This window comes from Triticum dicoccoides, chromosome 5A (assembly GCF_002162155.2).
Source record: "Triticum dicoccoides isolate Atlit2015 ecotype Zavitan chromosome 5A, WEW_v2.0, whole genome shotgun sequence".
In the NCBI taxonomy this organism is placed as follows: Eukaryota; Viridiplantae; Streptophyta; class Magnoliopsida; order Poales; family Poaceae; genus Triticum; species Triticum dicoccoides.
Genome location: NC_041388.1, coordinates 475,955,544 through 476,099,722, shown reverse-complemented (window position 1 = coordinate 476,099,722; position 144,179 = coordinate 475,955,544).

Sequence of the window (144,179 nt, the reverse complement as noted above, 5' to 3'; positions counted from 1 at the left end):
TTGTCACCATTGGACATTCTTCCTCTACCACTCCAAGAGCGCATCAATCTGGACGCAAGTGTGCGTGTGACACATCTCAAGAAGGTGCATGAAGATAAAAGAAACACCATCGAGCGCCAAGTTCAACACCTTGCGACCAAGCTCAACTTCAACAAGCAACCTATGGTCCTCAACATTGGTGATCTCGTGTGGCTACACCTTCACAAGGACCGCTTTCCACAAGAACACAAGTCCAAGCTTCGACCACGAGCGGATGGACCCTTCAAGGTGCTTGCACGCTACAACGACAATGCTTACAAGATCGACCTCCCGCGCGACAAGTACAATGTGAGCGACATCGTCAACGTCAAAGATCTCTCTCCCTTCTATGGTGATGAAGAATTCGATCCGAGGACGGATCTTCCCCAAGGGAGGGGAGATGATGCGGAGCATCCCACGATCATCCCCATGGACACCACCTCAACTATCCAAGCTCCAAGTGGACCCATGACAAGGTCTAGGGTGCGTGCTATTCAATCCGAGGTGACATCACTCCTACTTGAGTTTCCCTACTCTTCAAGTGAGACATGGCTACTGCCTAAGTCCGAGATGCTATGTGTGATCAGGTACAACGCTCAAGACACGGAGTCGAGGTCTGAAGAAGAAGAGACGGGTGTCAACACTCTGGACCGCTCGGAACCTCTGGCCAGAGCCCGGAACATCCGGCCCCCGGACACTTCGGCCGACTCGGAGCTTTCGGCCTCCGGCGTCTTTGACCAGCCCAGGCATGCCAACTCTTTGTTTAGCCTGGAAACCGTCCCGGACCTTCCGGCACCCGGAACCTCCGGCCAGCCTGGACCTTCCGGCCCCCGGATGCCAACCCAGCTCCACCCGTGCCAACTCTCTAGTTAGACCGGACCCTGCCCTGAACCTCCGGCGCCCGGAACTTCCGGTCTCGCCCAGAACTTCCGGCCCTGCCTGCGCACAGCGACTTGGGCCAAGGCCCGTGTACCCCTCTCGACACTTAGACTATAAATACTCTTCTCCTACCTACATTTTAGGGTTAGCAAAGAGATAGCTCATGTTTGTGTGAGAGCTTTTCTCATCCACTTGGATACCTTCTCCTCGGAGATCGCACCTCCTCGGAAAAGATTCCCCAAGCAAATTCAAGACCCCTCTTTAGGGAAGAACATCAAGACCTCCTCATGGAGAAGACCGGTTACCGTGTATCGTCCTTAGTTGTCCGTGGACCGTGTATCGTTCTATGTATCTGAGGATCTAGCACATGTGTGACTATCTTTTTGGTTTGAGTGTTCCTCTTTCTGCCCCTTTGTGATTTCCCCCTCGTGTTTTCTCCTCGTGTTCTTCGTGGGATCGACTCCTATCATGAAAGATCGGCCCACTAGGGTTCCTACCCTACATCATAGATCCATGTGCGTGGCGGCATTGCCATTGACACCACAAACTCGCGCGCTGTGCTTTCAGCACGCGACACCGAGTCGAGTGGCCATTCCGCCACCGCTTGTCCACCACCGCGGCCCTGCCCCTCGCAGCGTCGGGCGCTTCCCCTATGCGCAGGGCTCGGGGCACGGGCATGCATAGGGATCGGGAAGCCCGGCGGAGGCTGCTTATGCCAAGACCACGTCACCTCAAGTGCTTCGCCGGCCTCGCGGGAGCAGCCGAGGTTCTTCTTAGGCAGAAGTGGCCCGAGTTCCACCCGCGCGGTTTTCCCCTTCTCTGCCGCGGAAAACCTCCACACCGGTGGCATGTACGCTTCAGCGAGACGGTGAGACAAGAATGAAAGAAGGAGCAAGCAGCGAGAAGATGGAGATGAGCAGGGGGCTCCGCCCCCCTCAATTTATAGCCGAAGGAGGCCAACCGCCGGCCTCCATGATCCCCAAGTAATGATGATCTTTTTCCATGCAGCAGACTGTTGTCAAGTCAAACGGTTACCAAGGTAGCATGGGGAAGCGGAGACGCCCACATCCCATCAAGCGCCACACGTCGACCGGGTCTACAGGCGGTTGGGGCCCGTGGCGCTTCGCCATTTCCCTTTGGCTTCGCCGCGTAGCCAAGTCCGAGCACGCCTTGGGCTGGGAGCTACTGTCGACGTTCTGGGAACTAGGGTACCTAGACTTGCCTTCCTGCAGCTCTCGGCGTGGCTCCATTAGCGCCCTGGTATGACCCACCTTTAGCATCAACAACACAAGACCCTCGCGAGGTGGACGACGCCAAGACCTCCAGAAGGAGTGGCCTCCCTAGGCTGGCTCTGAGGAGCAGAGATTCCTATGCAGGCGCCCACCTCGTGAGGTTCAGGTGATGCAATCCATGACAATCAAGGTCAGGCGGGTGAGGGAGTCCTGGATTAGGGGGTCCTTGGGTGTCCAGGCTATTTTATATGGGTCGGACTGATGGTCCGTGAAGTTACAGGTAGAAGACTTTCCCCAATGTCCGGGTAGGACTCCTGTATGCTTGGACGGCAAGATTGGTGTCTGGATATGTTGTTTCCTTCCCCCACAAACCGACTATGTACAAACCTAGGCCCCCTCGGTGTGTTAAGTCTGCAGAGGCTATCATAATTCTCATAGGCTAGATAGCTAGGGTTTAGCCATTACAATCTCGAGGTAGATCAACTCTTGTAACCCCCATACTCATCAAATACAATCAAGCATGATGTAGGGTTTTACCTCCATTAAGAGGGCCCGAACCTGGGTAAACTTTGTGTCCCACTTATCCCTTGTTACCATCAATCCTTAGATGCACAGTTCGGAACCCCCTACCCGAGAGCTGCCGGTTTTGACACCGACATTGGTGCTTTCATTGAGAGTTCCTTTGTGTTGTCGATTGAAGGATCGACTGCTCACCTTGTCATCAATGATAATATCACTTCTAGAAGGAACCTAACTTCAGGACAGGTCCTCCAGCTTGGCGGTTTCACCGTGGGTGCGCGCACGACCGTTAAGCCAATGTCGGCCCCCACGATTGCCAAACATCACCTCTGCATCAGCCCCGAACACTTCGAAAAGATGGATCCAGCGGATATCTCGTCCTGGAATGAGCTGCTAGATCGCATCACCGCCCTAGGGCTTGCAATAGACTATGATCAGGTCGGGATCATACCCGACCAGAGGGAAATCAAGTCCCCACCGGTCACCCGTCTGGTAGCGATCGTCGAGGAACGAGCCGAAAACACTTCTTCCCCTAAGTTAGAAACTAGCTATGTACGAATCTCCGAGCCCCTCGAGCCGGACACCCTCCCTCCGGATGAGACTTCACGTCCTTTGAACTCAGGGTCGGACATCGAGCCTGAAAAGCACTTGGATCTTCCTGGGCCTGAACTGGCGACCTCGGAGATTTTTCAAACTCCAGATGCAATCTTGGGTCAGGATTCGGGTTTTAACCCACCCACCCACCACAATCAATACTCTCCGAGTAACTCAGCCCCTCCAGACATATGTGACCTAATGTATGTTTGGCAGCAACCTCAGGAAACGGTCCATCACTTCTGGGCCAGATTCCTCCTTGTTAAAAACAAGATCAATGATTGCTGCGACGATGAAGGAGTTTCCTTTTCTATCGTAATTGTACAGACAAGGGAATTCTGAACGCCCTCAACCGCTGCTGCCTACAGACCTTCACGGAATTATCACACTTGGTACAGAAGTACTGTGTGACGGAAAGCATATGGAAGGCCCAGAAAGCCCGATTGGAACCTGTTGCCTTCAAGCGGTCCACCACACAAGCAAAACGGATTCACCACTATGAGGCATCCGACCATAAGCCTGTTGGCAAACAAACCCCTCGTGGGGCACATACCAGTTCTTGATGAACTACTCGACAAACCCTGTCAGGTACATGCGAAGCCGTGTACCGAACCAAATGACAGCCTGTGGGCATGCTGGGTACTCCGGCAAGTGGCTAAAAGCGGTGAGGCTATCCTCACCAACGTTACTATAGTGAAGTATTCTTCAGAGGATGACGATCTTAACGTCTTTACGGTCTTTGAGACATTCTCCTCAAATAATCGGCGCAAAAGAGCACTCTGCGACCTCGCCGAAATCAACAAAGTAACCGCAATGAACACTTGGAACGACGCGTCCATAACTTTCACCGGCGCCGACGAACCAAGGGCTCGATCAGTCCGAGCACCTGCCGCAAGCTCTCACGGTCAACGAAGGATATTCCTTCTCCTAGGACGACCCGATCAGGCTCGGAATCCCGGTTACAAGAAATTTCAACAATGGTAAAACAAGACCAGCAAAGCCGCCCGATGTGCCGACAAATCCCGATAGGAGTCTCACGTATCTTGTTCTCAGGGCACACCAGATGAGCGCTTCGTACAACTAAAACCAAACCTCAAGTTTCCCCGAGGGGGCGCTGCAAAGGACTCTAGTTTGGACCAATACTCAGTGGAGCACTGGCCCGGGGGTTTAAAATAAAGATGACCCTTGAGTCCGCGGAACCCAAGGGAAAAAGTGTTAGGTGGCAAATGGTAAAAACAAGGTTGGGCCTTGCTGGAGGAGTTTTATTCAAGGCGAACTGTCGAGGGGTTCCCATTATAATCCAACCGTATAAGGAACGCAAAATCAAGGAACATAACACCGGTATGACGGAAACTAGGGCGGCAAGAGTGGAACAAAACACCAGGTATAAGGCCGAGCCTTCCACCTTTTACCAAGTATATAGATGCATTAAAGTAAAAAAGATATAATAATGATATCCCAACAATAAACATGTTCCAACAAGGAACAAACTTCATCTTCACCTGCAACTAGCAACACTATAAGAGGGGCTGAGCAAAGTAGTAACATAGCCAAACAACGGTTTGCTAGGGAAGGTGGGTTAGAGGCTTGACATGGCAATATGGGAGGCATGATAAAGCAAGTGGTAGGTATCACGGCATAGCAATAGAGCGAGCAACTAGCAAGCAAAGATAGAAGTGATTTCGAGGGTATGGTCATCTTGCCTGCAAAGTTCTCCGAGTTGACGTAAGCTTGATCCTCGTAAGCGTACTCAACGGGTTCCTCGATCACGTACTCGTCTCCCGGCTCTACCCAAAGCAAGAACACAAGGAAAGGAAACAACAATCAACCACGGTGCAATGCGCAAGCAACATGATGCAAAACATGGCATGATATGAGGGATGTGATATGCAATGCATATGCATGCTCCGAAAGGAAAGGATTGAACCAGGCCTCAACTTGGCAAACCAAGAGTGCCGTTGGAAATATGAGTTGATTTTGGTCGAAATCGATATAAAGATCACTGGAATCGGATGCACGGTTTGCAAATGGCAAGCAAAACAATAATGGCACAGTTCTGCGATTAACAGCACGATGCCATCTAGAATGCAACAAGAAACTAAGCTACTGCACCCCAACATAACAACAAAGCACATGGCAGTGATCTACTCAAGATGCTTGACAAAAAATGAAAACTGAGCTACGGCTAAATCACACAAGAGCAAGTTCAAACAAGCATGGCAAAAGTGCAAAAGATAACAGCATCACAGACTTAGTGAAAATAAAAACATGTCATGATTTAACATCAGGAAGAAATGTTTAGAGCAAGATAATAACATGCTACAGTATTAGTTCCTAGAAATACAAGACATGGCATGAATCTACTCAAAGCATATAACAAAAGTCCCTTACTGACCATCAGCCAAAAAGGATCAGAAGATATGATGGCGCCCATGTAAACATAGCAAGTTTCGTTAACAGATCAGATTAGCAGAAAACTGGACATGGCATCAACAGAATTATGAAGGCATGTTTGCGAGCTCGATGCACTCATCAAAAGCCATTGCATGACAAACTAAGCATAGTACCAGCAACAAGACATGTTCATGAAGCCAAGCAAAGCAAGAACAAGTTCATAGCATGCATGGATCAACTACAACATCCTTGGCAAAATTGATTAACATCTAAACAATCTGCCAGGAACATTTTATAGCAAAAGTAGAGTAAGATTGAGTCATTCTAAGACACTCCATAAATGCAAACAGGGGCATGGATGGATATAGCATAACCATATGTCAAAATCATCCTTAGTGAACATACTCAAAAGAAGCAAGGATCTCTCTGTAGCAACAGTAACACATGGCAATAAAATAACAGCAGGGAAAAGACTTGGTGAGATTCTAAGTCCCTGAAACAGCAATATTACGAGAGCTACTTTGCATGCATGTGCTAGTCACCACATTGATCACAAAAATACATGGCATACACCCCTGTAAAGATGGCATGGCATAGCCCAAAACACATGTAGAGATCATGCCCATATGCACCACAAAATAATCATGGCAAAAATGACAAATGCTCATAAACTGATAAGAATCAGGAACTAACATTTTATAGCACTCTTGAATCAACTATTTGGGCATCAATATGGACACAAACAAGCATGGTGCAATGGAACAAACTGAAAAGGACATCATGATGAACATTTTGATATATCACACGCCCAAAACGGAGCTACGAATGCGGAGTTATGATGCAATGAACAGGGCTAAAAATAATTGTAGAAAAGACTTAGAGAGAAAAAGAGAGGTCAACATATGGTTTACTGTAGCACGTGGATCGAGGAAGATCCGGTCTCGCCGGAGTTGGGCCGTGCAGCGGCCGGAGCGAGGAGGAGATGGCCGGAGAGGGCGGAGCTGGGGTCGGGGCCGCTGGATCTGGCCAGATCCGGGGCAGGCGCGGCTCCAGCGGCGGAGGGCGGCACCGGGCGGTGAGGCGCGCGGCGGGCGGCGACCGGAGCGCAGCGTGTTCCGGCGAGCGGCGCACGGTGGCGGCGAGGAGGAGGCGGTGCAACGCGGGTGCTCGGCGGCGGGGCGAGGCGCGGGGACGCGCGAGGCGCGAGGCGCGGGCCCGGTTGGCGGTGCGAGAGGGCCGGCCTCGGGCCCGAGCGGGCCGGCGGTGGCGGGCGGTGGCCGGGGCCATGTGGCGGCCTGTGGTTGGACGGGCGCGGCGACGGACGCGTCCGGCTCTGCCCGGACGTGTCCGGCGTGCGAGAGGGGAAGATCTAGGGTTTCTCCGCGCGAGGATTTCGGAGGGGAGCACCTATTTATAGGTAGAGGGAGCTAGGAGAGTCCAAATGAGGTGGGGTTTTTGGCCACGCGATCATGATCGAACGGCCGAGAGGATGGAGGGGATTTGGATGGGTTATTGGGCCACTTTGGAGGGGTGTTGGGCTGCAACACACATGAGGCATTTACGGTTCCCCGGTTAACTGTTGGAGTATCAAAAGAACTCCAAATGGCACGAAACTTGACAGGCGGTCTACCGGTGGTGTACCTATGCCGCTTGGCAAATCTCGGTCCAATCCGAGAACGTTTAACACCCGCACATGAAAAGAGGCAAAAGGGGGCGTCGGAGGACATAGGAATGTCGGATCGCAAAACGGACATCGGGGAAAATGCTCGGATGCATGAGACGAACACATATGCGAATGAGATGCACATGATGACCTGATATGAAATGCATGACATGGAAAAAATGCAAAATGAAGAAAAAACCCAACCACGAGCAAATATCATAACTTAGAGCCGAAAATGGCAAGAGTTGGAGTACAAATATGGTAAATTACATCTGGGGTGCTACAACACTCCACCACTACGAAAGGATCTCGTCCCGAGATCTAGGACTGAAAGAACTCCGGATATTCGGAACGGAGGTGGTCGTCGCATTCCCAGGTGGCCTCTCGGTCGGAATGGTGTGACCACTTCACTTTCAGGAATTTGATAGAATTGTTGCGAGTCTTGCGCTCAGTTTCTTCGAGAATAGCAATGGAATGCTCATGATAAGACATGTCTTCTTGGAGATCAATCTCTTCGAAGTTGAGTCTAGGAGTCTTGAAACACTTGTGAAGCTGAGACACGTGAAACACGTCATGCACATTTGCAAAGTTGGACGGAAGCTCAAGTTGATAGGCGAGATCGCCTCTTTTGCCAATGATCTTGAAAGGACCCACGTATCTAGGGGAAAGCTTCCCTTTGATACCGAAGCAACGAGTACCTTTCATTGGAGAGACGCGGAGGTAGACATGGTCTCCGATCTCGAAAGCCAAGTCACGATGCTTGCTATCATAGTAACTCTTCTGGCGTGATTGCGCGGCTTTGAGATTTTAACAAATGACTTTGCACATTTCTTCAGCCTCTGTGATCAAGTCATTGCCAAGAAGTTGGCGTTCACCAGTCTCTGACCAATTAAGAGGGGTACGACACTTTCGGCCATAGATAATCTCGAATGGGGCCTTGCCCGAACTCGCTTGGAAGCTTTTGTTGTAGGAGAACTCGGCATATGGAAGGCAATCTTCCCACTTCATACCGAAAGAAATGACACAAGCCCTAAGCATATCTTCAAGAATTTGATTGACTCGCTCAACTTGTCCACTGGTTTGAGGATGAAAGGCTGTGCTGAAGCGAATGTTGGTGCCCATGGCCTTCTGGAAGGACTCCCAGAACATAGAAGTGAAGATGCTTCCACGATCTGAAGATATCAACTTCAGAATGCCGTGCAATGAGACAATCCTGGAGGTATATAGCTCTGCCAACTGAGCTGCTGTGATAGATTCTTTTATAGGAAGAAATGAGCCACTTTTGTAAGCTTGTCGATGACAACAAAGATAGCATCATTGCCACACTTGGACTTGGGAAATCCAGTCATGAAGTCCATCTCAATATGATCAAACTTCCATTCTAGAATGGCAAGAGGTTGGAGGAGACCAGCTGGCCGTTGGTGTTCTACTTTCACTCTTCTGCAGACATCACATTCATTCACGAACTAAGCAATTTCTCTCTTCATTCGATTCCACCAATACGCTTTGTACTTCTAGGGTGAATAGATAAGAGTGAATTGTGAGCCTCGTTCATAATGACTTTACGAAGGTCACCCTTAGGAACAACAATTCGATCCTCGAAGAGTAGAGTATCTTTGTCATCAAGGCGATAGCACTTGTACTTGGGTTGGCTCTTGGCAATCCCATTCTTCACCTTCTTCACCATTGCATCAAGAAGTTGTGCCTCACGAATTTGATCTTCCAAAGTAGGAGAGACTTGGAGGTTGGCAAGAAATCCTTGAGGAACAACTTGGAGATTAAGTTTGCGGAAAGCTTCACAAAGACCCGGTTGGAAGGGCTTGAGAATTGAACTGTTGCAGTAAGCCTTTCTGCTCAAAGCATCAGCAGTGACATTGGCCTTGCCTGGAGTATATTCAATACTCGGATTATACTCTTGAATCATTTCGACCCAACGAGTCTGCCTGAGGTTGAGGTTGGGTTGAGTGAAGATGTACTTGAGACTCTTATGTTCCATGAAGATGTCCACTTTCCTTCCCAACAAGAGATGTCTCCATGTTAACAGAGCATGGACAACTGCCGCCAACTCGAGGTCATGAGTGGGGTAGTTCTTTTCGTTGGGCTTCAATGGGCGAGAGGAATAGGCCACAAATTTCTTCTCTTGCATTAACATAGCACCGAGACCTTGCAGGGAGGCATCACAGAAAACCTTGAATGGTTTGGATTCATTAGGAGGAGTCAGAACTGGAGCTGTGACTAACTTCTCTTTGAGGGTGTTGAAAGCGATGTCACATTCAGGCGTCCAGACATACTTCACATGCTTCTGGAGGAGGTTGGAAAGAGGCTTTGCAATCTTAGAGAAATTCTCAACGAATCTTCAACAATAGCTTGCAAGCCCAAGGAAACTGCGGAGCTGCTTCACATTCTGAGGCGGTTCCCAATTCACAATTGCAGACACCTTATCAGGATTAACAGCTATGCCCTTGGCGGAGATTATATGCCCAAGGTTGAGAACCTCATCTAGCCAAAACTCACACTTTGAAAACTTCGCATAGAACTGATGTTCTCTGAGTTTGTCCAGCACCAATCACAAATGCTTGGCATGATCCTCTTTGTTCTTGGAAAAGACCAAAATATCATCGAGATACACCAAGACGAAATCATTAGTGTAAGGGTTGAAGATGAAGTTCATCATGCGAGAGAACGTTGGAGGAGCATTGACAAGGCCGAAAGACATGACAGTATATTCATAAGAACCATAGCTTGTTCTGAATGCTGTCTTGGGGATATCTTGTTCACGAATGCGAATCTGATGATAGCCCATACGAAGGTCAAGCTTGGAGAATACTTGGGCACGCTTGAGTTGCTCGAATAGCTCATTGATGTTGGCAAGTGGGTACTTGTTCTTTATGGTCTTCTTATTCAATGGGCGGTAGTCGACACAAAGTCGGTCCGTTCCATCCTTCTTCTTGACAAAAAGAACAACACAACCCCATGGAGAATAACTTGGTTGGATCAGACCCATACGCTCTTGTACATCGAGTAGTTTCTTCAGCTCCTTCAACTCTTCTGGTCCAAGCTTGTAAGGACGTTTGCAAACAGGTTCCGTGCCAGGCTCAAGATCAATGACGAATTCAACTGGCCGGTGAGGAGGCATTCCTGGAAGCTCTTCTGGAAAGACGTCTTGATATTCGCAAACGACTGGAATATGCGAGATGGCATTCAACCCACCCTTCTCATTGAGAGAAAACAGTCAAATGGTATCGTCATGAGTGGCATAGATGATCACATCCTCAGACGAGTGTGTCAATTGAATCTGCCTGGCAGCACAATCAAGCTGAGCCTTGTGCTTAGAAGGCTAGTCCATGCAGAGAATTAGATCAATATCCGACTTACCAAGAACAACTGGAGAAGCCAGAAATTTGTAGTCGCCCATCTCGATAGAAACATCCGGGACACAGATATTAGCTGACATTTGCTTGCCCAGGGACACAATTGACAAAGTTCTTGGCAATTGATGATAATCACACTCATACTTTGATGCAAAAGGTTTTGAAATGAAGCAATGCGATGCACCAGTATCGAAGAGAACTTTGGCAGGAATAGAGTTAACTGGAAGGTTACCCATGATCACTTCTGATGAGTCCTCTGCCTGAGCTGCGTTCATCATGTTAACCTTTATATGCTTGGGATTATGCTTGACCACTGCATTGCTGGCAGATCTCATAGGAGGAGGAGGTGGAAGGCTCCTCTGGTTGAAGCATTTGTTCGCATAGTGCCCTTTCTGCTGACACTTGTTGCACGTAACCTCTGAGAGAGGCCGGTGATACAGAGCACTTGACCTTGGAGCATGATACCAAGCTTTGTTCTGATAGCCTGGGTTGGGTGGGTGGGAAGATCCATTGCCACCTTTACTCTTCTGCTGATAAGGTTAACGCAACGGAGGACGAGGCAACCAGAACTTTTGCTGCTTAGCTGCCACTTGAGTTGAAGAAGAAGAAGGAGTTGCATCCCTGACTCTCTTCTTGGAAGCATCGCACTTGATCTGAGCGGCCTCTTGCTTTAGTGCCATGTTGTAGAACTCATCATACTTGGTCGGCTCAAAAAGCACAAGAGCTAGTTGCAGATCTTCTCTGAGGCCACCTCTGAATTGATAAATCATGCTCTTCTCGTCAGGGACGTCTTGTTTGGCAAAACGAGTGAGCCTCTGAAACAGGATGTTGTATTGGTAAACAGACAAGTTGCGTTGCTTCATATTGCGGAACTCCTCATGCTTACTCTCAACAATAGTTTGAGGAATGTGGTGAGCTTTGAAGTCTCGTTGGAAATCATCCCAGGTAATCACACGACCTCCTCTGGAATCTTTGTATTGTTGATACCACTCAGCATCTTGGTCTTTGAGTTGGAACGAAGCAAACTTGACAAAGTCCTCAGGCCTGACATTGCTACACTCAAAATGTTTGCAGATATCCAGGAGCCAATCGTCAGCGTCTGTGGCCTCGACACAGTTACTAAAGGACTTCGACTGGTTTGCAAGGAACTGGTTGAGGGTAGGAAACTGAGCTTGATTGTTTCCATGGCCTTGATTTCCTTGGTTATGCTCTTGCAAGAGTTGCATAAGAATCTGCGTGTTGGTGTTCGTAGCGGCCATGACAGCTTGCCATGCCTCCGGAGGTGGTGGTGCTGGCGGAGGTTCCGGATTCTGACGCATTGGAGGAGCCATCCTGAAGAGGGTGACATCCGTTAGCATCTTGAAAGACATATATTCAAGCTGAATCAAAGGATTGAAATTGCAACATATAGCCTTAACATTCGAACAAGGATGAACGAATGAATTCCAAAGTAAATGATCGCAATTCCATAAATTGAGAAGCCACTTCGATGGAGATAGATGAATAAAACAACAAGGTACGGACATGAGAAAATAATTGGTAAGGATTAGCCAATCACAAACCAAATATCTGCGGGGAGAAATACTAGAGCTACATGAATTCCCACCTATGAAACTCCCGAAAATTTCCGATTATGCAATCAGGTGTTGGGGATACACGGGAAGCATAATATCTCACCCAAAACTAGCAAATCCTACATCCAGTTGTATCCATCCTTCAACACATAACCAAGAAACCTTCAAAAATCATTTACCTCAACCTTCAAAAAGCATCCATTATACGAGTTATGGCAATACTCCTGAACTCCCACCCTAGTACCGGGTGGCGTCGAGGTTATCTCACCAAGAACTGCATAAAGGAGATTTTCGATGTAGGTGAACTCAGGTATTCCAGAACTGCAATGATAAAATTGTGACGACAACACCTCGGAGTTCAACTCCCCGGGACACTGCCACAACTCCTAAATGTCAGGAGGAACCAAGAACAATGTTCTCGTCACAAAACCATCGAAACGATTCCAAGATACCCGTGTGATCCTAATTTTTTTAGTGAAATTTGAGAAGAGAAGAGTCAAAACTCTACATCAGGAGGCATCACCAGAGCGACGAAGGGACTGAGGAGTAAAAAAAATCCTACTCTCTGATATATATAATCCTAAAAGACTCAAAACATTTTTCTAGACTCAACAACGCCGAAGAAGGATAAATCATGGCGCCTTTGTGTCGAATTCAAAGACCTTAATAAGTCTTGCCCTAAGGACACTTTCCTGTTGCCCCGCATTGACCAAATTATTGATGGAACTGTGGGACATGACTCATTGTGTTTCCTCGATGATTACTCCGGATACCATCAGATTAACCTGAAGGAGTCCGGTCAGGATGCAACGGCATTTATTACCCTATATAGGCCTTTTTGTTTCAACACTATGTCCTTCGGGCATAAAGACACCGGTGCCACTTACCAACGCATGATTCAAACATGCTTGGAAAAACAAATCGGCAAAACATTGGAAGCATATGTGGACGACGTGGTCATCAAGACTAAACACGTTGAATCATTGGTGGACGATCTCCGCCTCACATTTGACCACCTTCGAACATCTGACATACGGCTTAATCAGAAGAAAAAAATGTGTTTTCGGTGTTCCAGCTGGGAAATTGCTCGAATTCATTGTTTCCAGTAGAGGAATTGAAGTGAACCCAGCAAAAATCTGAGCCCTGTCACAATTGGCCATGCCAACAGACCTAAAGCAGGTCCAAAAACTAGCTGGGTGCGTGGCAGCCTTAAGCCACTTCATCTCGAAATTGGGAGAAAAGGAATTACCAGTTTATCGAGTGCTCCGATGCACCGATCATTTCGGATGGACGGATACGACCACAGCTGGATTGGAAGAAATAAAAACCTTATTAGCAGGCAACTCAATCCTAGCCGCCCCGGGCGTTGGCGAGCCTATGTTACTATATATATCCACGAGTCACCAGGTAATGAGTGTTGTAATCGTCGTTGAGTGAGAGGAAGAGGGACACAAATTCCCCATCCAGAAACCAGTATACCTATATCGGCGTTTCATACATCATGCAATTCCCGATACCCTCACTATCAGAAGATAGCTTATGTCGTCTTTATGGCATCCCGAAAGCTGCGACACTATTTTCAAGATTGTTCGATCATAGTGGAATCCGAAGTACCACTCAATGACATCATAAATAATCGGGATGCCACCGGCCGCATAGCCAAATGGGCCATCGAGCTCTTACAATTTGAAGTAACATACAAGCCGCACTGAGCTATTAGATCTCAGGTGCAAGGCGACTTCGTCATCGAGTGGACGGAAGCCGAGCTCCCTAAAGAGTACATCACATACTCCAACTGGATCATGTACTTTGATGGCTCTAAAATGCTAGCCGGACTGGGGGCTGGTGTCATTTTGACATCCCCTATGGGGGACACTGTCCGCTATGTGCTGCAAATCATGTATACAGACTCTAATAATCCATGTGAATACAAGGCACTTCTATACGGCCTCCGAATGGCCGTCTCCATGGGCATACAACTCCTAGAAGTGTGTGGGGATTCAAACTCGTGATATCCCAAATAAATGGAGAGTTTGACGCAAAAGATCCAAAAATGGCGGCATTTTGAAATGTCGTACTCAAAATATCAGCTCGGTTCGAGGGGCTCGAGTTCCATCACGTTGCTCGAGATAGTAACCAGGCAGCGGACATCCTCGCTCGAATGGGCACCGAATGCGATCTCGTCCCACCTAACACCTTTGTAGAAAGGCTCTTGAAGCCATTCGTGATATGGCAGGACGAGAGTGGAAATACTAGTCCGGACCCGATCATACCCTCAGCAACCTAACACAATACAGATATCATAGGAGGTTCAGCCACCGAAATAACACCTTCCGCCCATGTAATCATGGTTGTTATTACTCCATGGACCGAACCCTTCCTGGCCTACCTTAATAGGCAGGAGATTCCTGATGATCAAAATGAGGCCTGCCAAATAGTTCGGCGTACTAAAGCCTACAAAGTTCACGAAGGTGAGCTTTACAAGAAAAGTGCTACTAGTGTTCTCCAAAGATGCATCCCTGAAGAGGAAGGATGGCAACTCTTGGCTGAAATACACACTGGCCTAGGCGTCCATCACACCGCAGCTCGGGCCCCCGTGAGCTAGGCCTTCCGTATAGGTTTCTTTTGCCGAATGGCCCGAGCAGACGCACAAGCCCTTTTGCAAGTTGCGTAGGATGTCAGCTTTTCGCCAATCGTAGTCATATGCCTCCCACTGCCCTGCGAACAATCCCCATTACTTGGCCATTCGCGGTCTAAGGGATAGATATGGTCGAACCACTTAAATGGGGTAGCCACAAGAACAAGTATTTACTGGTTATGGTAGATAAATTCATTAAGTGGATAGAGGCCAAACCAGTAAAAACGGCTGAAGCAGGAGTAGTGATCGACTTCATATCCAGCCTGGCACACCGTTATGGTGTCACGCACAGCATCACCACTGATGATGACTCCAATTTCGCAGTCGATGAGGTAAAAAATTGGTGTGCTAACTTGGGCATTAAGCTTGATTATGCATCCGTCTACCACCCGTAAACTAACGGTCAGGTTGAAAATGCCAACGGTCTAATAATGAGCGACATTAAACCCATATTGGTGAGCTCCCTACAGGACTCAGATAAGCATTGGGTCGAGTAACTCAATTCCGTACTCTGGGGGCTATGGACTACGCCTAACTGCACGACCGGATTCACACCTTTTTCATGGTGTACGACGCAGAAGTTGTCTTGCCCTGCGACATTATTCATGACTCACCTTGAGTGCGCATGTATGAAGAGAGAGAAGCCGGGCTTGATTGGTGGGACGACCTGGACGTCCTTGAAGAGGATCATGATATTGCACGAACCCGCTCTGCATTTTATCAACAACAGGCTAGGAGATACCAAAGTATAGAAGTGCGGGCTAAGACTTATAATGTCAGCGAACTTGTTCTGCGCCTTCCAGAGAAGAAGGGTAAGCTCAAACCAAAATGGGAGGGCCCTTCATCATCGACGAAGTTCTCATGGGAGGAGCCTATCGCCTTTGTAATCCATCAGACAATCTCCTCGAGCCAAATCCTTGGAACGCTGCTCGGCTCCGAAGATTCTACGCATAGTTCGGCCACATCCTTTTCTTCGTACTTTTTGTTTTCCCTCTCTTTCTCTCCTCTTCCTTTTTTTCTTATATCCTTCCTAGTGTATGATCGGATATGCCAAACTATGAGGGGTACACATCCTTAAATGTATACACCCCACTATGACTGGGGGCTTCTTTGATGAAGCTTCTATTTAAAAGCTTAGAGCTTACACGAAATATGTAGTTTGTTATATACACTTTTTGGCCCTTATATGCACCTCTACAACTTAAGTTCTTGCCAAGCTGGGTTGCCTCGCTCCTGTGTTTATATCCTACATTCCCGATTGTTCGACTAGGGTGTAAAGGGATAATAGAGACGAGGAGCCCGATCTTTCGATGAGATGGTTGCTATAGTTTTCGTGGAAGTCGACTTTGACGATCCGACTACAAACGTGCGAGGACGTCGCGCCTTAGCAATCGCTAAACCAACTCCGAGAGGTTATTGACCATGACGGAGCACGATCAACCTGACCACGAGGGTCTATTTCCTGCAAGCAACAATGAACAAGCAAGAAATCAAAATGGCAATCTGGATATTGCGAATATAAGAGGAAAGCTTTATTGATGAAGGTGGGGTTCTATGACGCCTTTGTTTGGTTGTTGAACACAAACAAAGTATGCGAGGTTGCAGCTATGGTGAACTTTAATCTAAACAAATCCCAAAGTATAAATGATGCCTGAAGGGCTTTATATATGGAGGAGAGAGGGGGGAATTTTGTGACCCTTGGAGGAGGGGTCCAAAACCAACCCTAACTCTTGTTTCCCCACATATACGGACTCTAAAACCAGCCTATAATCAAGTATTTCGAAATTACATGTGCCTGGCCCAAAAATAAGGTGACGCAGCACCTAGGATAGCCTCTGGATGAAATTTATGAAGTGGCATCTTGTATATTTCGTCCAAGTCTTCATGCACTCATTATGGTGGCTTTAAAGTCCTCGAATCATCACTTGTAACTCCGTTCTTTTTCCCCTTGCGCATGCCATCATCTCCATGCTTGAACTTGCTCCAAGGTTCATCTTTCTTGTCCAAGGTAGGCCCTTCATTTGTAAGCAAAACAAATGTATCCAATTTAGGCTGCATCATATTCTCATGAACATTAGAATCGTTACCAAGAAACGAAAATAGCTGATAATTCAATTGGTGTGCGCGAGCTCTAGTAATTGGTCTAGTATGTATAACAGCAGGGGCTGTGGGTGTAACAATGGTATTGATGTCCTCATCATCCTCCCCTTCTTGAAATGAAGTTGTCCTCGACAAAAGCTCATCTTCCTCACCCAAATAAGGCTTCAAATCTGCAATGTTAAAAGTGGGACTAACCCCAAAATCTGCAGGCAGCTCAAGTTTATATGCATTATCATTTATTTTCTTTAACACCTTAAAAGGACCATCAGCACGTGGCATTAGCTCTGATTTGTGCACATTAGGAAATCCATCCTTACGCAAATGTAACCAAACAAGATCTCCAGGTGCAAACACAACATGTTTTCTACCCTTATCTCCAGCAAATTTATATTTAGCATTCATACGCTCAATATTTTCCTTAGTTAACTCATGCATTTTTTAAATCAATTCAACACGTTCCTTAGCATCAAAATTAACCTTCTCCGAAGATGGAAGAGGCAACAAAACAATAGGTGCACGAGGTAGGAAACCATACACAATTTCAAAAGGGCAGATCTTAGTACTAAAATGCAATGAACGGTTATAAGAAAATTCAATATGAGGCAAGCATTCTTCCCACATTTTCTTCTTATTCTTCAAAACAGCCCTAAGCATAGTAGACAATGTCCTATTGACTACTTCAGTTTGTCCATCAGTTTGGGGGTGACAAGTAGTACTAAAAAACAGTTTAGTCCCCAACTTAGCCCATAAACATTTCCAAAAGTGGCTAAGAAATTTAGTATCACGATCTGAAAAAATAGTATTTGGCACACCATGCAAGCGAATAATTTCACGAAAGAACAACTCAGCAACATTAACAGCATCATCGCTTTTATGACATGGTATAAAGTGTGCCATTTTCGAGAAACTATCCAAGACAACAAATATGCTATCCCTCCCCTTCTTTGTTTGAGGTAAACCTAAAACAAAGTCCGTAGATATATCCTCCCAAGGAACACTAGGTACAGGCAAAGGCATTTATAAACCATAAGGATTGAGTCGTGACTTAGCTTTTTGACATGTAGTGCAGCGAGCAACAAAGCGCTCAACATCTCGTCTCATCTTTGGCCAAAAGAAATGTGTAGCAAGTATGTCCTCCGTCTTCTTCACGCCAAAGTGCCCCATTAATCCTCCTCCATGCGCCTCCTGCAACAACAAAAGACGAACGGAGATAGCTGGAAAGCATAGCTTGTTAGCACGGAACACAAATCCATCATTAATGACAAACTTGTTCCATGTTCTTCCTTCTATACAATTCTGCATTACATCTTTAAAATCAGCATCATGGACATATTGATCTTTGATGGTCTCCAAACCAAATATTTGAAGTCAAGTTGTGAAAGCATAGTATAGAGACGAGACAATGCATCAGCAATAACATTTTCTTTACCCTTCTCGTGTTTAATGACATAAGGGAAAGTCTCAATGAATTCAACCCATTTAGCATGTCTACGATTCAGTTTAGCTTGATTTTTAATATGTTTCAATGATTCATGATTAGAATGTATAACAAATTCCTTGGGCCATAAGTAATGTTGCCATGTTTCTAAAGTCCGAACAAGAGCATATAATTCTTTATCATAAGTAGAATAATTCAGACTAGGCCCACTCAATTTTTTAGAAAAGTATGCAACATGTTTGCCATCTTGTAATAACACACCTCCTAATTCACTTCCACTAGCATCACATTCAAGCTCAAAAGTCTTACTAAAATCAGGAAGTTGGAGTAAAGGAGCATGTGTCAACTTATCTTTCAATACCGTGAAGGCTTCTTCCTGTGCGGTACCCCAAAGAAAAGGTACATCCTTCTTTGTAAGCTCATTGAGAGGTGCAGCAATGGTGCTGAAATCTCTCCCAAAACGCCTATAGAATCCAGCAAGGCCAAGAAAACTCCTCACTTGTGTGACCGTTTTGGGTTGCGGCCAACTCTCAATAGCTTCAATCTTGGCTTTATCAACTTCAATTCCCTGTGGAGTAACAACATAGCCAAGAAAAGATTCTCGGTCCGTGCAGAAGGTGCACTTCCCAAGGTTAAAAAACAAACGTGCATCACATAGAGCAATAAAAACAACACGTAAATGTTCCAAATGTTCCTCCAAAGATTTGCTATAAATCAATATGTCATCAAAGTAAACTCCCACAAATCATCCAATGAAAGCACATAAAACTTCCTTCATTAATCTCATGAAAGTACTAGGTGCATTAGTTAACCCAAAAGGCATGACTAACCACTCATATAATCCAAACTTAGTTTTAAATGCTGTTTTCCATTCATCTTCCAATTTCATACGAATTTGATGGTATCCACTACACAAATTAACTTTGGAGAATATTGTAGAGCCACTCAATTGATCAAGCATATCATCTAGCCTAGGAATAGGACGACGATAAAAAATAGTAATATTATTAATGCCTCCACAATCAACGCACATATGCGACGTACCATCCTTTTTCGGCACTAAAATGATAGGAACAGCACAAGGACTAAGGGATTCGCGTATATAACCTTTGTCAAACAGCTCCTGTACTTGACGCATAATCTCCTTCATCTCCTCTGGATTGATATGGTATGGCGCACGGTTGGGTAAGGATGCACCAGGAATTAAGTCAATTTGATGCTCAATCGCTCGAATAGGTGGTAATCCCGGTGGCACGTCTTGTGGAAAGACGTCAGCGAACTCCTGCAAAATGTTAGTGACAGCAGGAGGCAAAGAGGAGGGCATGTCCTCGAATGAAAATAATGCCTCTTTGCACACAAAAGCATAGCAAATAGATTTGCTGAAATCTAGATCATCAATATCAGACTTGGTGTCAAGTAAACATGCACTTTTCAATTTAATTTTAGAAGCAACACTAGATGGGTTATTATTAGGCTTCATTTGTTACTCAAATTCTTTTGCCACAGTCTGATTTTCACTCTTATTTTGCTCCTGTTTTACTTTATTAGCTCTATTAATATCATCTTTCAAAATGAAATCAGGAGTCATAGGAAGCAAAGTAATATTTTTATCCGTATGAACAAGAGTATACTGATTGTTTCTACCATGGTGTACAGAATTTTTATCAAATTGCCATGGTCTACCAAGTAATAAGGAACATGCTTGCATGGGTACCACATCACAATCAACATAATCAACATATGTGGAGATACTAAAATGCACACGAACAGTACGTGTTACCTTAACCTTGCCGTTGTTGTTGAACCATTGGATGTAGTAAGGATGTGGATGTGGTCTTGTGGTGAGAGATAGCTTCTCCACCATCTCCATGCTAGCCAAGTTGTTGCAGCTCCCTCCATCTATGATGACGTGAACAGAACGTTCCTTAACAACTCCCTTTGTATGGAACAAATTATGCCTCTGATTTTGCTCAGCTTGTGTAACCTGCACACTCAAAACACGTTGAGCAACTAAACATTCATACATGTCAGCATCTTCAGCAGCAATGTATTGCGTCTCGTGATCAGAATCATCTCCATCGTGTTCTTCATGTGTAATAAGAGCCAAAGTCTCCTCATCATAGTCACTAGCGGACTCATACCAACCATCCTCAGTAGCAATCATCACATGCTGAGATTTGCATTCCCTCGCAAAATGTCCTCTTCCCTTACAACGACGACAAATAATATCACTTGTGTGCCCTGTTGATGCCATGGAAGAAGAAGAGCTCTGCGCAGGCCCGACAGGTGTGCTCCTGGCAGATAGTAGTGATTGTGCCTACTTTCTTGTATCATGGCCGGAGGTGGCACCTGATGGAGGTGCTGGTGTAGTGGAAGTAGAGGATGCACGTGGTGTCCATGATGAAGATCGACCTGCAGAAAAGTTAGTTCGCGCCAATGCCTATCGATCCTGCACTTCACGTTCAGCTTTACAAGCAAGATGGAATAAACGAGTGATATTATTATACTCCTTATACTCTAGAATGGTCTGAATCTCTCTATTTAATCCACCCATAAAACGTGCAAGCATAGCTTCATTCTCCTCAACAATACCACATCTAATCATGCCAGCTTGTAATTCCTGATAATATTCTTCTACAGAATTTTTTCCTTATCTTAAGCGATGCAATTTTTGAAGTAATTCACGTTGAAAATAAGGTGGAACCCAACGAGTATGCATAGCAGCTTTCAAAGCAGCCCAAGTAGCTGGAATGGGATATAATCTACAATGTTCAGACCACCAAACACATGCAAAACTAGTGAAAGCACAAACAGCAGTAGGAACACATCTCTCCTCAGGATATTGTAAACATGTAAAACATTGTTCAGTTTCTAACTCCCAAGTAAGATATATATCAGGAACATATCTACCCTCAGATGTTGGAATATTCAATTTCAGTTTAGGAAGATGGTCATGATCTCATACCTCATGTGGTGGTGCAGCCCTACCATTGCGATGATATGCATGAGGACGACCTGGTGGTGGTGGTGCTCGTGGTTGCACGTAGTTCTGATTTTGAGCAACCTCATCCTCGTAATGGTCCTCCACCTCTACAGTAGCAAGAAGAGATACAAAAGTACCAACAGTAGGTACAACAACACCAGAAGTTTGACCAGGCTCAATGGGAACGCGCTATGCTCGTCCCACTTGATTTGGAAGACAATTTTGTTGTTATTGTTGTAGAGGTGTGACAGGTGCAGCGGGTGGTGGAAGATGCGCAAGCAATTCATTAAACTTGTTATCGAGCTTTGTTTCGAACGCCTTCTCAATGCCATCTATCTTCTCCATGGCCTCTTCAAATCTATTTGGCACATCTTCCACCAGTCCACTCATCTTTGCTGAAACTTATCATGTAACTCTTTGTTTGTCATGTTCTCCCAGTCAGTCTCGTCGGATTGTGATCCTGCCATGCTTAGCAGCAATAGAAAGACACAAGAATGTGATCCTACAGACTACTAGGAAGTGGTGGACAGTCACAAATCTGTCAAGTGAATCTCAAAATCTTACCAGGTCTTACCAAACAGCAGGTGGTGATCAGCAACCGTTGTAGTCAAAACTCTCAAAGCTTGGATAGAGCGATTACCAGGGAGAGTCAAACGCATGACATAGATGTATGTGGAGCTGGGAAGGCTTATAATATGGTAGCAAAAGGGGCCAGCAATAGTAAATTCAGATATACAAAGTTGAATAAACGCTTAACGACGGTACTGTGCTAGTCCTAGGCTAGACCGTACTAGAGACGCGAGCCTAGAACACTAGCAAAATCACGGTGCTGCACGTAATCAAGCGAGGAGCACACTCTGATTTTTTCCCTTTTTCACTTTTTTGCACTTTTTTTCTCCTTTTTTTGCTCCGCAACAATTTTTTTCGAAAAAGTCTACAAATGTCCTAAAAACTGCATAGCCAGAATTTTCCAGACTTTCTTTTTTTAAACTAGAGCTATTTTTCTTCTGCGGATGGATCGGAAGTTGGGGAGTCCTACTCTATCACGACTCAGAGTATCGTGTGATCTGGAAATCGAAAACAAAGCAACAATTACTGGACTCGGACTAGGACTGGTGGTGGAGATGAATCTGGTGGAATCTCGGACTGGTGATGGAGATGAATCTGGTGGAACTCAGACTAGTGGCGGATATATGTTGCAGGTGGACTCCGATTGGCGTGATGGCGACTGATATTTGGTGGCGTATATGGACACGGATTGGCGGTGAGTATGTGGTCGTGGTATATGGCATCAGCGATGAAGTTGGTGCGGTGGTGGTATATGGCAGCAGCGATGATGATGATGCGGTGGTGATATATGCTAGCGGCGACATGACAACCTGTGAACAGAACTCGAAACTCTAAAGGACTAGACGCTAAGACCAGCAACTTGACACGATGATGCAACTACACATTCAACAAAGCAAATACAGAAAAGATTATGCAAAGGCTCAGATTGGTTCGGATAGGATGAACTAACCCTAATATTTTTTGGCTTTTTCGTGGACTATAGGTATGAAGAACAGACTCGATCTAAACTACGAAAAACTGTCAAATCTCACCGAGCAACCTGGAAATCTGATACCACTTAATAGAGACGAGGGGCCCGATCTTTCGATGAGATGGTGGCTATCGTTTTGGTGGAAGTCGACTTTGACGATCCGACTACGAACGTGCGAGCATGTCGCGCCTTAGCAATCGCTAAACCAACTCCGAGAGGTTATTGACCACGCCGGAGCATATTTCCTGCAAGCAACAAAGAACAAGCAAGAAATAGAAATTGTAATCTGGATATTGCGAATATAAGAGGAAAACTTTATTGATGAAGGTGGAGTTCTATGACGCCTTTGTCTTGTCGTTGAACACAAACGGAGTACGCAAAGTCACAGCTATCGCGAACTTTAATCTAAACAAAACCCAAAGTCTAATCGATGCCCTAAGGGCTGTATATATAGAGGAGAGAGGGGGAAATTTTGTGGCCCTTGGAGGAGGGTTCCGAAACCAACCCTAACTCTTGTTTACCCACATATACGGACTCTAAAAACAACCTATAATCAAGTATTTCGAAATTACATGGGCCTGGCCCAAAAATAAGGTGACACAGCACCTAGGATAGCCTCTGGACGAAATTTATGAAGTGCCATCTTATATATTTCGTCCAAGGCTTCATGCACTCATTATGGTGGCTTCAAAGTCCTGGAATCCTCACTTGTAACTCTGTTCTTGTTCCCCTTGCGCATGCCATCATCTCCATGCTTGAACTTGCTCCAAGGTTCATCTTTCTTGTCCAAGGTAGGCCCTTCATTTGTAAGGAAAACAAATGTATCAAATTTAGGCAGCATCATATTCTCATGAACATTAGAATCGTTACCAAGAAACAAAAGTACCTGATGATTCAATTGGCGTGCGCGAGCTCTAGTAATTGCTCCAGTATGTATAACAGTAGGGGATGTGGGTGTAACATGTCCTCATCAAGGGAGCACCTCTGCGATTGTTACAACCAGGTAATCCGGACCTGTACCTCAGACGGGTGAAGTCGAAAGCTATTGTTCTTAAGGGAATAACTGGTCCGCAAGCAACGACGGAATGTATACATTTCTGTAACTCTTCTCAGACGGGGAAATATAAGGGGTTGGCTCCCCGTAATTCGGATCAAATCCTAGGCATGCATAATTAAGCATGCCAACCCAAGGAAAGGAACCCCTAACGGAACTATTTTCCTTGGAAGATCTTTCTTACGATAAATAAGTACTATAACGTATCTCCCTGTACAAAAAATGGTACGTTTGAGCAATATGGCCGGATTGCCTGGTTTCCGGACATAGTGCCTGTTTCTTGCATTCCTACATAATATCCGGAAACATCCACCTTCCTGGTTCAGAGGTAAAGCCGAAGGCCTGTGATGAATTTTTTTTTGACATGTTCGGCTGGAGATAAGGTTGATCATAAAGTACATTGATACATTGAATCAAATGCCTACTCCATATCTATACCATCTATAAGGCTGTCTAAACTTCAGTCTTCTTATGAATACTTTGCAGCTATCATTACTTGGTCGTACACCAAGTTCACTGGAATCTCTTTCCCGTCTGGTCCCTGCGGTCCAACTCGGGCCATATGATTTGGATCTACCTTGGTATAGCATTTTTTCACCATCGCCCAGGCTTCTCGTGCGCCTTCACGACATGTGGACGCCTTCCATAGCTCAAAGATACACCGGCCACCTTTGAATAGGCTCGCAAAACCCTCCATACTTTCTGGAGGGGCATCGGATGGCGATAAAGTCTTGGCCATACTTATCATGGCTTTCGAGGCCAGCTCTTGCACCATGGACAACTCCTTATGCACGTTTCCTCTAAATCCGGATACATCTTCTTCAGGGCGACCAGTTAATAGACCTGCAACAACAGAGTTATGACATTCCGAACTGTGGAATAATATGAGACTCTTTGATGGTTCTAAAAGTCATACCGAATATGACGTTGTAAGTGCATCTAGCTCCCCTTAGCGATTTTGGTGTATTGAAGTCTTATAGGTTAAGGGACTAATGCATTTGTGATTGTACACATGTTTATAAGTCTATGAGGAGTTTGATATTTACAGAGAATGTCGACCCCTAAAAATGAATGTCTTCAAATGAAGACTTTGGATTTCTGAAGACTTTGAAAGTGAAGAAATCGGTGTGACCGTGAAGAATTGATATTCATGCGATGAATATGAAGTGTGAAGACTTTTGTTTTTGTAGTTTCATTTTCTCTTTCTTGAGTCATAAGAAACACCGTACTGTTAAAGGGGGTCGAGGAAAAACTAAGGAAAAGTTTCCAAGTGATGCTCAACTCAAAATCCTATACCTACCAAACCCTTCGAGTGAAGCCATTGGAAATCTCATACAGTTCAGTCAATTTCTTCAGTGACAGAGACGAAGTTCTTCTGGTCTCTGAGGAATTTGTTCTGACTGAGGAGTTAGGAATTCGCCAGTGCAGATTGCCTACAAGTGAGGAATATGATAGCCCTGAGGAATTTGAACCTCAAATTTCCGACCGTTGCTGTGCTATGCGCCACCTGTCCCAAAATATCTTATCCACCTAACGGTAATATCATTGAAGGGCATTTATGTCTTATCATGTCGAGCTGCTCCCGCGCCTATAAATAGCCGCGCCCTATAATCACTAGCTGGTTGGCTGCTCCGCGAGAAACTGACACTTGTCATTGAGAGCATCCCATCCTCCGAGGACTTTGAGCGAAAATCATCAAGTGAGGAAAAACCCAAAACCCCAAACTAAACACCTGCAAACCCAAAGTGATTGACCATCACTGAAGAGATTGTTCCTGCGTGCAACCGACGCTTATTACCTTTGAGGACTGTGCATCCTCCAGACGGTTAGGTGTCATGGTCTACAGCATCTAAGAGGAAATTGTGGATCGCCGAGTGACCGAGTCTGTGAAGGTTTGGAAGTCACCTGAAGACTTACCATGAGTGATTGGACAAGGTATGTGTGACCTTAGTTCAAGGAGAATACGGTGAGGACTGTGTGTCCTCAGGTTTACATACCTAGCCGCTCCAACCAGACGTACGTCTGTCACAACAGTTGGAACTGGTCTACCAAATCATTGTCTTCACCGAGCTAATTGGTTCTATTTCCTCAACCCTTTCATTTCACCATTACTGTGTTGTGTACTTGATCGCTACTGTTTGAAGACATTGACTGAAGACTTTCTCAATTTCCTCAGTTCAATTTCTTTAATTAGTTTTTCTTCAGCCTGCTTATCCTGTGTTTACACTTTCTGTACTCTGTGCTTGTTTTCATTTCATCATGATGATTGTGCTTACATTATGCTATGTCTGCATCTAAGTACTTATTCTGCTGCAAGTAGTTCTTTGCTTAGGAATTTCCCCACCCTGAAGTTCCGTAGTGAAGAATTCATAAAAATCGCCTATTCACCGCCTCTAGTCGACTTAACGCACTTTCAATTGGTACCAGAGCAAGGTACTCCCTTGTTCTGTGTGATTTTGGTTTAACCGCCTGGAGTTTTAGTTATGTCGACCGTAGGTATGATCAAGGTCTCTGTTGGGTGTCCTACCTTCGATGGGACGGATGAGGGAGTCCTGGACTAAGGGGTCCTCTAGCATCCGGCCAATTAGCCATGGGCCAGGCTGATGGGATGTGAAGATAAGAAGACCGAAGACTGCACCCGTGTCCGGATAAGACTCTCCTTGGCGTGTAACGCAAGCTTGGCGACTCAATATGTAGATTCCTTACTTTGTAACCGACCTTGTGTAACCCTAGATCCTCTTGGTGTCTATATAAACGGGAGGACTTAGTCCGGAGGAGATACTCATTACCATAACCATACAAGCTAGGCCTCTAGGGTTTAGCCATTACGATCTCGTGGTAGATCAAATCTTGTAATACTCATATTCATCAAGATCAATCAAGCAGGATGTAGGGTATTACCTCCATAGAGAGGGCCCGAACCTGGGTAAAACATTGTGTCCCCTGTCTCCTGTTACCATCGACCTTAGACGCACAGTTCGGGACCCCCTACCCGAGATTCTCCAGTTTTGACACCAACATTGGTGCTTTCATTGAGAGTTCCATTGTGTCGTTATCAAGAGGTTTGATGGCTCCTTCAACCATCTACAATGACGCTGCCCAGGGCGGAGCCTTCCTCCCCGGACAGATCTTCGTGTTCGGTGGCTTCGTGCTGCGAGCCAACTCGTTTGGCCACCTGGAGCAGATCGATAGCTATGCCCCTGGCCATCAGGTCAGATTTGGGAGCTTGAATTACGTTGCAGACATCCGTGGAGATTTGATGTTCGCCGGATTCGAGACCGCGGCAACCGCTCCTAGTCACCTTGATGAACATAACCTAAGTCTGTCGTTAGACCGCATCCAGGAGATCGCTCCTATAACCACTCTAGCCTTAGATCCAGAGCGCACTGTGGCATCCAAGGATCGGAGGATCAACCCCGCCACGAAGGCCACAGATTCCCCGGCGTTGGAGCTGCACATGGACTTAACCCCACACAATACTCGTGTCACCGGAGCTCTGGACTTTTCTCCGGGTGTAAGCTCCGAACCATGTGAGCCCGCGGACGCCGAACTTGGTCGTTTATCAGTCTTCGAATTCAGTGCCGTAGACATCTTCTACCACTCGCCTTTGGGCGACATGCTAAACTCATTAAAAAAATCTATCCTTGGCGGGGGACTCACTGTCAAACTATGTTCGGTTCGAACTAGGGGCTGATGATGGTGAATCTTGCTTCACACCCGCCACCAACTCCATAGCCACTGTCGAGGACTTAACCGACATGCTCGATTACGGCTCCGAAGACTTCGACAGTATAGACGACGATGCCGGAGAAGAGCAGGGCCGAATGTAACGCCCTCGATGCGGCTATATCTCCTACGTGTCGAAGCACGACTTAGAGGCATAACCGTATTGAAAGCAATGTCGCAAGTAAGGTAATCTTCACAACAACCCATGTAAATAGATAATAGGGGAAAAAGGTACATAGTTGGCTTACACTCGCCACGTCACACAAATACATGAATAACATTACAATCATCCCATACACTCATGGTCCGACTACGGTACCAAAATAAAAGATCAACCCCAACATGCGACACAGTCCCCGATCGCCCCAACTGGGCACCACTACTGATCATCTGGGAAAGACACATAGTAACAACGAGAGTCTTCATCGAACTCCCACTTGAGCTCAAGCGCATCATCTGGAACGGTATCCTCGGTCCCCGCATCTGGTTTGGAAGTAATCTGTGAGTCACGGGGACTCAGCAATCTCGCACCCTCGCGATCAAGACTATTTAAGCTTATAGGTAAGGCAAGGTAATATGTGGAGCTGCAGCAAGCGACTAGCATATATGGTGGCTAACCTGTTTGCAAAAGAGAGCGAGAAGAGAAGGCAAAGCACGAACGAAGAACTACGATCAAGAAGTGATCCTATAACAACCTACGTCAAACATTACTCCAACACTGTGTTCACTTCCCGGACTCCGCCGAGAAGAGACCATCACAGTTACACACGCGGTTGATTCATTTTAATTAAGTTAAGTTTCATGTTATCTTCAATCGGACATTAACAAATTCCCATCTGCCCATAACCGCGGTCACGGCTTTCGAAAGTTCAAATCCCTGTAGGGGAGTCCCAACTTAGCCCATCACAAGCTCTCATGGTCAACGAAGGGGTATTCCTTCTCCCGAGAAATTCTGATCAGACTCGGTATCCCGGTTCTACAAGACATCCTCGACAATGGTAAAACAAGTCCAGCAACACCGCCCGAATGTGCCGACAAATCCCGATAGGAGCTGCACATATCTCGTTCTCAGGGCACACTTAGATAGGTCAAGCTACGAGTAAAACCAACCCTCGAGTTTCCCCGAGGTGGCCCCGCAGGCTGCCCAGTTCGGACCAACACTCAAAGGAGCACTGGCCCAGGGGGGTTTAAATAAAGATGACCCTCGGGCTCCGAAAACCCAAGGGAAAAAGAGGCTAGGTGGCAAATGGTAAAACCAAGGCTGGGCATTTCTGGAGGAGTTTTATTCAAGACGGACTGTCAAGGGGTTCCCATTATAACCCAACCGCGTAAGGAACGCAAAATCCGGGAACATAACACCGATATGACGGAAACTAGGGCGGCAAGAGTGGAACAAAACACTAGGCGAAAGGCCGAGCCTTCCACCCTTTACCAAGTATATAGGTGCATTAAGATAACAAGATAATATAGTGATATCCCAACAATAAACAATGTTCCAACAAGGAACGATCTCCAATCTTCACCTGCAACTAGCAACGCTATAACAGGGGCTGAGCAAAGCGGTAACATAGCCAATCAATGGTTTGCTAGGACATGGTGGGTTAGAGGTTTGACATGGCAATTTGGGAGGCATGATAAGCAAGTGGTAGGCATCATAGCATAGGCATAGCAAAAGAGCGAGCATCTAGCAAGCAAAGATAGAAGTGATTTCGAGGGTATGATCATCTTGCCTGCAAAGTTGTCAGAGTTGACTTGATCCTTGTAAGCAAACTCAACGGGCTCCTCATTTGCGAACTCATCTCTCGGCTCTACTCAAACAAGACAAACAATCAAAAGGAACACAATCAACCACGTGCAATGCTCAAACAAACATGATGCAAACATGGTATGCTATGCGGGATGCGGTATGTGATGCATATGCAAGATTTGACAAGGAATGATTGAACCTGTCCTCAGTAGTGTCCGTCCAATGTTTTCATTTTCTAAAAAACAACTTCCATATCCCTTTGTGCGTAATGCCGAAGAAGTGTTGGAGGGTTCATCGTCCTTCTGGATTGAACTCCCACATATGGAGAGGCCTACGTTGTCATGGTAGGATTTGGCGAATCAACATTACTTGAATCACGCTGACAAGATCGATGTCCATCTCGTGGAGGGTTTGGATGCGGCTTTGAAGAGTCCGCGCTTCATCAACTGATCCCCAATCTAGCCCCTTGTTGGCCCATGATGCAAGCTGTAACAATGGGCTAGGGAGAAACATGGGTGCAGCTAGCCACTTGGTGCTGCGGGGCTCCGTAATGTAAAACTACTCTCGCTGCCATTGATTGGAAGTTTCAGTAAAAGACCCTTTTGGTCAAGGGGTGTTGGTAAGCTGGCTGACTATAGCACCGCCGCACTCCACCTGTTCCCCGTCGAATACCTTCGGTTTCACACTGAAGGTCTTGAGCCATAAGCCAAAGTGGGGGGATTCGGAGGAAGGCCTCGCACGTAATGATGAACGCCGAGATATGGAGTAAAGACTCTAGGGCTAGATCGTGAGAATCTAGTCCATAATAGAACATTAGCCCCCGGACGAAGGGGAGAGCGAGCCCTAGCCCTCGAAGGAAGTGTGTGATTAAAACGACCCTCTCACCAGATCTGGGGGTCGGGATAACCAGCCCTTGAGAAGGAAGCCTGTGGTGGATCTCCGTGGTCAGGTATCTGGCCGCTCGAAGCTTCGCAATATCCTCCTCTGTAACGGAGGAAGCTACCCATCGGCCTTGATGGCTGGGTCCGGACATAATGGGGAAGTTCAGAGCAACGAAGTCAAAACCTTGGGTGCTAGACCTCGAGGTTGGAGAGGCTGAGGAGAAGTTTGGCATCAAAAAGAACGGCCCTTTGTTCCTTTATAAAGGTGGCGGGAATTAAACGCCTCCTCTGGAGCCTGAAAGCCTGCCTATTCCTAAGGGATCTTTCCAATAGAACGGTTGGGTTATCCACACTCATGTTAATGAGAGTCCTGCAATAAGGGGACACGATCTCTGTTTCGACAGAGCATGTCAGGACCCCGATTCTAAGTCACATCGATCTAGCCTGTAACACCTCATATCACTTTGCGGCCTCACGCACGGTATCCCCACGGGTGTCGCCTTACCATGTTCCGGGACCGTTTGCGTCTTTTGGCTCACGTATATGATAGTGTTGCTAGCATCCATATGACAGAGAACCCGAGCCGACATGACTAGTCGTGAACCGAAAGTGGCACTAACTTATGGGGACATGCATACATGAATCAACATCGAGCATGTCGGTCAGCAGCGTGTGAATCCAGGCTGTAGCAACTGGGCTAACAGGACTCCGGGAACCCGGGCTGAAGCAGGCTAGCAGGACTCCGGATGTCACCGCGTGACATTTCCCCGAAGGGACAGAGACAGGAACGAAGTGAATCACATGCCGGCCAGTCTAAGTGTTCCGAAGCAATAGTGCTGGGCTAGCAGGACTCCGGTGAACCGGGCTGTAGCGGACTACTATGTCTCATGGAAGCACAAGACTACATTTTTCCATCAGAGAGGCTACCAAGGATGAACAACTAGGTTGTCGGATCCCACACATACCAAGCATTTTAGTCATACACACAATATGCTCGATATGTGTAAATACAACATGGCATCACAACATAACTCTACGACTCAAGGTATTTATTCATTAGGCTCCGAAGAGCCAAGAATTAAAAACATGGGTCTCATGACCGAACATGCAGAGCATACAAGCAACAAGCACATGCGGAAGGATAACATGTCTGAGTACAGACAACTACAAATGAAAAAGGCTGAGAAGCCTGACTATCTACAAGACCCTCCCAAGGGTACAAGATCGTAGCTGAGGTATCATGCTAAACGTCGAAGTCCACATGGAACTACTAGCGAGACTGAAGTCTCTCTGTAAAATATAAATTAAGGAAACGTGAGTACAAATGTACCCAGCAAGACTTACATCAGAACTATCTACATATGCATCGGTATCAACAAAGGGGTGGTGGAGTTTAACTGCAGCAAGCCAGCTTTGACTCGGTGGCTATCCTGAACTACAACTGCAAGTAACATTTTTGAGGTGGCGCACACGAGTCCACATATTCACCATACCAATACACCACTATGGATCCGCTCACGTCTCCCTATGAGAACGCCACCCATAGCACTCATGCTTATCTTGCGCATTTTAGAGTATCCACTTTCACTTGTCTATGAACTATGCAAGGGGTCCAAGTTTCCATATCCAAGGAATCCGGCTATTTGAATAGATAATGATAACCCTGCAGGGGTGTACTTCTTCACACACGCGCTCGCCACTTACCACCATCTACACGTCGTGTATCTCGGCAACCTTCAAGCAGAAGCCTGGCGAGGGAGTCAGCCACGACCTGACTAATCAACAAGTCTCTAGTCCAGGTTTATCGCCTATTCGGGTTCCATCCGCAAGGAGATCCGGTCAGGGTGTCGCTCACGGCCCCAAACGATGTGAGCAGGGTTCCCAAGCCCACCATCCAGGTGCCACTTGGTACACCAGGCCACTGTGCCTAGTCTGTCCCAAGCCCACCTATACCGGGTGCCACCTGGTAGACTACTAACACTACCTACAAACACCAGAAACTAGTTGCAACTCCTGGACAGAGATCAGGTTGATTAATAAGTCGAGAGAGCTTGGAGCGCCCGGAGCCCAATGTGTGGTAGTAACTGTTCCTGGATCACAAATGCAGAACTCAGTTCCTGAGGACGGCTGCAATGAGACAACCCACCATGTACTCCTACATGGCCTCTCACCACTACCTTTACCAAATCGTGTTCACACACTTAGCTCTCAACAGTAGGACATGTTCACCACATTCCAATTCATTCCCGATGAATCGGACCTGATCAACTCTAAGCTGTAGCAGGCATGAAAAACAAGCACGACTTAGTAGGCACATCAGGGCTCAAACAACTCCTACTCATGCTAGTGGGTTTCATCTATTTACCGTGGCAATAACAGGTCATGTAGAGGAAAGGGGTTTAACTACCGCAGCATGTAACAGTTGAATCGGTGTTGTCCTAATGCAGTAAAAGAGAGCAGGAGCGAGAGAGTGGGATTGTATCGGAATGAACAAGGGGGTTTTTCTTGCCTGGCAGTTCTGAAGATAGTATAGTTCTTCATCGGTGTCATCGATCAAATCATCGGAACCACGTCTATCGAGCGGAGATAAACACCGGCAAGCAAGGAAGAACACAATCAATGCAATGCACAATATGATGCATGATCATGACATGTCAATATGCTGTGATTTGAGCTAATGCAACTAGCAACTGGTTAAATGAGGTTGGTTTGAATCCAAAATTCAAATTCAAACTCCATATGTGGAAATTCAAATGCCATTTACATGATTTGTCCTAAACAGTATCTATAAGTTGTTCTAACATGCATGAAAATTGTACAGATTGATAGATTGGATTTTTCTGATCATTTTTCGTATATAAATTATTTCATTCTGAGCTATGGTTGATTTTATATGATTTTTAGAAGTTTTGGGCATTTTCTAAAAATAATAAATCATTTAAGATTTATTTAAATTCCAGAAAGGAATTATTGTGTCAGCATGACCTCAAAGTGACGTCAGCATGTCAACGGCTCGGTCTAGGTCAAACCTGACGTGTGGGGTCCATACGTCAGTGACACGGTTAACTAACAGAGTTAATTAAAATTAAACTAAACCTAATCTAGATTAGTTAAGGCCCGGGCCCCCATGTCAGTGGCACTTGCTCTAATTAGTGATTAAGTTAAAACTATTAGGGCGCTGAGCCCATTAGTCAATGACTATAGGTTGGTTAGCTGGCAGCGATTAGCACTAATCACGCGGCCAGGTCGGCACGCCGGAGTTTGGCCGGCGACAATCAACGGGACGGCGGAGACGCGTCCGCTTCACGCTACAGGGCACCGTTTAGGGCGCGGTTGGGTTCTAGGGCGAGCTGGATGGGTGCCGCATCCAGTGGTGCAAGCGGTTGGGTGCGGGGAGGCCGGGAACGACGGCGACGACGACAACCGCGGTGGCCGGAGTTCGGACCTCAGCGAGAATGGCATTGCAGCGCATGGCAGGAACAATGAGTGGGTGCTATGGACTCCTGACGGTGTGCTAAGCATGTTGAAGTGCTTGGTTGCGGTAATAGCTAGCTCTGGCCGCAGCGGCGATGAGGCCTGACGGCGGCAAGCTTCGGAGCTCATCGGGACGGCAGCTACACGATGCTAGGGACGACGGGGCAAGGGGAATCGGGTCAGTGGCTCATTGCGGAGCTGCAGGGATGGTTAGTAGGCTTGGGGACGTCCGTTAGCTCTTGAATCAACGGCAAGGATCCACGGTGGCCGGCGATGGAAACGGCGATGCTGGCGATGTTGTGGCGCATCCGTAGTTCCATGGCTTGGTGGAGAGGATGAGGAAGACGTCCCGGAGCTCTTGGATAGATCAGCGGAGCAAGGGGGTGGCTGTGGCGGCGGTAAACAGCCTCGGCGGCGACGAGCTCGCTCGGGTGGGTGAGAGAGAGGGGTCCAGGCGAGGGCAGAGAGAGCGCTGAGAGGGGGGAGGATCGGGGGTGTCTGGGCGTCTCATTGGTGTGGCTGGAAGAGCCGGGGCGTCGCGCTGGAGCAGGAGGTGGCGCGGCTGCGGCATGCCGGGCACACAGCTGCTTCTACTGGCAGGAGCTAGAAGACAGCGTTGCCCTTGGTGGGCTGGGCTCCTTCTGCTAGGTAAGGCCCAGGTAAACTCTTTCTCTCTCTATCCTTTATTCTAGTTCCTGTTTTCTATTGTTTGCCTCTGTTTGAACTTGATTTGCTACCCAAATTATTTTGTTGCTTCTGAAAATTGTTGTGGGAGCTAAAATAATTAAACCAAAGCTGCACAAAATATTTCAGAATTATTGGACATATATTTATTTAATAGTAGATTTTAATCCAATTCAAATAGCTATTGATTTAATTCAAAGGCCTGAAACAAATATCTCTGAGTCTCCAAAAATATTGGTTTGAATTTTACCTCTTGCCAATATTTTTATAGAATAACAGGAACATTTTCTTGGACTCATTTGAAAAGATTTGAATTTTGATTATTTCTGAAGTGACTTCTGAGGGTTTCAACTAACCTCAATTCAACTTTCAGAATTTAGACATGATGCATGATGCTCTCAAATGCAACTAATTACAAACAAATTCTAGGGCTGTGACAACTCACCCACACTAAACAAGAATCTCGTCCCGGGATTCAGGACGTGAGGTAAGAAGACAGAGGGGTACGGAACTGACAGTCTTCACGATCCATGTTGCACTTCATAAGAACGTTGATTCGATCATCATGTTTGATTATGACATCCTTTCCTTCGAGAACTTCATCCAACATGGCGACAAGAGAGCAAGACAACCTCATAAGAATGAATCATCGATCTTAATGAACACAAGATCAACTCACAGAATGAGACGTGGAAACATCCCTTGAGCTAAGATGCAAAACACACATCAGAGATGATGGATGAGAAACATATGACAAACGTTCAAATTGGTAGGCGACAATTCCATGCTGGAGTAGGATAGTGCATGGTTTTCAAGGTAGTGAGAATATAATTGCCATGATTCCATAACGGGACACCTCGGGGAAGGTGACTCGTAGAATTATTCCCTTTAGTGGCAAAAAGAATTTCTTTTGATACAGAGATCATTGAAACTCTCTATACCAGCCTAAGGAAAATCACAATTGATCGTTTGAATGAATTCGAAAGAATGGCATACTCAGATTGGAGAGGAAACTAGGGTTATAGGAAAACTCGGCAACGGAAGGCACGTTCCAATTGATAACGAGGATATAACCCAGTGACTGAGCGTGCTCTCAAGAACTTGAGCATTTCCGTATTCATCAAGGTTTTACCAACATTCGTGCTGAGGATCCTGGCAACACATCATACTACCATGATGAACGGTGATGGAGGATGCAGATGCAAGGAGGACATCACTTTCTCAGATTTTTCCTTAGCAATGCCAAAGAAGCAAATCTGGATGATCGACCGAGAGACATTTAGCACTCCACTTCTAATGTTCTCCTTGATGTACTAGGTACCACGGTCAATGCTTAAAAGCATCAACATGGCCATCAGGTAAAGGTCGGACTACGGGAGCACAAAAATCCATAAGGAACAACTTGTGGAATAAGTCATACCGAATCCTCATGGAGAAGATGGTTGAATTGCTCATTCAAGATACTACCATAATAGATCTTCCGACTAGGTGTGTCGGCCAGAACATCAATCTCGTCGGGACCTACATCATAGATCTTGGAAATGTTCCAGCCATCATATCTGCCTGAGATTCAGATCTGGCTGGTAACAGGATTTTTTTCAGACAACATGTCTAGAAAAGAAAGGTTGCAACACAAGTCGACGAGATAACGTTGCGAGACTCTCGGGAGATGAACTACGATAGCAAGCTCCAAAACATGAGCTGGTTCTGCTACACACATGTGAACATGTTATCCAAGACAAGCATGACCACATAGTAGTCTTACAATAAAACACTACCAAAGTTCAGGTGAGGAACCATCATCGAGGATATCGAAGTTCTTACACAAGTCCGGATTAGCTCTTAGGAAGGAACTTCTTCTCCTTGAACAAATCAATCATTGGCTTGGTGTGCTAGGGAATACATATGGAGTGGAGGTAATTAATCTACCAAACCATAGAATACTTCGCACGAATGCATGACTGATTTGGGATGATTCCAGAGGACAGAAAACAAACCTTTCTCAATTTCATGGTGGCAACTTAGACCAAATGCACGTGTACTTGGAGAAAGTCACTTCTTTCACCAAAACATATACTTCGTGAACGGGAGATGAAGAAATGCATACAAAACTTTCCAACACTAACTCAGATGTTCAACATGAATCATGGACAAGATGAAAATATTGCCGATGGGCTCAATAGCAACTCATCAGAATTTCCATATCACTGGACTTCCACCATTATGTGAACAATGTGATAGCATTGGTCAGACCCAAAAGATATAATGGTGTATGCTCGAGGGATCAACCATGAGTAAGACAGCATTACGAATATCGTTGGTTCTGATTTTGATTTGATGATGGCCCACACTCAAATCAAGGTTTGGGGCAAGACGATAGGTCTAACAACTGATCGCAGGGACCAATCAATGAAGATATCATCTTTCTTCAACAACCACACGAACACAAGGATATCCCTTTGAAAATGAACTAAGTGGGACAAGCTTTCATCTTCCAACTCTCCAAGTTATTGTTTAGCTTATTGAACTAGTTCATGGGTATCCAACACGGAATCTTGGAGAATGGGTGGCTTAGAGGAAAACCAACATGATCACGTGCTCAATATAACAGTCAGGGGAAAACCTGGTAATACTTCTAGGAAGATATTTGGAAAATCACGAACCACTGATATGTCTCTAAGCTTGAGAACAATCTTGCATTTCAAGGCAAGACGACATGATCAGAAAAGCAAGAGATTCAATCCTAGCTCAAAGATCGAAGGGTACACTAGGAAAATGGTCTAGGTAGCACAATCTATCTTAGAATCATGATTCCATAACCAACACGCTAAGTATGAGGTTATTGTCCATTAACTACCAAGCAACACAGTTGCTAGGAGTATTGATTTCACACATCACAATTCACTTGTCGGTATTCCGGTTGCGACAACACGACACCGAGGAATGAATAATGATGGCGAGAAGTATCACTATGTCAAGAATTCATAAGGGAAGGTGCAATTTTCATGACATTCCTGACATAAAGTGGATAATACTTCAGGGTAGAACAGACCAATAGCTTGATTGCATTTGATTTGCGAAATACAACTGCTTTGACCCAATCCTAGAAATGGATGAGGTACTGGAGTTTGTTTCTCCTAGTCATTCTGATCTAGAATGGCTTGACGGACCACAAGAACGATAAGCACCGATGAACGAATGCTCACATACTCTTGACTATCAATTGATAGATGAAGGTCAGAATATAACTGAAGGGGGACAACTCAACGGAACATATAACTTTCTAAGTTGTGGATGCATAGATTAGTATGTCGAACGAGTTCAACATATTTCTTTCGGATAACCCATGCAGAAAGGTAGAACTGGCAGAATCACAATTATGAATGGAGAACTCCTCAGGAGTACTCTAATGGTGATCTTTTGGTTCAAAGAACTTCTGCCTTAATGGTTCATGGTATTTGGAAGAAGGAAATACCACGGACCTCGAGGACTATCGCAAAGATTACTAATATCCTAAAGGAACCAACAACAATATCAACAGGAAGTGAACAAAGTGATTCTTGGGTCAAGAACACAGGAGTAGAATACCTACTACTAAATGGCATCACGGGATTATTTCAAGAATGCTGGCTAGAATCATCACACTGGGGATATGAAAGCATTGCTAAATTCTCCAGGACACCTAGGGTCATAATACTAACTCCAACATACACGTTAAGGCAACGGAGTACCTCAACACACCGATTAGTGTGCTTAATCTGGCCCAAAAATACAACGGGAACATGGAGGAAAGATTTGCATGTGCATCAGACTATTTAGAAACCTGGGATGACTCGGACAGCATAACGGCTATAAATGCTCAAAATGATTTGAGACATCCTGCAAAAATGGTGGCATAACCACTCAACATCACAATATCAAGATTCTGAGGCCAGCTATGAACATATGGAAGTAGTAGGAACTGAACCGAGGCTTGAACTCAACAATCCTAGGCAACTACGGTTTAGTAACACGTCATCCTAAGAGATAGAAGAGAAGCCTAGTTCTTAACCCCGTAGAAAAGAAGAGGTTGACTTAGAGCAGAAGGGCATAAGGTAAAGGAGTAGAGAGAGCCTTACGTTCCCATCCACAATCAATTCCCTTATATAACTAAAGCACTTATAGACTCAACTTCGACCAGCTTGGCTTGGTAATCCTACAGGCAGTCAGGCTCTGATACCAAAGCTGTCAGGACCCCGATTCTTAGTCACACAGATCTAGCCTGTAACACCTCATATCACTTTGCGGCCTCACGCACGGTATCCCCACGGGTGTCGCCTTACCATGGCCTGGGACCATTTGCACCTTTTGGCTCACGTATATGATAGTGTCGCTAGCATCCATATGACAGAGAACCCAAGCCGACATGACTAGTCGTGAACCCAAAGTGGCACTAACTTACGGGGACAGGCATACATGAATCAACAACGAGCATGTCGGTCAGCAGCGTGTGAATCCGGGCTGTAGTAACTGGGCTAACAGGACTCTGGGAACCTGGGCTGTAGCAGGCTAGCAGGACTCCGGATGTCACCGCGTGACATTTCCCCGAAGGGACAGAGACAGGAACGAAGTGAATCACATGCCGGCCAGTCTAATTGTTCCGGAGCAGTAGTGATGGGCTAGCAGTACTCCGGTGAACCGGGCTGTAGCGGACTACTATGGCTCATGGAAGCACAAGACTACATTTCCCCATAAGAGAGGCTACCAAGAATGAACAACTAGGTTGTCGGATCCCACACATACCAAGCATTTCAGTCATACACACAATATGCTCGATATGTGTAAATACAACATGGCATCACAACATAACTCTACAACTCAAGGTATTTATTCATTAGGCTCCGACAAACCAAGAATTACAAACATGGGTCTCATGACCCAACATGTATAGCATACAAGCAACAAGCACATGCGGAAGGATAACTTGTCTGAGTACAGACAACTACAAATGAAAAAGGCTGAGAAGCCTGACTATCTACAAGACCCTCCCAAGGGTACAAGATCGTAGCTGAGGTATCAAGCTAAACGTCGAAGTCCACGTGGAACTACTAGCGAGACTGAAGTCTCTCTCCAAACATAAATTAAGCAAACGTGAGTACAAATGTACCCAGCAAGACTTACATCAGAAGTATCTGCATATGCATCGGTATCAACAAAGGGGTGGTGGAGTTTAACTTCAGCAAGCCAGCTTTGAATCGGTGGCTATCCTGAACTACGACTGCAAGTAACTTTTTTGAGGTGGCGCACACGAGTCCACATATTCACCATACCAATACACCACTATGGATCCGCTCCCGTCTCCCCACGAGAACGCCACCCATAGCACTCATGCTTATCTTGCGCATTTTAGAGTATCCACTTTCACTTGTCTATGAACTATGCAAGGGGTCCAAGTTTCCATATCCGAGGAATCCGGCTATTCGAATAGATAATGATAACCCTGCAAGGGTGTACTTCGTCACACACGCTCTCGCCACTTACCACCATGTACACGTCGTGTATCTCGGCAACCTTCAAGCGGAAGCCTGGCGAGGGAGTCGGCCACGACCTGACTAATCAACAAGTCTCTAGTCCAGGTTTATCGCCTATTCGGGTTCCATCCGCAAGGAAATCCGGCCGGGGTGTCGCTCATGGCCCCAAACGATGTGAGCAGGGTTCCCAAGCCCACCATCTGGGTGCCACTTGGTACACCAGGCCACTGTGCCTAGTCTGTCCCAAGCCCACCTGTACCGGGTGCCACCTGGTAGAATACTAACACTACCTACAAACACCAGAAACTAGTTGCAACTCCTGGACAGAGATCAGGTTGATTAATAAATCGAGAGAGCTTGGAGCGCCTGGAGCCCAATGTGTGGTAGTAACTGTTCATGGATCACAAACACAGAACTCAGTTCCTGAGGACGGCTGCAATGAGACAACCCACCATGTACTCCTACATGGCCTCTCACCACTCCCTTTACCAAATCGTGTTCACACACTTAGCTCTCAACAGTAGGACATGTTCACCACATTCCAATTCATCCTCGATGAATCGGACCTGACTCAACTCTAAGCAGTAGCAGGCATGACAAACAAGCATGAATGAGTAGGAACATCAGGGCTCAAACAACTCCTACTCATGCTAGTTGGTTTCATCTATTTACTGTGGCAATGACAGGTCATGCAGAGGAAAGGGGTTCAACTACCGTAGCATGTAACAGTTGAATCGGTGTTGTTCTAATGTAGTAAAAGAGAGTAGGAGCGAGAGAGTGGGATTGTATCGGAATGAACAAGGGGGTTTTGCTTGCCTGGCACTTCTGAAGATAGTATAGTTCTTCATCGGTGTCATCGATCAGATCATCGGAACCACGTCTATCGAGAGGGGACAAACACCGGCAAGCAAGGAAGAACACAATCAATTCAATGCACAATATGATGCATGATCATGACATGTCAATGTGCTGTGATTTGAGCTAATGCAACTAGCAACAGGTTAAATGAGGTTGGTTTGAATCCAAAATTCAAATTCAAACTCCATATGTGGAAATTCAAATGCCATTTACATGATTTGTCCTAAACAGTAGCTATAAGTTATTCTAACATGCATGAAAAAGGTACAGATTGATAGATTGGATTTTTCTGATCATTTTTCATATATAAATTATTTCATTCTGACCTACGGTTGATTTTATATGATTTTTAGAAGTTTTGGTCATTTTCTGAAAATAATAAATCATTTAAGATTTATTTAAATTCCAGAAAGGAATTATTGTGTCAGCATGAGCTCACAGTGACGTCAGCAGGTCAACGGCTCGTTCCAGGTCAAACCTGCCATGTGGGGTCCATACGTCAGTGACACGGTTAACTAACAGAGTTAATTAAAATTAAACTAAACCTAATCTAGATTAGTTAAGGCCTGGGCCCCCATGTCAGTGGCACTTGCTCTAATTATGATTAAGTCAAAACTATTAGGGCGCTGGGCCCACTAGTCAGTGACTATAGGTTGGTTAGCTGGCAGTGATTAGCACTAATCACGCGGCCACGTCGGCACGTCGGAGTTTGGCCGGCGACAATGAACGGGGCGGCGGAGACGCGTCAGGTTCACGCTACAGGGCACCGTTTAGGGCGCGGTTGGGTTATAGGGCGAGCTGGATGGGTGCTGCATTCAGTGGTGCAAACGGTTGGGTGCGGGGAGGCCGAGAACGACGGCGACGACGACAACCACGGTGGCCGGAGTTCGGACCTCAGCGAGAACGACGTTGCAGCGCACGGCAAGAACAGAGGGTGGGTGCTATGGACTCCTGATGGCGTTCTCAGCATGTTGCAGTGATCGGTTGCGGTAATAGCTAGCTCTGGCCACGGCGGTGATGAGGCCTGATGACGGCGAGCTTCGGAGCTCATGGGGACGGCATCTATAGGATGCTAGGGACGACGGGGCAAGGGGGAATCGGGTCAGCGTCTCACCGCGGAGCTGCATGGGAAGGTTAGCGGGCTCGGGGACATTCGGTAGCTCTCGAATCGATGGCGAGAATCCATGGTGGCCGGCGATGGAAACGGCGATGCTGGCGATGTTGTGGCGTGTCCGTAGTTCCATGGCTTGGTGGAGAGGATGAGGAAGACGCCCCGGAGCTCTTGGACAGGTCAGGGGAGCAAGGGGGTGGCTGTGGCCGCGATAAACGGCGTCGGCAGCGACAAGCTCGCTCGGGTGGGTGAGAGAGAGGGGTCCAGGCGAGGGGAGAGAGAGCACGGAGAGGGGGGAGGATCCGGGGGTGTCTGGGCGTCTCACTAGTGTGGCTGGAAGAGCCGGGGCGTCGCGCTGGAGCAGGAGGTGGCGCGACTGCGGCATGCCAGGCACGCAGCTGCTCCTACTGGCAGGAGCTAGAAGACAACGTTGCCCCTGGTGGGCTGGGCTACTTCTACTAGGTAAGGCCCAGGTAAACTCTTTCTCTCTCTTTCCTTTATTCTAGTTCCCGTTTTCTATTGTTTGCCTCTGTTTGAACTTGGTTTGCTAACCAAATTATTTTGTAGCTTCTAAATATTGTTGTGGGAGCTAAAATAATTAAACCAAAGCTCCACAAAATATTTCAGAATTATTGGACATATATTTATTTAATAGTAGATATAAATCCAATTCAAATAGCTATTGATTTAATTCAAAGGCCCAAAATAAATATCTCTGAAGCTCCAAAATATTGGTTTGAATGTTACCTCCTGCCAATATTTTTATAGAATAACAGGAACATTATCTTGGACTCATTTGAAAAGATTTTAATGTTGATTATTTCTGAAGTGACTTCTAAGGGTTTCAACTAACCTCAATTCAACTTTCAGAATTTAGACATGATGCATGATGCTCTCAGATGCAACTAATTACAAACAAATTTTAGGGAAGATCTAAGGTTTATGAATATGTGCATTATTCTTCAAATCATTATGTTCATAAGTCCTCGAAGAATTTCTCTACTTATTCATATGCTTACTCTAACCCCTCTTATGTGAAACGAAGTGGATTGGCTTCAGTGCCACCTTTCTCATATGGAGCTCGCAAAATGATGAACTCGGTGGGTGGTGAAGAAAAAGAACTAATCTCTTATGCAGGGTCAGGTCTCTAGACGAATTTAAACGTCTGAAGAATTTGCTGGAGACCTGAATATGCTTGAAAGGACGCAAGCTAATCATGGAGAAATGAATTTTCATTTCTCACATCCTCATATTGATATATGTGTTCCATTCCTTTGATGAAATTGATCTGATGAAATTGATGTCATATTCTTCACTGATGAAGTATATGAGTTTGTAAGTTGCACTAATTCATCTACAGGATGATCAACCCAAGGCCACTGAGTGGGTTCTCGACAATGGATGTACAAATCACATGACTGGTGATAGGAACTTATTGATGGAGACTGCTTTATCTCCATCGCATCTGAAGCATATCACCTATGCTGACAAAGGCAAAAGCAAGGTATTGGGTCTAGGTATGGTTTGCAATCTGAAAGGATCATCACATGGACAAAGATATGCTTGTCGAGTCCTTAGGGTTCAACCTCATGTCTATCTCAATGCTTTTTGATCTTGATATGGTTGTTGTCTTCGGCAAGTATCGTTGTGTTGTGATCATGGAAGCTGACAACTCCAAAGTCTTCGAAGGCTTTAGGAGAGGAGATCTGTATATTGTTGATTTCTGTACCGGACCAGAACCTGCTACATGTCTACTTGCGAAAGCGTCAGAAGGCTGGCTATGGCATCGATGACTTGGTCATCCTGGCTTGAGGAACTTGCACACGCTCACGAAGAAGAAGCATTTCATTGGCATCGAGGTGTCAAATTCCTCAAGGACCATCTGTGTGGAGCTTGTGAAGCTGGAAAGATGACCAAGGCCAAGCATCCCTCAAAGACCATCATGACTACCACTCGTCCATTTAAATTGCTTCACATGGAGCTCTTTGGCCCTACTCATTATACCACATTTACTAATGTTGCATCTTTATATGGCTTTGTCATAGATGACGACTATTCTCATAATACATGGGTGCATATCATCACTTACAAAACTGAAGTGCAGGAAGTCTTCAAACTATTTTCCTTGGGGCTTCAACCAACTTTGATGTGAAGATCAGGCACATCAGAAGTGACAATGGAACTGAGTTCAAGAATACTGGTCTTGATGAACTTGGTATTACTAATGAGTTATCTTCTCCTTATACTCCTCAGCAGAATGGCGTCCTGGAGTGCAAGAATAGGACTCTTGTTTAGATGGCTCGCCCTATGATTGATGAGTACAAGACGCCTCCTCGCTTCTGGCCGGAGGTAACTGATACTGCATGCCACATCATCAATAGGGTATATTGATGGTGTCCTGGACTAGGGGGTACTCACCACGTCGTCTCCCGATCTATTAGATTGGGCCGAGGACCCCCGTGGCCGTATACTCATGGGCCAGTTCGGACGGCTACCGCATACAAGGAAGATTCCACAAGACTTGGCGATCAAGACAAGGACTTCTCCCCACCGGCGTATTCGGCTAGGACTCTTGTTATCCTAGGCCTCCGGTGCATTATATAAACCGAGGCCAGGCTAGTCGATAGAGATACAATATATACAATAATCATACCATAGGCTAGCTTCTAGGGTTTAGCCTCCTTGATCTCGTGGTAGATCTACTCTTGTACTACCCATATCATCAATATTAATCAAGGAGGACATAGGGTTTTACCTCCATCAAGAATGCCCGAACCTGGGTAAAACATCGTGTTCCCTGCCTCCTGTTACCATCCGGCCTAGACGCACAATTCGGGACCCACTACCCGAGATCAGCTGGTTTTGACACCGAAATTGGTGCTTTCATTGAGAGTTCCGCTGTGTTATCGACAAAAGGATCGATGGCTCGCCTGCAGATCAACTGCGACTTCGGCGTCTTCATCACCAGTTCGACTGGTCACCTTGGTTCGACCAAGAATTGCGCCCCGTGTTCGGATCACCATGTTCGGACGAGGGCCTCCATCAAACATCAACTCTGATCTCTATCAAGATCACGGAGGAATTATCTATGGAGCTCGGGGCTCAACGTCAACATTGCCCTCAAGCGACCGTGCTGTTTTTCTGTACAGCAAACTCGTATCTGCCACCACCACCTCCTTGAGTATCGCTTTGACGATCTCTTTGGTGGAATTGTGCGGAATTGAGTCTACAACAACCTTGGAAAATTTCGTCGAGTTCCGATGGAGGAATCTCTGGCAATCCACGATATACCGGAGCCCTGTCAAATCTGGACGGGAATTTGGATGAGTTTAGGGCGTGGTGTCCAGCTTCTAGCTCGGACGTCCTTTGGAAGATCCAATCGTTGATCGGCTGCGGAATTCCTGTATCTACCACCTCTCAAAATTTCAGCTCGATCCGACCGTCCAAACTCCGGGAACCTTCCGATTAGTGCATCACTTTTCGGATCTGTTTTCTGCGCGAAAACGAATCCGACCCGAGTTCATCTTTTTTATGAACGGGATTTCGGACATCCCTTTTGAAGGAAGTTTTGTATGGGGATTGTGTTCGGTTCCCGAACAAATGCCACTAACTTTAAGATCTTTTGAACATGATCTTCAACATCATGCTGGTGTCAAACCAGTCCGGCAATATTATTCCACGGCTGCCGACCTGCGCTAGACACGGCGTCACTTTGTTGAGCCGAGCTCAACTTCTTCGGATCATCATCTCGGCAAGCCGAACAAGATTCCGGCATCGCGAAGGATAAATCATCACCAACATCGCCGCCCCACGGATTACACGGAGCGGGCATACCGGCATCGCCGCACGGTCGCTTCATCAAGCCGGCATCGACCATGTCACAACCTGCATCGACAAGGCCGCACTATTGCTTCTTCAAGCTGGTGTCCATCACGCCGACCTACTTCGACTCATCGGCTGACATCGAGGCTTCGACATCTCGGCTGGACAGGGGGCTTCGCCGTCTCTTCATCAACCTACTCCGGACACTTCGGCGTCACTAGCCGACCAGCTCCGTCACGTTAGCTGGGCCGAGGACTTTGCCTCGGCAAGTCAACCTTTACCAGCATTGCCATGCCGTCGTTTTATCGCCCATCAGGCAATGGGTGTGCGGAGCGGGTCCCAATTTTAGGAATCACCTTCCTTCGGATTGCTACAACAAATAAACCAGGTGCTATTAATCCCAGTATTTTTTGCTTGTTTGGGTTCATTTTTCCCAAGGAATTATTTCTCTGGTTTGTCCGTCATATGTACACAGGTCTATCAAATGGTGGCCGCATTAACGACAGTCGCATGGTGGTTCGGTCAGTTTCCGTACATAGTCCGGCGAACGCCGCACTCGGAGCTCGGACCGACCTGCGAGTTCAGGCTTTGCCATGCCTTTACTGCATCACGCCGATGCCCTGCATCGACATTGATTACGGCGCCAGGCCATATTTCTTTTATTACTCACTTTGCATAAATTATTTATTATGCAGCGTTTTTTTAATTATCATTATTACTATTATCTCCGGTTTGCACTATTTTATGTGGCACAGGAAAATGACCCAGCCGAACTATATCCTTTGGCGTCACCTCAGCTGGACGGGGGGCTTCGTCAACACTTCATTACCCCATGCCGGGGACTTCGGCATCACTCTGCCGGCCTGCATTGACCGTGCTATGTCACCACTTCGGAGTGCCGAGCTCTTTGCTCTGCCACCTCGGGACCGGCTTGGGGGATGGCACCTTGTCCCGCATCAAGCTCGGACCGCGTCAGCAATACCGAACACATTAACCAGCTAAGTTGCCTTCATGCCCAAAGTTTTAAATTTTTAACTTGTGTTCGGCTCGACCAAGCATTATACTTTTTGGAAAAAAGTTGCTTGTAAAATTTTTTCCTTGTCCAAACTTTGTTTGTGACGCATAAATTCAAATACCCCGTTTTCTTGGGGGCTTCCTTTATGAAGCTTTTCCTGTTGCATATGATTATACTTGTACGGCTTCGTTCCTTGTTCGTGTATTACGCCACAATATGCACCACAATGACTTAAGCGATTTGCAAGCTGGGTTGCCTCGCTCCTGTGTTTACCCTTACGTTCCCAATTGTTCGGCTAGGGAGTAAAGGGAGCACCTCTGCGATTGTCATGATCGGGTCACCCGAGCCGGACCTCAGACTGGGTGAAGCCGAAAGCTAGCGCTCTTATAGTTATTCAATGATGGTCGACACACAACGGAACTCATGAGTACGAAAAATCTATTGCACAAGTCTCATAATAACAATGAGCACCGAAGAAAGGTATTGGTGGGGGTACTATTTTCTTCGAAGATGCTTCTTACTCTTCGCAGTAATATAGCATAAGTTCCCTGAGCGCGCTTTGTCTGTTACAGCCTTATGGCCTGATTGCCTGGTTATTGGAAACACCGTCGATATTCTCGACCGATGGAGTACATAACACTTTTCGGTCCTTAACCGAAGAGGGAGAAGCCGACGGTCGGTTAAGACGCGTTTAAAGTTCGGTTGAACATAGATATGATATAAGTACTTCGGTACATGCAATCATTCTTCTACCCAAGTCACTTGGGGGCTCTTAAGTTTATTTGAGCCATTTTATAATAAGTGTTCTTCTTCTCAGTCGTTGCAAAGTTCTATTATTATTATTTATCACTCCTTTTTTCGACGCGAGTGTGCGGTCACTAGCCGGGGAGCCTAATTTCTCTCTCAAAGCCGGTAGAGTTTAGTTTGCTAAACTGGCCTAATGAGAAGTACTCCACCCTCGGGATAGGAGGTTGAAGCCGCAGGCTGACCCGCTCGAAGTCTTGGGATAGGATGTGTCATGTTAAAGGACGACAGAAGCACTTCTTTTTTCTAAGACCAATTTTCGGATTGGCACCGAACACTTGATCTTGTTCGGACGTCATGTTTTTACTGACGTTTCTTGGTTTTCCAAGCTTTTTGGCACTTTTAAACTATTTGTGCTTTTCCAGCATTAGTCTCGCAGTGCAACGCCGGACACCTTTAGGGATTTGGCAAAAACATTCTCAGATATTGCTATATATGCACCGGTTTCGAATTGTGTCTTCGGTCAATAGTTGGGTTGCCCGGCTCCTGCACTTGCTTCCTACGTTCCATTTTGTTTGGCTAGGCGTGCAAAGGGAGAACCACTGCGATTGTGCTTCTAGCTCACATGGTTAAGCACGTTAGTGGAGAAAGCCGAAAACTGACTGTCACAATAAGCGTAAACTGGTCAGCGATCCGATGACTATGACGGGCCATTCATAACATTGGCTGAAGTGTTTATGGCTTGACCTCGACTATCGCCGAACACTACCGGGGGCTATTAACTGGCCTCCCAAACTAAATCATCGATATTTTGCTCTTATATTCGAGCTGAGGTTTCATGATCATGCTTAGCATGACAACCCAAAGAAAGGAACCGATAGCGGGACTATTTTCTTCGGAATACATTTCTTCTGTTAAACAGTAATATAACATATCTCTCTGCGTACCTTTGTTTATAAAACCGTGTGGCCAGATTGCCTCGTTTGTCGTAAATCTTTGCCCTCATAAAGGCTTTATAAAGTAGGACAAACACTCCTCGACTACTGGCCAAGGAGGTGGAAGCCGATGGTCGGTCAACAAGGTTTTGTACAATGCGGATCCGAGCATTAATGACGTAAAGTACTTGGATACATAGAGTCATTACACATAATTTGTGATTTTACTATGGATATTGATCCTTAATTCGGCCACCCGTGCCCGCATTAAGGCTCAAGGGCTACTGGGCTTCGGGCTTATTATTTACAAATATTAAAGGGGCACATCGATCCCCTGATCTGGTGTTGCCACCCGACCAGTGTCTCGGGGGCTACTGCATTGCTTGTCCAATGTAGAAAATTTTATGTGCAATATAGTTTCCGAGGAGATTTTGATCCTCAGGTTGGTCGGCCGCACCCAACCTAAGTCTTGAGGACTGAGCATGCCGCTTTTGTGTGCCGAAGTATTCTGCCGAGCTAGGACTTGATCCTCAAGCCAATTTTGCAAATCAACCTGAGTCTCAGCGGCTACTGGGATCAGCGGTCTTATGTCATCCTTAATGTCCATCTCGGGTTTTAGACCGATACACACCTTGAGGGCTACTGGCTATATATCTCCGCAGAGAATAAATTGCACCAATAAAAAATATTAACAAAAAATCGGCCCATAGTCAGGGTGGTGCACCACCTCGGAAGCAGTCCGGCATAAAGCTCGGGCGCTAGTGGCTGGCTCCATAGAGGGCATTTCCAGCATTAAGCTCGGCAAAACTCCTTCAACTTTTTTGAACCAAGGTGATATGACACCTCGGATATAGTCCGACATTGGAGCCTGGACACAGTCCGGCGTTGGAGCTCGGATATATTTCGGCGTTGGAGCTCGGATATACAGTCCGGCGTTGGAGCTCAGATACATAGTTCGGCGTTGGAGCTCGGATACATTCCGGCGCTAGAGCTGGGAAGCGGTCTGGCGTTGGTGCTCGGCTGCAAAAGATACCTCGAATGCAGTCCGGTGTTGGAGCTTGGACGCAAGAGGACCCTGCCTCCCAGGAACAACTTCAAACCCGAGGTGTGGCATAAAAATAAACAAGGCATTGATAAAGGCCGGAAACTTAAAGGGGCTCCTCGGATACCCGACGTGTAAACTCGTCGAATGCATTTCGGCGATCCTCAAGATCGAAGATAAAGAAGATTTGTTGAACCAGTTTTCAAGACCGGCAACCGAAGATGAAGAACAGTTCGGAAGAATCGAGGAGCGTCCCTAACTTGAAGACCGGTTCAGGGGGCTACTAGCGGTGTCCTGGACTAGGGGGTACTCACCACGTCGTCTCCCGATCTATTAGATTGGGCCGAGGACCACCGTGGTCGTATACTCATGGGCCAGTTCGGACGGCTACCGCATACAAGGAAGATTCCACAAGACTTGGCGATCAAGACAAGGACTTCTCCCCACCGGCGTATTCGGCTAGGACTCTTGTTATCCTAGGCCTCCGGTGCATTATATAAGCCGAGGCCAGGCTAGTCGATAGAGATACAATATATACAATAATCATACCATAGGCTAGCTTCTAGGGTTTAGCCTCCTTGATCTCGTGGTAGATCTACTCTTGTACTACCCATATCATCAATATTAATCAAGTAGGACATAGGGTTTTACCTCCATCAAGAGGGACCGAACCTGGGTAAAACATCGTGTTCCCTGCCTCCTGTTACCATCCGGCCTAGACGCACAGTTCGGGACCCACTACCCGAGATCCGCCGGTTTTGACACCGACATATATCTTCACAGATTGTTCAGAAAGACCTCATATGAACTCCTCACTGACAAGAAACCCAATGTGAGTTATTTGAAAGTCTTCGGTGCTAAATGTTGGATCAGAGATCCTCATCGCAATTCTAAATTTGCACCGAAAGCACATGAAGGTTTTATGCTTGGTTATTGAAAGGACTCGCATACCTACAGAGTCTTCAACACCTATCACCACAAGGTTGTTGAAACTGTAGATGTGCAGTTCGATGAAATTAATTGCTCACAAAGGGAGCACCTACCTCCTGTGCTAGATGAAATGCCACCTGAGGAATCCATTAAGTTCAAGGCTACCGAGGATGTCATTCCTACCAAAGAATCTGCTGAAGAAGTCATTCCAGAACGTGAAGAACATCATGCTGGTGCACATGAAGAAAATGGCCTGAAGAAAATGCTGAGAAAATTCCTCGTCGTCATCCAGCTCATCCTCGCATTGCTAATGAAGTGCAGATTGACAGAATCATCAACGACATCAAAGCACCAGTTCCTCTCACACACTCAAAAGCTTCACATTTGTCTAACTTTTGTGGGCACTTTGCTTTCGTCTCTATCACAGAGCCCACTAAGGTAGATGAAGAATTTATGGAGCCTGAGTGGATTCAAGCGATGCAAGAGGAATTACATCAGTTTGAGCTCAATAAATGTGTGGGAACTTGTCAAGCGACCAGACCCTCGCAAGCACAATATCATTGGCACAAAGTGGATCTACCGCAACAAGCAAGATGAAAATGGCCTTGTGGTGAGGAATAAGGCATGGCTTGTAGATCAAGGCTACACACAGGTTGAAGGAATTGATTTCGATGAAACTTTTGCACTTGTTGCTATACTTGAGGCTATTTGCATATAAATTGCTTATGCTAACCATCACAATATAATCTTATATAAAATGGATGTCAAAAGTGCATTCATCAGTGGTAAGCTTGAGTAAGAAGTATATGTTGCTCAACCCCCAGGTTTTGAAGATCCAAAGCATCCTGACAAAGTCTTCAGACTCAACAAGGCCCTCTATGGCCTCAAGTAGGCCCCTCGGGCATGGTATGATACTTTTAAGGAATTTCTCATGAAGAAATTCTTCAAACCCGGTTCACTTGACCCAACTCTTTTCACCAAAGCTTATGATGATGAATTATTCGTGTGCCAAATATATGTTGATGATATCATGTTTGGCTGTACTGACCAACGTTACAGTGATGAATTTTCCTATATAATGAGTGAATAATATCAAATATCCATGATGGGAGAATTGAAATTCTTCTTAGGTCTTTAGATACGTCAACAACGCAACGACATCTTCATATCTCAGGAGAAATACCTCAAGGATGTATTGAGGAAATTCGGCTTGCAAGATTGCAAAGGAGTCAAAATCCCTATGCCAACAAATGGCCATCTATGCACTGATGAAATTGGTGTTTACTCGACCAAAAGGTATACCGCTCCATTATTGGCTCTTTATTGTATTTATGTGCATGTAGGCCAGATATTATGCTTAGTGTTTGCATGTGTGCCCGCTTTCAAGCTACACCGAAGGAATCACACCATAAGGCTGTGAAGCATATTCTTCGATATCTAGCTGACACTCCAACACTTGGATTATGGTATCCTAAGTGCTCGGCTTTTGATCTCATTGGATATTTAGACTCTGACTATGCTGGTGATTGTGTGGACCGCAAGTCAACATCAGGCACATGCCATTTCCTCGGACGCTCCTTGGTATGTTGGTCCTCGAATAAGCAGAACTGCGTATCACTCTCTACTGCTGAAGCTGAATATATTGTTGTTGGTTCGTGCTATGCTCAATTGCTATGGATGAAGCAAACCCTCAAGGACTACGACATCAATGTGAAGAATGTGCCACTCTATTGTGACAATGAGAGTGCCATCAAGATTGCTCATAACACAGTACAACACTCGAAGACAAATCACATTCAGATTCGTCATCATTTTCTTTGTGATCATGTGTTGAAGGGCGACATCTCCATCGAGCACGTGAAGACTGAAGAACAACTACTCGATATCTTCACAAAGCCCTTGGATGAGAAGAGATTTATCAAGTTGCGGTGTGAGCTAAATATCTTAGAATCTTCGAATGTCCTTTGAAAAGGACAGACATCCTAACACTTATGCAAATTGAGGACTTAGATGTGCAACACACGAAGTAACGTTTTTCTTCAATCAATGAAGACTAACCCTCTAAGTGTGAAGAAATTAACGAAGAATTTGATTCTCAGAGTCCTACGACAATTGTACGCGGCATGTAAAATAAGCATTCTTATACGGTGGGTTACGCCACCAACAATAGTTGAAAATCTTCAATTTGAGTTTTTCTTCAGTTTGGAAATTCCTCAATTGTTTGATTTCTTCAACTTTGCAATGTCTTCACTCTCTCTGTCATTTTTCTTCATTGACTATATATATATATATATGAGTTTATGTCCTCTACAACATTCACTTATTGCTATTTATTCAAGTTGCCTTTTTTGTTAAGTGAATGTGATCGGAACCTCCCCCCTCTTTGCTTACTCAACCCAGTCAGTTCACAAATTATTCATGTGCGTTCTATTTGAAACCCGTTTGAAATCTTCACTGTGTCCTTGTCAGCTGAAGCATTTGCGAACGAAATATTAAAATCTTCTTATCTAAATTTTTGGCGTTCGCCGCCTAAACCGTTCCACATCCCACGATAAGAATTATCTATTCACCCACGATCTCACATGGTCACCACCACTCTGTACGTGGGTGACACATGTCGCTAGGATGAGAAGGGTCAGGGGCACATTCGTCCATTATCCTCAGGCGAGTGGTTTTTCACCTGGGCTATATATACTCCTCACCCTCCTCAGACTGTTTTTACTCCGCTCGACCTCACTCCCTCGCTCAAGCTATCAAAACCTAGCGCCGCCGCTACTTCCATCGTCGCCAGTGAGGAATAGCTTCACTGCCTTGACCTCGTCGCCATCGTACTCGCGTTGGCGGTGGATTTCTTTACTCCGCCGCTGCCGTAGCTGTCTTGCTCTGCCAAGTTAGGGCATTGAAGATCTGGACTGACGAACTTCCAATCTACATTCTCAGTTTTTTGTGTTCTTCATCAAGGGTAATTAAAAGTTACTTTTACTACCCTTGTTGATTCTGATGGTTTTCACAAATCTTCAAAAGGTGTTTATTCTTCAACTACCACACTATAAACACCTCACACAAATATCTGTTTTTGATCTGTTTCTGTAAGCACCATTTTTCTTCAAGATTCCTCAATTGTGTGGATTTTCAATCTATACAACTCTGGAACCTAAGTCAAAGAATGCTTAGTGAAATTCCTCAAGACGTCTCTGGTCAAATTACTCAAACTTGTTCTTTTTGCAAAAACTTCTGAGAACGCATATGACCTCTCCAAATTCTTCGCACCTATACTCTATTCACAGGTACTCATGTCCACTGTTGAATCACTAGGTTCTCATCAACGTAACTCATTTGCAGCGCTCCTCGAAGAAAAATTGCACACTTCTTTAGAGAACTCAATTGTTCAAAATCCTCAGCTAAAGAATATGGCAGATGGCAAGAAATCTCAGAAGGGAGAAAAGAGACTGGAAGTCAACACTGCTTTTGAAATCCCTGAAGGCATGTATGCAGGGTACTGCACACCCCCTAAGGAAACAAAGAATGAGCGCAAAGTGCGCATTCAGAAGATTGAGAGGAGATGGGCCAGAGTATGGAGGGAATATCTCTATGTCACTCCCAAGTACATCAAGAAATTCGCTGTACATCCTCCATGCCCAAGACCTCCATTGGCACCAGGCCAAGAAGCTGGTCCCTCTAGCATCATAAGAGGTGAGGAATTTCCTCCTGAATGGGCCAAGCGTCAAGCTAAACTGGCCAAAATGGCAAAAGAGGCAGTGAAGAAATTCAATGAAGATTTTGTTGTTGCCACTGTTGAGGCCTCTGCTAGGAAGCCCAAGAAGGCTATGCCCAAGAAGCCCGCACACAAGCCCAGTGCCTCTGCTTCAATACCCTCATGGCCAAGCACCTCTGCAATGCCCTCACGACCCAGTTCCGCAAAGCCCTCACAGCAAATTCCTCATGCTGCTCTAGCTCCTCCAAAGTACTCAGCTCCTCCGGCAAAGTCCTTAGCACCTGCGCATCTCACCTCGTGTCAAAGGACCAAAGGCATCTCAATTGTCTCAGGAGCCACTACAATTTCTTCAGCTCCTCCGCAATCCTCAACTTGCCCCACTCTGTTGAAGGTAAAGGCCACTGCTGGACGAGGCACTAGACCAAGTCCTCATAAGAAGAAGGTTGTATTTCATGTATCATCCAGTGATGACGAAGCTGATGATGAAGAACTTGAAGAAATCATCAGAGACAGACAGCAACGGGCCGCTAGATCCAAAGGCACAAATGTGCCATTGATGTTGGATCCCAAGATGATCCTTGACTTTATTGATGTCTGGCACAATGACCCAAACACACCTATGCCTTGACTTTATTGATGTCTGGCACAATGACTACAAGAAGGAGCGTTTTCTGAAGAAGAATGTTGTCAACATGACAACTGATGAACTTGTTGCCACAGAGTCTAAGATAAAATGTCTCAGTGAGGAATTCAACGTCTACCATACAGATTGGCTTGGAGCGGAAGTCAGATTTGTGAAACTGACTGAAGGATTCACCTCAAATGTTTCTGCTCCAATGCAACATGAATGTCCTCAGGCTGAAGCATCTGCCCAGCCAACTGAAGGTCATGCCAGCACCACTGATGAAAATTAGGCTCCCAAAGAAACTGCGAGTACCAGGGCCGATGAATATATTCCAGCCGCTGATGACATTGCCAGGGCAACCACTAGTGTTGCCCCTGAAGCATCTGCTGCTGTGTCTGAAGAAACTGACAATGCCAGGGCAACTGAATCAGTTGCGCCTGAAGAAAATGAACCAATTTCCTCTGCTCCTCCTGCACCAACACCATGCCCAGTTCTTCCTTATACATTAGGAGCTAAAGCTGTGGAGCGAGAAGCCGTGAAGAAAAGGAAAGCATCGATCGCCTCAGAGTCTTCAGTACCAAAGAAGAAGAAGACTTTGACAAGCTCTCTTGACAATCCCATTGATGCTATTCCTATTTCTAGCATGCCATCAAAGGAATTCGTTCCCTTTGGTGAGGATTATGAGATCCCAAGAGGATTTGATGAAGATGTTCCTTCTGCTGCTTCGTCAGAGTAGTTGGACGAAGAAATTTAATTGGAGGATATCCCTTCAACTCCACTTGTATCATCGCTCATGCCTCAGTTCACTGCTGAAGAGGCCAGTGTTGAAGAAATTAATGAAGAAGAAGAAGATGTGGACATTGGGTGCTCCACTCCGGTTCTGAACGATGACTATTGGGACAGTCAGCATCCCAACTCACCACTATTCACCCCACTGCAACAGATTCCTCAGTCCCCTGTCCAGACTAAAGAAATTAAAATGGGCTCTGATAAACCTCAGGCCACACCTTCCATTCATGAAGAAATTCCAGCCACTTGTGCTGATGTTGATATTGCTGAAGAGATGAAGACCCAGGCTGCTACTGAAGCAGAAAATTAAATTCCTCAGCTTGTGGTTCCTGAGATTGTGATTCCTGAAACTGTGAAGGCATTGACTGATACTTCTCAGCCCAAGCCAAAGAATCCCTTCTCCAAAAAGCAGAAATTCAAAGAGCAGATGACTTCTTTCATGAGCATGTGTTCTTCACTGATTACACTTCATATGACTCTGCTCGTCTTCGAAGGAAGCGTTTCTGGACAGCCAGCCAACCCAACTTCTACTCTTCACTGCTTTTTGATAAGGACAAGATCTTTGACCATGAGCATATTCCTCATGTGGACATGGAATCACTGCCTTGCTTCACACCAGTTCTCAATGTTCTTCATGACGCTGGGCTGCTAAACGTCTGGACCGACATCGTAGACTGGAATGAAGAACTAATTCCTCAGTTCTACGCCACACTACACATCACCGAAAATGTTGAAGATGTGAATTCATGGGTGCTGGATTGGATGACAGAAAACACTCACTTCAAAGCACCGGCCTCTGGATTGCTTCATGCCCTACATGTTAGTCCTCCCCTTGAAGGTGCGCAACTCATCCACCATGAACCTAAGTTATCTGATCATTACATGCAAGTGTTGATGAAGCCGCTGAAGCCTGGTCAAGCCCCCAGAACCAAATTCCTCGTGAAGGAATTACTCTATGTGCCAAGAACCATCTACAGAATTCTGACCAAGATCCTAAGTCCTATCAAAGGCCATGATTCTAATGAAGAAGAAGTCATTGGCATCATGAAGAATTTGCTATTCAACATCATCCATGGTGTTCCTGTCAACTACCATGATTTCCTCATGAGGACTTTGGCAAATGTTGCACTGTCACCTTTTGAGTTGAAGCCTTACGCTCCTTGGATTATGAGATTCCTCAGACCAAGGTCTTCAATCAATTACAAGGCTGACTTTCAGAAGCATCTCAGTTACTTGCCACCTATTGAAGTCTTCAAATGACATATTTCCTCATCTGACGAGAAGGGTAAGGCAACTGATATTATCAATGAAGGCATTCATCCATTGTATGGTCAGTTCTGCAAAGCTGCATCTTACCCTACCAATGATGACTCTGCCACTCATGACTTTGCCGCCAATGCTTCAAAGCAAAATCCTCAAAGCACAGTTCCAAGGGTGCTGACTGGTCATGAACTTTTCCTCAGTCTTCACCAGAAGGTCGATCGCAACCATAAGTGGGTAAAAAGACAGTTTGGTTCAATTCTTCAGAACATGACCATCACTCAGAATTCAGTGAAGAAGAACCATTACTATCTGCATGAAGAAGTTGATCGTACCTGGGTTGTTCTCTCTCATCTCTACGGTGAAGATGACCTCAGTAAGATGGGCTTCAAGCAGGACTTTGACTGGTCTTAGCCACCTTTTAAGAAATTCAAGAAGGTCAAAGTTCCTCACTTGTTGGCCAGCTCTTACTCTTCATCGCACGAGATTTATGAACATGAAGATTTGGGCGACACTACAGCAGGACCTATTTCAACAACCGTCCCCAACAACGCTGGCGCTCCTCCATCGACTTCGTGATATTCTTCGTGATATTCATCCCTTTTGGTTATTCGATGAAGAAGGGGGAGAAATTTGAGTTAGTCTTCAAGCGGGTCTATATATGGGCGTGATATTCTTCAGGGGCATTACAACTCTCGTTCTTCTGAAGCATTTGTTGGATCAAGTTGTAAACTTAAACCCGATGGTGGTCTGATACTTCTGATATGTTCTTCTACATGTTGTTTCCTCATGTATGATAATGCACGCATGCTGAATTACATCAGTCACCATATTTCTTCATGCATTTCAAATTCTTCATATCATTTGTTAAATGCGTGTATGAATTACAAGATATAGGGGGAGATCTCCATGATTCTACTCTTCAAATGTGCATTGCTTAAAAATAAAATTCCTCACTATGCACATCTTCAAGGGGAGTTCTTCTATATCTTGCAATCAAATTCCTCAATTTTCAGTATTTACACTTCATATGTTTATCCCCGTTGAAAACTTAACCTATATTGTCATCAATCGCCAAAAAGGGGGAGATTGTATGTGCATCTAGTGCCCCTTAGTAATTTTGGTGTATTGAAGAGTTATAGGTTAAGGGACTAATGTGTTTGTGAGTGTACACATGTCTATAAGTCTATGAGGAGTTTGATATTTACAGAGAAAGTCGACCCCTAAAAATGAATGTCTTCAACTGAAGACTTTAGATTTCTAAAGACTTTGAAAGTGAAGAAATTGGTGTGACCATGAAGACTTGATATTCATGCGAGGAATATGAAGCGTGAAGACTTTTGTTTTGGTAGTTTCATTTTCTCTTTCTTGAGTCATAGGAAACACTGTACTATTAAAGGGGGTCGAGGAAAAACTAAGGAAAAGTTTCCAAGTGATGCTCAACTCAAAATCCTACACCTACCAATCCCTTCGAGTGAAGCCATTGGAAATCTCATACAGTTGAGTCAATTTCTTCAGTGACAGAGAGGAAGTTTTCTGGTCTCTGAAGAATTTGTTCTAACTGAGGAGTTAGGAATGCCTACAAATGAGGAACATGATAGCCCTGAGGAATTTGAACCTCAAATTTCTGACCGTTGTTGTGCTATGCGCCTGCTGTCCCAAAATATCTTATCCACCTAATGGTCATATCATTGAACGGCATTTATGTCTTATCATGTCGGGCTGCTTCCTAGGCTATAAATAGTCGGCCCCTACAACCACTAGCTGGTTGGCTGCTCCACGAGAAACTGACACCTGTCATTGAGAGCATTCCATCCTCCGAGGACTTTGAGCAAAAATCATCAAGTGAAGAAAAACCCAAAACCCCAAACAAAACACCTACAAACCCAAAGTGATTGAGCATCACTAAAGAGTTTGTTCATGTGTGGAACCGACGCTTGTTATCTTTGAGGACTGTGCATCCTCCAGACGGTTAGGCATCATGGTCTAGAGCATCCAAAAGGAAATTGTGGATCGCCGAGTGACCGAGTCTATGAAGGTTTGGAAGTCACCTGAAGACTTACCATGAGTGACTGGACGAGGTCTGTGTGACCTTAGTTCAAGGAGACTACAGTGAGGAATGTGTGTCCGGGACTGTGTGCCAGGTTTAAGTACCTAGCCGCTGCAACCAGACGTACCACTGTCACAACATTTGGAACTGGGCTACCAAATCATTGTCTTCACTGAGCTAACTGGTTCTATTTCCTCAACCCTTTCATTTCCTCATTACTGTTTTGTGTACTTGATCGCTACTGTTTGAAGACTTTGACTGAAGACTTTCTCAATTTCCTTAGTTCAATTTCTTCAATCAGTTTGTCTTCAGCTGGCTTATCCTGTGTTTATGCTTTATGTACTCTATACTTGTTTTGATTTCATCATGATGACTGTGCTTACGTTATGCTATGTCTGCATCTGAGTACTTATTCCACTGCAAGTAATTCTTCGCTTAAGAATTTCCTCACCCTGAAGTTCCTCAGTGAAGAATTCATAAAAATCGCATATTCACCCCCCCCCCTCTAGTCGACTTAACGCACTTTCAGACACCTTTCAGCTTCTCAATCTCTTTTCATGCGGCCGATAACTATGCCTTTAAGCTCTTTTTCTGTTCGGATTGTTTGTCTTGTTCCTTCTCATTGCTGCCTTTTTCATCTCCACAAGTTCGGCGGTGACGGCATTAAGCTGTGTCCGGATTGTTTTCAGTTCCTGGGACATTGCACTGTTCTTCTCCTTGAGAACCTGCAGGTCATATCGATCCTTAAACCGGTTGGCCTCACCATTTCAAGTCTCGGGGCTACTGGCATATATCTATTAAATTTGCATAAAATCTTACCCGCATATCCTTTGAGAACAGTTGAGTAACTCCGACAAGTCTGTCTCGAGCGGCTCGGATATATGCATCCATGGGACTGAGTGCGGTAAATTCCTGCTCAGAAAAAGCTGGAGCGTGCATGGCCTCTTTCCGTCGACGGTGATTCATTATGCTCTCCACCTAGGAATTCATGATGGATACGACATCTGAATCCTCATGAGAGGGCGGAATGGGCACTGCATCAGCCCTAGTCCTGGTCGACGAGTATGGCGCCGGATTGGCTGACATTCGGCTAGCAGGGCATTTTCCCACTATCTGCCGTGTGCTCCTCCTGAAACAAAGGTAGAAGGGAACTTTAACAATCTAAACTCGTGCTTAGGAACATATCAATGGACATACCTCTTGAAGGCGTAGGAGTCTCTACAGCGCTCCCGGTTTCCTTTTGTTTTGAACGATTACCCTGCTTAGAGGCTGTTCTCGAGGGAGTGCGGCCTGCCGAGCGCCGATCCTATGAAGTATAGTTTAGTATCATGGATAAGGTACAAGTAGGGACCTCTTTTTGAGAAAGTTCTTTGAATACTTACAATAGGGAAGGGGTAAAGGCGCAGGTAGTCGGCCGTAATAGCCACTTCCAAGCCATCAAGGCTCGCCTGGTAAAATACTCCATCATCGAAATCAATGTATATATCCAGATTCTCGCAAAAGCCAGGGTCTTCGGTGTGATTATGATCCTCTGGCTGCGGGGCAGGACAGTACACGTCCTTGATCATCTTCCTCCATGACTGTTTTAAGACAACAAAAAATAAATATGATTAGCACGCCTTGATAGCATTAAGGGGCACTGATAATCAAAATCTTACCCATTCAATGGGGTTGTACATGGAATAACCCTCTCTGCAGTTCAAGCAGAGGAAGTCTTCTTTTTCCCCCTTATATAGATCAGCCAGGATCATTACCAGTTCGGCCGGGGTGTCTGGACCCTTACGCCTATAATGGGATCCGTCGTCTTCTCCATTATAGAACCATAAAGGAGTAACTCTTGACTAAAGGGGCTGGATACATCGTTTTATTGCAATGGCCATGACTTCGATTATTGAGAGCTCGGAATGAGCTAGTAACCTGACCTTGCTGACCAACCTTTTTACTTCCGCACTATCTTCCTCCTTGGGACTGCGGGGACACCAATTGAAGCGTTTCTTCAGAGGAGCACTGGAAAATTCAGGGAGGCCACGCCGAAGTGGGTCCGAAAGTGGGACATCATCAATAGAAGACCACTTTGAAGACCATTTAGGACATACCTCTTTTGGAGTTCCAATAGGATAGCCTAATCTGGCTATACGCCATACTTTGGCGCCGCTCACTTCAATATAGAGCCCCCTCGATGGCGGGGGACAAGGCAAAAGAACTTCCTCCATAGTTCGAAATGGGTCTTGCAACCCAGAAACAGTTTGCAAAGAGCAACGAAGCCTGAGATGTGCAGAATTGAACCTGGGGTAAGGTTGTGCAGCTGGATGCCATAAAACTCCAATAGACCCCTGAGGAAGGGATGGATCGGAAATCCTAAGCCCCGCAAGAGGAACGAAATGAAGCACACCCTCTCCTCCTTCTTGGGGTTGGGGAAAATTTCAGCCAGTACATCGTTGCCAATCGAAGCCAACCCCGCTCGTACAGAGACGAGATCTACGAGGGGGAGATATCCCTGCGTTTGGAGTCGACTCAACTGAAGATGAAACACTGAACAACTGTGCCAATCGCCCTCTTGAGGGCCATGGGGGCGTGAAGAAGAACCTGGGGCGCTAGCCATGTTTTTGAAGTTTTTTTTGTGGCTAGTATTGATGTTTTTTGCACGATGTGGATGGCATTTGAGGATCTAACATCTTTATATAGGTGTCGTCCCCGTGGGGCCGAAGGTTTTATTTTTGATAAAAAATATTATAGACCGTTCGCATTTGCCCAGCGTGTGGAAATCGAGGCGACAGGGAAGGAGTCATAAAGGCAGAGCAAGGAAGCCAGGGCAGGAATGTTATCCACCCGATGTACAATGAATAACCAACCTTGCAATAGCCAAAGACATAAGCCGGATACTGCATCATCATTTGAAGGCCAGTTCGGGGGCTACTACGGGAGTCCTGGATTAGGGGGTCCTCGGGTGTTCGGGCTATTTCATATGGGCCGGATTGATGGGCCGTGAAGATACGAGTAGAAGACTTTCCCCCATGTTTGGGTAGGACTCATGTATGCGTGGATGGCAAGATTGGTGTCCGGATATGTTGTTTCCTTCCCCCACAAACCGACTCTGTACAAATCTAGCCCCCCCGGTTTGTATATAAACCAGAGGGTTTAGTCCGTAGAGGCTAGCCTAATTCTCATAGGCTAGAGAGCTAGGGTTTAGCCATTACGTTCTCGAGGTAGATCAACTCTTGTAACCCCCATACTCATCAAATACAATCAAGCAGGACGTAGGGTTTTACCTCCATCAAGAGGGTTCAAACCTGGGTAAACATTGTGTCCCACTTGTGCCTTGTTACCATCAATCCTGAGACGCACAGTTCGGGACCACCTACCCGAGATCTGCCGGCTTTGACACCGACAGCCGGCGCCAGCGGGCATAGTACAGTAGGTGTCCTCTTTGGTGCTAAAGAGGCAAGCGTAGGCGCAGAGTCCCGAGGAATCTCCTAAAGGTTTCCATTCCTGTGCTATAAGACCAAGACCGCCAGGACGACCGGACGGAGGTCATTGCCGAGCCCACCACAACATCATGACTAGAAGCTTTGTAGACGAAGACCACCTTTCGTTAGGATAAGATGTACTATTTGTCTCCCTTCAAACTTGGCCACTGTGGGATCCCTTCCCGCCTTAATTTTGGGGGAAGAGGACCAAGGCCACTATAAATATCACCACCATAGAAGGGGACGGAGGAATCGAGCTATCCAAACCCTTGCCAGCTCACACCAACACAAGAACCGACCTCCTGAGGTTGTTCTTCCTCTGTACTAGTTCATCCTCAGCCCACCTCGAGGCTAATCCACCACAAAGCAGGAGTAGGGTTTTACACCGCAAGGTGGCCTGGGCCTGGGTAAACTATTGTGTCTCTCTCTCCTTTCCCGTTCATCAAGATAGGACGTGAGATTGACAAGTTAGCAGACTGAGGGGATTGAGTTCTTCGCACGCACCCCAGAGTTCGAATCTTTCTTGGGTCTGCGGAGCCCCGAATCCAACACTTATATCGTCAATACCTTTATGGTTACCTTCTCGCAAAGACGTAGCTGATGCAGGTACGACTACTGATGATGGACCATACACTTAAGAAGATGTCGCACTCATAATCTAAGGTTTGGCTGCTTTAGTAGGTACAACGGTGGAGGAACCAACCGGTGGTGGTCAAAATGAACTAGAATAATAGTTGTTGTAGACACCCAATGCATCCTCATGTATTTGTCTCTCAAAGGTACAAGCGCGAACATACATGCCAGTAATGCAACGAAGAATATACTGAAATCTTGCATGAATATCATGGTTCACACCACAAGAAAATCTATTTATTGTATCATCCTCAGATTCTTCTATGTCACAATGATGCATATAAGATTCGAACTCTTGGTAGTAAGCATGAACAGTGTTACTGCCTTGTTTTAATTGTTGCAATTTGCGAAGCAATTCACGATGATAGTAAGCATGAAAAAAATTGTTGTCTCATTACAGCTTTCAAATCTTTCCAAGTTGTGGGTTGGTTATCAATGTTTTTCTTACAGTGCACTCCACCAAACAGGAGCAAAACCAGTAAATGCTCTAGTGGTAGCTCATACTCTCTCAAGTTAAGAAAAATCACCGTGACTAAAAACTTGTTCTACTTCAAGCTCCCAAACTAGATAAATAGTAGGATTAAATCTACCATCAAATGACGGTAAACAGATAGCATGACCATATGTTTGTGTGTCTTGTCCCACCTCTCATGATGGTGAAGATGTGTCCGTCATCCAAGAACTTCTATCTCCAGAACCTGTCATTATTAGTAGAAACAAGAAAAAAATCGAGAATAATGTCCCTATGAACTACTAGGATGTGGTGGTAAAGCGCTCACATAAAGCAAATATCAGTATCTTAAAAAATCTTACCATGCAATAGGTGGTGACAGGCAACCAGCGCCGTCAAATAACTTCGAAGATTGATGAAAACGATTGCCAGAGGTACGTATACACGGTGTAGAAATATGTGGAGCTTGGAAGGCTTAAATATATGGTAGCAAAAGATTAGCAATAATCAATTCACATATGCAATGTTGAATAAACACTCAACAATGGTACCGTGCTTGTCCTAGGCTAGACCGGACTAGAGACGCGGCCCTAGAACACTAATGAGGTCACGACATAGCACAACTAGCATCAACAAAGAATATGAAGTAGCTCTGGACAACAAGATATAAGTGAAGATCACAATAGCATTAAAGATAATGATGAGAAACAACTGCAAAGTAGGATATACGAATAACTCTCTCTCCAAGTGTCCTGATCTTTCGACGAGATGTTAACTAACGATTTGCTGGAGATGACTTGATGATCCGACTACAAACGTGCACGACGTTGCACCTTAGCAATCGCTAATCCAGCTCCGAGAGGTTGTTGACCATGCCGGAGTACGATCAACCTGACCACGAAGGTCTTTCCTGCAAGAAATCAAAGAACAAGCAAGAATATGATAAAGCAATCTGAGTATTGTGAATATATATGAAGCAATAAATGTGGGGATCCGTAAGTGGTCTTGCTTTGGTCATTGAAGACAAACGAAGTACATGAAGTTGCAATGGCTAACTTTTAGCTGAACAAATCCCAAGCAAAAACCTACTAGATGATCTACTTATATAGGAGCAAGGGGTGGTAGCCAAGGAGGTGGGAGGACGTCCAAAGGAAGCATAAAACTAACCCTAGGTTGTACAAGTCCCATGGGCCCAAGTGGAGGTGATGGAACACCTTTGGACTTTTAGTTTGACTCGGATTCTGCTACAATGTCAGATTGCTTCATCAATATCTCAACCCTCCAGACGAATTTGAAGGTGAATCCAATTGGGTAGGAAAGAGCATGAAATCCACTTTCCAACCAAAAAATAATCAACCAATTCAGAGTCTGGATGAAAGGGATCTTGGTGTTTTTAGTCAGGTATGTCTGTGCAGTCTGAATCTAAGTCCAGAACGTGAGAGACTTGGACTCTATCTTCTCTTGGCCCCAAAGTGACGTGAGTGGACTTTTTTAAAAACACCCAAACTTCTTTTCCCTTATCTTCATATGTGGATTGTACAAATGTCCCATACACATGCAATTAGACATGGCAACAAAGTCTGTAAAGTATTTTTGTCCTACATAATATAAATAAATTATTGCATAGTTTGCATTGGAAATCACCTCACAAATATGCATGTATGCAATATTTTTGGTCGTATCCATGTAGTCATGTCCTCAACAAAAGGCGATAAAATTTTACGTAGATTTATTTTGGAATATATGTGATTTTTGGGAAGAACAATCAACACAAGACGATGCTCGAGGGGCCCACAGTGCGCCAGGGCGCCCCTAGGGGGTATGGGCGAGCCTAGGTGTGCTGTGGGCACACCGTAAGTCGGTTGTTACCCCTATTTCGCCGCAATATAGATGATTTGTGGAAAAAAACCTATTAAAATATCAGCCCTATCGGCTTTAGGGATCTCCGAGAATTTAAGAAACGGTGAAGGGACAGAAAACAGGAACATGAAACAGAAGAGAACATATATATAGAGAGAGAATCTTATCCCCGAGTAAGGGAGTTATTGCGTGATACGTCTCCATCGTATCTGCTTTTCCTAATGCTTTTGCTCTTGTTTTGGACTCTAATTTGCATGATTTGAATCAAACTAACCCGAACTGACGCTGCTTTCAGCAGAACTACCATGGTGTTGTTTTTGTGCAGAAATAAAATTTCTCGGATTTGGACAAAACTTTTTGGAGAATTACTTCCTAGTAAATAAACAAATACTGAAACCAAGACCCACCAGAGGGGTTGCCCTGGATGCCCACAAGACACCAGGGCACACCCAGCCTATCTGGTGCACCCTGGTGGGTGTTGGGTCCCTCGGGGCTCCGCTGACTCGAGACCGACGCTATAAAATCCTATTTTCCAGAAAAAATGGAAAGGAAGTTTCATCGTGTTTTACGATATGGAGCCGTCGCCAGCTCCTGTTCTTCATCGGGAGGCCGGATCTGGAGCCCGTTCGGGGCTCCGGATAGGGGGATCTTTGGTCTTCGTCATTGCCAACCATCGTCCATCTCCAATTCCATGATGCTCCCCACCGGGAGTGAGTAATTCCTTGATAGGCTCGCTGGTCGATGAGGAGTTGGATGAGATTCATCATGTAATCGAGTTAGTTTTGTTAGGCCTTGATCCCTAGTATCCACTATGTTCTGAGATTGATGTTGCTATGACTTCGCTCTGCTTAATGCTTGTCACTAGGGCCCGAGTGCCATCATTTCAGATCTGAACTGTTTACGCACCATTATATATATGTTCTAGATCTGATCTTGCAAGTCATATGCACCTATTACGTGTTATGATCCGTAAACCCCAGGGTGACAGTAATTGGGATACTTTCTGGTGATAATCATAGTTTGAGAGTTCAAGTATTCACTATGTCTTAATGCTTTGTTTCGGTTCGCTATTAAAAGGAGGCCTTAATATCGCTTAGTTTCCTTATGGACCATGCTGCCATGGGAGGGTAGGACAAAAGATTTCATGCATGTTCCTTTCCATAAGCACGTATGACTATTTACGGAATACATGCCTACATTATATTTATGAACTGGAGCTAGTTCTGTGTCACCCTAGGTTATGACTGCTATATGATGAATATTATCCAAAGAAAACTCTATGGGCTCAGTGACTGGCATTAACGTCCTTCCTGGAACTTGAACTTGAATCATCCAGCGCTCTTCTTCAGGTAGAGTGGCGTTTTGGATTCCGGCGAAGCTTGGTACTCCTATGTTCAGATATCTAGTGACTTCCTTCAAGTGACGTCCAAAGGGTGTATCTTCATCCGGTCGCATGAACTTGTTCTTTGCATCCGCCATCCTAAAAGAGTAGAAAAGATGAGAAGTCATAAAGAGAAGAGAGTGAGTAGTGATCTAGGTCTTTTAGCTTAGGGGTCGTGTCCTACAGTCAGCGTGTGCTCTGATACCATCTTGTAGCAACCAGACCTCAAATGGTCCAATCTCTATGCTCAGGTGTCATCCCTGGATCAGTAATGCTGACACCACACAGTACCTGAAGGATTTATAACAGTAGCAATCACACACTTATTACATCGAGAGACTCAAAAGATAACTTATTACAATAAATATGGCTTAAGGCCATCTAATAACGATAACAGCGGAAGGCTTGGAAGATAAGTGAGTCCGTCAACTCCAACGGCATCACTGAGTATAGAACCACGACCGAAAAGCACCTTAATCATCGTCTAAAAAGTCTGCAACATTAACGTTGCAGCCCGAAACGGGTCAGCACATGGAATATGCTGGCAATGTAACACATAGAGAGTAATGGAATGAAATAGGCTATACTACATGCATATTTGGCTGGTGGAAAGCTCTATGGTTACATATTTGTGTAAAGCCAAATTTTCCCTACTGCAAAGGAATAAATTTTATTTAACTATCATGGTAGTTGTTAAACATTGAGAATGGTTGACAGCATTCTCAATCCCAATTAAACATCATCATTAAACAAAAACCCAACAAAATTAATTTAGAGTAACATGATGAGATTCACATGATAATCCAAGTACTAGATACTCAAGATGTCCATAACCGGGGACACGGCTAACCATGATTAGTTTATACACACTACAGAGGTTTGCGCACTTTTCCGCACAAGACTCGATCTCCTCCGTTGAGATTCTCGCACTACATGGTGTTTGAGAAACGGATGACCGAGACATAGTCTTTCAGAAGAGCTAGCACCTTACGATCGGGTAGACCGTTACACCTACTTTCCCCTACATCTGCTAGTCTACCACTGTAAGAGTTCGCACAACTTAGTCAACTATGCTAGAGTCCATAGTAGCTTGTGTCTACACACGGAAGTTTCTAGCATGAATAATCTCATGATCCCTTTGAGCCTGGGTGGCGGTCCAAAAGAAAACAGACAATCGCTGGAATACCCAGGTGCCTCAATCCACCCAGATGTCTATTTAAGTTGCCACCTTAGATAAACCATTAAAGTAACAATCTCACATCTGTTATGGATACACTCACCGAATCCACGTCTACTAGCATAGCATGGCATAATAAGCAAACGTAGAAGTAACTCCCAAAGGTTTGATAATAACAGGTAATAGGTACTACCTCATCTACTTCCCAACCCACAATTTAATTAGATCCTAATCATGAAATGTGTGGGGATTGATCTAATGCAATAAAAACTGGGTAGTAGGAGGCATGATCAAAGTGTTACTTGCCTTGTTGATGATCCGCAAAACCTAGCGATTCGAAGTAGCAAGCGGCGCACTCCGGGTACTCTATCGCAAACAAAGAAGCATACAATAAGTAGTCAACTAGTGCACAGGTAAAACTCAAATAAGAGATCTAACCAGAAAGTTCAACTTAAGAACTCCGGTTAGCAAAAAGAATCAAATCGAACGAAGCAACGAAAAACAAACGGCAAAAGAAACAAGCTTCATTTACTATTCTGGATCTAGGGCAATTTTTCCAGTGGTGAAAACTTGTTTGAGTTGGTTAAACGGAAAGAGGGTTTCGAGACGAAACTCCAGGCGCTTGAATCGCCTGGTTCCGACAAACGAGGGAAAAGCTACACTAGAACGAAAAACGGATCAGGAATCGCGATCAGAAAAATCGCGGATTTAATCCGAGAAAAAGAAAAACGACGAACAGATTAACGAACGAACGTTCGTTAACTGGACCTAAACGATGAACGCGTTCGTTAAAACGAATGAACGAGCGAACGCTTGCTAATTAAATAAACCGGAAAAAACCGATCTATTTAAAGAACGAAGCTAAAAAACCGAACAAACCGACGGAAAACCGATCGGTTATCAAAAAAAACCGGCGGCGAGATCTACCTCCGCGGCGGCGGATCCGGCGGCGTGGGCGGCAGTGGCGGCGCGGGCGGCGGCGGCGCGCTAGGGTTAGGGTTTGGGGCGGGGCCGGCTTGGGCTGGCTCGGGCCTCGGGCGGCACTATATAAAGGCCCGTCCAGGCGTAGTCCTGGCCGGTTACGGCCCAAGGTCGTTTCGGAACTTTTAAAAAAAATAATTACGCTCGGAAAAAACAAAAGGAATACTAAATGGACTCCAAAAATCCTGAAATAAATTTTCCCCGGCTTCTAAAATCAAGCCGCACAGGATGAACAATTATTTGGGGCCTAAATGCAATTTTCAAAAACGCGCGTTTTTCCTAATTCAAATAAAGTAGCAAATCAAACCAAAATAAAATCTTATTTGATTTTTTTATTAAATCCTCAATATTTCTTTATTTTGGGAAAGTCATTTTATTCCCTCTCTCATACTTTTATAATAGAAATAATTGAAGATAAAATAAATAAAATCAAATGATCCTATTTTCAAAATTTGAGAAAACTCAAATGTGAAAATAACGAAATCCCCAACTCTCTCCGAGGGTCCTTGAGTTGCGTAGAATTTCTAGGATCAACCAAAATGCAATAAAATATGATATGCAATGATGATCTAGTGTATAACATTCCAAATTGAAAATTTGGGATGTTACAAACCTAACCCCCTTAAGATGAATCTCGCCCTCGAGATTCGGGTTGGCTAGAAAATAGGTGAGGGTGGTCCTTCAGCAATTCTTCCTCTCGCTCCCAGGTGGCTTCATCCTCCGTGTGGTGGCTCCACTGAACTTTGCAAAACTTGATAACCTTGCTGCGGGTGACTCTACTGGCATATTCTAGAATCTTGACTGGTTTCTCCTCATAGGTCAAATCACTGTCCAACTAAATTGCTTCCAGTGGCACTGTATCTCTCAGCGGTATATCAGCCATCTCTGCGTGGCACTTCTTCAACTAGGAAACGTGGGACACGTCGTGATCTCCTGACAATCCTTCGGAACTCCAACTTGTAGGCTACTTCTCCCATATGCTCCAAAACTTTGTATGGGCCTATAGAACGTGGCGCTAACTTTCCCTTAACTCCAAAGCGCTTAACTCCTCGAAGTGGAGATACTCTAAGATAAACTCGGTCTCTGACTTCGTAAACTGTCTCCTTGCATTTTGAATCTGCGTAGCTCTTCTGCCTGGATTGAGCTACCTTGAGCCTTTCGCGAATCAATTTCAATTTCTGTTCAGACTCCTTAATCAGATCCGGTCCAAACAACTGGCGGTCTCCAACTTCATCCCACGACAATGGGGTCCTACACCTCCTTCCAGACATGGCTTCGAAAGGGGCAATCTTCAAACTGGATTGATAGTTGTTGTTGTAAGAGAAATCTGCATATGGCAAATTCTTGTCCCAACTAGATCCATAATCTAGCGCACAAGCTCTCAGCATATCCTCCAAAATCTGGTTGACTCTCTCGGTCTGTCCATCTGTCTGCAGATGGAAAGCTGTACTAAACTCTAGTCTGGTACCTAAGGTTTCATGCAACTGATTCCAGAACTTTGAGGTAAATTGGGTTCCTCTATCTGATACAATGCTCCTTGGAACTCCATGCAGACATACGATTCTGGTCATGTATATCTTTGCCAACTTTGCACTGGTATAGGTAGTCCTCACTGGAATGAAATGAGCTACCTTTGTCAAATGATCGACTACAACCCAAATCGAGTCATAGCCTGAATGAGTTCTGGGTAAACCTGTAATAAAATCCATGCCTAACTTATCCCACTTCCATTCGGGTATTGGCAATGGCTGTAGCAATCCTGCTGGCTTCTGATGCTCTGCCTTTACTCTCTGACATACATCACAAACTGCTACATACTCTGCAATATCCTTCTTCATTCCGGTCCACCAGAAAGTATCCTTCAAATCCAAATACATCTTGGTATTTCCTGGGTCAATCGAATATGGTGAATCATGGGCCTCCTGCAGAATTAACTTCCTGATCTTTGGGTCATTGGGCACATAAACATGGTCTTCAAACCCTAAGGTATCGTGCTCATCTTCACGAAATCCCTTAGCTTTTCCTTTGCTAATTTTCTCTTTTATAGAGGCAATCTCCTTGTCAGTCTTCTGGGCTTCTCTGATCTTATCCATCAAAGTAGACTGAATCTCCAATGCTGCTACATAGCCTCTTGGTACTATTTCCAAACATAGCTGTCGGAGATTTTCGGCTAACTCCCTTGGTAAATCTCCCGTCATTAAGGTGTTGACATGACTTTTATGGCTCAGCGCATCGGCTAGTACGTTAGCCTTTCCGGGGTGATAATGCAATCTCATATCATAATGCTTGAGGAGCTCCAACTATCTCCTTTGCCTGAGGTTCAACTCCTTCTGCGTGAAAATATATTTCAAACTCTTGTGATCCATGTACACCTCACAATGATTTCCAATGAGAAAGTGTCTCCAGGTTTTCAATGCATGCACTACGGCTACTAACTCCAAATCATGCATAGCATAATTTAACTCATGAGGCTTAAGCTGTCGTGAGGCATATGAAAGAACTCTTCCTTCCTGCATAAGAACTACTCCAAGTCCTCGACGTGAAGCGTCACAATACACCTCATAATCCTTGGTCTGATCTGGCAAAATCAACACAGGTGATGTAACCAAACGTTTCTTCAAATCCTGGAAACTGGCCTCACATTCCTCAGTCCATATGAACTTGGTATCCTTTTTCAACAATTATGTCATAGGCTTTGCAATCTTTGAGAAATTCTTAATAAATCTCCGGTAGTATCCTGCAAGTCCAAGAAAACTCCGGATCTCTCCAACTGTTGTTGGGGCTTCCCAATTTGTCACAGTATCAACCTTAGTGGGATCTACTGTTATACCTTCTCTGGATATAACGTGTCCGAGAAATCCAACTTCCTTCAACCAAAACTCACATTTGCTAAACTTGGCATATAATTGATGTTCTTTGAGCTTTCCAAGAACTAAAGGCAAATGCTCCTTATGCTCCTCTTCATTCTTCGAGTAAATCAGGATATCATCTATGAACACCACGACGAACTTATCCAAAAACTACATAAACACTTTGTTCATCATGTTCATAAAATGTGCAGGTGCGTTAGTCAGACCAAATGACATAACGGTATACCCGTACAGCCCATACCTGGTGGTAAAAGCCGTCTTAGGTATATCCTATTCTCGAATCTTCAACTGATGCTATCTTGATCGCAGATCGATCTCGGAAAATACCTTAGCTCCTTGCAATCGATCAAACAGATCATTGATCATCGGTAGTGGGTACTTGTTCTTGATGGTTACTTCATTCAATCCTCGATAATCAACAACCATCCTTAACGATCCATCCTTCTTCTCCACTAGAAGTACTGGAGATCCCCAAGGCGAAGAACTTGGGCGAATATATCCTTTATCCAGTAACTCCTTAATCTGCTTCTTAATCTCCACCAAATCCTTTGCGGGCATCCTATATGGTCTCTTAGATATAGGCCCTGTGCCTGGCAAAAGCTCAATCAAAAACTCAATATCTCTATCCGGTGGCATGCCTGGCAACTCCTCTGGAAATACATCAGGGAAATCCTTCACCACCGGTACTTCCTCCTGAACAACTCCTGTTAAACAATTTACTTGAGTCCTCTTCGGCACATGCCGGGATACATACTTTATCCTTCTCCCTTCTGGGGTGGTAAGCAAGATCGACTTACTGGCGCAATCGATGTTTCCTCCATACATCGACAGCCAATCCATACCCAAAATTACATCAAATCCTTGTGATTCCAAAATGATTAAATCCGAGGGAAACACATGCCTACCTATACTGAATGGCACTTGAAAACATCCTTGGCTAGCCATATACTCCACTCCTGGTGAGCTTACTAACATAGGTGTTCTAAGAACTTTCGTGGGCAGATTATACTTATCCACAAATCCCCTTGATATGTATGAATGCGATGCACCAGTATCGAAAAGAATGAGTGCAGTAAATGACTTAACCAAAAACTTACCGATTACTGCATCCGGCTGCTCTTCAACCTCCTCCACATTAACGTGGTTCACCTATCCCCTGTTGAAAGGGTTCGGCTTCTTCCCAGAGCTTCCATTGCCATTTCCATTCTGGGATTCAGGACATTCATTGGCATAATGTCCGATCTTCTGGCACTTAAAGCAAGTGACTTGGCTCAGGTCTCTCTTGGCTGGGGTTGATGGGTTGGTGCGGTTCTGGACATTGCTTCCTCCATTCCCATTACTATTCTTGGTGCCATTGTGATTGTGCGATCTACCTCCTCCATGGGTATGCTGAAAATGTCCTCCCGGTCTAGAGGTAAAATGTGGTTTCTGTTGAGCTCCTGAATTGTACTTCCCTTGTCCATACTTCCTCTTGCGGTTCTCAATCTACTACTGCTTCACTTCAATCATGAGAGCACGATCTACCAACTCCTGGTAGTTGTTGAAAGTTGCTACCATCAACTGCATGCTCAACTCATCATTCAGTCCTTCCAGAAACTTCTCCTGCTTAGTTCCATCCATAGCTACGTCATTTGGGGCATAACATGCTAACTTACTAAAGTCCTCCACATACTGGCCAACTGTCCGTCCTCCTTGGCGCAAGTTGCGAAACTCTCGCTTCTTCATGGCCATAGCTCCTACTGAAACATGGGCAGTACGAAAAGCTTGCTGAAACTGGTCCCACGTGACAGTGTCGACAGGGAAAGTGGCTGTCAAATTCTCCCACCATGATGCTGCGGGTCCTTCAAGCTGATGTGCGGCTAACTTCATCTTTTCCGCATCTGTGCATCCTGCTGTGGTCAACTCCCTTGCTGTCTTGCGGAGCCAATCATCTGCTACTATCGGCTCGGTGCTACTGGAGAACACCGGTGGATTCAGCCTAAGAAAACGGAATAAGTGATCAACAGGTGTGTGACGCCCGGATAGTTAAGCTATAGTAACCCTCTACTAATGATGCCACGTCACCACAGTTACCGTTGTTAGTCTTGCGGTGAATCAAGTCCCGTTTGAATTCAAATTTAAAATAAAGTTAAACAATAAAAGTTTTCAAACATAAAAAAATTAAAATGTGCTAAATGTGACAAATAAATCCTAAGTAATAATGGTGGAGAAACCAACATTTTAGAAGTATTTGAATACCCTAAAATAATTAAATCACAGCCCCATTAATCCATTTTCATTTATGCAAAATCCAAATGAATTCAAATGCTCATCCAATATTTTGTGGCAATACTAAATAATGCCAAGTATTTGATCTGGAAAGTTTCTTATTTTACAAAAAGCATTGGTAGCTCTACTTAATGCAGAGCAGTGTAGAAAAACTAAACAGAGAAATAAAACACTAAAAGAGAAGAAAAGAAAAGTTAAAGCCTAACACTGTTCACCTAAAAGCCTAGTACTACAGAAGGCCCAACCCACCAGTGGGCTTTTCTCCTACCACTTGAACAGAAGAGGGAGGCCATGGCGCTGGCAAGGCTCGCACGGTGTCCACGCGGTGGATGTCGCGTTGTCAGCCATCCCGCGGCTCCCTGGGTGGATAAGGCCGCACCTCGACACCCGCGACGGAACCCTAGCTACCTCATTCGTCCCCCACGCGCCGCTCTCTTCCTCCCCCGCATTAGACCGCCGCCACCGTCACCATGGCCGCCGTCGTCTACGTGCTCACTGTCGCCCCCACCGCCTAGGACCGCGCGAGGAGCCTCGCCGTCGTTCGCCTCGTCCTCTCCGACCACCACCTCGAGCTCGGTGGCACCTCACCGACGGGATCGACGCGTCTTCCTCGCCTACGGCCGTCGCTGCCCCGCGCCCGATCTACCTCACCGGAGCTCCTCGGTCACGCCGGTCGCGTCCTCCGCCTCCCATCATGAGCACCACTCCCATTCCCCTCGCCCCCAATCCGATCCATCGCCGTTCCGTCGTAGTTAAAGGTCGCCGTGGCCGCGGGCGCCCGTGGTTGTGCTCCCGTGCGCCATGCTAGTCGGTCGCGTTCCCCCTCCACATGATGCTCCTGCCCCACTCCCGTGCGCCCCCTGGCCGTCCCTTTGTCGCACCGGGCGCACACCAGGCCGCGCCCTCGCACGCGTATGTCCGCCTAGGCCATGCCCCTGCTTCCGTAGCTGCTGCTCCTGCTGCACTGCTGCTTGCTGCGCGCGCCTGGTCGGCTGCTGCCTTGCCGCTGCTGCCCGCACTGCTTCTGATGCTAACGCCGCCGTCGCTCCTAGCGTTGCTGCTTCATAGCTTAATGCCGCTGCTAGCTTTGGCCGCCGTGCCCTTTGTGCCTGTGCGTGCGTCACAGCCATGGCCTTGGGCTAATGCACGTTGGGGCCGGCCCCTTTGTCTAGATTAGGTGCTAATCCCCAACTAAAACAAGCTCCTGTTAGACTATTTTAGTTTTGTTTAGTTGTATCCCATGACATGTGGACCCTGCTGATAATTAGAAGGTTAAATCTATTTGAAAATGGCCAAGCCTATGACACACGGGACCCCTGTTACTATTCACCTGTTGACCAGTCAATTGTTGACTAGGTCAACCAGGCCCACTGCCCCCACCTGTAAGCCACTGTGACTAGTCGGTACACATAGCAGCTTACTATTGTAATTCGGATTACTAATAAATTCAAAAAATTATTATAACTTTGAAAATTAATAGAAAATAAACCGTAAGTCGGATGAAAATACTTTGTACATGAAAGTTGCTCAGAACGACGAGACACATACGGTTACCCAGCCCGTTCGTCCTCCACACATCCCTATCATAGAGAACACGCAACTTTCCCCCTCCATTTCATCTATCCGAAAATGCGGAACACCGGGGATAATTTCCCCCTTCACCAGTACCAGCTCATACTGCGTTAGGGCACACCTAGCATCACGCTTTGTCATGTCATGCATCGTCTTGCATTTGTTTGCATTATATATTTATTGTTTCTTCCCCCTCTTCTCTCGCTAGACACCGAGACCGACGCTGCTGCTACCCAGTACGACTACGGTGTTGACGACCCCTCTCTCTTGCCAGAGCAACCAGGCAAGCCCCCCCCCCTTTGATCACCAGATATCGCCTACTCTTCTCTCTACTGCTTGCAATAGAGTAGTGTAGCATGTTACCGCTTTCCGTTAATCCTATTCCGATGCATAGCCTGTCATTGTTGCTCCAACTGTTGATACCTTACCTGCAATCCTAAATGCTTAGTATAGGATGCTAGTTTACCATCAGTGGCCCTACATTCTTGTCTGTCTGCCATGCTATACTATCGGGCCGTGATCACTTGGGAGGTGGTCACGGGTATATACTTATACATAATATATGATACTTGTGGTGATTAAAGTCGGGTCGGCTCGTAGGAGTACCCGCGAGGATTCCGATGTTGGGGGCTGAAGGGGCAGGTGGCTCCATCCCCGTAGAGGTGGGCCTGAGTTCCCGAAGGCCCCCGACTGTTACTTTATGGCGGAGGGACAGGGCAGGTTGAGACCACCTAGGAGAGAGGTGGGCCTGGCCCTGGTCGGCGTCCGTGGTTATTTTAGAATAACACGCTTAACGAGATCTTGGTATTTGATCTGAGTCTGGCTGCTGGCCAATACGCACTAACCATCTACGCGGGGATAGTTATGGGCACTCGATGTCGTGGTATCAGCAGAAGCCTTCGTGACGTCAATGACTGAGTGGCGCGCACCGGGTTGGACCGCGTAATGCAACTTCCTTTGTAATGGAGGTTGCTAGGTCTGCTCACTGGCCGCGTACGCAACATGCAGGTGTGCAATGGGCGATGGGCCCAGACCCCTGCGCCATAGGATTTAGACCGGCGTGCTGACCTCTCTGTTGTGCCTAGGTAGGGCTGCGACGTGTTGATCTTCCGAGGCCGGGCATGACCCAGAAAAGTGTGTCCGGCCAAATGGGATCGAGCGTGTTGGGTTATGTGGTGCACCCCTGCAGGGAAGTTAATCTATTCGAATAGCCGTGATCTTCGGTAACAGGACGACTTGGAGTTGTACCTTGACCTTATGACAACTAGAACCGGATACTTAATAAAACACACCCTTCCAAGTGCTAGATACAACCGGTGATTGCTCTCTCATAGGGCGACGAGGGGAGGATCATCGGTTAGTATTATGCTATGCGATGTTACTTGGTGAACTTACCATCTACTCTGTTCTCCTGCTGCAAGATGGAGGTTACCAGAAGCGTAGTCTTCGAAAGGACTAGCTATCCCCCTCTTATTCCGGCATTTTGCAGTTCAGTCCACATATGATACCCTTATTCCATTTGATACCAATGCATACATATGTAGTGTAGCTCCTTGCTTGCGAGTACTTTGGATGAGTACTCACGGTTGCTTTGCTCCCTCTTTTACCCTTTTCTATACCCGATTGCTGCGACCAGACGTTGGAGCCGAGGAGCCAGACGCCACCGTCGATGACGACTACTACAACTCGGGAGGTGCCTACTACTACATGCAGCTCGCTGACGACGACCAGGAGTAGTTTAGGAGGATCCCAGGCAGGAGGCATGCGCCTTATTCGATCTTTATCCCAGTTTGTGCTAGGCTTCTTAAGGAAAACTTGTTTAACTTATGTCTGTACTCAGATATTGTTGCTTCCGCTGACTCGTCTATGATCGAGCTCTTGTATTCGAGCCTTCGAGGCCCCTGGCTTGTAATATGATGCTTGTATGACTTATTTTTATTTGTAGAGTTGTGTTGTGATATCTTCCCATGAGTCCCTGATCTTGATCGTACACGTTTGCGTGTATGATTAGTGTACAATTAAATCGGGGGCGTCACAAGTTGGTATCAGAGCCGACTCCCCCTCCACACCCCACACTCCTTGGCCGAAGTTGAGTCTAGTCGATGAAAATTGTTTTACTAACTTGGTTGTGCGGCCTCTGGGCCCACGTCACCATTGGGTGGTATTAGGATATTTTATTCCTCGACCTTTACTCTGGGATTCAAAACTCTCTTCTATTCGGGTTTAATGAGTTTACTAAAATCTAACTTTAGGTTCTCGAAAATACTTCCTCCCGGAGAGCCCCTTCAGGCCAGATGATCGCCTGTTGCACCAGAAGATTCTGAAGACACTTCTCTGATGCTTTCCCGAGACCCTTGTGCCCTTCGTCATTGCAATTCCATACCACCGATAATCCCTATGGAAAGCTACATACACTTGTCGTCCATAACTTCATTCCCAGTTGATCTTGTTATTACAAGATACCTCGAAAATTCTCTCTATTGTTCCGAGAATACTTTGTACCTATTGCCTTGCAGTTCATTATCCACATATACACCCCTACAGATAATTTATCACACTTACCGAGTATCCGCCCATTCCTAGTTGTTCATGTGTTTGACTAAGTTCTTCAAAATAATATTCGATCTTCCGAAAATCCTTAGCAGCTTATTGCTTTTGAAATTCTTGCTTACAAGCATTACGATTAATCCCATAAGTCTAGTAATCTTGTTGGCATCCATTGTCATTATAATTTTGAGTCCATTGATTCAATTGCGATTGCTTGCAGTCCTCAAAAGAATCTTAGAATTCTTTCTTCCAGCTCAGACTCCATTTTAAACATGAGCTGGATCTCAACCAATCAAATTGTCATCGATTGTACCCCTAAGGCTATTCATCTTATCCATCCCTAATCAGAGCATTGCTTCTGACCCCTTGTCTTGGAATTAATAATTCCTTTGCATTTGAGCTTGAGTTAGTCAGTTATTTCTATAATCTTATTTCCTTGCATTCCTTCTTCCTTTGGTTTGAGTACCGATGCTCACATCAGATCCCTTGTGGACCACCAGACCCTTTGTCGGATTTTATCCGACAACATCGTTCATATTCAATAAGCTTGTGAGCCTTTCCTCAGATACATAATGCCTTTCGTAAGTTGTATCCTTTGCTTTGTCAACCATGTTCTACTTTCGAGCTTGTATTATTTACTCCTGAATTTTATGGTATATGTTTCTACGATGCCCTGATGGGTTGAACCTATGCCTTCCTTAATCTGTGTGAACCCGAAATTTCACGGGTCATACTTATCTGGTATTGCACCAGGTAAAACTTTCAATAACCAATTTCATTTTCGAAAAGCGAGAGGTGAATGGAAGGTTATACATTGAAGAAGTGGGAGTCGACCTTGAACTTGGGTTCATGCCCATTGACACGATGTAGATCCTATCATGGAAACTTCTCGTAATAATAACAATTTCCTTGATATAAGTTCATCTAGTATCCATGTTTGGTCCTTTGCAACCATGGTTCCGACCATGATTGTTCTCCTTTGATTCCATTTCTCAAACAAGATGAAGTACTTGTCTTCTGCAGATCATTTCACGTGTACACCGTCTACTCTGCTCTACCGTCGAGTATTACACTCTGGTATCTCGAGAATATCACCGAACTACGTAACTTCTTGTGAGTTCTTCATCAACTATTATTTCTCGCTGATTCCAATTTTCTCTGGGTTTTGAGTTGTTTGTCACTCGAAACACCGATAACTGAATCAAGTCCGCCCTACGGTTCAACTACTCTTTGTAATCCTTATTACCTGCGAGTTGTACTTGCTGATGTCATTCCCAGCCGATTGGCTACATCATCATTGTCATGTGAAAGATTAAACTGTGCTACATGGTCCTTATTCCCAGAGCACAACTTTCGATGATGAGCTAAGCTTACGTCGATCTTCCTTGTCTTATCGTTTCACCTCAAACAACAAGCTTGATTTCGAGTTTGTGTCTTATCTATGGTTCCAATAACCTTTGGCTTCATCATTCCTTTGACTTGATGTCATCTCTGATCGATTACATCTTCATAAAATCTCTCGACAATGGTGTCGTGATCATCAACATTCTGGGTTCTTTCGAGATATCTATCGAATTCTTGATAAGAAATACCATCCTTGCCCCTCGATGAATTGTGTTATCATCGGCTACTTTATTTGCCCTCACTCCCACACAAACTTGTTCATGTTTCATGTAGTACCTTGAGTTTCTTGCTATCAAGCATTTGTTCTTCTTTACCTTGGAGTATTACCATCTTTAATGTCAGGAATGTCGTGAGAATTTCACCACCTCTTAAAAATTCTTGATACTAGTGATACTTCTTGCCATCGTAGTTCATTCCTTGCTCCCCGTGTTGTTTCTTACTCGGGAAACTGACAATTGAACTATGACGTGCGAATGCGAAACTTCTAGCCACCCTATTTCTTTGAAGTTAATGGTCGCCATTTCATTCTTAGACCATTGGTTACCGAATCACCATTCTAACACTGATCATGCTACCTATGCCTATATTTTGGGTGCACATTTCAACCAATGTTTAATTGTGTATGTTTTCCTCGAGCATACATCATTATACCATTTGATCTGACAAATGTTATCTTCTTGTTCACATAGTTGTGGAAATCCATGTTTTGTTAATCTCGATGAATTGTCGCTGATTCCATCAGCCACCTCCTCATCCTCTTGTTGGTTTACTGATGAACTCTTGGTTCGAAACTCGCTTCCATAGTTCAATTCCCGAGAATCTTACAATGTCACCTCGACAATTTGTGTTGCACCTTTCTTGTCAGGCATCCTGAGTCTAAGGTATCCTAACACCAATTTGATCTGAATCTCGGTCAGATATGATGGTTGGAACATATTTTCAAGAGTTATAACATTGGTCCCTATATGCCCCAGTAAGGTGATGTCATGCCTAACACACCTGACCAGAGGACCTAGTGTTATAATTTCCTTTTAACAAGGTTAAATCATTTTTCTATGAGGAAATTGAATGCCTTGTTTAATAAGTTTATCCTGATGGATCCTTTGTGTATCCAAAGTCCGATCTTTGCTTGAAGACCATGTCAATACTATCTTGAAGCATGTCTATGGTACTCCAATTTTCAACAAGAACATTTGAAGCCCAATGCTAAATGTTTCCTGCTCAATTATCCAAACACCGCTGTATGGGTAATATCATGAAATTTCTCTGCCCTACCTAAAGAGTTTTCTACATTATATCCTGACATGGATATCATGCTCTGGTTGTCCTTGGGAAGGTTATACTCCTGATATATGTGTTTAAACACATTTTACTTTCCATTGTTCTGTTTAATCTGATAATCACATTTTTCTTTCCATTGTTTTGTTTAACCTTCTTGAGGTTTATATGATCTAAGCAGTAATAAGTCACTACTTTTGTAAGCACCTCGGTGTACAACTTTGTTAGTAAGAACTTGTTACTATTGTTGATGGCATTCCGGTAACCACCGATGGACGAGAACTTTGCCCATCGGTCCGCCTCGTTTGACGAGCAGGAAAATGGTTCTCGTCGTCCCTCGCCCTTGGTACCGACGTTATTGCCGACATAACCGATAGGTTATTCTATGACATGCCTTGCTATCATGACCGTGCAAGATGTCACCGCCATTCCTGCTTTAACCCACATGGTGGGCCCATAACCCACAAGTTCCACAGGATCGAAACCTGACTCTCCTGTACACCCCTGTTGCCAAAGTTATTCCTCGCGCTTGACTTCGTATGTAACTCACGAGGTCACTTTCCCAGTGATCTATTCTGGTATCAGACACAATACTTATTCTCGTTGCTCTAGAACCCTTTCACACTTTGTTCAGGCATCGAACGATTGCCTGCCCGCTTGAAACTTCTCATGGTACTGACTTACTCTCAATATTTTCTTAAGTTTCAGTTTGAGAGTTACTTTCTGCCACCTTCCCCGATGTTAGCTACCAGATAGTCAACCTTGCAAAGGTCCGTTCTCCCGGAATATACCCACCCTTTATTCTTTCGTAAGTACGTTGGAGTTCCCGAAGAAAGGATGCCGACTTCATCATGATGACATGGAGCAAAAAAAAAGAAAAAGAAAAAAAGCATGAACGTAATGGATCGACCTCTTCGAGAAGAGCAACCAAGACCGAGAAGACTCGTCAGAATTCCGTAACCAAATCCCTTCCCCCTTACTTCCCCCTTAAATCTCGGGACAAGATTTCTTGTAGTGGAGGAGAATTGTGACGCCCGGATAGTTAAGCTATAGTAACCCTCTACTAATGATGCCACGTCACCATGGTTACCGTTGTTAGTCTCGCGGTGAATCAAGTCCCACGGTTACCGTTGTTAGTCGATGACGACTACTACTACTCAGGAGGTGCCTACTACTACGTGCAGCTCGCTGACGACGACCAGGAGTAGTTTAGGAGGATCCCAGGCAGGAGGCCTGCGCCTTTTTCGATCTTTCTCCTAGTTTGTGCTAGGCTTCTTAAGGCAAACTTGTTTAACTTATGTCTGTACTCAGATATTGTTGCTTCCGTTGACTCGTCTATGATCGAGCTCTTGTATTCGAGCCTTCGAGGCCCCTGGCTTTTAATATGATGCTTGTATGACTTATTTTTATTTGTAGAGTTGTGTTGTGATATCTTCCCGTGAGTCCCTGATCTTGATCATACACGTTTGCGTGTATGATTAGTCTACAACTAAATCGGGGGCGTCACAAGGTGGTGGTGGTGGTGGGTTATTGTTGTTGTTCCCCTGATTCTGATTCTGGACTAGCAACTGCATCAATGTGTTCTGCTGCTGGATCAACTGAGTGAGCTCCGGTGGGAAGGTAAATCCGGGGTCACGTCTCGGAGGCATCTGAGGGTTTAGAAAAGATGAGATTTAAGAATAGAGAGGGGTCTAGAGAGAAAATACTACCCATATGCACATGAGGCAAAAGCAAACAATTCACTTCATTGAATCAAACAAGGGCATACAATCGATCTATCTATCGCAAAAGTGCTCGGACTACTGTATTTACATGGTGGACTACTACTACTGATGGGGTGGTCTACTAGAAATATTCTTCGGTTGCAGACTCCATGATATCTTCTCCAGTTTCATCAACATAGTCATCTTCGCTATCATATGGATCCAAGTCGGTGTCGTCGATGATGATGTAGTCTTCCGGGCGAATTTCCTTGGGTTCTTCGTCTTCTTCTACTGGTGTAGGGCCTCCCCTGAATATTCCAATCTTCTTGATCAGATCGTCATTCTTCTCCACTAATACTTCAATTTCCTCTTCATAATCTTCACATGTAGCGTTGAGTTCTTCCTCCAATTCCTTGATTCTTGTCCTAGCCTTCTTCAGATCTATCATGTCGGCTCACATCTGGTTCTCCTGACGTCGAATGTGTTGGTTTAACTCCTGTATAAAAGCTGCAACTGATCTATCCTTCTTGGTGCTGATCATCTCCCAGTGCTCATCTCGGTGCCCACAAATCTGGTAGATGGTATCCTTGAGATCATTGTGGTAAACTTCTCCAATGCGTCCCATGGCGATGTGAGCTGCCATGCTCTTTCCAAGATTCCAAGTTGGTGCATCAAAAGAAAACTCTATGGGCTTAGTGACTAGCATGAACGTCCTTCCTGGAACTTGAACTTGAATCATCCAGCGCTCTTCTTCAGGTAGAGTGGCGTTGTAGGTTCCGTTGAAGCTTGGTACTCCTATGTTTAGATATCTAGTGACTTCCTTCAAGTGACGTCCAAAGGGTGTATCTTCATCCGGTTGCGTGAACTTGTTCTTTGAATCCGCCATCCTAAAAGAGTAGAAAAGATGAGAAGTCAGAAAGAGAAGAGAGTGAGTAGTGATCTAGGTCTTTTAGCTTAGGGGTCGTGTCCTACAGTCAGCGTGTGCTCTGATACCATCTTGTAGCGACCAGACCTCAAACGGTTCAATCTCTGTGCTCAGGTGTCATCCCTGGATCAGTAATGCTGACACCACACAGTACTTGTAGGATTTATAATAGAGTAGCAATCACACACTTATTACATCGAGAGTCTCAAAAGAGAACTTATTACAATAAATATGGCTTAAGGCCATCTAATAACGATAACAGCGGAAGGCTTGGAAGATAAGTGAGTCCATCAACTCCAATAACATCACTGAGTATAGAACCATGACCTAAAAGCACCTTAATCGTCATCTGAAAAGTCTGCAACATTAACGTTGCAGCCCAAAACGGGTCAGCACATGGAATATGCTGGCAATGTAACACATAGAGAGTAATGGAATGAAATAGGCTATACTACATGCATATTTGGCTGGTGGAAAGCTCTTTGGTTACAGTTTTGCGTAAAGCCAATTTTTCCCTACTACAAAGGAATAAATTTTATTTAGCTATCATGGTAGTTGTTAAACATTGAGAATGGTTGACAGCATTCTCAATCCCAATTAAACATCATCATTAAACAAAAACCCAACAAAATTAATTTAGAGTAACATGATGAGATTCACATGATAATCCAAGTACTAGATACTCAAGATGTCCATAACCGGGGACACGGCTAACCGTGATTAGTTTATACACTCTGCAGAGGTTTGCGCACTTTTCCCCACAAGACTCAATCTCCTCCGTTGGGATTCTCGCACTACATGGTGTTTGAGAAACGATGACCGAGACATAGTCTTTCAGAAGCGCTAGCACCATACGATCGGGTAGACCATTACACCTACTTTCCCCTACATCTGCTAGTCTACCACTGTAAGAGTTCACACAACTTAGTCAACTATGCTAGAGCCCATAGTAGCTTGTGGCTGCACACGGAAGTTTCTAGCATGAATAATCTCATGATTCCTTTGAGCCTGGGTGGCGGTCCAAAAGACAGCAGGCAATCGCTGGAATACCCAGGTGCCTCAATCAACCTAGATGTGTATTTAAGTTGCCACCTTAGATAAACCATTAAAGTAACAATCTCACATCTGTTATGGATACACTCACCCAATCCACGTCTACTAGCATAGCATGGCATAATAAGCAAACGTAGAAGTAACTCCCAAAGGTTTGATAATAACAGGTAATAGGCACTACCTCATCTACTTCCCAACCCACAATTTAATTAGATCCTAATCATCCAATGTGTGGGGATTGATCTAATGCAATAAAAACTGGGTAGTAGGAGGTATGATCAAAGTGTTACTTGCCTTGCTGATGATCCGCAAAACCTAGCGATTTGAAGTAGCAAGCGGCGCACTCTGGGTACTCTATCGCAAACAAACAAGCATACACTAAGTACTCAACTAATGCACAGGTAAAACTCAAATAACAGATCTAACCAGAAAGTTCAACTTAAGAACTCCGGTTGGCAAAAAGAATCAAATCGAACGAAGCAACGAAAAACAAATGGCAAAAGAAACAAGCTTCATTTACTATTCTGGATCTAGGGCAATTTTTACAGTGGCAAAAACTTGTTTGAGTTGGTTAAACGGAAAGAGGGTTTCGAGACGAAACTCCAGGCGCTTGAATCACCTGATTCCAACAAACGAGCGAAAAGTTAGACTAGAACGAAAAATGGATCAGCAATCGCAATCAGAAAAATCGCGGATTTAATCCGAGAAAAAGAAAAACGATGAACAGATTAACGAACGAACGTTCATTAACTGGACCTAAATGATGAACACGTTCTTTAAAACGAACGAACGAGCGAACGCTTGCTAATTAAATAAATCGGAAAAACCGATCTATATAAAAAACGAAGCTAAAAAACCGAACAAACCGACGGAAAACCGATCGGTTTTAAAAAACCGGCGGCGAAATCTACCTCCGCGGCGGCGGATCCGGTGGCGGCGGGCGGCGCGGGCGGCGGCGGCGCGCTAGGGTTAGGGTTTGGGGCGGGGGTGGCTTGGGCTGGCTCGGGCCTCGGGCGGCACTATATAAAGGCCCGTCCAGGCGGAGTCCTGGCCGGTTACGGCCCAAGGTCGGTTCGGAACTTTTTTTAAAATAATTACGCTCGAAAAAATAACAAAAGCAATACTAAACGGACTCCAAAAATCCCGAAATAAATTTTCCCCGGCTTCTAAAATCAAGCCGCATAGGATGGAAATTTATTTGGGGCCTAAATGCAATTTTGAAAAATGCACATTTTTCCTAATTCAAATAAAATAGCAAATAAAACCAAAATAAAATCTTATTTGATTTTTTTATTAAATCCTGAATATTTCTTTATTTTGGGAAAGTCATTTTATTCCCTCTCTCATACTTTTAGAATAGAAATAATTGAAGATAAAATAAATCAAATCAAATGATCCTATTTTCAAAATTTGAGAAAACTCAAATGTGAAAATAACGAAATCCCCAACTCTCTCCGAGGGTCCTTGAGTTGCATAGAATTTCTAGGATCAACCAAAATGCAATTAAATATGATATGCAATGATGATCTAGTGTATAACATTCCAAATTGAAAATTCGCTATGTTACAGTAAGTGTACTACGCCTCACCACGTTCATTCCACCATCAATCCACCAGCCGAACCTGGGTAAATTGCTTGTGTCCTCTCTGCCACGCTGTCGTGCATTGGTCTGCTCTTTTTGCAATGCGACGTCCCCCAGCCGAACTAGCAAGTGGCCACCCGGTCCCATAGGCGGCCGTGGGTATCCCGCGACATCTTTGGCGCACTAGGTAGGGGGAGCGCTTGCGCAAACCTGAAAGCGTACGCAGCGCATCATCTTCATCACCATCTTCATCCTCGATAGCGCCATCGACCATGGTGCCCAAGAACAAATCTGGTACCTCGGCCCATCCATCTACCTCGAAGGCTCCACCGCCCGCGGCCTCTTACGTCGCGAGGGACGCGGGGGCGCGAGGACGTGGACACTGCTGCGGGCGTGGTTGGAGCAGGTGGCTCCATTACCACCTCCCCCACGACCGACACGGGGGCCGGAGCTACCAGAAGTGAACAACATCGGCAGCGTCTCGACGGTTAGGCTCTACAAGATGCGAGTCAGGGGGTCACTCCGTCCGTGCCCCCTCCTCTCACCAAGGAGCACAGGCGCAGCAACGATACTTGATCCGAGGCGAGCCATCGCCCTCTAGTCATCCCCACCACGGAAGCGACCGCCGCACATGTGTCTCCTCTCGGACAAGCCAACCAGACCGCTGTGCTCAATGGAGCCACTGATCTTCGAGCACCACCGCCGCGCGACCCCGCTGCCCCGATGGTCGTCGCACCGCAGCGTGGGCACGGCCCCACCGCCGTTGCCGCTGGCACCATTAGGAGCCAGCCGACGGTGTGGATGACGTCATTGACATCCATGCCAAGCACAGCCATGGAGGCCATGGCGCGAGCTCAGCTATTATTGAGGTTCCCGCCAGCAGCCGAGCAGATGGATGAGTGGTGTGCCACCATCCAAAGCCTGCTCGGTTTTGCCAAAGCTGGGGGCTCACGATGAGCTTTCCCACTATAACCTCCCCAAGCGACAGTCACCGCCCGCACCACTGGCCATACGGAGGGGGCTGTCCCCATGGTTCAGTCCCCACCATGGTAGCCGGCAAGGGCGCAGCAGAATCAGGACCCCGACGATGTCTCGATGGCCTCTTCTGACCCTCGAGCACGTCCAGGCCAGCGTCGAACCCCGGAAGATAGGCAGCGGGGAGACACAGGCATCATCGCCGAACGGTGCCGCTATGACCCTCGCCAGACCGACGGGTGCGACAGCCTCAACATCGATGAACCTGCGCTCGGTGTTGGCGGGTGCCTGCCTTTCGAGGTCGGCTGCCCTGCCTTTACATGAGAGCTGTGGCAAGGCCGTTGGTCGTCCGTTCGCACGTTCAAGCCAGAGATACCTAAGAAATAGTACGGGAGGCTGAACCCGGCAGAGTTTCTGAGCATCTACACCATCGCTGTTCAGGCTGTCGGGGGAAGAGATGAGAAGGTATTCGCCAACTACTTCCCTTTGGACCTCAAGTTCAATTGAGGTCTTGGTTGATGCACCGGCCAAAGAAATCCATTTCGTCATGGGTAGACCTATGCCACGAGTTCATCAATGCCTTCACCGATGGCCACCAAGAGCCCGGCAGGCCCTGCGAACTACAGCTTCTCCAGCAGAAGGAAGGGGAAACCCTCCATAAGTATTTGCAGAGATTCAGTAAAGTTCATACAAGAACTATACACGTTGGTAGATCAATGTGCCCGGATGAAAGAAGGAAGGAAGTTGCCCGGAGAAGAAGATTGCATTAAGGTTGATTCATAAGATGAGGATGAATCAACTAGTCAGAAGAAGGGCAAGAAGTGCAATATGTAGCCAAGGGATAAGGTAGTAATGACTGTGGAAGGATCGGGCACACCTTGTACCGGCAAGAAGGCCAAGGTTGAGGCCCCCGGCAAGGAAGCTGCCACGTGCACTGCCTGCCGGGAAGCCGCCGCCACTGAAAAAGTTGGGAAAGGCGATGGGCCGTACTGCAAGATCCACCGGACCAAAGACCACGACCTTCAGGAGTGTTATCAGGTTGAGCAGCTCGTCAAGAAGCAGAGGGTCGAGTATGATAAGTGTGATAAGGAGAAAGCTCATAATGCTGCTGGCGGTAAGGACCGGTGTGGTGAAGCAAATCGCCCCAATAGACCCTTTTGGAACCAAGGAAAGCCAGCAGGGACCAAGAGAAGGAAATCTATGATGATGCCAGTGATGGAGGGGATGAAGAGGAAACTAGTGAGCAAGAATTTCAGAAGGCCACTAACGCCCTATGCATTGATGGGGGTGCATCTGTCCACAGCTCTCATCGCCAAGTCAAGCAATGGGCACGAGAGGTCAATGTTGTGGAACCAGCGCCAGAGGCCCGGAAACCGCTCAAATGGTCCTGCACACCCATCATCTCTGACGAAGAGGATCACCCTGGTCGCAACACTGTCGTAGGGTGTTTGTCGTTGTTGGTCTCCCTGACAATTCGCAACGTCGTGGTCACAAAGTTGTTAGTGGACGGCGGGGCTGGGTTGAATCTGATTTCCCTAGGAGTTATCAGCAAGCATCAGATAGGAGAAGAAGAGCTAGAGGTCACCAACACGTTTCAAGGAGTTAATCCCGACAGTAGTCATCCTAAGGGGAAGATTACGTTGCCAGTGACGTTTGGTGAAGAACTGAACTATCGGATTGAGAAGATTGTGTTTGATGTGGTTGATATCCCCCTATCGTACAATGGGATTCTTGGACGACTGATACATCCATTTTACATCTATGTTTTCTTACTATTATTTATAATGTTTTTATCCTTAATAATGCTTTTTGGAGTAATTCTAATGCTTTTTCTCTCATAATTTGCAAGGAACACACCAAGAGGGAGAATTTTTGCAAGTGGAAATATGGACCTCGAAAAGCTACGTCAAGCCATCTATTCTTCACAACTCCAAATGAGATGAAACTCTAGGGGCCAATACCGGAGCCAATAAACACCAGAGGTGGGCCACCAGGTGGGCATAACCCACGTGGGCACGCGAGGCCCCCCCTGGCGCGCCCTGGTGGGTTGTGGCCTCCTCGGCCCACCTCTGCTGCCCATCTTCTGGTATATATGTCATTTTGACCTAGAAAAAATAAAGAGAGGACTTTCGGGACAAAGCACTGCCGGCTCGAGGCGAAACATGGGCAGGAGCACTTTTGCCCTCCGGCGGAGCGATTCTGCCGGGGGAACTTCCCTCCCAAAGGGGGAAATCATCGTCATCATCATCACCAACAACTCTCCCATCTCGGGGAGGGCAATCTCCATCAACATCTTCACCATCACCATCTCATCTCAAACCCTAGTTCATCTCTTGTATGCAATCTTGTTACCGGAACTATAGATTGTTGCTAGGGGGTGACTAGTAGTGTTGACTACAATATGGTTTACGTGGTGGAATATTATATGTTCAGATCCAATGTGCTATTTAATACCCCTCTGATCTTGAGCATGATTATTATTTGTGAGTAGTTACTTTTGTTGTTGAGGTCAGGAGAGAAATCATGTTGCAAGTAATTGTAGCCACCCGACCTCAGACAGTCAAGCCTTTGTGCATCTGTGCCAGCCCTGGATCAGTATGGTGGCACACACAGTACATCAATGTATATATCAAAGTGCAATCACATCTATAAATAACGTAAAACTGATATATACCTTATAAGTCTCAGCGGGAACAATCAACGGGTGTGGAGTCCCATCAACGCCATCGGCAAGCTGAGTGTAGACCGTAACCCTGTATCGTAACTCTTACACATCGAGGAAATATTTGCAACATGATACGTTGCAGCCGTGTAGATCAGTACATTGAATGTACCGGCAAGATCACTATAATAAAAACAGATGATAAAACTATACTATATGCAATATGGCTCTGTGGATCTGTGTCTGAGTTTTTGCATAATAGCTAGTTTTATTTTCCCTACATCAAAGAAATATCAGGAGTCTGTACTATGAAATTTCCTATCATGAAATGGTTCCGCCAACCGCTGTCTCATAACCCAAGTCATCATAAGTTACCCACAATTAAATTATCGGTCCGGCGTTGAGAGTTCCGAGATAGATCCAAGTCCAGAGGCTCAGACTGTCCGTAACCGGGGACACGGCTAATCGATTAGGTTTAACCCTCTGTAGAGGTTTGTACACTTTACCCGCAAGATTCGATCCCTCTTTTTACATTCTCGCACTTCGGGGTGTTACACTGTAAGAAAAACAGATGATAAAACTATACTATATGCAATATAGCTTTGTGGATCTGTGTCTGAGTTTTTGCATAAAAGCTAGTTTTATTTTCCCTACATCAAAGAAATATCAGGAGTCTGTACTACGAAATTTCCTATCATGACATGGTTACGCCAACCGATGTCTCATAACCCAAGTCATCATAAGTTACCCACAATTAAATTATCTGTCCGGTGTTGAGAGTTCCGAGATAGATCCAAGTCCAGAGGCTCAGACTGTCCGTAACCGGGGACACGGCTAATCGATTACGTTTAACCCTCTGTAGTGGTTTGTACACTTTACCCGCAAGATTCGATCCCTCTTTTTACGTTCTCGCACTTCGGGGTGTTTGTGAACAAGATGACCGAAACAAGGTCTTCCTAAGAGTTCACGTAACCACCGTTCGGTGCTCATCCAATCCTACCGTAGTTCTACATCTGCTAGCACCGTCCCAGCCAGAGTCACAACTAAGGTCAACCAAGCCAATGGCCATAATGACTTGCGGTTGCACAGGTAAGCTTCCGGGCATGAAGTATTCTTCCGTCTCTTTGAGTCTGGGTGAAGCTTTCCACAAGATGTCATGGCGCTTCTCCATCAATCCCGAGTCATCCACTGGTTGTTCCAGGGTGCCCATCTAAACCATCCTTCACCTAGTAGTGTGTATTGAATTCTTGTCTCGAGTCTTGAAGTCTTGAAGTCCTGAAGATGCAGTCCTTGTAGATGCCATCATGAAGTTGTCGTCATTCACGTAGAGTCCTCCATTCTCACACCACTCCCGAGCACCCATACCAACCCTGTCTACGATAGCGTAGCATTTAAACTACATAACGTCCCGGGCTTGACAACAGGGGATGGGTTCCTACCTCATGCATTCTACTCAACCACAAGAAGTCCATAACACTAATGGAGGAAATGATAAAAAGGTTGCACTACATGCAAGTAAAAAGATAGGTACGAATAACATGGTCAAAGTGAACTTGCCTGGTATGTCGATGAAGATAAAAACGCTCTCAGAATAATGACTTGGTAGAACTATTCGTCACTCCGAGAAAATATATAAAGTCAAACATTATATTCACATAAGCAACAATTCTAGCAATCAATACTATCAATCACAATAAAAATCAACAAATAAAATGCGAATCAACAAGGGACACCAAATAAAAACCAAGGAAAACTACACAACAAAACTACTAAAGAAAACTCTAAGATATAACACAAAATAGTTTTGTCCTAAGTAAAAAATTAACAACAGTTAAAACACTAAACTAATAAATTAACAGAAAATAAAATGTAAAGTAACTAATTTAACAGAAAGTATTTTCATAAACTTTTATTTGCAAAAAGAAACAAATAGAAAGCTATAGTATAACTCTATTTATGACCTAATCAAGTTTTCTTTCAAAACTAAATAAAACAAATTTTTAAAATAAAAACAAAAGTTTCTTTGGTTGACTAACAGAAACCAAACCAAATTTGTAAAAAGTGACAAAAAGAAATAATTTAAAACTAATAAAAACAATAAAGAAAAGACTAAAACATATAACTAAAACACTACTATTTTGTTTAAAACCCTAATTTGAAATAAACTAAAAATAAATCACTATATTCTACTGGATAGGAAAAAGTCCAAGTGACCAGGAGCAAAAAGAATCAACTTAAATATATTTTCAAACTCAAGTTATGGCCAAAATAGAGTTTGAAGCAAATTCATGCAAATTCAAATTAAAACTATTCAAATATGAAATCCAAGTGCACTAATAGAAGCTTCAGGAAATTTTTAATCTAATGCAAAAAGAATCACTCAATTTGGATCTAGAACATAAAAGATGTTGAATATCTAAGATTGAAACTTTGCAGTTTTTAAAACAAAAACAGAAATAAACAACACAAAACAGATCAGGCACTAGCCACAAGTCGGGCTGCTATTGGGCCAGGAAGTGTGAGATCCGAATCTATACGGCGCTCGGCTGTAAGATAACTAAAACTCTAGCACACACTCAAAAAACAGCGGACTGGTTTCGTACTAAACCGATCTAAAATAGAAACTAAAAACCGACCTAATAAAAAAAAGGTCTAAAGAACCTTTTTTTTGCAAGAGAAGGAAAACAGTACAGAGAGGAGGGTGCGTGCATGCGTATAGGGGCGGTGTGTCGGCATGGGGCGGCGACTCTGGCAAGCTTCGGCGACGATGGAGGAGTCGGTCGGGGGCAGCTCGGAGTGGGGCTTCGCGGGGTGTTGGAGTTGGTCGTCGGGAACACCGGCGTCGAGCGGGGCGAGCTTGTTTCTCCGGTGAGCTCCTATGCTCCAGTGTCAGCGTACGAGCCTGAAGTAACTCTCTAGCATGGGTAGAAGCGAAGGAAATATGTCACGTAGATGCACCTTGATGAGAGATTTAGATTGGTAGAATAACATGGTCTAGGTTGGCTTACCGGCGTGGGAATCCGACGATGAACTACAGCTTCTGCAGTGAGATTGAAACGGTGATAGCGAACGATATGGTGGGTTTTGGTGAGGGGTTCTGAAGGGGATCGGTCGAGGAAAGTCATGGCTATTTATGTGACATATTTCTTGGGCCTAGGGTTGACATGGGATAGGGTTTCCAAAGAAATTGGACGCGGAGCGGTGTCGGGTGCATGTACGTGTATGTTTCTGGTCTTGTACGTGAGGCAGAAGAAAGAAGAGGTGGGGCCAAGCGCCAGGTGGGAGAGAGAGAGGGGTCGGCGTGGGCAGGAAGGCAGGAGACGTGCGAAGGGAGTCGAGGTTGGGTGCTGCCCTTTTTTCGGCACGTGGGGTTAGGGCACTCGGGACGCTCGCCTCGCTAGCTTGGGCTAGCGTGAGCTAGGCCGGCTCGCAGACTTGCTGGGCGCGTCTTTATTTTTTTCAAAAAAACGCTTTGTCATTTTTTATAAAACAACAAGGAAAAAAACAATAATAGGAAAAAAATTATAGGCATATTATATACCAAAATGTTCAGAAAAACATTTGTTAAAACATGAACTATTTTCAAAGTTCAAATAAAATCCTAAAAAATATAAATAAAGCAAACAATGCTGTTGTTGCATTAAAACCCAACAAAAATCATTTTCAAAATACCAAAGTGATTTCAAATTTATTTTCTCCTAATTTTCCATTAAAGGGAATCATTTTACCCTTATTTTCATTTGCTTATTTTTAGGAGAAAAATAATTTGAATAAAATCCAAATAATTTCAAATTGAAAGGTAGTTTCAAAATACTTCCAAATGACTTTCACTTTGACTCTTTGTAACTTCAAACTCATATTTCATATAATTGAAGAAGTCATTTTATCTTCTCTCGTGAAAATCATTGAGTTGCATAAAGTTTCGAATTTAAAATATTTTTAGATGGAATTCAAATCTTTTCAAACCCTTTTCATTTAATATAGAAGAAGTCATATCATCTTCACTCTAGGGTTTTGTGATGAAATGAGTTTGAATTCATGCAGGTCAGAATGCAAAGTGAAATTTTGGGAAAGTCAGTTCATGCCCTCGCATTCAACTTTCAAGAAGTTTGAAATTTCACTCAGTTTCACACAAGCAATCACACCATAATCAAACAGGCAATCAAAAATATTTATTTAATATAACATTCCAAAATTTAGAATTTTGGGATGTTACAAACCTACCACACTTAAAATGAATCTCGTCCTCGAGATTTGAAGAAGCTAGCAAGAAAGGTTAGGGTTTGGGGGTCTTCCAGCAATTCCATTGATCGGAATGGTCTAGTGTGCTACCACACTTAAAAGCAGGGTTAGGTTTCTGACAGAACTCTTGTACTCCATCCCTTTGGGTTGACGGTGTAGGTCTTCTCATATCTTTGGAGTAACTCCGATACTGAGGTTCTTCCGGCAGGGGTATAACCTTTTCCTCAATTTCTTGTGTCCTTCCATCATGGTAAGGTTCTTTTGAGGCTGAGTCTTCATATCTGACAGGTCTGTCACCAATACTATATGATTATCAAAACCTCATGGTGGTCAACCATTAATGGTTTCCTACAGAAAATTGGTTCGGGCTAAATCTCACCGTATAACCTACGATTGGCAATGGTTATATGTACAGAGTTTTATCATTCTACCATTCTAGGGTTTAAACAAGGTTTGACATCGTCGTCTCTCTACTATGGGTAAGTAACTCTAGATTTACCATTCCAAATAGCAAGAGCAAATGATAAGAGTAAGTCGGCTTGGTGATCAATCCATTCCGCACCCGAATCATTGCCCTGTATAAGGTTTAGCGAATCTCGCATTTATAACACTCGGGCATTCTCACAAGCAATGCAGAATTTCTCTTGTCCACGAACTGGGTTCGGCTAATTCCATTATTTTTGCAAGCTGAACAAAACATCCATCGTTCTTCACAACTCTCGGGCTTTTGCGTAATCTCCTATGAAACGTTTGCTGATAAAATCACAGCTTCTTCCAAAATTTCTTCTTCTAGGTAGTACTTGATCCTTATTAATTCCTGGGCCTGTGGGTTATGGGCCCACTTCAATACTTGCACCAATTTAACTCATTCATTTGAGCTACTATTATTCCATATTCCAAAACTGCACCTCCTTTAAATCCAATATTACTTCATTCCTTCACACTCTTGAAGTAACCAACATATCACAATAATACACATACTCATTTTCTCCAAACTCCACTATGCAGAATAAATTTCCTTTCCATAATTTAGGTGTTTTCACAGGGCACTACCACCCTTGAAATGCACAAATTCTTCCGTGGACCATATTTCTCATATCCTCAAAACTGGTCCAGATCCGAGTTCATAGCGTAACAACTCATACAATGAAACATACGGATTTTGGACACTATAACTTTATTGATTTCATGAATTCATTACAATATCTGAGCACCCATTACATAACTCAACTCATTGTACTCATGAAAAAATAAATTGCTTCCTACTACACTTATTATCCATATTAAAATATCGACTACTCAGCTCCAGCTTTCTTCTGATCTGAACATTCCCTAGCAAAATATCCTGTTTCCTTGCAGCGAGAACATGTGACTTCCGACAAGTCTTTGGGCTTCTTGGGAATGGTGTCTGCTCTTTGGGTTCTCGGCTTCTTCTCTGGACATTTGTTGGCATTGTGTCTTAAGGTCTTGGACTTGAAACATGTGATATAACTCAGGTCCTTCTCTGCAGAAATTGGGTTGTTCTGAAGTGCCTTCGTCTTCTCTTCCTGGATTTCTCCGTAATGATCAGAGCTTCTATTCCGTGAGGGTCAAACTTCACTTCTGCTGTCGCGAAGTCTCCGAGATACTCTTCTCTTTCCTTTGTGCAATACTGAGAATAATGTCCTTCTTCTCCACATGAATAGCAAGCATTGGAGTAAAATCCGTTTAGGCCTTCTTCTTTAGGGTCTTCAACAACTTCCTTCGTCATAGTTTCTTCTAAACTTTCCCTAAGGGCTTCTTTCTGCTGCTTGGTAATTTCTTGTACCTTGGGGTAAATGTGACATTGACCAGGGTAGTGTGTAGTTCCTTCACACAGGAAACAAGTAATCTGCCTAGTTGGGCATTCTTCAGCTGGATGACTTTCTTCACAATGAGGGCATTCATCCTTGTGTTCCTCCTGGGTGTGTCATATTTCTCCACATATCTTGCATGCACAAGTTTGCTACATTTTACTGTCACCGGGCTTTTGGATAAAATGAGACCTCAGTAGAATCATCTTGAATTCTTCCCAAGCATTTGCTCCATTCCATCCTTGTATAGCTTGATGTATCTCTCGCCATGTTGCGGCACCTTGTGTGATGCGCCGCAAGGTGTGTGGAACCATATACTCTCCTTCAATACGGTGCTCCTTCATGCGATCTTCCATGTTCCGTATCCATTGTGCTACCTCCGGCTGTGTCATTGATCCCAGAAATACAACTCCATCTTCATTCATCGTCTATTGGGTCCAAGGGTTTTGGGATGAGATACGGAAGATAGAGAGAGTGACACACAATACAAACAATAGTTTTGAAGAATCGGGTTTTATTTTATGGTCGTCGGAAAAATATCAACCAAATGACAGCTCACAAATCATCGCATCTAACGTGAGTACATAATAGGGGTTTGGTCTTCTAAAGGTCAAATAAATCTTCAAATTCTTCATGTCTTTGGAGTCTTCAACTATTGTAGCTTCAACACTTCTAATGTACGGTGAAATGCTCTTTACTCTGAAGAGGCCATCAGTTATCCGATATCCTTTCCTTCTTGAAGCGGCATCAGTTCATCCTCCGTGTGGTCAAAAGGAAAAGGGGTATATTCTAACTATTTGAGATAAGAGAGACTATTTGATAAAATAAGAAGAGATGAGAAATAAAGGATGTTTTTGAGAATAGAGTTTTAGAGATTTCCTATCCTAGGGGCTTTCCAGTTTCTAGGGTCACGTCCTACAGTCAACATGCGCTCTGATACCATCGCTGTAGCAACCCGACCTTAGACGGTCAAGCCTCTGTGTATTTGTGTCATCCCTGGATCAGTATGCTGGCACAAACAGTACATCAATGTATATATCAAAGTGCAATCACATGTATAAATAACGTAAAGCTGATATATATACCTTATAAGTCTCAGCGAAAACAATCAACGGGTGCGGAGTCCCATCAACGCCATAGGCAAGTTGACTGTAGATCGTAACCCTGTATTGTAACTCTTACTCGTCCAGGAAATATATGCAACATGATACGTTGCAGCCATGTAGGTCAGTACATTGAATGTACCGGCAAGATCATTGTAAGAAAAACATATGATAAAACTATACTATATGCAATACGGCTTTGTGGATCTGTGTCTGAGTTTTTGCGTAAAAGCTGGTTTTATTTTCCCTACATCAAAGAAATATCAGGAGTCTGTATTACGAAATTTCCTACCATGACATGGTTCCGCCAACCGATGTCTCATCACCCAAGTCATCATAAGTTGCCCACAATTAAATTATCAGTTCGGTGTTGAGAGTTCCGAGATAGATCCAAGTCCAGAGGCTCAAACTATCCATAACCGGGGACACGGCTAATCGACTAGGTTTAACCCTCTATAGAGGTTTGTACACTTTACCCGCAAGATTCGATCCCTCTTTTTATGTTCTCGCACTTTGGGGTGTTTGAGAACAAGACAACCGAAACAAGGTCTTCCTAAGAGTTCGCCTGACCACTGTCCGGTGCTCATCCAATCCTACCGTAGTTCTACATCTGCTAGCACCGTCCCAGCTAGAGTCACAACTAAGGTCAACCAAGCCAATGGCCATAATGACTTGCAGTTGCACAGGTAAGCTTCCAGGCATGAAGTATTCTTCCATATCTTTGAGTCTGGGTGAAAAGCTTTCCACAAGATCTCATGGCGCTTCTCCATGCATCCCGGGTCATCCACTGGTTGCTCCAGGGTGGCCATCTAAACCATCCTTCACCCAGTAGTGTGTATTGAATTCTTGTCTCGAATATTGAAGTCTTGAAGTCATGAAGATGCAGTCCTTGTAGAACATCAACATCGTCACCACGCCGTCGTGCTGACAAAACTCTCCCTCAACACTCGGCTGGATCGGAGTTCGAGGGACGTCATCGAGCTGAATGTGTGCTGAACTCGGAGGTGCCGTACGTTCGGTACTTGATCGGTCGGATCGTGAAGACATACGACTACATCAACCGCGTTGTGCTAACGCTTCCGCTTTTGGTCTATAAGGGTACGTGGACAACACTCTCCCCTCTCATTGCTATGCATCGCCATGTTCTTGCGTGTGCGCTCTGTTGGAAAAGGCAGTGCCTAGGCGGCGCTTAGGCACGCCTAGGCGCTAGGCAATGGCCAAACGCCTCGCCTAGGGCATAAATGGAGGTCTATGCAGGGTAAGCAAAGAATTTCCTACCCAAGCAAGAAATCATGCCACATACTGCACTGATATGCCAAACGGGTTATATTCCAATGGCAGTAGACGGTAATTAACTTATTTATATGCCCTAAACTAATATCAGCACTCATATGATAATCACAAATACACTACGAGTAAAAACTATGTTATCGCCTAGGCCACGCTTACGGCGCTTAGGCACCGCCTAGGCACTAGGCGAAGGCCAACCGCCTCGCTTACGCCTACCGCTTTTTCCAACCTTGCGTGTGCGTAGGAATTTTTTTGAAATTACTACGTTCCCCAACAGTGGCATCTGAGCCAGGTTTTATGCGTTGATGTTATTTGCATGAGTAGAACACAAGTGAGTTGTGGGCGATATAAGTCATACTGCTTACCAACATGTCATACTTTGGTTTGGCGGTATTGTTGGATGAAGTGGCCCGGACCGACATTACGCGTACGCTTACGCGAGACTGGTTCTACCGACGTGCTTTGCACACAGGTGGCTGGCGGTATCAGTTTCTCCAACTTTAGTTGAACCGAGTGTGGCTACGCCCGGTCCTTGCGAAGGTTAAAACAGCACCAACTTGACAAACTATCGTTGTGGTTTTATGCGTAGGTAAGAACGGTTCTTGCTAAGCCCGTAGCAGCCATGTAAAACTTGCAACAACAAAGTAGAGGACGTCTAACTTGTTTTTGCAGGGCATGTTGTGATGTGATATGGTCAAGACATGATGCTATATTCTATTGTATGAGATGATCATGTTTTGTAACCGAGTTATCAGCAACTTGCAGGAGCCATATGGTTGTCGCTTTATTATATGCAATGCAATCGCCCTGTAATGCTTTACTTTATCACTAAGCGGTAGCGATAGTTGTAGAAGCATAAGAATGGCGAGACGATAACAATGCTACGATGGAGATCAAGGTGTCGCGCCGGTGATGATGGTGATCATGCCAGTGCTTCGGAGATGGAGATCACAAGCACAAGATGATGATGGCCATATCATATCCCTTATATTGATTGCATGTGATGTTTATATTTTATGCATCTTATCTTGCTTTGATTGACGGTAGCATTATAAGATGATCTCTCACTAAATTTCAAGATAAAAGTGTTCTCCCTGAGTACACACCGTTGCCAAAGTTCGTCGTGCCCAGACACCATGTGATGATCGGGTGTGATAAGCTCTACGTCCATGTACAACAGGTGCAAGCCAGTTTTGCACATGCAGAATACTCAGGTTAAACTTGACAAGCCTAGCATATGCAGATATGGCCTCGGAACAATGAGATCAAAAGGTCGAGCGTGAATCATATAGTAGATAATATCAACATAGTGATGTTCACCATTGAAAGCTACTCCATTCCACGTGATGATCGGTTATGGTTTAGTTGATTTGGATCATGTGATCACTTAGAGGATTAGAGGGATGTCAAGCTGTCAGGACCCCGATTCCAAGTCACATCGACCTAGCCGGTAACATCTCTTATCACTTTGTGGCCTCATGCACGGTATTCCCACGGGTGTCGCCTTACCATGGCCCGGGACCGTTTGCGCCTGTTGGCTCACGTATATGATAGTGTCGCTAGCATCCATATGATAGAGAACCCGGGCCGACATGGCTAGTCGTGAACCCAAAGCGGCACTAACCCATGGGGACAAGCATACATGAATTAACTTCGAGCATGTCAGTCAGCAGCGTGCGAATCCGGGCTGTAGCACTGGGCTAACAGGACACTGGTAACCCAGGCTGTAGCAGGCTAGGCAGGACTCCAGATGTCACCGCATGACATTTCCCCGAAGGGACAGACACAGGAACGAAGTGAAACACATGCCGGCCAGTCAAGTGTCCTGAGCAGTAGTGCTGGGCTAGCAGGACTCCGGTGAACCGGGCTGTAGCGGACTACTATGGCTCAAGGAAGCACTAGACTACATTTCCCCATAAGAGAGGCTGCCAAGGATAAACAACTAGATTGTCGGATCCCACACATACCAAGCATTTCAATCATACACACAATATGCTCGATATGTGTAAATACAACATGGCATCACAACAAGACTCTACGACTCAAGCATTTATTCATTAGGCTCCGAGGAGCGAGATATTACAAACATGGGTCTCATGACCCAACATTCAGAGCATACAAGTCTGAGTACACACATCTACAAATGAAAATGGCTGAGAAGTCTGACTATCTACCAGATCCTGCTGAGGGCACAAGATCGTAGCTGAGGTATCAAGCTAAACGTCGGAGTCCACACGGAACTACTAGTGAGACTGACATCTCTCAGCCAAAACATAAAATAGGCAAATGTGAGTACAAATGTACCCAGCAAGACTTACATCAGAACTAACTACATATGCATCAGTATCAACAAAGGGTAGTGGAGTTTAACTGTAGCAAGCCAGCTTTGACTCAGTGGCTAACCTGAACTATGACTACAAGCAACTCTTTTGAGGTGGCGCACACGAGTCCCCATATTCACCATATCAATACACCACTATGGATCCGCTCCCGTTTCCATACGAGAAGGCCATCCATAGCACTCACGCTTATCTTGCGAGTTTTAGAGTATCCACTTCAAGTTATCTATGAATTGTATAGGCAACCAAGCAGTCCTTTACCGCGGACACGGCTATTCGAATAGATGATGTTAACCCTGCAGGGGTGTACTTCTTCATACATGCTCTCACCACTTACCGTCGTTTACACGACATGTACTCGGCAACCTTCAAGCGGAAGCCCAACGAGGGTGTCAGCCACGGCCTACCTAAACACTCAAGTCTCTAGTCCAGGTTTATCGCCTATCCAGGTTCCATCCGCAGGGAGTCCGGCCGAGGTTTCCACATACGGCCCCGAACGATGTGCACAGGGTTCCGAGACACCAAACGGGCACCCGGCATGCCCGGCCATGGTGTATCTACCGCATCATAGCCCACCCCCGGGGTCAGCGCTACGCACGGCTGCCAACACATTCCTACAAACACCAGAAACTAATTGCAACTCCTGGACAGAGGACTAGGGTGGTTAAGAAGCTGAGAGGGTCAATTAAGGATCCCAATGCATGGTAGTAACTGGTTCTTAAATCAAACATACAGATCTCGGTGCTTAAGGACGGTTCCAATGAAACAACCCACCATGTACTCCTACATGGCCTCTCATCGATACCTTTACCAAATCGTGTTCAACACACTTAGCTCACACACAGTAGGACATGTTCACGACTTTCCAATTCATCCCCGAGGAATCAGACCTGACACAACTCTAAGCAATAGCAGGCATGACGAGCAAGCATGAATGAGTAGGCACATCAGGGCTCAAGCAACTCCTACTCATGCTAGTGGGTTTCATCTATTTACTGTGGCAATGACAGGTCATGCAGAGGATAAGGGGTTCAACTACCGTAGCATGTAACAGTTGAAGCGTTGTTGTCCTTAATGCAGTAAAAGAGAGAAGGAGCGAGAGAGTGGGATTGTATCGGAATGAACAAGGGGGTTTTGCTTGCCTGACACTTCTGAAGAGGAACACACTTCATCGGTGTCATCGTTCTCGTCGCTGGAACATACGTCTACCGAGGGGTGACAAACACCGGCAAACAAGAGGGAACACAAGCAATGTGATGCAACAATATGATGCATCATCATGCCATGGCAATATGCTGAGATTTGGGATAATGCAATAGAAAGTCATTTTAATTGAAGTGAAATTCAAAACTACATCAAATTCCAACTCCAAACCTATTACGAAAGTTGGCCTAATCATGTTTCATCCTAAACAGTGAGGTTATCTTGCTCAAACATGCATGCAAACAGTACAGATGGATAGATTAGATTTTTCTGATCATTTTTCATATATAATATGTTTGATTTGGAGTTACGGTTGAATTACTATGAATTTTTGAAGTTTTGGATATTTTCTGCAATTTTCTGAATTGTTTTAAATCAAGAAAATGTTAACTGCGTCAGCATTGCATCACTGTGACGTCAGCTGGTCAACTGGGTGCCTCCAGGTCAAACCTGACCAGTAGGGCCCACTAGTCAGTGACACATAGTCAACTACAGAGGCTGACATGTGGGACCCGGTCAAAGCTGACGTGGCCATGTCAAAGTTGTCAAGTGGGCCCACTGAAATTAGTGCTAATCTAACAGAGAGTTAAACTAATTAGTTTAGGCACTGGGCCCACATGTAAGTGGGTCAGGAGGTCAATTAGTGAGTGATTAGTGCTAACTAAGTGGCCACGTCGACAGTCGCCGGAGTCTCGCCGGCGGTGACCTCGAACCGTGGCGGAGTTCGCTCGGAACTCGCTAGATGCGACGGATCGACGCGCCAGGGGCACCAGAGGATAGCCCATGCCCGTGCACATCTAGGGAGATCAAAGGGAGGTGCGGGGGTGGACGGAGCTCGCCGGAAGTGAGCTCGCGGCGGTGCGAGAGTTCGGTGTGCACGGGTTTGTGGCTACGGTGCAGGGCAGGCCTAACGGGCGGTTGATTCGAGCTCCTGGAGGCTCCCTGAGTGTGTTGACGTGCTCGGAGGCGAGCTTGCGTGGTCGTAGCCGCGGTGGCGGCATGTCTGGCGGCGAGGAGCTATCGGCTCCGGTGAAACTAGGGCTACGCGGTGCAAAAGAGGCGGGGAAGAGAGGGGTTCGGAGCGGGAGCTCACAGCGATACCGAAGAGGAGGTCAGCGAGCCCGGGAGGTCCTGGCAGCGCCGAATCGACCAAAGGCAAGCTAAGGTGCCCGAGGTTGAAGACGAGGCAGAAACGTCGCTGCGGTGCTCCCACGGTCGAACGAACTTGTGTAGACGATGAAGGAGACGGCGCCGGTCCTTCTGGATGCTTCGGCAAGGCAAGGGGTGGACGGTGGCCACGGGGGTGCTCGTCGGCGTTCTCGGGCGGTCACGGCGATCGCGGGAGAGAGAGAGACAGAGGAGGAGAGGAGGACGAGGGAGAGTGAGAGAGGGTCCAGGGGTCGCGTGGCGATGCCAGAGTCGTCCAGGGCTTCGCGGGGGGTGCACGCAGGCATGTTGGAGGTGGCCGGCGCGCGTTGGGCACACGCCCGCGTCCTCTTGGCGTGGCGGGGAAGACGACTGGCAGCTGGGCTGCATAGTAGCGGGCCACGTAGGTGGGCTGCACAGGACCTGGGCCAGCCAGGTAGGTTTTGGCCAGGTATTCTCTCTCTCTCTCTCTCTCTCTCTCTTTCTAGTTTTGTTTCTGTTTTTCTGTTCTTGTTATTTTGTTTTGATTTTGTTTATAACCCAAATCATTTTAATAAATCCTGAAAGTAATTGTGGGCATTAAGTTAATTATTACATAGGCCCTTAAATATTTTCAGAATTGTTGGAGCATTTAAAAATATTAATAGTATTTAACTGCCCCAATTCAAATACAATATGGGCTATTCAAAAATCCAGAATGGCCTAAAAAAATATTGGCATCATTTTTGGCAGAGGTTTTCACCTTTATCAAAAATCATGAACATTTTCAAAGGCATTTTGGGTTCATTGAAAAAACCCCTAGTTGAATTCATTTAGTTCTAGGGTTTCAACATCCCCATTTCAACTTTAATTAAAAAGTTAACATGATGCATGGATGCTTTAAGGCAACTAATGGCAAGCAAATTCTAGGGCTGTGACAACTCACCCCTACTAAACAAGAATCTCCTCCCGAGATTCAAGACATGAGGTAAGAAGACAGAGGGGACACAAAGCTAACACAATCTTCACGATCCAGGTTGCACTTCGTAAGAAAGTTTATTTATCACCATCTTTTTCCCGACGTCTTGCTTCGGAAACTTCAACCAACACGACAACGAGAGAGAGAAAAGGAAAAATCTAGAAGAATCGATCTTCTCGAGGATCGAACAATTCAGGATCAACTCGGAATGAGATTTAGAAACATCTCTTGAGCTGAGAGACAAAACACACATCAGGGGTGATGGAAAGAAGCGGATGACAAGGGTTCCAATTGGCAGACAATAATTCCACACCTAAGAGGGTGGTGAACGGTTGTCAACGTAGTGAGGATTTGAATTGCCATGATTCTATAATGGGGCATCTTAGGGAAGGTGACTCGGAGAGCTATTCCCTTAAGTGGAAAAAAGAATTACTTTTGATACAAAGCTCACTGAAACTCTTTATACCAGCTAAGGCAATCACACTCGATCTTTTGAAGGAGTTCGAGAGAATGACATACTCGGACTAGAATAGATGATGTGGACTACCTTGTTGAAGACAACACAATGGATGATTTTTGCTTATCATCTGGAATGGATGGGACCCATGGTAGGACCACTTCTGAAGATGATCCTGAACAACAATTGCTGAGAAGGGCAGTCCATGGGAGATTGACACAATGGCGGTGCAAGCTGGGAACAAAATGCAACTGTTGGGTATGTGCCAACCATCATATCTGCCTGAGATTCAGATCTGATTGGTGATAAGATACTTCAGACTGAGCATGTCTGAAAAGAAAGTTTGCAACACAATCGACGAGATGATGTTGCGAGATTCTCGGGAAATGAACTACGATAGTAAGCTCCAAAACATGAGCTGGTTTTGATACACACATGTGAACACGCTGTCGAAGACAAGCATGACCACGTAGTAGTCTGATAATAAAACACTACCGAGTTCTGGTAGGGAATCATCATTGAGGATATCGAAGTGCTTCTATAAGCCCGGGTTAGCTCTTAGGAAGGAGCTTCTTCTCCTTGAACAATTCACTCAGTGGCTTGGTGTGCTAGGGAATACATATGGGATGAAGATGATCAGTCTAGCAGACCATTGAATACTTCGCACATGCATGACTGACTTGGGATGATTCTAGAGGAAGCAAAAACAAGCTTTCTCAAATTCACGGCAACAACTTGTATTGATTGCACGTGAACTTAGAGGAAGTGACTACTTCCATCCAAACATATAATTCATGAACGGGGCATGAAGAAAATGCTTACACAAGTTTCCAACACTAGCTGGATGTTCAACACAAATCATGGAGGAGACAAAAATGCTGCTGATGGGCTCAACAGTGATTCATCGGAATTTCCATGTCACTGGATTTCCACCATTATGTGAGCACGGCAATAGCATTGGTCAGACCAAAAGATGTAATGGTGTATGCTCGAGGGATCAACCGCGAGTAAGACAACATTACGAACATCGTTGGTTCTAATTTGACTTGACAATAGCCCATACTCAAGTCAAGGTTTTGACAAGGCAATAGATCCAACAACTGATCACGAGGACCAATCGATGGAGATATCATCTTTCTTCAACACACACACACACAAGGATATCCCTTAGTGATGAACTAAGTCGGACAAGCTTTTATCTTCCAACTCTCGAAGTTGCTGTCTAGCTCAACCAACTAGCTCAGGGATATCCAACACAGATTCTTGGAGAAGGGGTGATTTATAAGAAAACCAACTTGATCACGAGCCCAACATAGCGGCCAGGGGACGACCTGGTGATACTTCCATGAAGATATCCGGAAAATCACGAACCACCGATATGTCACTAAGCTCGAGAACCATCTTGCTTTTTAGGAAAGACGATATGATCAAATAAGCAAGGATTGACACTATCCCAACTCATTGATCGAAAAGTGCATCAGAAATAAGGACTAGGTAGCACGATCAACCTTAGGGTGATGATTCAATAATCAGCACACTAAGAATGATATTAATGTCCATTAACTACCAAGCAACACGGTTGCTAGGAGTATTGATTTCACACATCATGGTTCACTTGCCGGCATTTCGGTTGCGACAACACGGAACCGAGGAATGAAAAATGATGGCACGAAGTATCACTGCGTCAAGAATTCATGAGAGATGGTGCAATTCTCATGACAATCCTGACATAAAGGGGGTAATACTCCAGGGTAGAACAGAGCAAAAGCTGGATGGGCATTTGATCTGCAGAACACAACTGCTTTGGCCCAATCCTGGATATGGATGAGGTACTGGAGTTTGTTTCTCCTAGTCATTCTGAGATAGAATGGCTTGACGGACCACAAGAATAATAAGCATCGATAACACGGATGCACAATTACTCCTGACTATCAATTGATAGGAGATGGTCGGAATACAAATGAAGGGGGACAACTCAAAGGAACATATAACTTTCTGAGTTGTGGATGCATAGATTACTATGTCGAACGAGTTCATCATATTTCTTCCGGATAACCCATGCAGAAAGGTAGAACTGGCAGAATCACAATTATGAATGGAGAACTCCTCAGGAGTACTCTAATGGTGATCTTTTGGTTCGAATAACTTCTGCCTTAATGGTTCATGGTATTTGGAGGAAGGAAATACCACGAACCTCGAGGACTATCAGAAGGTTACTAATATCTTAAGGGAACTAGCAAATACTAACACCATGAAGTAGGGTGAATCTCGGGTTCAAAACCTAGGTGTAGAATACCTACTACTAAATGGCATCATGGGATGCTTTCAAGAATGATGGCCAGAATCATCACACTGGGGATACGGAAGCATTGCTAAATTCTCGAGGACACCTAGGGTCATAATACTAACTCCAACATACACATCAAGGCAACGGAGTACCTCAACACACCGATTAGTGTGCTTAATCTAGCCCAAAATTACAACGGAAACATGGAGGAAAGATTTGCAAGTGCATCAGACTATTTAGAAACCTAGGATGACTCGGATAGCATAACGGCTGTAAATGCTCAGAGTGATTTGAGACATCCTGCAAAATGGTGGCATAACCACTCAACATCACAATATCAAGGTTCTGAGGCCAGCTATGAACATATGGAAGTAGTAGGAACTGAACTGAGGCTTGAACTCAACAATCCTAGGCAACTACGGTTTAGTAACACGTCATCCTGAGAGATAGAAAAGAATCCTAGTTCTTAATCCCCGTAGAAAAGAAGAGGATGACTCAGATCAGAAGGGCATAAGGTAAAGGAGTAAAAAGAGCCTTACGTTCCCATCCACAATCAATTCCTTTATATAACTAAAGCATTTCTAGACTCAACTTCGACCAGTTTGGCTTGGTAATCCTACAGGCAGTCAGGCTCTGATACCAAAGCTGTCAAGACCCCGATTCCAAGTCACATCAATCTAGCCGGTAACACCTCATATCACTTTGCGGCCTCACGCACGGTATTCCCATGGGTGTCGCCTTAGCATGGCCCGGGATGGTTTGCGCCTTTTGGCTCACGTATATGATAGTGTTGCTAGCATCCATATGACAGAGAACCCGAGCCGACATGACTAGTCGTGAACCCAAAGTGGCACTAACTTATGGGGACAGGTATACATGAATCAACTTCGGGCATGTCAGTCCGCAACATGCGAATCCGGGCTGTAGCACTGGGCTAACAGGACTCTGGTAACCCAAGCTGTAGCAGGCTAGGCAGGACTCCAGATGTCACTGCGTGACATTTCCCTGAAGGGACAAACACAGGAACAAAGTGAAACACATTCCGGCCAGTCAAGTGTCCTGAGCAGTAGTGCTGGGCTAGCAGGACTCTGGTGAACCGGGCTGTAGCGGACTACTATCGCTCAAGGAAGCACTAGACTACATTTCCCCATAAGAGAGGCTGCCAAGGATAAACAACTAGATTGTCGGATCCCACACATACCAAGCATTTCAATCATCCACACAATATGCTCGATATGTGTAAATACAACATGGCATCACAACTAGACTCTACGACTCAAGCATTTATTCATTAGGCTCCGAGGAGCGAGATATTACAAACAGGGGTCTCATGACCCAACATTCAGAGCATACAAGTCAAATTACATGCGGAAGCTTAACATGTCTGAGTACAGACATCTACAAATGAAAAAGGCTGAGAAGTCTGACTATCTACCAGATCCTACCGAGGGCACAAGATTGTAGCTGAGGTATCAAGCTAACCGTTGAAGTCCACACGGAACTACTAGCGAGACTGACATCCCTCTGCAAAAACATAACATAGGCAAACAAGAGTACAAATGTACCCAGCAAGACTTACATCAGAACTAACTACATATGCATCGGTATCAACAAAGGGTAGTGGAGTTTAACTGCAGCAAGCCAGCTTTGACTCAGTGGCTAACTTGAACTATGACTACAAGCAACTCTTTTGAGGTGGCGCACACGAGTCCACATATTCACCATATCAATACACCACTATGGATCCGCTCCCATGTCCCTACGAGAAGGCCATCCATAGCACTCACGCTTATCTTGCGAGTTTTAGAGTATCCACTTCAAGTTATCTATGAACTGTATAGGCAACCAAGTAGTCATTTACCGTGGACGCGGCTGTTCGAATAGATAATGTTAACCCTGCAGGGATGTTGAGGGAGTCCAGGATTAGGGGGTGTCCCGATGGCCGGACTATACCTTCAGCCAGACTCCTGGACTATGAAGATACAAGATTGAAGACTTCGTCCCGTGTCCGGGAGGGACTTTCCTTGGCGTGGAAGGCAAGCTTGGCGATACGAATATGCAGATCTCCTACCATTGTAACCGACTTTGTGTAACCCTAACCCTATCCGGTGTCTATATAAACCGGAGGGTTTTAGTCTGTAGGACAACATACAGAACAACAATCATACCATAGGCTAGCTTCTAGGGTTTAGCCTCTCTGATCTCGTGGTAGATCTACTCTTGTACTACCCATATCATCAATATTAATCAAGCAGGACGTAGGGTTTTACCTCCATCAAGAGGGCCCGAACCTGGGTAAAACTTCGTGTCCCTTGCCTCCTGTTACCATCCGGCCTAGACGCATAGTTCGGGACCCCCTACCCGAGATCCGCCGGTTTTGACACCGACAGGTGTACTTCTTCATACACGCTCTCACCACTTACCGTCGTTTACACGACATGTACTCGGCAACCTTCAAGCGGATGCCCAACGAGGGTGTCGGCCACGGCCTACCTAAACACTCAAGTCTCTAGTCCAGGTTTATCACCTATCCAGGTTCCATCCGCAGGGAGTTCGGCCGAGGTTTCCACATACGGCCCCGAACGATGTGTACAGGGTTCCGCAACACCAAACGGGTGCCCGGCATGCCCGTCCACGGTGTAGCTACCGCATCATAGCCCACCCCTGGGGTCAGCGCTATGCACAGCCGCCAACACATATCCTATAAACACCAGAAACTAATTGCAACTCCTGGACAAAGGACTAGGGTGGTTAAGAAGCCGAGAGGGTCAATTAAGGATCCCAATGCATGGTAGTAACTGGTTCATAAATCACACATACAGATCTCGGTGCTTAAGGACGGTTCCAATGAAACAACCCACCATGTACTCCTACATGGCCTCTCATCGATACCTTTACCAAATCGTGTTCAACACACTTAGCTCACACACAGTAGGACATGTTCACAACTTTCCAATTCATCCCCGATGAATCAAACCTGACACAACTCTAAGCAATAGCAGGCTTGACGAACAAGCATGAATGAGTAGGCACATCAGGGCTCAAGCAACTCCTACTCATGCTAGTGGGTTTCATCTATTTACTATGGCAATGACAGGTCATGCTGAGGATAAGGGGTTCAACTACCGCAGCAAGTAACAGTTGAAGCGTTGTTGTCCTTAATGCAGTAAAAGAGAGCAGGAGCGAGAGAGTGGGATTGTATCGGAATGAACAAGGGGGTTTTGCTTGCCTGACACTTCTGAAGAGGAACACACTTCATCGGTGTCATCATTCTCGTCGCCTGAACATACGTCTACCGAGGGGGAACAAACACCGGCAAACAAGAGGAACACAATCAATGCGATGCAACAATATGATGCATCATCATGACATGGCAATATGCTGTGATTTGGGCTAATGCAACAGAAAGTCATTTTAATTGAAGTGAAATTCAAAACTACATCAAGTTCCAACTCCAAACCTAATATGAAAGTTTGCCTAATCATGTTGCATCCTAAATAGTGAGGTTAACTTGCTCAAACATGCATGAAAACAGTACAGATGGATAGATTAGATTTTTTTGATCATTTATCATATATAATTTGTTTGATTTGGAGTTCCAGTTGAATTACTATGAATTTTTGAAGTTTTGGATATTTTCTGCAATTTTCTGAATTATTTTAAATCCAGAAAATGTTAACTGCGTCAGCATTGCGTCACTGTGATGTCAGCTGGTCAACTGGGTGCCTCCAGGTCAAACCTGACCAGTAGGGCCCACTAGTCAGTGACACATAGTCAGCTACAGAGGCTGACATGTGGGACCCGGTCAAAGCTGACGTGTCCAAGTCAAAGTTGTCAAGCGGGGCCCACTGAAATTAGTGCTAATCTAACAGAGAGTTAAACTAATTAGTTTAGGCACTAGGCCCACATGTAAGCAGGTTAGGAGGTCAATTAGTGAGTGATTAGTGCTAACTAAGTGGCCACGTCGACAGTCGCCGGAGTCTCGCTGGCGGTGACCTCGAACCGCGATGGAGTTCGCTCGGAAGTCGCCAGAGGCGACGGATCGACGCGCCAGGGGCACCAAAGGATAGCCCGTGCCCGTGCGCATCTAGGGAGATCAAAGGGATGTGCGGGGGTGGACGGAGCTCGCCACAAGTGAGCTCGCGGCGGCGCCGAAGTTCGGGTGTGCACGGGTTTGCGACTACGGTGCATGGCAGGCCTAAAGGGCGGTTGATTCGAGCTCCTGGAGACTCCCTGAGTGTGTTGACGTGCTCAGAGGCGAGCTTGCACGGCCGTAGCCGCGGTGGCGGCATGACCGGCGGCAAGGAGGTATCGGCTCCGTTGAAACTAGGGCTACGCGGTGCAAAAGAGACGGGAAGAGAGGGGTTTGGAGCGGGAGCTCACAACGATGCCGAAGAGGAGGTCAGCGAGCCCGGGGAGGTCCTGGCAGTGCCGAACCGACCAAAGGCGAGCTCGGGTGCCCGAGGTTGAAGACGAGGTAGAAATGTCGCTGCGGTGCTCCAACGGTCGAACGGACTTGTGTAGACGATGAAGGAGACGATGTCGGTCCTTCTGGATGCTTCGGCAAGGCGAGGGGTGGACGGTGGCCACGGGGGTGCTCGTCAGCGTTCTTGGGCGGTCACGGCGATCGCGGGAGAGAGAGACAGAGGAGGAGAGGAGGACGAGGGAGAGTGCGAGAGGGTCCAGGGGTCAGGTGGCGATGCCAGATTCGTCCAGGGCGTCGGGGGGGGGGGGTGCACGCAGGCAGGCAGGAGGTGGCCGGCGCATGTCGGGCACACGCCCGCGTCCTCCTGGCGCAGTGGGGAAGACGACTGGCAGCTGAGCTGCATAGTAGCGGGCCACGTAGGTGGGCTGCACAGGACCTGGGCCAACCAGGTAGGTTTTGGCCAGGTATTCTCTCTCTCTCTCTTTCTAGTTCTGTTTCTGTTTTTCTATTCTTGTTATTTTGTTTTGATTTAGTTTATAACCCAAATCATTTTAATAAATCCTGAAAATAATTGTGGGCATTAAGTTAATTATTACGGAGGCCCTTAACTATTTTCAGAATTGTTGGAGCATTTAAAAATATTAATTGTATTTAACTGCCCCAATTCAAATACAATATGGGTTATTCAAAAATCCAGAATGGCCTAAAAATATTGGTATCATTTTTGGCAGAGGTTTTCACCTTTATCAAAAGTCATGAACATTTTCAAAGGCATTTTGGGTTCATTGAAAATATTGTTTCTTTGAACCTAGTTGAATTCATTTAGTGCTAGGGTTTCAACATCCCCATTTCAACTTTAATTGAAAAGTTAACATGATGCATGGATGCTTTAAGGCAACTAATGGCAAGCAAATTCTAGGGCTGTGACACTTTCTAAGTGGGAGTTCTTAAGTAATATGATTAATTGAACTTAAACTTATCATGAACTTAGTACCTGATAGTATCTTGCTTGTCTATGTTTGATTGTAGATAGATGGCCCTTGTTGTTGTTCCGTTGAATTTTAATGCATTCATTGAGAAAGAAAAGTTGAAAGATGATGGTAGCAATTACACGGACTGGGTCCGTAACTTGAGGATTATCCTCATTGCTGCTCAGAAGAATTACGTCCTGGAAGCACTGCTGAGTGCCAGGCCTGCTGCTGATGCAACTGCAGACGTTAAGAACGCCTGGCAAAGCAAAGCTGATGACTCCTCGATAGTTCAGTGTGCCATGGTTTACGGCTTAGAACCGGGACTTCAACGACGTTTTGAACGTCATGGAGCATATGAGATGTTCCAGGAGTTGAAGTTAATATTTCAAACAAATGCCCGGATTGAGAGATATGATGTCTCCAATAAGTTCTATAGCTGCAAGATGGAGGAGAATAGTTCTGTCAGTGAGCATATACTCAGATTGTCTGGTTACCATAATCACTTGACAAAGCTGGAGTTAATCTTCCGGTTGATAGTGTCATTGACAGAGTTCTTCAATCACTGCTACCAAGCTACAAAAGCTTCGTGATGAACTATAATATGGAAGGGATGAATAAGACAATTCCCGAGATCTTTGCAATGCTAAAAGCTGCGGAGGTAGAAATCAAGAAGGAGCTTCAAGTGTTGATGGTCAATAAGACCACTAGTTTCAAGAAAAAGGGTAAAGGGAAGAAGAAGGGGAACTTCAAAAAGAACAGCAAGCAAGTTGCTGCTCAGGAAAAGAAACCCAAGTCTGGACCTAAGCCTGAGACTGAGTGCTTCTACTGCAAGCAGACTGGTCACTGGAAACGGAACTGCCCCAAGTATTTGGCGGATAAGAAGGATGGCAAGGTGAACAAAGGTATATGTGACATACATGTTATTGATGTGTACCTTACTAGAGCTCGTAGTAGCACCTAGGTATTTGATACTGGTTCTGTTGCTAATATTTGCAACTCGAAACAGGGACTACGGATTAAGCGAACACTGGCAAAGGACGAGGTGACGATGCACATGGGAAATGGTTCCAAAGTCGATGTGATCGCAGTCGGCACACTACCTCTACATCTACCTTCGGGATTAGTATTAGACCTAAATAATTGCTATTTGGTGCCAGCGTTGAGCATGAACATTATATCTGGATCTTGTTTGATGCGAGGCGGTTATTCATTTAAATCAGAGAATAATGGTTGTTCTATTTATATGAGTAATATCTTTTATGGTCATGCACCCTTGAAGATTGGTCTATTTTTGATGAATCTCGATAGTAGTGATACACATATTCATAATGTTGAAGCGAAAAGATGCAGAGTTGATAATGATAGTGCAACTTATTTGTGGCACTGTCGTTTAGGTCATATCAGTATAAAGCGCATGAAAAACTCCATACTGATGGACTGTTGGAACCACTTGATTATGAATCACTTGGTACTTGCGAACCGTGCCTCATGGGCAAGATGACTAGAATGTCGTTCTCCGGTACTATAGAGAGAGCAACAGATTTGTTGGAAATCATACATACAGATGTATGTGGTCCGATGAATGCCGAGGCTCGTGGCAGATATCATTATTTTATCACCTTCACAGATGATTTAAGCAGATATGGGTATATCTACTTGATGAAGCATAAGTCTGAAACATTTGAAAAGTTCAAAGAATTTCAGAGTGAAGTTGAAAATCATCATAACAAGAAAATAAAGTTTCTACGATATGATTATGGAGGAGAATATTTGAGTTACGAGTTTGGTCTACATTTGAAACAATGCGGAATAGTTTCGCGACTCACGCCACCCGGAACACCACAGCGTAATGGTGTGTCCGAATGTCGTAATCGCACTTTACTTGATATGGTGCGATCTATGATGTCTCTTACAGATTTACCGCTATCATTTTGGGGTTATGCTTTAGAGACGACCGCATTCACATTAAATAGGGCACCATCAAAATCCGTTGAGACGATGCCCTATGAACTGTGGTTTGGCAAGAAACCAAAGTTGTCGCTTCTTAAAGTTTGGGGCTGCGATGCTTATGTGAAAAAGCTTGAACCTGATAAGCTCGAACCCGAATCGGAGAAATGTGTCTTCATAGGATACCCAAAGGAGACTGTTGGGTATACCATCTATCACAGATCTGAAGGCAAGATATTCATTGCTAAGAATGGATCCTTTCTAGAGAAGGAGTTTCTCTCGAAAGAAGTGAGTGGGAGGAAAGTAGAACTTGATGAGGTAACTGTACCTGCTCCCTTATTGGGAAGTAGTTCATCACAGAAACCGGTTTCTATGACACCTACACCAATTAGTGAGGAAGTTAATGATGATGATCATGGAACTTCAGATCAAGTTACTACTGAACCTCGTAGATCAACCAGAGTAAGATCCACACCAGAGTGGTACGGTAATCCTGTTCTGGAAGTCATGCTACTAGATCATGATGAACCTATGAACTATGAAGAAGCGATGGTGAGCCCAGATTCCGCAAAATGGCTTGAGGCCATGAAATCTGAGATGGGATCCATGTATGAGAACAAAGTATGGACTTTGGTTGACTTGCCCGTTGATCGGCAAGCAATTGAGAATAAATGGATCTTCAAGAAGAAGACTGACATTGACGGTAATGTTACTGTGTACAAAGCTCGACTTGTTGCGAAAGGTTTTCGACAAGTTTAAGGAATTGACTACGATGAGACCTTCTCACCCGTAGCGATGCTTAAGTCTGTCCGAATCATGTTAGCAATTGCCGTGTTTTATGATTATGAAATATGGCAGATGGATGTCAAAACTGCATTCTTGAATGGATTTCTGGAAGAAGAGTTGTATATGATGCAACCAGAAGGTTTTGTCGATCCAAAGGGAGCTAACAAAGTGTGCAAGCTCCAGCGATCCATTTATGGACTGGTGCAAGCCTCTCGGAGTTGGAATAAACGCTTCGATAGTGTGATCAAAGCATTTGGTTTTATACAGACTTTTGGAGAAGCCTGTATTTACAAGAAAGTGAGTGGGAGCTCTGTAGCATTTCTGATATTATATGTGGATGACATATTGCTGATTGGAAATGATATAGAATTTCTGGATAGCATAAAGGGATACTTGAATAAGAGTTTCTCAATGAAAGACCTCGGTGAAGCTGCTTATATATTGGGCATAAAGATCTATAGAGATAGATGAAGACGCTTAATTGGACTTTCACAAAGCACATACCTTGACAAAGTTTTGAAGAAGTTCAAAATGGATCAGGCAAAGAAAGGGTTCTTGCCTTTGTTACAAGGTGTGCAGTTGAGTAAGACTCAATGCCCGACCACTACAGAAGATAGAGAGAAAATGAAAGATGTTCCCTATGCTTCAGCCATAGGCTCTATCATGTATGCAATGCTGTGTACCAGACCTGATGTGTGCCTTGCTATAAGTCTAGCAGGGAGGTACCAAAGTAATCCAGGAGTGGATCAATGGACAGCGGTCAAGAACATCCTGAAGTACCTGAAAAGGACTAAGGATATGTTTCTCGTTTATGGAGTTGACAAAGAGCTCATTGTAAATGGTTACGTTGATGCAAGCTTTGACACTGATCCGGACGATTGTAAATTGCAAACCGGATACGTGTTTACATTGAACGGTGGAGCTGTCAGTTGGTGTAGTTCTAAACAAAGCGTCGTGGCGGGATCTACATGTGAAGCGGAGTACATAGCTGTTTCGGAAGCAGCAAATGAAGGAGTCTGGATGAGGGAGTTCATATCCGATCTAGTTGTCATACCTAGTGCATCGGCTCCAATGAAAATCTTTTGTGACAATACTGGAGCAATTGCCTTAGCAAAGAAATCAAGATTTCACAAGAGAACCAAGCACATCAAGAGACGCTTCAATTCCATCCGAGATTTAGTCCATGGGTGTTGCAGACCCGTTGACTAAGCCTCTTCCACGAGCAAAACATGATCAGCACCAAAGCTCCATGGGTGTTAGAATCATTACTGTGTAATCTAGATTATTGACTCTAGTGCAAGTGGGAGACTGAAGGAAATATGCCCTAGAGGCAATAATAAAGTTATTATTTATTTCCTTATATCATGATAAATGTTTATTATTCATGCTAGAATTGTATTAACTGGATACATAATACATGTGTGAATATATAGACAAACAGAGTGTCACTAGTATGCCTCTACTTGACTAGCTCGTTAATCGAAGATGGTTATGTTTCCTAACCATAGACATGATTGTAAGGGTTATATGATTCACGCTCTTAAGTCTGGTCCTGCTGCTCGCAAGAAGCTATCTTTTGCTATGTTTCAAAATTATAGTGTTTGTAAGGGTTATCGTTACCATGCCTCGGCGGAGTGCATTGTTGCATCTGAGGATGCGGGTTATCACATTCCATCTGCTGAGCGTGTGGTCATTCATCCTCCAAAACCTATTGATTTACAATGGACTGTTGCTTCGCCTCCCATCATCTTTGGGTCAGTGAGCTCGTCGGTGATTCAACGACGCCGCGAATTGGGCGATCTTAAAGCGCAAGATCCGGCACATTGTTTGCATGGGTCGAATAGTACTGCTTTGATTACCCATGTTGGGCCCTCATCTGACAGGCCCTCTCCGCTTCGTATGGATCTTTCCGCGTCTCCAAATGGGCCGGGCCCGATTTCTTCATCTCAGGTTATTCCAGGGTCTCAGGAGACACATGCTCCTTTTGAATCTTTGATTGATAATATGGTTGAAGAAGTTTTGACTTGCCCAAAGTGCTCCTTATCTGGTCATTTTGAAAAAAATTGCCCCTTAATATTGTTTGTGCGTCTTGCACGCGTGTGGGCCGTAATAAACGGGATTGTGCAAAGATTGCAACTGCCAAGGGATTATTTTGGAAGCCAAAATATCAGCCGCCTCCTCCGGTTCCCGATACCGGTCTCGAGTCTGCACGCCACCACCTTTGACAGGCCTGCCCTGTCTAGTCCAATTACGCCTGCACCAAAAACCCCAACATCTACACCTCCGGCGACTCCTCTGCCTCATGTGTCTCCTCCGGCGTCGGGCCACTCCTCGGAGCCCATGGCGGTCTTTGCCATTGATCCTTTGCGATACGTGCCGGTGGGCCACCACATCATCGATGGTGGCGCCAATCATGTGCCTCGAACCTTCGTTTCGCCGTCGTCCCCCATTGTGAAGCAGCATGAGCAGTACATGGTGGCGGAAGTGATGCCACTGCCTCCTCCTAATCAGGTGGGAGCTTCTCGGGAGGCGGTGGTTGATTTCTTGGAGCATCGTGGGGTTCAGGTTCGATCTGCACAGTCCTGGGTCTATGGTGTTGGTTTGTTCGAGTTGAGAGATGCTGGGGTTCATTTCCCTCTGCTGCAGTTGCCACCTCAGCCGCTTGGTAATGATACTTTTGTTCACTTTCATAAGCATGATGAGGGTGTAGGGTTTCAGGGGCAACATGGTTTTCGTGATGGCTGCTTGATGTTTCTTGGAATCCCTCTTGATCTTCATAATACTGAAAATATTTGTGCTGCTGTCAACACTTTTGGAAAGTTTCAGCATTGGGTTCAAGATGATCCTTATATGGTTAGATCCATTGTCTTTGCTTCTTTTCCTGAAGACATCATAGTCCCGCGAGATGTGGTGTTCACGAATTATGCTGCCTATGGGAGAGCAAAGGTTTCTTGGACTGCGCCTTGTTATATCCTAGGTGCTAACTTTGCGGACCAAATGCCTGAAGATGAAGACCCAATGCCCATTGATGGTAATCCTCATCCTATGCCGGGCGCTCTGTTCCCTAACAATCACAATTTTGTGCTTCCTCCATACCCTGCTATTGGATGGAACGATCTCCCACCAGTTCCTCCTCCAATGCACAATCAGGTTGATCCAGATAATTGGGGGCATGAGCACTGGGGTGATGATCAGGCCGATCATGATGGGGAGTTTAACCCGGAGCCTGTCGTTCAGGATCAAGAGTCAATCATCATCGACAATTCAATGCAGCAGTCAGAGTCTGATGTTCAGCTGGTGGATCATCCTGAGCAGTTTCTTGATGTCAATAATTGGGCTATTGTGCCATATCAGCCGCCTGTTATCCAATACGATCGAATTGTCATTGCATCTGTCAAGGTTGTTTATGGGCCAGTTTTGCCACCGGAGTTGGCCTGGAAGCGCACTTTTGAGTCGCTAATGAAGTGTTGTCCTGTTTATGAGGTCCCTGTGCAGATGCCTCTGGTGGATTTGCAGCCTATTGTTCTGTCCAAGAGGAACTGGGCTCTTGCCTTTGATGATGTTCAACCTGTCTCCCACCTGCAGTTGATAGATGTGCAAGCTGCAAGCAAGCCCAGACCTGTCGTGCGAGCTCTTTTTCCTGAACCTGTAATTCTTGATAGCTCTGTCTCTGACCCTGTGGACTCAAGTGACTCTGAACCTCTTTAGGAGAGCCAAACCTCGCTGCCTACTTCTCAGGTGGATCATTTTGATGAGGTCTTTTCTTTTTCTGCTCAGTGTGACAAAAAGAAGGCGCGACGTCGCAAGACTCTGTCTCCAACGCCAATTGTGGACACTGAAGTTCGTCGCTGCATGCATGGTTCAGTCAAAAGGGATGGCTTCAAGCCAGTTTTGCAGGAGCTTCAGCAACAGCCGAAGAAGAAGAAGCCGCGTTGCAAGCCGCTCATTGCTCCCCCCTCTGATGAATTGCCCCATCCAGGTTCTTCTTCTGATGTGCCCCCGCCAACTCCGATCAGGGTGATCCAAGATATTGGCCGAGACCTGCAGATTCCAGATGACCAACTCAGAGTGGATAAGCTTATGGCTAATCCTGCAGCTGATAGCATGTCTGGTGGAGATGTTTAGTTCACTTTGGAACTATGGGGTTTGCCATGCCCTTATGCTAGCCCTGCTGTTGGGCCTTTTGGTCATTTTAAAGTATTGTAATAATTTAGGCCTTAAACCTTCTTGCTTGTTGGGCTTGTATGTCCTGTGGTACTACTGTGTAGTGCTCTTTTTCTACCTTCAATTATATGGTTATTATGAGTATTTATAATTGCAAGAATTGGAGTGTGCTTTGTTGGAATGTGAGAGGGCTTAATGCACCTGCTCGAAAGCGTGCTGTTAAACAAAAAATGGAAGAAAGCCAATGTGTTGTTGCTTGTTTCCAGGAAACTAAATGTGAAACCTTTGATATAAGGGAAATTAGGGCCTTTTGCCCAAAGGCAATTTGATACTTTTGCATTCGCACCATCTGTGGGTGCTTCTGGTGGGATTCTGGTGGTCTGGAATTTAGCTGTGTTGTCTGGTGTGCTGGTGGAAATCCAACCCTTTGCTGTTGTGGTGCGTTTTACTTCTAAACAAAATAATGAGCAGTGGTCTTTACTTTCTGTCTATGGGCCATGTCAGGGAGAAGCCAGGGGTAACTTTGTGTCCTGGTTATACAATTTGCATATTCCAATTGATGATAAGTGGTTAATCATTGGAGATTTTAATTTCATCAGGTCCTTTGAAAACAGGAATTTACCAGGGGGATGTTAACGATATATTTATCTTCAATGAAATTATTGGGCACCTAGTCTTCAATGAAACAAGATTCCCCATTACTTGAGCAGCTAGATTGGTTTTTTACCTCCACTAACTAGATATCTGTTTATCCTTTTACTGAAGCACTCCCTTTGGCTAGAACTGCTTCAGACCATGTGCCTTGTGTTGTGGTTATTAAAACATCCATTCCTAAGTGTAACATCTTCAGATTTGAGAATTACTGGGTGCACATGGAGGGGTTTTTGGATTGTGTGCAGAAATCTTGGAGCAAACCATCTCATAAAGCACACTCCTCTGCAATCATTGTTGATAAGTTGAAAACTCTCAGGCAGGATCTAAAGAGGTGGCAGACTAGTTTTTCCAAAATGAAGCTGCTCATCTCTAACTGCAACAAGGTCATTTTACTGCTTGATAACTTGGAGGAAATCAGGCCTCTTTTTAGGCAGGAATTTAATTTCAGGAAAATTGTCAAACTGCATTTGGAAAATCGGTTGCATCTTCAGTTTTTGTACTGGAAGAATAGATGTACTATTAGATCCATCAAAGTGGGTGAGGAGAACACCAAATTTTTCCATGCAATGGCTACTGAGAGGTATAGAAGAAACTCTATTGCTAGTCTGCAGCAGCCTGATGGTGTTCTTATTTCTGATCACTCTCAAATGGAAGGTATGATTTGGAGTGATTTTAAAGGAAGGATGGGAGTTTCAAGAGGTATTGTTATGGGTTTTGATCTGGCTGTCCTACTCCAACATGTACCTGGCCTTGAGGTTTTGACAAAACCATTTACAATTGAGGAAATGGATTTGGTGGTCAAACACATGCCCATTGATAAAGCCCCTGGGCCAGATGGGTTCAATGGCCTTTTCTTCAAGAAGTGCTGGCATATTATCAAGCAAGAGTTTTATGCTTTAGCTCAGGAGTTTTCTGATGGAAAAGCCACCTTGGAGAACATTAATGAGTGTTTCATCACCTTGACTCCGAAGAAAATTTCACTTGAAGTGGTTGGAGATTACAGGCCTATTTCTTTGACTGGCATGGGCATTAAATTTCTGCCCAAAATGATTGCCAATAGATTTCAGGAATTGATAATGATGTGCATCCATAAAAACCAGTATGGTTTTATTAAGTCTAGGAATATACAAGACTGCATTGGGTGGACTTTGGAATATTTGCATCAGTGTCACCAGTCCAAAAGGCCAATTTTAATTCTCAAACTTGATTTTGAGAAAGCTTTTGATTCCATTGAGCATGAAGCTATCTTTCAGATCATGAGGCACAAGAGTTTTAATGACAAATGGATAGGTTGGGTCAAATCTCTTTTGTCTTCTGGGACCTCCTCTGTTCTGCTCAATGGGGTTCCTGGGAAAAAATTGTATGTAAAAAAGGAGTCAGGCAAGGAGACCCAGTATCTCCTCTTCTTTTATTCTTGTCGCAGATCTCTTGCAATCTGTGGTTAATGACATGCACATCAGAGGGGAAATCAAGCTGCCTATACCCTGTCATGACAAGGACTATCCAATTGTGCAGTATGCTGATGACACTTTGATTGTGGTACCTGCTGATGAAACTCAGCTCTTGGCTCTTAAGAAGATGTTGCTGGTTTTTTCTCAGTCCACTAGCCTGGAGGTTAATTACCATAAGTCTTCCATGATCCCAATAAATGTTTCCCAGGAGGAAATTCACAGATTGGCATCCCTCTTTGGTTGTCAAGTGGGAAAGATGCCCTTTACTTATCTTGGTCTGCCTGTTGGAACTACCAAACCTGCAATGTCTGATGTGCTGCCCTTGGTGACTTGTATGGAGAGGAGAATATCTGCTAGTTCATCTTTTCTTGCTCAGGGAGGAAGACTACAATACTTGAATTCTGCTTTGTCTTCCTTGCCAATTTTCTTCCTCTGCGGTTTGCTCATTGCTCCTGGTATTTTGAAGCAATTACAGAGAATTCAAAGGTAGTGTTTGTGGAGGAAAAATAGGCAAGAACTTTCTCCTTCTCTAGCTGCTTGGGATTTGATTTGTAGACCCAAAAACAAAGGTGGACTGGGCATTCTTGACCTTGGCATTCAAAATGTGGCCCTTTTACTGAAGCATGTCAATAAGTTCTTCAACAAGGCTGATGTTCCTTGGGTTCATCTGATTTGGAACTCATATTACCATGAGCTTGTCCCACGAGGAACAACACCATGTGGATCCTTTGGGTGTAAGGATATGCTCAAACTCATGGATCAGTACAGAGAAGTCACGTGGGTCAAGGTTAATGAAGGGGACACTCCTCTTTTCTGGCAGGATAAATGGCTGCTTGGAAATTCTGTCTTGCCTTTGCAGCACAGGTTTCCCAGGCTTTTTTCTTTTGTCAAAGATGCTCTGGTCATAGTCAACGATGGATTTTCTGCCCTAGATCTGATCTCTTGGTTCCATCTACCACTTTTAGAGCAGGCTCACAATGAGCTTCTGGTTTTGAAATCTCTTATGCTGAATCATGAGAGGGACTCTGATTTGAAGGATGTTTGGTCTTGGCATGGCTCTGACAAACACTATACTCCTAAACAGTTTTATGTTTCCAGGTTCATTAATCATACTTTTAATCCTGTATTGACTTGGATTTGGAGGAGTTGTTGTACCATGAAGATCAAGGTTTTTGCCTGGATGTTAATAATGGATAGACTCAACACCAAGGATATGGTGGAAAGAAGGCATTGGCATATAGATGGTGGAGTTAATTGTGTGCTTTGTCCCACTCACACCAGGGAAACTAGAGATCACCTCTTCTTCAATTGTAATTTCAGTCAAAGGGTTTGGAACTTTCTCCAGATTGATTGGGAAGCTGGGAATGACATGAGTCAGATTGTGCTCAATGCTAAGAGGAATTTTGCTCATCCTTTCTTTGCTGAAGTGGTCTTTACTGCTTGCTGGAATATCTGGATCATCAGGAATTGAAAGGTTTTTCGAAAGGAAAGGCCATGTTTTAATAGGTGGAGAGGAGCTTTTGTAAATGATATGCTTTTACTTTCTCATAGAATCAAGGTGAGGTACAAGGAAGGCCTGATTAGATGGGTCTCCTTTCTTCCCCCTTAATTGTAGCTTCAAATTTGCCTTTTCCTTTTTTAGCTACTCTTGGTAGCATTTGTATTCATTGTAATTATGTTTGTTAAGTCAATAAAAGGCTGTGGGGGTTTTCCCTACAGTGTTCAGTCAAAAAAAACATACTGATGACAAAGGGAACAACATATGTTGTTATGCGGTCTGACCGATAAAGATCTTCGTAGAATATGTAGGAGCCAATATGAGCATCTAGGTTCCGCTATTGGTTATTGACCGGAGATGTGTCTCGGTCATGTCTACATAGTTCTCGAACCCGTAGGGTCCGCACGCTTAATGTTACGATGACAGTTTTATTATGAGTATATGTGTTTTGATGTACCGAAGGTTGTTCGGACTCCCGGATGTGATCACGGACATGAAGAGGAGTCTGGAAATGGTCGAGACATGAAGATTGATATATTGGAAGCCTATGTTTGGATACCGGAAGTGTTCCGGGTGAAATAGTGATTTTACCAGAGTACCGGAGGGGTTACCGGAACCCCCCGGAGGCTATTCAGCCTTATGGGCCCAAGTGGGAGGAAGAGGAGAGGCGGCCAAGGGGCAGCCGCGCTCCCCTCCCCCCAGTACGAATTGGACAAGGAGGGGGGCGGTGCACCCCCCTTTCCTTTCCCCTCTCTCCTCCTTCCCCCCAAGTCCTAATCCAACTAGGAAAAAGGAGGGGAGTCCTACTCCCGGTGGGAGTACGACTCCTCCAGTGCGGTTCCTCCTATGGCCGGCCGCACCCCCCCTCCCCCCCTTGCTCCTTTATATACGGGGGCAGGGGGCACCCCAGAGACACAACAATTGAGCATTGATCTCTTAGCCGTGTGCGGTGCCCCCCTCCACCATAGTACACCTCGATAATACTGTAGCGGTGCTTAGGCGAAGCCCTGCATCGGTAGAACATCAACATCGTCACCATGCCGCCGTGCTGACGAAAGTCTCCCTCAACACTCGGCTGGATCGGAGTTCGAGGGACGGTTTTGGTGATCCGTGCTGAACTCAATCATGAGATGGAGGATGTAGAATCCATCTTTCTTGCTTGGTTTTGGGACATGGATGCAACAGAAGTTAGTTTTATGCGCGAAACCCATCTTCTTGTTCCTTTGTTTCCTGATCTGCATGTGGCCACCTCTAATGCTGAAGCCTTGGAGAGCATCATCTTGAATATCAATTATGTGGGTGTAGTCCTTCTTCTCGTAGTCTCTAGAAGGATCGAAATACACAGCGTGGGAGACACGCGGTAAAGAACGATAAGGATGGCGCGCCCGTTGCTGCGGGGAAAAGACACCTCAAATTATTCTACATATGAGCGAGAAGGAATGATTGAAATGTATGAAAGGGTTGTCCGGCACTGACTTACTTTCGATGATAAGGCAGGAGGACAATTTCCTGGTCCTTATTATATACCATGAAGTTTTGGAGGTAGTCCCTAGCAGTTTCATGCTCAAAGTCGCCGAGACTCAAGAAAGACTCGTGCATGTTGTACGGATCCGCCACACAAATTTGCGAGACTTCTTCTCTCTTCATGACGGAGCTCATATGTAGCGCAAAAAGGCGGACGATTGTAAAATCGAGCCGCCTTGTCAGAAACATCTCAAAGATACGGTCAAACCACAGGAAGAACACCTCGGCGGGCCGTGTGTCAACGTAGCAGTTCCCCTCAGGCACACGAGCCGCGAATGTCAGATATCCTGGATCCTTCGAGGCTAGTAGGCTTTTCTCAGTCGACATCACATGGTCGTGCAGTCTCTTGAGATCCCCTGATAGTGCCTCCAGTGGTTTCGGCGGTAGCATCGGCTCGCCCGTGAGATGGAACATGGCTGCACCTTTCATGGGTACACACTCTTCAGAATCCATCGTCTGGCTGATATGTGCTCTGGCTTGTTTGGAGGCAGCTATCTTCCCCGACCTCTTCCTCTCCTTTTTCTTGGCACACCTTCCAGACCCTTTCTTAACCCCTGCCCCAGTGTTCCCGGGCTAAGCACTATACGACCCCCGGCTAGTTGAGCCTGTGTTGAGGCGGCATCTTCAGGCGTGTCCTGTGAGGATTTCATGAAGAGAGACTTTTTGCAATCCCTGCTATGACCTTCCTGCCCGGGCAGATCATCCATATTATCATTAGCATGCTGATAGCCTGATTCGTCATATGGTTGACTCATCATATCTAAGTCACACTCATAGTGTTTGTATTGAGGAAACCCATTGGGTCAACCTCCGTCTCATCATCCATTCTTTGTTCTACAGGACCGATTACATCAGCCAGTACTATTGCACCCCCTTCATCACGTCATCCGCCGCTCTCACCTGGCACTACAGGAGCTGGTAATTGCGTAGGTGGGGTGGTGGTCTCCGCACATGCTTGTTGATGTGTGGTTATTAGTGTGCTCTCGGCCGGCTCCAGACGAATAAGATTCTTCGGCCATAGCAGCACCCAACCCTCGCAGCTTCCAATACACAGAGGGGTCTCGTCGTCCTCCCCTACATGTTGTACTGGAGGAGGCAAATCCTCGTGCCCTGATTTCACACTAGACAAGTTAACCCTGAAGTGCCCAGCGGGGATCGGCTGGTTGTGGAACGTGGGTTGCAACGGGTTCATTATCATGCCCTTTCCCAAATCCACCTTCTGGCCTTTGATCAAGTAGAGTATGGTGCACGGGGTTTCTTCGGCCTGCAAACACATGTCTGTGGCATAAAACATCCGAAAGGCAACGAAAATGGAATATTCTCTCTCTCTCTATATATATATATATATGTTGGTGCGACATGTAATTACCATGAGGGCGTCGAGCTCAGCCAAAGACGAAGGCCCACCTAGCGCGCTAGAGACTGAGGACGGGCTGCTATGAGTGGGAGCGACTGCGAGAGGAGGCCCGGTTGCATGAGCAAGTGATGGTGTGGTGGTGTTGTTGTTCACGGAGTTGCTCCTGACGAAACTAGGCAACGGGAAATCATGTACCGTCTTGTCTGGATTTTCCTTCGTCCAGTTGATTATAGCTGGAACCAAGTTAGTTGCGAAATCATTTCTATAGGCAGTTACAGCTGCATTGACTACCTGCTGTAGTAACTCATTTTTCTCCTCAGTTGTTTTTTTGCGTCCTCAGCTGCTTTTTTCTCAACCGCAAGCTTCACCTTCTCGTCGATGTCCGCCTAACTAAACTTCTTTTTCTGCTTCTTGGCCTCCAGGCCCTCGTTGTAAAACCCCTTCCGTGTGGCGCTGTCTCCAGCACTGTGCACACGACCATATTGCAGCCGCTGGCCCAAAGGGAGTACCTTAAGTTCGTTCAAGGCCCGGTTCAGAGGGGTGTCCCACTTGGGTCACATCGGAGAAGTAGGGCTTTCGGCTGCAAACTGGTGTTGCTTCTCCTGCAGAAGGAGCGTGAACCATTTAGGAATGTGTAGTCGACTAGATCTGGAGCTAAATGTAAGGTGCTAAAAGAATAATTACCAGTAGTCTAATCAATTTCCTCGTGATCTAGTCCGTGTAAAAAACCTTCTTTTCCTTGTCCCACTTGTAGCGGACCCTGATGAAGTCACGCTCCAAGGGGTTGGTGATCTATGTGAAGGGGTCTGGGATACCCGCGGCTTCACGTTCCGCGTCCTCATTATCCCATATGGGACTTTTACCGAGGTAGCCATGGCTTCCGAGGTGATGCTTCCCCGTGTTCCTTTGCTGAAGGCTCTTGAATTTCGCAACCTTAGCCTTGGCTGCCTCGGTAGCGCAAGTGTCCTTGAACTTTTCAAACTCCTCTTCCGTAAGTGTCGGATTATCCTCCAGAATCTTAGACAAGGGTTCCTCAGCCTCAATAGCTCGTTTCACCCTCCCTTTCCAAGAGGCCAAATCATTGCTGAACATGCCCATGGTATGATTGTTAATCTTTTCATCTTCGGATCCTCCCACGGTTGTTCTGTGTTATCATCCGGTCGGGGAACTTGAATCTCTTGTGCAACTTCGTCAGGAGCAACTGCGTCAAATGTTCTTTACTTATTAAGTCATCGTTGTTGATGCTCGCACATTCCCGTAGGATGCATCCTTCTTGGTTCCCATAGCACTTGCTAGGTTCTTCCGGCTCTAATGGCTCAAACTTGCCAGCTGCCATCTTGGTGATCACCAGTCGTCCAATCCCTAGTTTGTTAGGTTTTCGTATCCTCTGCTTCTTATGCTTCTTCTTTTCGGTAGTGGCATCGGCACCGGTACCTTCCCCGCCGGTATCTTCCCCGCCGGTACCTTCCTGCTGGTTTCGGCGCCGCCATCGGTGCCGGCACCGTCGGTGTCGATGTCGGTGTCAGTACCATCACGAAGGCCGACCTACAAGCATTGACATTGCAACAATCTCGTCTTAGCAGTCAAATTGTCGAGGTACTCTTGTTAACCCTCATAATCCATCTCGTCTGCATCTTGGTCAGAAGGCCCAGTTTGTTCGTTGTTCAACATGTTTCCTATGATTAAGTCTCCTCGTTTAATTCTAAAACTATGAAAAAAATGAGAAATGACATAAAAAATGTCCACTTCAAATGCCTACTATCTAGCACAAATCATGCCAAAAAACTGCTATGTCGTTTCCCAGCACTCGATATGCCTACTATCTAGCACAAATCATGCCAAAATTCAGGGAAAATTTCGGCATGGCCTTTGCTAAAAAATGGACATATCAAGCGCCTGAAATTCACCGGAACGAAAATGAATCAACATTCCGGCGTAACATAGGCCACTCGGATCATTTACCCTGCACATAATCATCATGTCCAAATGACATGTCGAAACTAAAACCTAAGTAAATTCATAACTAAATATATAACCTAATTAACTAAATATATAACCTAATTAAATACAGAACTTGAAGAAAAAAACCTAGCTAAATTCATAACTGAATATATAACCTAATTAACCATCTGCCCTAACTAAAACCTAAGTAAATTAACCAAAAAACCTACCTACCAGAGAGAGGAGGAGCGGTGGGGGGCTTACAGAGGGTGCAGGCCCGACAACGGCCGAGGTTGGGAGGGCTCGGGGTGGAGGTCGAGCGCCGGGGCCGGAGCCGGGGTTGGGGTCGGGGCCGTGGGTGAGCGCCGGGGCCGGGGTCGGGGCCGGGGCCGGAGCTAGCGCCAGGGTCGGTCGGGGTCGGGGTCAGGGGCGAGCGGCGCGGCTAGGGCAGGGCTCCGGCGTCGCGACGGGGGAAGAGAGAGTGTGGGGATATGGGGGAAAAGAGATGGGATGAAGGGCGGAGTGGGGATTTTGGGGGTTAAGTGGGCATAGCAGTAGCGCGTTTAGGCAAAACGCGCTATAGCTACTCCAGGTAGCTATATCGGTTTCGTGTAGAAACCGCTACTACTATCTTGACAAGCTCTAGCTCTTTTCTCACAAAAGCGTTGCTGCTATAACCAGTACATATATAACAATTTTCCTGTTTGTTTCCTTCTATTTTCTTTTCCTTTATTTTATCTCACTTTTCTTTCTTTTTTCCGAGAGGAGTGAACGAAGGGAATGCGATATATATTGCATCATTTGACGGTTAAATATGTATACAAAATAGGAACATATATATTATATCATTGGACCCTTGCATAATAATGGCTAAGTGTGTATACAAAATAGGAACATATATATATATATATATATATATATATATATATATATATATATATATATTACATCATTTGACCGATAACATACGGTTCCTCAGCATTGACGTTTTCATTTTTGAGTCAGCTTCTTTCCCTTCTTGTTCGTTGAAGAATAATTGAGCCCCTCATTGTGACTTTGCCTTTTCCATGGAGTACAATTTTTCTTACGTAATATAGTATTAATTCTTATTTTGACATGTACTTCATCATCATCGTCATCTTCCCTCATTGGGTTGTTGTACTGATCGTAGTCTTCCTTGTTGGCGACTCCATCCATTCGAATGATGTTCCTTTTGCCTCTCCTCACGATAACATGGCTGGGATTGCGTGGGTCGGTTATGAAGAAGCATTGTGTCATGTGCTTAGCGTGTACACATGGCTCGTTTGCGCTATTGTCGCTGCCGATCATGCATTCCATCGTCACCCCTGAGTTCTGATCATCACTATCCATATCTCTAGCCTCCGTGTAGAACGTGTATCCGTTGATATCGTATGCCTGATACGTTACGAGGTTGGGCGAGGGGCCATGTGCTAAGGCGTATATGAGCAATCCGTCCTTAGAGCCCTCCTCTGGGGGATTAGCAATAATATGCTCTTTGAACCAATGTAGGAAAGTGGAGTTGTGCTCTCTAGTATCATCGGCGTCCATCCTTCATACCCCCCGGTCACGATACTTCTTTGTGATAATTTCTTTGTGCAGTGCATGAAAGGATCTACCTCATCTAGGTGTTGTAGAAATACCAAGTTTGCTCTGTCAAAGTCGATGCGTCAATCTGAGTATGCCATGTGCAGTTCCCTGGGATCGTTGGAGTGACCTTATTCTTCAAGCCTCCCATCGTGCTTGTTAACGGGTAAACCAACACTAACACCAGGCGGCTGGTCTGTGCCATATAGAAAATTCTCGCAGAAAGAGATGCACTCTTCTGTCAGATAGCCCTGGACGATGCTTCCATCTAGATGGGACATGTTACGAAAAAATCCTTTGATGATCACATTCATCCTCTCAAATGACATCATGTTGTGCAGAAATGACGGGCCCAGGTCTATTATGTCGTCCACAATATGGACACACAGATGCACCATCACATTAAAGAATGCGGGTGGGAAGTACATCTCAAGCTCATTCAGTATCACAACGATCTCTTCCTGTAGCCTTCGGAGCTGCTTCACACTGATCGACTTTCGAGAGATGACGTCGACAAAGTTGCAGAGACCAATAAGCGTGTCACAGACATGCTTGTCCACTATCCCTCTAAGGGCAACAGGATGTATCTGCGTCATCATCACATGACAGTCATGGGACTTCATCCCGCTGAACCTTTTCTTGTCCGTGTCTAGATATCTACTTATCTTGCCACAGTAACCGGAACTAACTTTGACTCCGGTAAGGCATTTAAAGAATTGATCGATCTCAGCCTGACTTAAGGTGAAACAAGAAGGGGGGCAATAATCCTCTTTCTTTATTTTCTTGCCCTTCTTCTCCCGCGCCTCTGTCTCCATCTCTGTCTCGTCTGACTTTTTACGGGGCGGCATGTGCAGATCTTCCCTGGTATTCAAATCTTGCAAGTCTTTTCTTGCCTTTGGCTCATCCTTGGTCTTATCCGGCATGTTCATCAGTGTCGCGAGCAAGCTCTCAAGGACATTCTTACAGATATGCTTTTGATCAAGGCAATGAGGTGTATCGAGTTTGTGCCAGTACTCCAAGTCCCAGAACACAGACCTCGTCTTCCATACCTTCAGCAGTGGCTCCGGCACCTTTTTCATCGTCTTTCCCGGCGCGGGGCACTCCTTCCAGTATTTCAACAGCTCATCAATTTCGGTGCCGCTCCGCTTACGTGGAGGTCCTTGATGCTCACGTGACCATTGAATAGATCTCCATGGTTTCTCCACGGCTCGTCCTGTTCGAGGCATCTTCGATGCCCCATGTACACGATTTTCCCAGACCCGCCATCTTTCCTTGACGTTAGCTGCTGAGACGTCGTATCATCCATGCACCACGTGCATCCGCAATATCCATGGCACACCTGTCCTGCGACATATCCGTAACCGAGATAGTGGTGCACTGTCGTGATCAGCGTGGCTCTCATGTAGAAATACTTGCCTTTGCTGGCGCCCCATGTCTTGGCCGGTGTTTTCCATAACGTGTCTAACTCCTCTTGAAGTAGCCCCAGATAGAAATTAATATTATTTCCTGGTTGTTTCGGCCCTTGTATAAGCATGGTCGTGTGAATGTACTTCGACTTCATGCACAACCACGGGGATGTTGTACATCCATACAAACGTGGGCCATGTACTATGGTTGGTGTTCTGATTGCCAAATAGATTCATGCCATCGGTACACGCGTCGAGCACGATGTTCCTTGCATCACATTCGAAATACCGATAGAAGCTGTTCAATGCTCTCCACTGGCTTCCATCCTTGACATGTCTTAGCTTCGGATCATCTCCATCGTTGGGCTTCTTCCTCTCCGCGTGCCAGCGCATTAGATTTGATTCCTTGGGATCTATGAAATACCGCTGGAGACGGGGAGTGATCGTTAAGTACCATACAACTTTCTGGGGACATTTCTTCCCGGCCTTCTTCTATTGACAAGCATTGCACACCGGACAACTTTTTTTCTGCTTGCTCCTTCCGATAAATTATGCAATTATTGATGCATGCATGGTATCTAACGTGCGGCAGATCAAGAGGGCACACGATCTTCTTGTCCTCATCAACACTAGGTAGGAGGACATAGATTCCCCGCGGGAAGAACATCCTTTAGGTACTTGAGATGCTCATAGAGGCTAGTGTTGGTCCACTTGTTTTTAGCCTTCGTCTTCAGGAGTTGGAGCGTGAAACTCAAGCGGGTCACCTCAGGATTGCAACCATCATACAATGGAGTGTTCGAGTCTACCACCAGTTGCTCCAGCTTAGCCTCCCCTCTAGAAGCAGCTCTCACAGTACGCGTCTCCTTGAGAAGCAGTGCTTGAACATGAGGGTCTCACATGATTGAACTTAGTACCGACAAACTCTGCTGCGTGGAGTCCACGTTCTCTCCGCCGCCATGTCCGGCCCCTTCTCCTCCGCCATGTTCGGCCCCTTCTCCGCCGCCATGTCCGACCTTTCCCCGCAGCCATTATCGATCATCTCTTTGTCTTGCCCCATGTCGTCATTGCCTGCCCCCTCGGCTTCCTCAACATCATCATCCTCATCTTCAATTATCCACCGAGTATAGCCATCCATAAAACCCGTCATGAGTAGGTCCGCTTCGACACGACCATCGTCATAGGGGTCGAGCCAAACTATTCCTTTGCATTTTTGACACGGACATAAAACCTCTGTCTGGTTATTTTCTTTCATGTCCTGCACCGCCGACCGCAACCACCTGTCCACCATTGTTCCACTAACCATCATGAACGTCTGCACGGTAATAATAAACAAATTGATTATAAAAATGCATGCATGCATCAAAGTCATACAAAAATTCGGCATGACCTTCCCTCAAAATAGGACATATAGATCTAGAGTTTGCCCGGAATTCGCCGAAACGGAAATAAATCGACATTTTGGCAAAACATAGGCAACTCAAAAGCACAATTTGGCATCAACTCATGCGACACACACAATTTCCATCATATTGCCCAATTATCATATCACACACACATACACATATTTCCATTTTGAAAAAGCATGAAATTTTAATCACCTCTATCTCAAGATCGAGCACACAGTGGAGATGATGATTTAGGGAGATCAAAAGTGCACAAAGCTCTTCTTGACAAAGATAGATCTAGTTAGGGGGCAAATAGGTCACTTAACTAAATGCTACATCTACCTAGCGAGCTAATTTGGGAGGAGACAACTTCAACTAGTGGAGGGGAAGGAAAAAGAGAAAGGAGATGCATTAATGGAGGTGGTGTAGTTAGCTAGGAGTAATGCAGAGAGAGAAAGGTAGGTAGAAGAGGGAGAGTAATGGGCGGAGAGTATTGAGGAAGAAGAAGAGTGAGAGAGGAAGGATGTGGGAGGTCAGGGAAAAGGAGGAGAGGAGATGGGGGAGGGCAGGACGGGTGGAAAAAGGTGGTGGGGTGCTGCGTCTTAGCAGTAACGCGGGAGGAAAAATGCGCTACTACTAAGAGCGTAGCAGCAGCGCGCTTTTCTCACACGCGCTACTGCTAAACGGGGCCAACCGTGTGGACAATTTCAAAATTAGCAGCAGTGATGTGAGTAAAAAGCGCACTACTACTATTGCACTAGCAGTAGTGCACATCGTGACATCGCGCTACTGCTATACTTAGGTTGTTGGTTATTGTCGATCGATTTTTGTAGCAGGGCGGTTTAGCCCTCACGCGCTACTGCTAAGTTTGCATCAATAGTGTGTTTTTCTTAACCGTGCTACTGCTAATTAGCAGTAGAGCTTCTTTTTGTGCCGCGCTGCTGCTAAGATTCTGTGTATAAGGTTTTCCCTAGTAGTGGTAGGTGCTGTTATCATAAAGTTAGAAATATATTACTAAATATTATAAATAGCGAGTGTGGAATAATGATGGACGGTGTGTGGAATTGTCTTAGGCAATTGTTAACAAGACCAGTAGTTGCCATTGCAATATCATATGAGGGAGAGGCATAAGCTAACATACTTTCTCTTCTTGGATCATATTCACTTATGATTGGAACTCTAGCAAGTCCCCTTTATCCCAGACGAAACAACCCCCTTACTCGGGTTTATGCTTCTGTCACTCAAGCAACCCACTATAAGCGAATCATGAACGTATTGCAACACCCTACAACGGGAATCCCTCACGCTTGCGCGACACAGAGGGCACAATAGAACAGCACCAAAATAAAACATACAACTCATACCAATCTAGATCATCAATCAACCCAAAGTCAAAGTATATCTATTCAAAACATCATAGGATGGCAACACATTATTGGATCATAATATGTGGCATAAAGCACCATGTTCAAGTAGAGATTACAGCGGGGTGCGGGAGAGTGGACCACGTAAAGGATATGATGATGTTGATGTTGATGAAGATGATCACCGCGACAATGATTCCCCTCCCGATGGAACTCCGATGCCACCGAGAGAGAGGAGGAGAGGTTCTCCCCCTTGTGCTTCCTCCTCCATGGCTTCCCCCTGGATGGGGAGAGGTTCTCCCTCTGGTCCTTGGCCTTCATGGTGATGATGGCCCCTCCGGGATCCTCCTCCATAGCCTTCGGTGATGATGGCCCCCTTCCGGCAGGGTGCCAGAGATGGCCTAGATTGATTTCTCATGTCTACAGAGGCTTGCGGCGGCGGAACTTCCGATCTAGGTTTCTTTCTAGAAGTTTGGGTATAAATAAGAGGTGTTGGAGTCGGGAACAAGTCAGGGGGGTCCCCGAGGAGGCCACGAGATAGGGGGGCGCGCCCAGGGGGTAGGGCGCGCCCCCACCCTCGTGGTGGCCTCAGGACTCCCTTGGTCCATCTCCAGTACTCTGTGGGCTTCCTCTGGTCCAAAAACAATCTCCGTGAATTTTCAGGTCAATTGGACTCCGTTTGATTTTCCTTTTCTGCGGTACTCAAAAACAAGGAAAAAACAAAAACTGGCACTGGGCTCTAGGTTAATAGGTTAGTCCCAAAAATCATATAAAACAGCATATAAAGGCCCAATAAACATCTAACATGGATAATATAATAGCATGAATACTTCATAAATTATAGATACGTTGGAGACGTATCAACCCACTACCTATTGATGATAGTTTTCCTGATGAGCAGTTAGTTGCAATGAATGTTGCTAATGGTACTCCTTGGTATGCTGACTATGCTAATTACATTGTTGCTAAATATTTACCACCTAGCTTTACATACCACCAAAAGAAAAAGTCCTTCTATGATTTAAGACATTACTTTTGGGATGACCCACATCTTTATAAAGAAGGAGTAGATGGTATTATTAGACGTTGTGCACCTGAGCATGAAGATGGTATTATTAGCTTATGGAGCGCATCATGCTAGAGGTAGAACTGCTCACAAGGTATTGCGATCTGGACTTTATTGGCCTACTCTCTTCAAGGATGCCCGTAAGTTTTTCTCTTCTTGTGACGAATGTCAAAGAATAGGTAATATCGGTAAGCGTCAAGAAATGCCTATGAATCATTCACTTGTTGTTGAACCTTTTGATGTTTGGGGATTTGATTACATGGGACCTTTTCCTTCCTCTAATGGGTATACACATATTTTTGTTGCAATTGATTATGTTACTAAATGGGTAGAAGCTATTCCAACTAATAGTGTTGATCACAACACCTCTATTAAAATGCTTAAGGAAGTTATTTTCCCAAGGTTTGGAGTCCGTAGATATTTAATGACTGAAGGTGGTTCACACTTTATTCATGGCTCTTTACATAAAATGCTTGCCAAGTATGATGTTAACCATAGAATTGGATCACCCTATCTTCCTCACTCTAGTGGTCAAGCTGAACTTAGCAACAGAGAAATAAAATTAATTTTGCAAAAGACTGTCAATAGGTCCAAGAAGAATTGGTCAAAGGAATTAGATGATGCACTTTGCGCTTATAGAATAGCTTATAAAAATACCATGGGTATGTCTCCTTATAAAATGGTTTATGGAAAAGCTTGTCATTTACCTCTTGAGTTAGAACATAAAGCTTATTGGGCAGTTAAAGAACACACTTATGATTTCAAACTTGCGGGTGAAAAGAGGTTATTTGATATAAGCTCATTAGATGAATGGAGAACCCAAGCTTATGAAAATGCAAAGTTGTTCAAAGAAGAAGTTAAAAGATGGCATGACAAAAGAATTCAAAAGTGTGAGTTTAAAGTTGGAGAATATGTTCTTTTGTACAACTCTCATTCTATATTTTTTGCTGGGAAGCTCCTCTCAAAATGGGAAGGCCCCTATGTCATCGAGGCGGTTTACCGGTTTGGAGCCATCAAAAAAATAATTTCGAAGGCACTAACCCGAAGGTTGTCAATGGGCAACGAATAAAGCATTATATCTCAGGTACGCCTATTAATGTTGAAAGTAATATTATCCAAACTTTGACACCTGAAGAACACATAAAAGAGTCCTTTCGGAACACTCCAAAATCGTGAAAATAAGGAGGTACGTGATACGTAAGTAAACGGACTTCGAAAAATCTGCAAAATATTTTTTATCAGTTTTGGAATATTTTAAAATTTTGGAAATAAAGAAACTCCCAGGAAGCGTACCCTAGCGGGCACAAGACACCAGGGCGCGCAAGGCCTAGGGCACCCAGGTGGGTTGTGCCCACCTGGGACACCTCCTGTACTCTAGTTTTCTACCATATACTTGTCCTACAAGATAAAAAAATCTATATATACTTCTCGAACCTGTTAATCACCGTATCGCGGAGAAATCCTCTGTTGTCTTTTTCCTTGTTGTTTTCTGTCAGATTCCATCTACCATGCCTTCTTCAAGCTCCTCCAAGGTCAAGATCTCTCCTTCATCATCACCATAATCTCCTTCACCACCAAAAGGACGATTGATTATCGGGTATGGGCATTCCCCTTGGCTTCCGCAAGGCTTGGGGGAGGTGCCCCGGTATGCATCATCCAACTACCTTTTGCTTTTATTTATCTTCGTTCGATCTTTTGCTTTCAGATGAAATAAAGTTTAGTTTGATCCTTTCTTCTTTTGAGAGTTTGCTTAGTGATCTATCCTTGTAATCGTGCGCAAGTTATATAATGAAGTTAGTTTTAGTTTTTTCTTTCTTTACTTTATGTTGCAAATGAAGAAAAGAAATAAGCTAGAAAGAAAAAGAGAAAGGAAATAAATGAAGAAAGGAAATAAATAATGAAAAGATTATATACTAGTCCTATGGTAGGTGATGGCACCACATAAGGAAAATTATAGTTAGAAAATTTTATTAGAGATTGATAAACATAGCATTAGTCAATGATGCAACTCATGAAAGAATTAATAAGGGAAGAGAAGATTCACATATAGATATACTATCCTAGAAATATTTTGTGATTGTGAGCCCTCATCAAAATATTATATGCCAAAATTGTTGACGTTGGACAAGGAAGACAACTTAATGGTTTATGTTTGTTTATATTCACATAGAAGTCATATTGTCATAGATCCTTTAACATGTGATGCTTGCCCACTATCTTTGCTAGCCAAAAATTCTGTACTAAGTAGAGACACTACTTGTGCATCCAAAAAACCCTTAAACCCAAATCTTTTTCAAGTGTCACCATACCTACCGATGGATTGAGCAAGATCCCTCAAGTAAGTTGTCATCGGTGCAAAAGGGAAATAAAAATTGCTTCTAAATATGTGAGATCATTTAGTGTAAGAGAAAATTGAGAGTTGTACGAACTTGGATGACAAAGAGTAAAGTGACAGACTGCATAATAAAGGTTGTCATCTTAACGGGCAATACAACGTGATGTTCTCTTACACTAAGGGATTGAGCATGCAAACAAATAAGCGCATGGCAACCTCTGCCTCCCTCTGCGGAGGGACTATCTTTTAATTTTATGTATTTACTTTTATGGAAAGAGTCAAAGTTTTCCTTCTATGCCTTTTTGTTTTCCCTTTTGACAAGCGTCATGTGGTGAGGAAAGATCCAGGCACTTATGTACAGTTGAACATAGATAGTATGAGTTATTATTGTTGACATCACCCTTGAGGTGAGTATGTTGGGAGGAGAAACTATAAGCCGCTATCTTTATATGTGTCCAATTTAAACGTTTTGCTCATGGGTACAAGGTGAGTGTTAGCAATCATTGAAGACTATATGATGGTTGAGTATGTGGACTTTCCTAAAGTCTGCGACACGTGACCCTTCCTAAAAAGATGATGAATTGTAGTTGCAAAGTTGACTGAGAACATAGTTTGTTGGTTTCTAATAGAGTTTTTGCTTTATACTTTGATTGTGTGATGAACTATTACTTATTCATGAGAAGTATATGATGAAAGTTCTATGATAAAAGTCCTATGTTTAATTTTGTTGCTGCTATAATAATCAACATGATGCTTCTATGTCCGTATTTTGTTTTTATCGACACCTCTCTCTCAAAGCATGTGGACATGTTTTTCGATTTTGGTTTTCGCTGGAGTACAAGCGAGGTCTAGGCTTGGGGGAGTTGATACGTCCATTTTGCATCATGTTTTCTTACAATTACTTATAATGTTTTTATTAATAATAATGCTTTTTGGAGTAATTCTAATGCCTTTTCTCTCATAATTTGCAAGGAACACCCCAAGAGGGAGAATTCCGGCAGCTAGAAATCTAGACCTGGAAAAGCTACGCCAGGCCATCTATTCTGCACAACTCCAAATGAGCTGAAACTCTATGGAGATTTTTTATGGATTATTTGAGAAATATTGGAGCCAATAAACACCAGAGGGGGGCCACCAGGTGGGCACAACCCACCTGGGTGCGCCAGGACCCCTAGCGCGCCCTAGTGGATTGTGGCCTCCTCGACCCACCTCTGGTGCCCATCTTCTGGTATATTAGTCATTTTGACCTAGAAAAATAAAGAGAGGACTTTCGGGACGAAGCACCGCCGCCTCTAGGAGGAACTTGGGCAAGAGCACTTTTGCCCTCCGACAGAGCGATTCTGTTGGGGAACTTCCCTCTCAGAGGGGGAAATCATCGTCATCATCATCACAAACAACTCTCCCATCTTGGGGAGGGTAATCTCCATCAACATCTTCACCAGCACAATCTCATCTCAAACCCTAGTTCATCTCTTGTATGCAATCTTGTTACCAGAACTATAGATTGTTGATAGGGGGTGATTGGTAGTGTTGATTACATCTTGTAGTTGATTACTATATGGTTTACATGGTGGAAGATTATATGTTCAGATCAAATATGCTATTTAATACCCCTATGATCTTGAGCATGATTATTATTTGTGAGTAGTTACTTTTGTTCCCGAGGTCACGGGAGAAATCATGTTGCAAGTAATCATGTGAATTTGATATGTGTTCGATATTTTGATAGTACGTATGTTGTGATTCCCTCAGTGGTGTCATGTGAACGTAGACTACATGACACTTCACCATACTTGGGCCTAAGGGAATGCATTGAGAGGTAGTAAATAGATGGTCGGTTGCGAGAGCGATAGAAACTTAAACCCCAGTTTATGCACTATTCAGTAAGGGACCGATTGGATCCTAGAGTTTAATGCTATGGTTAGAATTTATTCTTAATACTTTTCTCGTAGTTGCGGATGCTTGACGGAGGGTTAATCGTAAGTAGGAGGTTTTTTCAAGTAAGAACAACACCTAAGCACCGATCCACCCACATATCAAATTATCAAAGTAGCGGACACAAATCAAACCAACATGATGAAAGTAACTAGATGAAATTCCCATGTACCCTCAAGAACGCTTTGCTTATTATAAGAGACCATTTTGGCCTGTCCTTTGCCTCAAAAGGATTGGGCTACCTTGCTGCATAACTGTTACTATTATCGTTACATGCTCGTTACAAATTATCTTGCCATCAAACTACTCGCTACTTACAATTTCAGCAGTTGCAGACAATACCTTACCAGAAACTACTTGTCATTTCCTTCTGCTCCTCGTTGGGTTCGACACTCTTACTTATCAAAAAGATCTACAATTGATCCCCTATACTTGTGGGTCATCAACGACAAGCCTTGGCCAAGTTCATTGCAGCATCCCACTATGCTTACAACACCCTGAATATGCCTGGGCCACCGGGGGTCCTCACTATCCCATCTGATGAGAAGGATGCAATTATCTGTGTGGACAAGATGTATCGGGATGCAGTTGCAGCGGAAGAGGCAGCAATGATAGTTCCCGCCAAGGAAAGCAAGGGAAAGAAGAGGGATTGTAGGACCTCCGGGAAGGAGTCCGGGAAGCGTGCCCCCCTCCGAGTGCACGGCACCCATAGACGACATGCCAGAGTGTTCCAACAGCAAGAGATCCAAGGATACTGCACCCCCAGTGAAGAAGGTCCCGGCAAGGCTGACTGGCGTTGATGGTACGTTCACTATCAGCGCCACCCTCGATGACAAATAGGAAAGCACGCTCATTGCCTTCCTGTGGGCGAGTATCGATGTGTTTGCTTGGCAACCATCTGATATCCCCGGTGTTCCCAGGGAGGTAATTGAGCACCACCTTGCTATCTGCCCACACGCTCGACTCATCAAGCAGAAAGTACAGAAGAAGGCCTTGGAAACGAAGCAGTTCATTACCAACGAGATCAAGAAATTGGAGGCAGCTGGTTTGGTGAGAGGAGTACTGCATCCTACATGGTTAGCAAATCCAGTAGTGGTCCGGAAGGCTAATGGGAAGTGGAGGCTTTGCATGGATTTCACAGACCTCAACAAGGCTTGCCCGAAGGACCCATTTCCCTTGCTGCGTGTTAACTAGATCGTGGATTCTACTACAGGATGTGATTTTCTCTCCTGTCTGGATGCATAGTGCGGATATCATCTGATATTCATGTCCAAGGAAGATGAAGAGAAGACATCGTTCATCACTCCGTGTGGTACGTACTGCTTTGTCTGCATGCTGTTCGGATTAAAGAGTGCCAGGTCAACCTTTGCAAGGGCAGTCCAGATCGGTTTTGAGCCACAGTTGCACGGAAATATAGAAGCCTATACGGATGATATCGTGGTCAAAACCAAGGATAAGGCCACCCTTATCCAGGATTTGGAAGAGACATTTGCTAATCTGCGCAAAATCAATCTGAAGCTTAATCCAGAGAAGTGTGTATTTAGTGTTCCCTCCTGCAATCTACTAGGGTTCTTCGTGTCCCATCGGTGGATCGAAGCCAACCCTGACAAGATCAAGGCCATTGAGCAGATCCAAGAGCCAAGTACAGTTAAGGATGTGAGGCACTTGATGGGATGCGTTGCTGTGCTGAGAAGATTCATCTCCAACTCTGCCGAGCGTGCCCTGCTGTTCTTCAAGGTTTTGAAGAAGGCAGGGCCTATGAAGTGGACCCCGGAAGTAGATGCAGCTCTACAAGAGTTAAAAGCCTACATGTCGTCCATACCCATCTTGGTTGCACCCAAACCCCAAGAACCATTGTTGCTATACTTGCGGGCACCAACCAGGTGGTCAGTGCAGCATTGCTAGCGCAGCGAGAGGTGGATGAGACAGAAACTGTACAGAGAACAACAGAGTCAGAGAAGGATCGGGACAGCAGTGTGCACGGCAACAAAAACAACCCCAGGGACATGGCAAGGAAGAAAATGGTGCAACGCTAGTGTACTTCGTCAGCTCCTTGTTACAGGGGGCTAGATCGAGGTACTCTGGTGTGCAAAAGTTGATCTTTGGTCTCACAATGGCCTCAAGGAAACTGCGCGACTACTTCCAAGCCCATGGGATCACGGTTGTTACTCGTTTTCTGTTACAAAGGATACTCCGAAACCCTGAGGCAACTAGCAGAATAGTGGAATGGGCTTTGGAGTTGTCCAACTTTGGTTTGACATTTGAGAGCACTTCAACTATTCAGTGCATGGCATTGGCAGAGTCTATTGCAGAATGGACGCCAACCCCTGATGAGGAAAGGACAGAGACAACCATCCCGGGCAAGGAATCACCCGAAGAATGGATTATGTATTTTGATGGTGCTTTTTCCCTACAAGGTGCAGGGGCTGGCGTGCTTCTTGTTCCCCCCTCTAGGGAGCACTTGAAGTATGTTGTCCAGATGCACTTTGCCCGGGAAGAAGCCACCAACAATACATCAGAGTATGAAAGGCTCCTTGTTAGGCTTAGGATTGTAGAAGAATTGGGAATTAAGAAGCTAATCATTCGAGGAGATTCATAGCTTGTGGTGAGACAAGTCAACAAGGATTATCAAAGCGCATTGATGGAGGAAACATCGAGGAAGTAAGGAGATTGGAGAAGCACTTTGACGGGCTACAAATAGAGCACATACCCCGTGCGGAAAACAACATAGCCGATCACCTGTCAAAGTGTGTTGCGTAGAAGCTTCCTATGGAACCAGGAACTTTTGTTCTCCATCTCTCTCAGCCCTCAGTATCACCAGCCACACTGGCCCAAAAGAGGAGAAAGTTGGACTATAGTAGAGACCCTGCCGGAAACAACTCCTCACAGCCTGCCAGACCACCCCCTTCAGCCGGGCCTGTGGACCCCGGGAACAAGGCTGGTGCTTCCGCAGCAGAGGAGGTGCCACTAGTCCTCGTTGCCGAGCCTCAAGCTCCAACTTGGGCAAGGCACATTGTCCACTTCCTCCAAACCGGAGAACTCCGCGGCTACCAAGATAAAGCTGAAAGAGTAGCCCGGATGGCCAGTATGTATCAGTTTTTCGATGACACTCTATATAGAAGCAGGCCCAATGGTGTGAAATTAAAGTGTGTTTGCTGGGAGGATGGAATGGAACTTCTGGCTGAGATTCGCAAAGGAATGTGCGGCTACCACATTGGATAAAGGGCATTAGTTGGGAGAGCGTTCCAGTAGGGATTCTATTGGCCCACAACCCTCTAAGATGCGGTTGAGTTAGTCATGAAATGTGAAGCCTGCCAGTTCCATTCCAAGAAAATACACCTGCCTGCCCAAGCTCTTCATACAATCCATCTATCATGTCCATTTTCGTTCTGGGGGCTCGATATCCTCGGCCCCTTGCCCCGAGCAATCTGGGGCTTTGAATTCTTATTCGTTGTCATCGACAAGTTTACAAAGTGGCCGGAAGTTAGTGTCGTGAGAAAGGTGACTGCTCAGTCAGCTATCAAGTTCTTGAAAGAATTGGTGTCATTTCGGAGTTCCGGCAAGGATCATCACTGACAACGGCACCCAGTTCACGAGCCACGCCTTCATGCAATACGTTCATACCCTCGGATCTAAAATCTCATTCTCTTCAGACACCCCGGAGTAATGGACAAGCGGAGAGGGTGAACGCTGAAGTGCTTCATGGACTCAAGACATGAACTTTTGATACGCTGCAGAAGCATGACATGCGGTGGATCGAGGATCTGCCGGTAGTTCTCTAGTCCCTAAGAACGACAACTAACCGAGATGCCGGGCAGACTCCCTTCTCCCTGGTCTATGGGGCAAAAGCTATTTTCCCCACGGAACTGATTTACGGGTCCCCTTGAGTGCTTGACTATGATGAAGTCGCGCAAGATCAGCACCGGCGTGACGATGCTGTGCTACTCGAGGAAAACCGTCTCTGGGCTGCTACGGGTGCTACACGCTACCAGCAAGCCCTGCGTCGCTATCACAGCCACAGGGTTCATGACCGGTGTTTCGAGGAAGGTGACCTTGTCCTTAGGCGCGTTCAGTCCGCCAAGGGTACAAACAAGCTATCACTGAAGTGGGAAGGCCCTTATAGGGTGGTACGAGTCACCAGACCTAGAGTAGTCCGTCTGGAGAATGGGGATGGTACACAGTTCCAAAACTCAAGGAATATTGAGCATCTCCGTAAGTACTACCCGTAAAGTGCGAGGCTGCCGGGCACTGCCCGGCAGCCGCCCGTTTGTACAGGCCTTGCCTCAGGTGCATGTAACCCCTTGTACAAAGCCGGGGCGATGGTCCGGTGCAAGAGAAAATAAAGAAGCGCTGTGGGCGGCCCCCAACCAAGATCGCATGCATGCACAAGCACACCCAGATCACTGCATAAGCATTTCATCAGCATTTGCATATATCTATAGATAGGATTGCATCCTGCATTCATTCTCATCTACATGGAGTTGTAGGTTCTTGCCTTGAACTTGACTCCGACAAGGGACGAGAAGATTGCACGGCAAGGTGATCCCCAGCAAGCCAAACAGATAAGTTTACCTCTTGTCCATTAGTGTTCTATAAGCTATAACTTGTGCATAGAGAAACCTCGCCGCTCTCTTGGAACCAGGGTGCTCCCATCCTTGGCTCGAACGCTGCTTCGGCTTGGATGGTTGCAGTGGCCCTTGGAAAAAAGGGGAGTGGGCAGGGGGCTGGCACCCCAGTGTGTCCCCCGGCAGACATGGTTCTCCGGCAGACGAAAAGGATGCCGGTAGGATATCTTGCCGGTGAAAGCTCGTTTAATTACAGTAAAGAGGCACTCCACCTCTGCATGGACATATACATGAACGGGTTCCCGACAAGGCTTATCTCTTTCATTGACATGCAGATACAAGTACAAGTATTACAAAACACAAAGATTGATGCAAGGATTACATTATATGAATTAAAATTTGGCGATTGCCTACAAGTTTAAGATTGAAAAAAGATAACTGCCCCGTGATCCCCTCCTTCAGGCACTGCGGCGGAAGGAGGGAAAGACAAGAAAAGGAGAACCCAAGCAGGAGCCCGCCCTAGTCCTATCAGGGCCCGTCGGGCACGGCCTGACAAGACCGGGAGTAGCGAGGCTGCGAAGGAGGAGTGCGGGGGACGGGGCGACACCTTCTGGTCACTAGCTTCAGAGCCAGCAAGAAGCCCCGACTTGAGCACCGGTGGAGTCATCCACCAAAGCTCAGCCGGAAGACTGTTGTAGGCGAGGAGAAGGCACCAATAGAACATCCCTCCTCGGCTACCACTTGGAGAGGCTGGTGATGATTGTGTCAGGAAGGAAGGGGAAGAGAGGGAAGACGAGGCGGCAGGACGACGGTCAGAGGCGAAGGCATCCACGCCATCGTACTCTGACCTCACCCCCTACCACCCGCCTTCTCCATCTTCTCCCGCTTTCTCCTCACCGTCGCTGCTCCCGGGAAGTGCCAAGACTCCGGTCCGACGCCTCCAGCGGAGAAACAGCAAGCAGCCGGAATAGCCAGGGAGCTCGAGGCGTGCCGCACCCCACCTTGGCGGGCAGGGAGACACACCCCTCGTCTATATGACCCTAAGACCTCCGGGAGGGGTGGTGCTGGGATTGCCAATGATCTCCGGCCCCTCCTCCCGAACGAGCTCAAAGATACCAAAAGACTCGCCATGCCAAGGAATAGGCTCACTCCCCAAGCATCAGCACTAGCATGAGGCAAAAAATGCCCTGAGCTAGAGCCCGGGGGCTGGCCCCAGGCTTCCTTCTCCAACATGACCA